This window comes from Rissa tridactyla, chromosome 1 (genome assembly GCF_028500815.1).
Source record: "Rissa tridactyla isolate bRisTri1 chromosome 1, bRisTri1.patW.cur.20221130, whole genome shotgun sequence".
In the NCBI taxonomy this organism is placed as follows: domain Eukaryota; kingdom Metazoa; phylum Chordata; class Aves; order Charadriiformes; family Laridae; genus Rissa; species Rissa tridactyla.
Window position 1 is genome coordinate 71186404 of NC_071466.1, and position 144179 is coordinate 71330582.

Genomic DNA, 144179 nt, shown 5'->3' on the forward strand with positions numbered 1-144179 from the left:
ATTTTATGAAACTGTACAGATGAAATGCAGCTTCAATAACCCAACCCCCTCCCCTCAGCCAAAAACAGTTTCTGGCATTTAATCTAAATAATTATACTTATTGGTTAGCATGAGATTGCTAAGGGTAGGTTTAGGTTGGACCTAAGGTAGAAATTCTTTCCTGTGAGGGTGGTGAGACACTGGAACAGGTTGCCCAGAGAAGCTGCGGATGCCCCATCCCTGGAAGTGTTCAAGGCCAGGCTGGATGGGGCTTTGAGCAGCCTGGTCTAGTGAAAGATTGGGGCAGAAGGATTGGACTAGATTATGTTTGAAGGTCCCTTCCAACACAAACCATGCTGTGATTCTGTGATTTTAACTTTGTGATGACTGGCCCAGTGTTACTGTACCATTTCCAAGCCTCACACATCAGCTGGCATCTCTTAGCATAACATTATAATATCAATTTGAAGGTATTACTTATACATTGAAATTAGATTGCTGAAAACTAGCATTCACCGACATTTATTATTTCTTACTAAAATTTGTTTCGAGTCAGGAGGAAAAAATCCCAGAAAGACAATCTGAATCTACCCTTTTGAAACCCTATACATTTATCTTCATGTTAATCTGTTGTTATAAAAATCACTACTTATAAAGTAGATTCATCATTTCTTTCCCAAGTTATCTACATACCACTTCTGAAAATAACTCGTTTCATTCGATTGCAAACTGCTCCATCTCGTGGTAACATAGCAGCATTAATACAAAGCAGGAACATCCTCGCAGCTTTACCTCCGACTGACTGGTTTCCACACTAAAGAAATGTGACAGTTACCAGAAATCGATGGATTGATGGCATGGATACATTCAATTTGTCTTAGAGAAAATTTTGGTATCTTAAAAGCAAAACATCAATGTGGTGGAGAAAAAAAAAAAAAGAGAAGAAAAAAAAAAAGAAGAGCCTGGATGAATCGTGACATACATTGACCAGAAAGCATAGAAGGCTTATTTCTTTTTGCCTGCATTCAAAAAGTATTTTAAGGTTTAAAGTATAAGCACCTGTCACACTCATGACACTTTGCTGAAATCTTGTTGGCAAGGTAAGTCGGTCCACATTGCGAGTGGTTCAAAATGGAGACCTGAGAAGCCTGGCTCGGGCACAGGAGGTAGGTGTTCACGGCTGCTTCTTTCGATACCCTTGGAAGTGTAAGGCAACGAGAGGAATGGGAAGTTAAACCAGACTGTTCAAACTGATAAATTGATCCTACTACTACTGTGCTGCTGTCACAAACCAAAATTAACAACCCCCATGAAATTTGCTTATTTGGTTCTCCCATAAGATACTTCAGTTCTGATGAATCTGTAAAAATGAGTGGAAAAAAATGGTAGTCTCACCTTTTGATCAGCTTTAACACAACAGAAATAGTCCTTCTTAATAGAATTATTTCATCACTTAACTCCTAAACATTGACATGTATTGCAGATGACTGAGAGGAACTTCATACAAGTGAAAAAAACGCAGAAAACGTGCAATTCTGGTGGTTTTTTTTTCTTTTCAAAAGAAAATTTCTTTGCCTCAGTTTCAGAATTAGTTGGAAGCCTGAGCAAGTAGCTATGAAGCAAGTGACCAGGTCACACAGCATTAACTAGTATTTCTAGGGACTTCCCTAAAAAGTTGTGATAAATTCTAAAACTTTGCCCTATGACAATTTTTGATGGGTCTAAACACCAAAGGCACATACTTTTTTGGAAGGTAAAATATTAAGAAATCCTTTAAAACGTGATAAAAGACTTCGTATGTTTTAAGTACTGATATGCTGTTGGACTCTTAAAGCTTTATTGCCTAATAATGAGGCAGGAAAATTAATATGGTCAAACTGATCAATTTTAATTTGTCTTAAGATAAAAATTCTACTCTTTAGTCTTCTCCTATATCTTCTTCAGCTAACACCTTCATTTAAGTCCATGTGCTTATGTACCTTTGCTATGTTAGCATGTCAAAAGAATCCTTAGGTACCTGTCCCAGCACGGATATTTACCAAATGCTTTTATTACAAGTCACAGCTTTTACTGAAACATGATATAGAGTTATTTCGCTACAGAGAAACGACTCAGAGTTAAATTAGCAGAAATGCTAATTAAGCCTTTTTGTATTTGCCTTAGTGTAAAACATGTCTCATGTAACCCTCATGTGTTTTTCAAAGAGTTACGTGAATTGCCTCAGCTGTTGAATTCAACTTAACAAGTCATAGAATCATTTAGGTTGGAAAAGACCCTTACAATCATCAAGTCCAACCATAAACCTAACACTGCCAGGTCCACCACTAAACCATGTCCCTAAGCACCACCTCTACCCGTCTTTTAAAAATCCCCAGGGATGGTGCCTCAACCACTTCCCTGGGCAGCCTGTTCCAATGCTTGGCAACCCCTTCAGTGAAGAAATTTTTCCTAATATCCACCCTAAACCTCCCCTGGTGCAACTTGAGGCCGTTTCCTCTTGTCCTATCACTTGTTACTGGGGAGAAGAGACCAACCCCCACCTTGCTACAGCCTCCTTTCAGGTTGTAGAGTCACATATTTTGATTAAAACAAATTACCTTAGCAAAGAGGAATCCTGTCCAAGTTTACTGAGTATTCTCAGGAAACAAGAGTCAAAAAAGCACAGAGCGGCTTTGGGGAGTAAGGAATCAGAAACACATCAATCAAGGATGCACACTCAGTTTCTGACCTCTGTTTTACTCAGTTCAAGAAGGCTATTTACTTGCTGCCCCCTCTTGAATGGTGCTCAGGAAAATAATGACCCATACAGATCACTCATAGTTGTTTATCACCTGTGGTGACCTGCTTTTGTTACCTCTGAGGTGTAATATTTTTTGTATAACCTACAACAAATAAGAAGCAAGGCAGGTACTCCAGCACTTAGAAAATCTGGCTGGAGAGGAAGAATTCCAAGTACTGAAGTCTTCTAAATTAAAATAAAGTTGGAAGGTGCCCTGTTGTTTATGCTACTGAGTTGAAATGAATTTTTTTCTGCTTTCTTCTGGTGAGATGAACCTTATACTCCTTTTTGACGCTAGCCCAGTTCCTATGGGAAAACTGAAGGATATGCTCTTCCTTGGAAGCTCTGTGTGTTTGACCTCTGTCCCAGGAAGGAAGCTGGCAATAAACCAAAACCTCGCGCTTTTGGATGGGTGCTGTAACTACTCATCTATTTTGGAAGGCTACAATTATAGACAGAAGGTGGGCAGCACTGTCATCACCTCCTGCTTCTGATTTTAAAAAAGAAAGTTATGACTGTATTTGGCAAAGAGTCCAATGCTATCTTTGTGCATTAGCCATATTTGGAACACGCCTCCTTGATCAGGCCCCTTGAGATTTAAGGGGTGGGGAAAGAATATTCTAAAAGATTAGCTTCAGCCTAATCCCTTCAGCTCTTTCTGCATTTGGGGGAAGAAGAGAAAAACTGACTCCTCCAGAGGGTGATTCAGAGCACCTAAATTTAGGTACTTGCTCTGATTCACTCCCTACTTAACCTAGGGAGGCATCCTGGAGACAACTGATTCCACAGCAAAGGTTATCCTCTGTGACTGTTCCTCCTTCAACATCCCCTCAATTGTCAGTACCATTCTCACTAGTTCCTCAGCTCCACCATAGCTTAGGTGGGAAGTTGTCACTTATCCTTCAGTACCTGTGAGGCAGAAAGGAAGGCACGTCAAAGTTGTCCGAATACCTGGTTAGGAGCTGCCTAATTCCAGAATTTAGACAGTCAAGTCACTAAACAAACAGACTGATTTTTAGAAGTTATAACCCACCAATAGTTTCATAAATCGCTATTGACTTCAGAGAAGCTAAGATGCAAAGCTGGCACTCAAGCTACTATTTTAGATGTAGCGTTTAGGCAAATCACACCACAATTTTCCACAATTTTAAATAAATTTAAAGAAAGTTAGTTGTTGCTTTTCAAACAGAGAAAACATAGTAGTTATAATGGAAAAAAATCTTTATTATTAAATGTATTTATACAACAGTTTTAAATCATATATCAGTATGTTTGGAAATTCTGGTAGCATTATGTCATTCTTTAAATACTCAAATTTATCGCTTTTTCCAGGTGAATTTCCGTCTGGCTCCCTCTTGACCAGGCTTTTTTCGTTCCTTCACACGTGGGTCAGTTGTTAGTAGTCCAGCTACAAAACACATAAAAGCACCCATTTGTTTACTGTTATTAGTTAATATTATAGATATACTACATGTGGGGGATTCAAGGCAGCCAATAACTTTGCATATGAATTGTAACATCTAGAAGGATATGGGTTCAGTATAAAACACACTAACAGGAATTTCATCAGATCCTCTAACATTTTAACTTTTCTTCAGTATCTGAACTGTCTTCACATTTTACTTCACAAACCACTAAAAAAATCCCACACTGTTTCATATCTATATTGCTTAAGCCTTTAGAGCATCAGTCTCTAAATGTTTGATCATGCAGTCCTATCAGTACAATATTTCTGAGTGTGCACCCCCAGTATATGTGTATTTACTCATTTATAAGTTATATACACTACTGAAATTCTAAAATTTTCTTCCTGCACCACAATGGATCATCTTGCGCAACACTGGGGTCCACACACCCTGCTTTGGAGACCACTGCTTTAAAGTGCACTTAGTGTTTCCAAAATATATTTGGCAATGTCCAAAACAAGTAGAGAATTATGCTCGTCTCATTACAGACACCCAATTCATTACCATGTCAGTTTACAGGGGTATTCCTAGCAGTCATACTTGTCAGTACTAAAAAGCTATAATCAAAGAAACTTGTTGCAAAAATACTAGCATAAAGATAGTTTTACTTCCATGGATGACAACAGAGTGAAAAAATCAAAGCTGTTTTATGAGTAATACACGTAGGTATTCTCCCTACTAGTCCAGAGAGAGCATAGTTCACTGTTGATAATTCTATATTTGCTGAAACAGTATGGCATCTAATCACTGAGAAGCATCAAATACTGCCGTTATCGAAATAAGCTCCATCATATTGAAGTAACTTGTAAACTCTAAATAAAGCAAGAGCGGAAAGAAGCTCCTTCAGTTTGGCTAGTTGCATGTAATATGTTTATGCTCATTACTATCCCTTCAAAGCTAACCCTCTAGTGTTTATGCTCAAGAATAAAACTTTTTTAAACATGAACAAGATGCGACTAACCAAAAGTAAAACAAAATACAATCTTAGTACCTGACTAATGCCTGATCCAGATTTATTTGTTAATGAATACACATTCGTGTTTTGAGATTCTATGTTCAGGCAATATAAGCTGGTTAATAGACATATGAGAAGTCACGAACAGATGGAAAAATGCTCAAGAAGTCATGCAAAGGGTAGAGAAAGGATGCTAGTAAACAAGTGAAAACAATTTATAAATAAATGCGGATCCCTTTCATACGATATACAAGGTTTCACTGGGATTATTTACTCAAATTTGCACTATCTGATCCTTAATGATCCCTGTATGAATTTTGTTAACTACCAGAAATACATTAAGAAACATTGAAATAGTATCAATTCCTACCTTGTCTCATGAATTCCACCTCCTTTTCTGTCACAAAACTCCTTAAAGCTTTTGCAGAGGCTAAACGTATTGCTCCAGCCTGTGCGGATCTTCCTCCACCAGAGACTGTGCAAATCATATCATGTTTTCCAACTCTGTCAAGAAACTGGAAAGGGAACAACAACTGTTCTCTAAAAACAAAAAATAATAATAATAATGAAATATATTCATGTATATAAAGTTACATGCTATGTACATTTCTTACCATAGTATATACAAAAACATAGTTAACTTTCAGGCAGAGATCCAGAAAGGCAATCATATCTCTAATTTCCTACTGGTATCAACAGGAAATTAGCAGGTAGGAGCGTGTTCCAACTGCCAATGGTAAGTATTTTAAGTTCAGTTTTACAATTAGTTTTGTTTCACTAATTATCTATAGATGCAAAGATGTCAGCTCTGGGTATTAAAACTGAGCAATCTCTCTCTCTATTCTTGAGGTCAGAAACCACAATATAAAATAAAAATCACATAAGGGATAGAAACCTCATCAGCCTTCTAAGAAGTCTTCTCTATAACAGACTGTGCACATCCTCCAAAATCTGAAGCTTTACATGAAGCGTCTCACCTTATTTGCTTCCGCTATGTTACTTGTATTATGCCAGAGTAGTTACACATGCATGCAATTTGCAGATCTCTCAGGAAACATTTAAAGACACTATTTCTTATTTACTTATTTTTAGAATAAACTGCAAACCCTTTCTAAGCGACCAAAATTTGAACTATCCAAATGGTCCGTCCTCTTGGTTTTTGCATCCCTTCAGAAAGGGACAGACAAGAAATACAGAGCAAGTCTCACCTATCAGTTTCTTGTGCTACTGACTCCTGAAAACTAGGAGGAAAAGCAAGACCAATTTTCATAAAACAGACACAGCAAAAAGAACATATCATCAACTCTGTGGAACACAGCACCAAAATATAATTGCATAGCATGACTTTTGCTGGAATAATTTAAGTACAGTAAGAATACGGCATTTCGTAGTGCTCTCACCTGTCCTGCAGCACTGGGAAGTAATGTAAAATGTCTATTCCATTCACTGTAATTTTCCCAGTCCCATTGTCATAAACTGTTGCAGTAGCTTTTGCGGTTTTTCTTATACCTTAAAGGAATTAAACCCAATCTGTTATGAGGCTTCAATATTCTACAGAACTTCAAGTGCCCAAAAAGATTAAGCAAATCTGAACACTTTCACATATTACCAGCTGTTTCTTTTTGGAGGCTGAGGTAACAAAAAAAAAAATTAAGAGAATAAAATAAATACAAACAATGAACAGCCAGCTTTCAGTATATTTTAATCAGCGTCTATTAAGAGAGGGGGAAGTGTGTGTTGGGAGGAGGTAGAGGTAACAGTCTACCTTCCATAACTTCAGTGGATCAGGACACTTTCTTGATCTGCTGATGTCACAGTACACAAAAATAAACAGTTTGTTGAACACCTACGTTTACCGTAAGTACAATTTCTAGTAATATTAAAATACTTTATAAAATCATACAAAGGTATAGAAGTTTAAGAATATTCACATGGAAAAGGTTAACGCTTTAATGACACTGGTATAAACAACACCTATGCATCATTTAGCCTAATTTCCTCAGAAATTACTGCTTACAGTTAGTTCTCTCTAAGGCCATTAGCTTCAAGTTAAACAGCTTCAAGTTAAACCATGACAAACTCTCTATGCTAAAGCCTAAGACCAGTCTTCTGTAGCACAAAGGATGCAATCATTCTGATAAAGGAATTATCAGAATCAGACATTTTTCTTAATTTAGGGGGTGAAGGGACACAAATAAGACTGTTCGTGAATTTACAAAGTCTTATGGCTTTTCTTAAATAACATGGGTTGCATGTTTATCAAACTTCAGTAACTACTCTTCTGAAGACACTATTGAAAACCTGTGTGGATTAAATCCCAGATTGGCAGTCTCACATCTCCTTGTTGTCACATCATCTTGAAGCCAACCCGGCTAGAACAGATCTCTCTAGCCATTTTGCCCCTCAAATGCTCTGCAACTTTTGTTCTTGTTATCTGCTGCCTGCTGCTTAAGATTACACGTCATCTCTGACTAAGATTCCTCTTAAATGTACAGCATAGATACAAAGTGTGTGCACGCACATTTGTCCAGAAAGTCAGACTTTCCTATACATGTTGTTGCCACATTATTTTTTCTAGGCAATCAGTCATATCGTATATCATTATCGTTCTTCCACTATGTGTCCCTCCACTGAAAATGCAAGCAGCTTGTGTTTAGAAGATACAGAGACCTCCATGTCTTTTTTCTAACGTCCCCTCTGTCTCAGTACCAATGACTGATTCCCATCTCTGTCCCATAATGCTAGCTGTGGTTTGTCCACTTGTTTAAACATTTCGCAATTTTCTCTTTGCATTTTCCTAGACTGTTTGCAAATATCCAAATGCCTTGCTATTTATTCTTTGCATCTTCGAAGTTCTCCTTTGCTGGACTGCCTACAAAAGTCATGATAAAGGTTACTTAGTGGTCTAAGCATGCCATTAAGCAACAACACTGTTACATCCATGGAATTCTCCACATGCGTTTGTGCTCCCCAAGTCCCCTGCCCTTTACGTTGAACAGTCAACTCTTGCCAGCAGTGAAAGTCCTTTTGTATCCTACAACGTGTAGCACAACAGGGTCCTCTCTACAGAGGTACTACTGTAGAGAAATACAGATAAAAACTAACAGTTGATAGACTCTATGCCAAAAACCTTCCACTTCATTACCAGGCCACACCATAACTTAGTATGCTATAACATAGTTAGCAGTTATATATGCAATATAGACATAAGCATATAAAATGAAGTAGTGACACATTCATCAGTGTTGTACATACTATAAAGAAAGCAGTGTGAAGAGGAAAACATTCTGCATCATTACCAACCAACTTGAAATTATTACCTTCACCGGTGCTGAAGGCCACTCCTCGCTCATCATACTTTAAGGGCTCAATAACTACCTTTTGTAACTGCGCAGGAACTTCTTTGGTAAACTTCTGTATATACTTCTCCTCCATGTCACCACATGGCAACGTCATCAGTTTTTGTAAGAGTTGAATAAATCTCAAATACTGTAGACAACAAGACTTCATTAAAGGATGCAAGTGTAATTGCATTTGCTAAAACTTTCTATTTTTATATAATTGATCTTTCCTGCTTCACTTTTATTGATGATTTATGACAAGATGACACTTTTGCACCTACATGCTGATTTAAGAACAGCATGCAGATGCATCATTTTCTGTGTGACTAAAGATACCTAGTTCTTTCTTCAGGCAACAATGAAACTTTAATTCAAAGCATAACCAACCACTTTGTAATAAAGGATTATTGTATGAGAATGAAGTTCATGACACTTTTTAAAAGAAAACATTGGGGGGGGTGTCTTCATTCTTTTATTATTGTTTTATTAAAATGAAAAAAGGAGAAGATTTTCACCTTATTTTCAGTAAGTCAGCATGTTCATTGACTTGGAAATAATTTTATTTCGCTAAACTGAACCTCTTAAATGATTATATTTCATAATATATACAGGAAATACCTATCTATCTATCTTTGGTTGTTCAAGCTGAGTTACTTTAATGTTTATGATTTCCTTTAAAACCGAACAATCAAGCTATTTAAAAATTCAAGAGATACTTGACTTAAAGGGCAACCTCTCGAAATAAATTATCCTTTGCTACTGTGTGGTTCTCCTTCCCCCTTACACCCCTTCCAAAGTTCTTCAACATGTGATTAAAGAGTAAACACCACTGTGTTAACCCATTTGTGCTAAAAGCTGGTATGTCCTGTTATGAAGTGCTACTGGCAGGAGCACTAGACCAGCACTAGGTCCCTGGACATAAAGGCATGGTATCATCTAAAATGGATTTTTCATATAGATATCATAAAATTCTTTTTGGAGTTTTCTTTACTTACAAGCTGCTATTAAAAGTATTTTTTCTTCTCTCTGTTACCAGAGTCTTCTGCACAAAATTAATACTTTTCTTGTAACCTAGCAATAGCCCCTGGAACTCTGACATCACTTAGAAAGCTACTTCTGTCTAACGCTATGACACAGACCTGTGATAAATCCTTCAAAGAGCAGAAATATAAAAATACAAAAGTTTAAAAATTATAGAGGCTATAGAGGAAGAAAGCTTTCAACAGTTTCCACTTGCAGAGCACAAAGGAAAAAAAAAAAATCAATAATTCTGGTTCTGTTTAATAATGCAAACACCACAGAAAATTTTGTTGCAATGGCAAAATAGAAGAATTTGAAGCAGGTAAGACTGCATGGTAGCTCATATCGAGACATTTCAAATACATTTAAATAATATTTGTTCCTACAGGCTGAGGCTTCGTGGTTTTACATGTGAGAGGCCAGTATGTAAAAGGTTTTGAGGTCCAGTTGTGAGGGGTTTTTTTTAGCTTATTGCAGTCTATTTTTACAGATGTAGAGTGTACAAAAAACAAGCAGTGAAGAACACCAAACTGCTTGGTTGTACAACTAGTCCAGTTCCTGGCAATCGAGGAAAGACAGCTATTCCAAACTCAGCTTCTGAAAACACTGAAGTAACAACTGCTCTTACTGCGAGCAAGATAGAAGTAGTCTCCTGGGTATACCAGGATGGAGAATTTACAACAGTGATTTCTAACTTATGCTTATAGACCACAGTCTGCTCGAGACCCTTTCACATCACCCATAGACAAGGAAGCCATCACACATTACCGTTCTGGATGACAAGTGAGCATAGGGCATGTTTGCTGCTGCTATGCTATTTTTGTAATTATACTGTCCACAGGACAGAAGAGATTGAAGAGCACCGTTTCTACGTGAGAAAATACTTGGGATACTCAGAAAATAGTGTTATATTCTCTGGTATATATTCAAGCTTAAACTTCCAAAAGAAAACTAAAGCTGGCCACATAGACTGAACCTCCTGTTACAAAATCTAATGCTATTTAGGGGACTGTAGGAAAAAGCTCCGAGTGAGAAAAAAAGTGTATAACTACCAGGATGAACAGCCTTATTCCCAGAGATACGTGTAAAGGATTCCAAATCTAGACAGTGATATAGTTTGCAGATACTGGGGAAACTGCAAACCCCTCCTCTTTCCCACCATATTCACATCAAGGAGAATATAACAAAAGATACTTGTATCAGACCACAGATCTATATAGCTTTGTATCTTGTTTCTGGTATTTGATTCTGTATCCAATCACTACAAAAAAGGACTCCTTATTTCTGATCAGCCTTCTCTGTGATTTTTCTAGCATTATCATGTCCTTCCTAGTAAATCAGAAACTGTGCAGGTTTACCATTACAGAAATCCATTGTGTTTCCTGTCTTGAATATTTACCCCTTCTCTACAATAAGCAACTGAGGTTCTACCCCTGTCCGTTTTTCATCTCTAACTAGAATAAACAACTATTTATTTCTATTATAAAGTGTTACTATACTCCATTCCTGACTACATAATTAGATAACAAGAAACAAGTGCTCCAAGGCCTCACAATGTTACCAGGAGAAACTAAACTATGTTAGTAACAATAAAAAACCCTTAATAGTTCTGTACTTGCTAGATAAAAAAAGCAACACAAGGTACTTTTCAAAACAACACAGATGTGATAGTGCTGTGAGCATATATAGACTTTATGAGAAGGAAGAAAATTCTTTTGAAGAGCACCTGCTTCCACGTAGTACTTTTCAGTATCCAAAAATGCACCCAGGTCCATATTTTTGAAACACAAGCCTCCTTAAGATTAGAAAGATTAATTACTTACATCATTATCTGACAGTTTTTCTAACAACATTTCTTCCAATTCAATCTTAGTCAGCCATCTGCTGCCAGCCAGGTTTCTGTTTAAAATATCACACATATTCTCCCTTTAATTAACCATGCAATTAGAGTTACATCACAAAGGACCACACATACAGTCAGTCTTCGTTCAGAAATACATTTTCCATTATAAATGAATACAGATCATATTCCTACAGCAAACATGAGAAAGCCTACGTTGACTTTAAAACATCTTTTGAAAGGGATGGTAACTTCACGTATTGAATTAACCATGTGAAAATTATGAGTATCAGTTATGCATTATTCATATTATTGAAGTCCAAGATTGAGCAAGAGTAATATTGTAATAGTAAGCCATCTTCCCCGCAACTTAGGGCTTAGTTTTAAAAGCCTGCTACGAAAAGTTTGGTTTACAACCAGCAAAGAACAAAATCAAAAGCAAAACATTAAAATCCAGTTCTAAAGTAGCAGAATTTCATTTCCAGTCTTTACTTTTCTGATCGATACAAAAAACTCCACTAGCAGTGAACATGGTCAAAGTACTAATGCAGCACCTGTGCAGCACAGAAACCACACTGATGATAACAAACCCAGAGATTTTTAAGAAAACAGACTCATACGGAGATGTTAACACAAAGAAAAAACAATGCTTGAAGTAAATCTTTGTGAACTATGTATGATACGAAGTGACTAACAAAACAGAATGCCACCACAAACATACGTGCCAACACTATCAGGTAAACAAGGCAAGGCTGTAACTAGTTTCTTACCTCTTTAGGTTTTTTTTAGAAACAATCTTAATGAATGTTTTCAGCAGCATTAAAGAAGCTGTGATTCAGAAAAGCACTCCTCCTGAAGGTGATTTTAAGTAGTACTTCTTCTTAAGTATGTATTTTAATGCTTTTCTGAGTCAGGGCACGAGAAACATTTATTTAGAAACAATGCTGGTTTTAACAGTAATTTTAAAAAAGCTTCCAACCCTGACAGACTCAAGTATATACTTACATTCATATATTGCTACTTCCAGCGAAGTCAATGAAATTTTTTACATGTGAAAAACTATAAACATAACTGTTCAAGATCACGTCCTAACCCTACAGTTAATATTACAGAATGTGTCCACAATAGATTATTTTCTGGAAAAAACAAACAAAAAAAAAAACCAAAACAAAACAAAAAAAAAAACAAAAAAAAAACCCACCCCAGCCCTTCCCACCCACCCTCTACCCACACTTTGGAGATAAATTATCCAGTCTAATCTCAGAGGAAGTACAATATCCAGTGTGGAAAATAAGTCTCAAAATCCTTTAAATTCTCTGAGCTTTTACAAACCTAACAGGGAAAAAAACCTTTCAACTCTGACTAGCTTTGGGTCATTTTTCACATCAGTAAATCCACTGGCTGAGCTCTGTAAGGAGTCAGGTTATTTTTCAGCAGCGTACACCAAGAGACTGAATTCATTTGTTCTCTTGTCCGCTCAGAAGCTAACGCAAATCTATGATAAAACATTCCGTGGGTCATAGGACACTATTTATATCATGAAGAAACATGAACTTCTGTTATTTAAGAAACTGAAATAATCTCTGCAAATTAATCCTTTCTCTTCCTAACATAAATAACAAATGGCTGTAATTAAGAAATGACAAACCAACATGATGTGCAACTGGAACACCACATAAATCTGGCTAGAAAATACGTAACAAGAACAAAGATAAAAACAACTCGGACAGTGAAAAAGTAACTATACAGAAAGCCAGTAAATGCCAAAATCAAAACTTCCTAGCTGTATCCATTTCTTTTAAAGACTTGCTTAATTTAATATTCTAATACATCATAAAATCGTTGCAAAAAATCTCAAAATAGAAAAATCAAGAATACAGCCTAAGAGAACCAAACAGTTCTTAAAGCATATACCCATTTCAAAGACAATCCTGACTGTATGCACAAAAAAAGTAACTGTAGCATCTTCCCTGGATTCTTCTGGTTGACATGTATTTTTTCTGTCCAGTAGCTAACTAGCTGATGAGTTTGCATACCAGAGAAGTTAGAGGAAAAAGAGAAACTAAACTGAATTAATAATAATGGTGATATTTAAACAAAACCAACCAAATAGACTTGTCTAAAATTACTAGAGCTTTTAACAATTTAGCTGTTCAAAGCCATTGGAAGGAAAAAAAAAAAGTGAAATTAAGTACTTTGATACTCTTCAAGTTAAATATTGGTAAGTAAAAATATTTAAGATCTGTAATTAATGGAAGACTATTAAGGAGCTCAGCTTTAGGCCTTAGGATTTTTTTTCAACAAATAAACAATTTATTTGGTATTTTAAAAGGCCTTGTATTCTTTTAAAGAGTTTACCTCCTTTTTCAAAAACCTTTAATAAAGAAATACTTAGAAGACTTCATATAAAGACACAGAGTCCTGGATATTCTCTACTTATTTTCAAATCACACTTCAGAATTTTTATATAGGAGAAAATATTGAAAAGAGCCGCAAGAGATTAAAGAGCAAGAGAAATAGGTGGAGTTTCCCTATTTTAGCAGTGAAAAGAGAATACTCCACATATAGATACTGCAGGTAAGACTTTTCAACCTGAAATTACCATACAAATATTAGACAAGGAATAGGGAAAAAGTCTGAAATGTGTTTGTGGAATAAAAGGCAGGTAGAGTGGGGAACTACAAGAACTGCAAAACCAACATACTGAAGCATTTTTAAGAAAATTAGTTAATAATATTCATTCCAACTGCAAGCTTACCTTTTTTCCTTCTGAGGAGGAAGGTCTTGAGCTGTCATCTGGTCTTGATATTTCTGAACACTTAGCAATTTTTCATATGTTTCCTAAAGTGCATAGGGAAAAAGTATTTAAATGCATTTGTCCATTTAACATTTAAACTTTATTTAAAACACATGTTTATGTGGTTTTACTCTCTAAACACTTAAAAGGCAGAGGTCAGAAAAAAAGCAGAACTCTGACTATTAATAAAAATACAGCAAGTTAAATCTAAACCAACAAACATTTAGTATATATAGTATTTTCATATGCAGTTCAAATTAATTAATTTTGAATTCTGCTATTTTTTGTCAACAGTGTTTGTTGCCTTCTTACATATGCTTGTAAGAAAAAAAATAATCCTCAACTGTATGCAGAAAGGCAACTACATTTGTATAACGGTTGTAACTCCAAAACACCGCACAATAATTTCATCAGTGCATCCACATTTTAGTTTGTCTTCCTCAAAATATTGACAATGTTTAAGATTGTAAATAATTTCATTTAGTTCTATTTTTTTACATCTAGAGTAACAATTTTATTGGTGGTCTGTATCAGTCAGAACTCCCTCTTACCTATGCATGTCTATGGGGACACACATAAAGTTGACAGTTACCATAATCAAGAATTCCTGTTCTTTCAAATATTAGATACATTTACTCTGCATTTTCAGTATTTTTTAAACAGTTTTCTCAAAATTCTTAGCTATGTCATTATTTTAAAACAATGCTGTTAACAGTGATTTACCACTTCAGAAAAACAAAAGGAAAAATATTCCAAGAAATCACACTGAAAATATTACAGAAGAAACATGCTTTTAATAAAGTATTTCCAGGGTTGTTTTTTTTTAGTTCATAAACTTTTGGAGACTATCTGGTTCTAAAATATAACATCTAATACTCTGAATTACAACAGTGATTCAAATCACAAGTTAAATAGGAGTATTTGAAGAAATAATTATAAATGATATTGAAACAAAACCAGATTGTTGTACTACAACAAAGTACTTATATGCCAAATAATTTATTTCCGTTAACACATGAAAATAGAAAGCTTATAAACACTTTCATATACCTTACTATAATGAGTTTTAGCAAATACTAGAAAGAGAACTACAGTGTAAGAATTAATGGGGACAAAGAACAATGGTTGGTTTGTTTTTTTCCTTTGTATTACGTTAAAAAAACCCAAACAGTAAAAGAAGAAATGTGAGACAGCTCTGTGTTGTCAGAAATTAACCAATGAAATACTAGTTCTTAACTGGGATTTGCAACAGGATGCAATCAAATTTCTACAACCATCCACATTTTCAGAAAAACAAAACAAAAAACCCCTTGCTTAGTTATAAACACCTACTGTTCAAGCTGATTTATTCACTAATATAAAAATACACCCGCACATATACTAAAAATATTTGTACTTAAAAGTGTATGAACTCAGAACAGATTGTTATCTGAGCTGCACTCAACGTGTTTAAATAGGGACAATTCACTGAGGTCTTTGATGCAGGTCATTGCTTACGTTTTTAAAAGCACAGTGGAACAAAAGTATTTTTGGAATAACTCCACAGGATAAAATCGCGAAGTACAAAAATTTCCACTTTTCTTTGAGACAACATACGAACTCATGTATTACAGCAGTATGCCTTTCAGTAATCATTTATTTTTGATAGAGATAATTGTATCAGATAGGAACTAAGAAAATTTTTTAACTTAAAAAAAGTCTTTATCTTCAAACACAGGAAACAGCATATAAAAGAGCACCACAAATCATACTTTCAAATATTTCCAAACCTCACAAATATATCTGTAGATCTCCAAGATAACAAGATACGGTAGCACTACTTTGGGCAAGATTCCTGTCACATCAGTCTAATAATCTTAATGGTTCCATCCAGACCTGACTATTAGGCTGCAAAAATTATTGACTACACAGGAAAAGCACAGGCATCGTTTGGGTTAGAGGGCATGAGATGCCTCACACCGAACAATTTTTAGGCATTTGTAGTTAGACATGAAAAAGAATCAGTATGGAAGCTTCTGCACTGGACTGTCGAGGGAGGGAAGAGAAGAAGAAGGAGGATTGTGGTTGTCCCTCAGCTACCTGGGGAGAGTTCAGCTGAAACAGGTTTAGAGATTCCTGTGAGCTCCACAAGTTTCTGCATCTGGAAGAAGTCAAATCAGTCACGAAGAAGATATTTTGGTGTTAATGATCAGAAGAGGTACTGGGTTAGTAGGTCTTATAAATGTGTATGGAAGTTTTTCATTTTACTGCTAGCCTCTCAGCTTACCTCTTGCCTTCGTAAGGCATACAGCATCACCCTTCTACCTGGCAAAAGCAGTCTCCAGTTTGCCTCCTCACTAATACCCATCATCTTCACCACACTCTGGCATTTACATTTATCTACTGGAATGCTCAAGAAAAAAAATACCCGAACCAGGAGCTCAATAAAAACACAACTATATTACAGTTCCTTAAAAAGGGCAGGGAGAGGGAATCACCGTTGTTACCTTAGGACAGACTGACTATAGTCAGAATTGTTTCTAAACAGTAATTGAAGAATTTTCAAGTAACATGACACAAGTTAAAGGTCGGTAGACTTAAGGATTTTGTCATCATATTTGGAAACTACTGATGTACACAGGTAAATAAAATGAAGTGTGGGTTGCCACCCACCAGTTTTCAGCCTTAGAAATTCATTGTAACAACTACAAAGAAAGCTTTACAACAGCCGGAACAGTAAGATTTTTGTGAAGACCCTCCCTAGGTATTCCTAAAGAACACCAACACTCCACAGCCTGTTTAAGTTCTAAGAATGAAAATTATCTCTTAAAACTGCTCTGGTTAAATTACAGTAACCGTGTCCATTCATACAAAGAACGCTTACACAGGAGATGAAGTTAAACGACACCAAAAAGTAGTATTTTAAAATACTTCCAAATGTAGGAGAAACACTAAATATAATTTCCTGCATGCTTCTGGCAGTGAAAGTGGACTTGCATCTCCTATGAAATAAAATTTTGGGCTGAAGTATTAAAAAAAAAAATTAATGCAAAGATTTAATCTCTGTATAGAGATGAAGTCAACAGACTAAAAGAACCACTCATATGTGAAGTAAAGTATGTGGATGAGCCTTTGCAAAATCAAGAGTCACATGTAATGCCCAATAATTTGTCTGACAAATCTTCACTCCCCAACAGCTAAAGAAAGCTTCTGAAGACACACTTGCTTTTTCAAAGCTGGCAGGTGAAGATTTTACTAATCACTTCAGGATTCAATAGTCCAATTCATGAATGTACACATCTGTGTGTCTTGTAAACTCAGCTATTACACAATCAAAATAGCTGATTTTACAAGATTGGCTACGTACTGAAACACTTCCACTTCTAATAGGGAGATCAAACTTCAGATTTCTAAAAGGATGCTCTCTTTAAAAAAAAAAAAACAAATATTCTTATTTTACCCTGCATAAAAAATTTAGGGAAGAAATTAGCGGATGGAAACCTAGAAGGAGAGAATTTTTTTATGGGAAAAAAATAATTTTAACATTTTAGTTAAAACATGCTGCAGAGTCCACACTTTACATCACAGTTTGCATTTTTCTTTGCTTCTTATGTGGTTTTAACTACAGTATATACTTCAGTGTTTTTTAGGTTTTGTTGTTTTAAGAGTTAAAATGCTCTATTGCTAGAGCATTTACCTCTGATCTACAACCTCTGGTATTTCTAAAAAAATTACAGGAAGCACAATTACATAAAATTACTATTTTGCTAGACCAAATGGTACGAAAAGACCATTTTGAATTGTTCTGCACATTACAAAAATATGATATTACTCTGCAAAACTTTTAAGTTAAATGATGATCAAATATACTATCAAGTATTTGTAAAATGATGTTTCATGCAATAAACATTCTTCTGTGTACCAGAAGAAAAATAAAATGTCCTTTTCCCTATTGCTAAACTTTATCCAACAGGCAGAACAAAGACAACAATGGAGTATAAAGCAATATTCTTTATGAAAGTTCATTTAATATTCAAGTCATAACAATATATAGATTGGCGGTTATAATAGATGTGAATATACGCAGTTAAGCTTTATAGTGGACAACATTATTTATTAGCATTAACAAAACAAATAATGCTGTGACCAGTTATATTAGTAGCAATTAATAAAATTCAAGTTCCACATGCGTCTATGTAGTAATTAATGGCATACAAGTTTCAGCTAAATACTATGTTTATCCGATTTCTTAGACTTAATGTAGCAATTTAAAAGACATCCTCAAATGGGATTGACTACTTACACTAGACTGTATTAACATACAACTCTTTTTTTCGTATCCAAATTAATTAGCTTTGAGACTTAAAAATACATTTTCTTAAATACACATTAGTCTAATAAGAGGTTAAAACAATGTTGGGAATTTCATGCAGATTTCAGCTTTCATTTGGCTGACTAAAAAAACCAACCCTGTTAAACCTCACTTAGCGGATTTAGGTTTATAGAAGCCTATTTAATGAAAATATTCAGAAACAGTCAAAGAACACTCAAATACACTATACTAATGAAAACGCATTTGTCAAACTGATTTGTTTGAAGGTGGTTGCCACACTGTTAGAAACAAGATGCACGCTATTCTTTTAGAGATTTCCAAGGCAAGCTTGCATAGTCTTTCTAAAAGCTAGGAAGAGCTAAAAATAAACTTGTGCTCCTTGTAAAATTTGTAATTTCTTCATTATGATGGAATGCAACAACACATCTTGCCCTTGGGTTGCTCTGTTTCAGCCAAAACAAATGCAAATGGCTTGTCAGATGACAGCTGTTTGATAAGGCTCCTCTACAAGACCTGCATGCTTTACTTTTTTCCGTGAAACTTGGGATGAAAGGCAGAAGGCAGGAAGAGAATTAATGTAGCATACAGTCTAAAGGCAATGCTACAACCGTGATTAAGTAGAAAAGTTAAAAGGCACAGATTTTCCACAGCCTCGCTGCGTGCAACCCATCCGTGTAACAAGTTGACAGGCCTAGCGCGTCAGCTCCATCATCCTCTCCGACAGCTAAAACGCAGCATTGCATCCCTTTTCAGAGAAAATTTGCGTCTGCACCATGAAGCGTTGTACATTATTTCTTAGCACTGCAGGGGGCTCAAGTCCATATGGAACCTTCACAAATATTACCACAGATCAAACCAGCGGCGTTTCGAGGCAGATTTGACATACCTATTTAAATGAACAGCAGGGGTCCTCGGGCTGCCTCAGGCTGTGCAGGAGAAAACCTCTGTGGAAAGCCTATGCTGCAGCTCCATTACTCAGCAAAGACACACTCTACATTTATCATTCATTTCATTTCTGCCAGGGCAAGAAGCTCATTTGCCCAAGGTCAACAACAAAAAAAAAAAAAAAAAAAAAAAAGAGGAGGGAGGGTGTTTTTTTATTCTCCCAAAGAAATAAATGTACCTGACAAGTGGGGATTTTGTCCTTTGGGTACGCAGAACTCAAATAAATATCAGATAATTCTAATAATAACACTACACTCAGTAAAGCTGTGCACCGAATTTGATAACATAAAATTTATTTTTTTTTGACAACAGACTAACCATGGAACTAACTTTTTAAGACTACCTAATGAGGAAACAAAATCTGACATGATTGCCCAATTAAATATTTCTGCATACATTATTAATGCTTTTGTCTTTAAGTAAATATAAGAAACATGCACATCTTTCTATAAATTCTTCTAAAGAGGTAGACAATGCTTGCGCCATTGACGGTCATAGATATGAAATGTCTGTTCATAATCCATGTTAAGACTCAGGGTCTAGTGATGTTCTATTAGATACAGCTTTTTTCATCAAGGTAAACAGATGCAGATCCTTTACTCGTGGAACCATACTAATCAGAAAAAGCCTTAAGTTTGCATGAATGGAACAGTCTCAGAAAAATCAATTAAGCAGTTTAAATGCAAATTTTCTTCACACTAAATGTCAGCACAAATAACATTTCCTATAGCTTTACCCTTCAAGGGAAAAAAAACCAGACTATTTTTTATTCTACAATGAATTTTCCTAGAACCAGCCGTTTCTGTTGTATATGCATTCTCCACTACTAACCTGATGTTAACTAACCAGATACAGCCTACAAGAAAACATTCAGACTACTCAAACCCAGTCCACAGCCAAAATTGTAAAAGAAACCAAAAATTAAAGCAAGAACTATTATGCAGCCTGTTCTCCTAAACATGACATAAAAATGCCCCTAATAATGGACAGCGTGACTTAAAAATATACATTGCATTTAGCTTCAGTGATGATATTATGGCCTACTGTGAAAACATGAGTAAACTCAGGAGTTCCTGATACACATCTATAGAATAACATGTACTTGGCTGAGAGCTGACATTGTTTGTTACAGATTATAACATACTTACATGCATTAATGAATAATATGACTGCTTGCCAGTATAAAAGAGAAAGTGAAATGGTCGGCCATCTTCTCCCCACTGGATTTCTAATGAAAAACAAGATTATACAGGAAAACAATCTCCATCTGCAATTATAATCAAATATTTAATATAATATTTCTAAATATTGTTTAACATGAGGGAATCCCTCATGTACATCTTAAATAAACTTTCAAAGACTGTATAGTTGGTATTACAGATAGAAGTATCCATTTTAGAATAGGAAGAAGCACAAATTAAGAGACAACTGAAATCTACACAACAATTGTGCAAGATGAAAGATTAACCGCTCTGAAAAAGAGTGCTTTAAACCCAGAGCAAAATTTTTATTAGTATGTCTAAACTAAAGTAAGTATTCGTACAATTGTCTTTTGTGGGCAACACAACTGTATTCCAAACTTGGGCTATTTTAGGACTCGTTCATGTCAATACGTTTGGGATATTTAAATGCAGAGACCTAAGTTATAGTTTACATAATCAGTTCAGCCACAAAACATACCTTTCATATAATTCATCACAACCAGTTTATTTTATTCATTAAAAAATGTTATTTAAGGACAAATAAATCTCAACTTTGGGGAAAAAAAACCCAAACATATATAACATGACAAAGATCTTTTCCAAATAAAGAAAAGTGACAAAAATAAAAACCTGAGAGCTTTTTACAAATTGAACTATAGAGAAATTCCCAACCACTTTATCCAGTGAACTTCAAATGAAGCTATCTATAAGCTATAGACAAAGATAAGAGTCCAAGAACCTGTCTAAAAAGCACAGGAATGTTAAGACATAATATGGTAGAAGTTGAACATAAAGATGCAAAACTTCCTAGAACAGAATGAATACAGGGGGCTTTTATCCACACACACTACTAGTGGAACGTGTGAATTTCCATGTATGCAGCTGTGAAAGCATATTTTGTTGAAATTACCGTTCAGGGAACATTCTGAAGTATAAATTTATGGTTTTGTACTTCAAAGACGTAATGCATAGACAAGACAAAGCTGCCTTAAAAGTGATACTTATTGAAAGTATTATTTTTAGATGTGAATAAAAGATACACATTTATACTAATTATTTCTTAGACTCCTCAGGACACAACTAGCATTTCAAAGAATTCTTTAGTCCTGAAAGCATATAGAATAGTAGCTTAGTTCTGCCATAAAACAGCCCTTCTATTTAAAAAATGCATAATGATTAACTCTCTCCTACCCTTCCACTTTCTACTTTTTACTTCACAATACTGTGAAGTTAGAAAATAATGTATGATACCACTTGAAAGCTGAAATTTCAAAATTTCACAAAATTTAGACAGCTTTCCAAAAGACACACAAAGCCCCAAAACCGTTAAGTATCAATTAATTCCAGGAGCAGGAAAAGGAAGGACAGAAAATTATAAGATTTCACCGATAAGCAGAAGTGTCCACCTGGGACTTGATAGCTCAGTTAATGTAGAATTTCACACCCATGCTGCTAGCTCAGACTAAACTTGAGTCTAAAGTGGACAACAGGTTTTGACATATGTTTTAAATGTTCTATGCAAAATTAATTTGGCAATTTCAGTGAAGTTCTCACTGACCAACGTACTGGCATATCACTGACAACTGGGATTTCATAGAGTGTCTCAGGAGCAAGACCAAAGACTGTATGGACACAAGTGCAGAGTTAGGACCTTCAGGTCAAAACTGAGACACATTAAGGAGAATTTCCTCTCTCCCTGTTCTCTCAACAGGCAATTTGAAAGCTGAAATTTCTCTGCTTTTAGAGCAATGAAGTTACCAGGAAAACTTTTGGTTTAAAATAGTATTAATGAATATTTTATGGCTGTGATAGACAGCTCTGACAAAAAGCTACTGAATTCAACAAAAGGTTTTCCTGTGACTTCAACAGATTCTGTACGTCATCCTACCTATTGTTTATTTTTAAACAATGAAAAACATTTATCTATAGTCAGTTAACAAGATGTCTGAAAAGACCACTGGTATTCCAGTATTTTTTATCCCAAAAACTAGAATATCTGATCAGGCTTTTACTGCTCATGTCTTCGCGGTTACTAGGATCATTGGGAAAAAAGTAAATCTGTGAAAATAAGGAATTCTAAATATGCAAAAATTCTAATACTTGGAAATAATAATAATAAAAAAAAAATATCTACAAACACTTACTCGTCTGCTCTGGAAAAATTTCAGAAGGATGCTGTAAATAAACAAACAAATGTCAGCAAAAGGAAATAGTTACTGAAAATATTATGCTACAGTTATTCAGAAATGCAACAAAAAAAAAAAATCTTACCTTCATCATGGGTCTGGCTTGCTTGTCAAATAATCCAGAAGGAAAGAGATAGGCAATAGCTCTCTGAAAACAAAAACGGAGAACATATATGTAATTTTTTTTCCACAAAAGCATCATCAAAACATTTCTTAGGTACTTTCTTGTATGGAAAATAGCATAACTTTTGTACAACAGGCAACCAAATCAGTAAGAAAGGGGGCTGCGTATCTGCTGTGCTGAAAAGAAAAGGAAATAATTTCCTCAGGAAAAGTAAAATCTCATTCTGAAGGCTGTACTCTACTATATCAGAATGAGTGAACCCTCTTCTGCAAAGTTTAGTTTTTATGGTATGCATTTATCACAACTTACCAGAACTACCCAAGTGCAAAGACCACCTTTATACACAGTGATTTTCCCCTGAAATTTCAAGTGCTGTGACTTCTAGAGGAAATCACAACATTTAATTCATTTTTCTGAAAATATCAGTGCTTGTTAACAGTGCCTACTGACAGCCTAAGCACAGAAATTTTATTTAAAGTAACTGGACCAAGCAAAGTTTTACACATTTAGAATCCCATTTTCTACAGATGCAGTTTCTTCAAGTCTAAGACCAATGTTTGTTGTGGCAGTAGAAGATATTTTACATAGCCTAAATAAGCGTTTCATTGATCACTGCATTTGGAAACAACTGTGAATCACTACTATCTTTGCTGAACTCAAACTAATTGCTCAGAGAAGAAAGACTTTTAAATGCCATCTTTCTTCTCCTTAGATACCTAACATTTCTAAGATCTCCTTAGATACCTCAGATTTTTTTCTAAAAGAATTTAGAAAAACTTACGACATCCATTACACACACATTGTTTACCACTGTTTTTACTAAGTACCTCATTTGCTTTTACTTAACCAATATATACCACTATTAATGTGATGTATAAGGTTAGCATTACTTGCCTCCAACAAATGGAGAAGGTATACCAATATTCCAAATCATTCTGGTAAAACGTAAGGCAAAGCACCTTACAAGGTTAAGCCCAATGACATGGATTTCTGTTCAACATCATCTTACTCTCCCTCCTCAGTGTAACTAAAACATAATTTAATAAAGAAAAAATATGCATTTATGACAGTTGTTTATTTCCAGTTGTTTTAAAAAAAAAAAAATCAGAAAAAGTTAGCCATCAAAACCCCCCAGATGTAGGGGTCTGGCAAGTGTAGCCAACTTCAGACAGTAGTAGAGGTTAAGACAGAAATCTTGTATTTGTATAGAAACATGGACTAACCAAATAAACCCCTCTGGCAGTGGTCTCATTTTTATTTCCATTAGACAGTATGGAAAAGAAGAATTACAGTAAAATCAGAGTTTAAAATCTTCTCTTAAAAAGAATGTCTCTTTGTTGGTTAGGCTACCCTAGGACTATTACTTGCTGATAATTTTTTCCAGGGACTTCCAGTGCTTCAACCGATTTAATATGCATGGAGTGTAAGAAGACCTAACCTATTACTTTCATTAATCCCCTACTGGCATTCTGAACAGAAATTTTGAGAATTCTGAAGCAAACAAAAGGCTTAACTTGATTTTATGAAATGGTAATTTTGTTTCTCTTAGTGACTACTGTATTCCCATTTGTTAGTCAATGGGCATTTTATGCATACACACAGTAGGTGAACACCTATTTATGAACAAATGGGGATTAATTATGATGACAATAGAGAAATCTGCTGTGAGCCAAATGATGTTAAACAAACACCTTATAGAATATATTAAAAGAATTTATTACAGGATACTGAGACTGACTGTGTGTGTACTTAAGACATAGTCTTTATACAAGCATTTCCAGAATCTCAGTCAAAACAGTTACTGTAACTATGACATCTTAATAAATGCCAACTATAACAATTTAACATTTATAATGAAGAGAGTGGTGGCCATCAAAAAGTTTATTTTATATTGCTTGAGTGTTTACTCATGTCTTTCACTCTAAAGTATAAACAAACCTTGCATTAAGAAATCCTAACATCTACTTTCAGCTCTCCACACAACAGCTAGCCAAAAAACAATAGTTCACTTTATTCCAAAATGGAAAGAAATAGAGTCTTCCTGCCTTCTCCCTTTTTATGGAAATATAATCAAGGACGGGGTATTTGTCTTTACGCCCCATTAGGAACTATCCTGGGATGCAACAGACTCCAGTTCAACTTTATTCAGAAGTTTCTTCTTAATTTTAAATAGCTGTGTCCTCAGACTGTACTTTTAGTAACTACATAGCAAGTCAGTCTGCCTCTTGGAAGCTTCATTTCTAGAAGATGATTTTGTATATGCAGATGTTTTGGTTTTGTAGAAAAGGAGTATTTCAGAAAAACTGTAATTGACAACATCCATGTGTACTAGCAATAAAATAAGATGGTGGATCATCAACCTTAGGAATGACTTCAGAATTAGTCTCTCCAAACTGCAGCTGAAGCATATAAATAATCATGAAATATTTCCCCAAAATCTTCTAACAAATCCTTCAGATTTGGAATACAGGCTTTCTTTCAGGAATCTCCATGTCTCGAGTCAAAATTCTGTAGAGAATTAACTGCACATTCTGCATTGTCCTGAACATAAAAAAAAGCAGGTGAACATCCCTCTTAAAACTTATAATCAAGGTTTAAATGCTAGAAGTAAAGTTCCCAAGAAATCTTCTAGATATAACTGCAGTTTTCCATTCCAGGAGTGCTTTTCAGCTTAAGGGTCATGGCCCATATCCTTCTTCTAGTGCTCAATTTGACTTGAACTCTAGACTTGAGTCTTGACTTGAACTACTTTCTTCAGGCCACCATTTCAGCTATACAAGATTCATTCACCCCACTCTAGCCTCCATGGGTTCTGGGCTGCTATTTTACAATTCTATTTGTTAAATCACACTGTTGCCATTGTCTTTAGAAATAAAACATGACTTTCTAAAAAAGAAACATCCATAATTATTTTCAGCAGAAACACGATTAAAAATCCTGGTACCTAGTAACAGAATGGTGTTTCCAAAAATAATTACATAAACTACTGGAAAAGGGTGGAATGGGTACAGCCTGCTTCTGCTATGAGTTACTAAAAAAAAAAAAAAAATTAGCCATTACCTTTCAAGATTTCTAAGTGTTTTGTTTAAACTCTACTGTTGATCCACACAGGAAAAAAAACCAAACAAACAAAAAACCAATCGTCACACCTTTAAAAATAGCAGATCATAATGAATACACATTAGTAACAAGATGGTTTACATCAGACAGCTCTTAAACTGCATTGGTGAACTTAACATTCCTGTAACAAACTAAAAGGAATCCTGTTCTATCATTACTTATTGAGGGACCAGATGATTCAGTATACTGCCCACAGGACCACAATGTCTTTTACTTGCAACTAGAAATTTGAATTCAAGGCAGTTGGAATAACGAGAACAAGCTTCAACCCCTATAAAAAACTCATACCTGGCAGTCCTTCAAACATGCAAACCAATTTATTAAATAATCTGTCCAGCACTGCATGTGGCATGTCATGCAAATTCAGTATACCTGCCACACCCTCATTTACCCTCTTCATTGTGCATACTGCATATGCTGACTTCTGATCCTCCTTCCCTTCCTATCTATTTACAAGCCAAGAAGTTGTGTTCACTCACTTTCTCAGAGATTAACACCAAATCAAACAAGTTCAGCTGGGTCAGTAAGCGTTACTTTTTTTTTTTTTTTAATGTCTTGAGAAATTAAAAATTCAACATTTTAATTCAAATAGAATTGACTGAGTCATGCTGGGATAGGGGATGGAGATTGAGGCAGTCCTTAAATAACCCACCATAAGGAGAGATTTGGCAGGGCAAATTGATCTTGCCCAAGGGTCTTCCCACACTTTTGTTGAATCTACAGCTCAAACACAAAACACTCCACTAATTTTCATTGCTCAAATGATGTGCAAAGATAGTTATCAAAGTAATATTCAGTGAGGAAAGGTATTTTGTAGAAAACAAGGAAAGAAGAGGAAAAAAAAAAGAAGAAAAAAAAATAATCAAAAAACTTCCATCCTGGGGTTTCCTTGCAGCAGCATCCTTTTTGGCAGAGGGTTAAAGAATCCAGCTCATTCCTTTATAAATATACACAAACCTTTAATCATCAAAACACTGAGGTGAGAAGTGACTCTTTATGCTGTAATGTTTTAACGAAACACCTGAGCGGTAGCTGTTTCAGCTTCTATTCCTCAACTTGACCACAGGAGAGCCACTTTCCTTCTTAAACCTTGCCTCTTGAATCACGTTATTTAGCCACTGTACTTCAGCATTTCTCAGACTGAGATGTTTGCTGGAACAGCTGTTTTTCTTTCTAACCACACTTGCAGTATTCTTTAAAAGTTCACCATCCAAAATCCAGAATATTTGATGTAGAACAAGGAATGAATGAAAAGAAAAATAGGACATGAAATGTTAACTCTGAAATAGCTTTTTCAGTTAACAAGGCAGAAAAGGTTAACACCAAAAAAAAGCAGCAACACACCTAACTTAACCTTGTAAACCAAAATCCTGCTCTAACAACTAGCTACTAAAATATATTGAAAAAACCCAAATCACTTGTCACTCTTTATCTAAAACTGAATTCTAGCTTGAACAGAAATAAAATTCAAGTTCACAGTGATAAACCATTTTAACCACATCACCTGGGAAAAAAAACCAATGCACTTTCTTTTAATATTACATTATTTTTATACTAACTAATCATTTTCAAAACAAAAAAAATTAGTGTCTTGTCCAGAGCTTGCAGAGAAAAACAAAAACACACCCCAAAAAGCTGTTGAAAGAAACAGTTATTATTTCTATCTTCATTTCAACTTTTCAAAACACTGAACAGTATTCAAAAGAGTAAAAAAAAAAATAAAAATAAAGCAGTCGTCAGTTCAGATGGACTTTAATGCAGAAGTAAGAAAATACTGATGCAGAGTTTGGCTCCACTGGAAAAAAAAAGCATCCTAGATTCAACTATTTAAAAAACAATACAAAATCCTGTATTTCTTGTAAGGACAATACTGGACAACACACTCTTACAGACAACAGAAAGTTCAGAAATGCATTTTGTGCTCAATAATGTTTCTGACATTTCACATATGCCAATATTCACTCATTTCTAACACTCTACATTGCTAAAATTTGAATGTTATTTAGAACTCAGATATGCTGAGCCACAACCTCACTGGTACTTTTGAAACAATATATACGCTAGTGAAGATAAACGTATATTTTAGCTTCAAATTATTCCATCTGCTTGACAACAATCTATTAGGTCACAAGGCAGACAATAAGAGAAAATGAACAGAGATTTCTAGCTTTTGAGTTTTACTAACTCTTAGTGGGTAAGAGTATTGCTTTATGACGAGCTCATATCTGGGAGAGCATTTAGTGACTGCATAAAAATGAATAATAAAAATACTGACATATAAATAGGTCATGAAGATTAAGATGCTTTTCTTGTATTAATCTTACTTAGATTTCTGAGCTTTAAAGTAGAATATCCCATGTCAGTACAACTGACATGGGAAAATGACGGTGGGCTGTTTACTACAACCATAAGTTAAAGTTAAATCACAAAATAAAAGGATTACAGACTCAACTGGGGAAAAGCACTAGGTCAGGACTGCAATCTCTATTAATTAGGTATCCCAGCTGGGCAGTGGGTATGCAGCTGTTAACTTGATCAATGACTTACCTAAATGTCATCTCTACTGATTCGCTTATAAATTACCAGCAAGTGAGACTAATGTACAGGTGCTAATTTATTTAAACTGTTCTCCGCAGTTCTACATAGCTTTATAAACTGCATCTGGCACCTAATGTTAGCTGTCAGTTGTACTTAGACATGCCTGTCCTAACGACTCTGTTCATTAGAAATGAGCACAAATTATGAAATATTGTGAAAAATGATACATCAAATGGAATGGGCAAAGCAAATCAATTAGAGAAACTTCATAGCACATATTCACACATAGGAGAATAAAACATCCTAGCTTCAGAGTGAGGTCTATAATACCAATTAAAAAGCAATTGGTAGACTTCTGCAGAGTTATATATCAATTTGCTGGATTTTTTTTTTTCTCCTCCAGAAATACAGTTGTAATGCAAAGCTTAACTTTTCATTTCTAAATAAAAGCATCAGTAAAAAGCAATTCTGGTTCCACAACATCCAGAAGGATTAGCAAGTCAGTCAACTTATTTTCCTGTTTAAAACTTCACAAGGTTTAGCTTTTATTAAACTATACCTAAAACTCCAGTGAAGGACAGAATCCTACGATGTCTACTTTTGAAATACACTGTACAGACTGATTAACAGTAGAAGACATGGAGGTACATAAGCACTCATCAGAAAGAATTATTACTGTTCGAAATGTAAGCTTGATAATTCTCCTGCCAGTGCTTAAGCAGCTTTTATATTTTTATAACAGAAATTTAATTATGCATAGCAGACACTATTACACACTCTAAGTATTTTCCAACACCTGATGGAATATGAAGAAATCAAACACGTACCACAGATACTTGGTATCACCAAACAAAACACTATTCTTTTGTCTCCACTTCTCCATCTTTTCAGAAACGGAGTCTGCAAAGCACTCCCGTACTTGTCACCCGTACTGCATTTGTAAAATCTCATTTCCAGAATGAATCTGCTTTTACTAATGATGGAGCTCAATTAATTTTGTGCAAACTATGTTAGCGCTGTGAATTCATAAAGAAAAAAAACACTACATAGATATGGTCATTTTCCATTTTTTGCAGTCTTACTGTCTGCAAGCCTTCCCCCTAGACTCTATCAAAAGAAGGAATCCAGACTGCAGATGAACACATTCTCCTACCATTAACCTTTCGGGCAAACAAACTGAACTATTAGCATCCTCACTGTACTGTACTAACAAGGGAGGTATTATTCTGGTGGTAGGTCTGTGTATGAATACTTTCTTGTAACTCAGTAAGATAACAGTCATTAAAGGTAAGAAAAAAAAATTTGAAAAATACAGGAAAAGGAAATTCTGTAGTCCGTACAGAAATAAGAAAGCCAATGTAAGAAACAGGCTACTGTTACTGCTAACCCAGCTGCCTCAATTAATACTTTTACTGTTGACAGGACCTTATCCACTGTACACTGAGACTGGAAGGGTCTCTGCATTGGCACTTGTCTGTAGAAGAGCAAAGTGATATCTGTGATTCTGAATGAAAGCAGTCGCAGTATCAGTGCAGAGCTTTGTATTCATAAAGCTCGATTTCCTACGGATTTTCAACTGGAAGTCAACCTTCCCTTATGGATTTTCTGATACCTGATAAAACTCAAGTCTCATTTCAGCCTTTTCTCAGCAGGCTATTAACTGTGTGTCTCTTCCCTACTTTGCCGCTTATTTTCAGAAAAGTTTTCAGAACTTAAGTTTTGAAGTCTGTCAAGTGTCTTTGAAATCAGCCTGTATCACCGCCTACAGATGTAGTTCTTTCTTGGCATAAGCACACTGTCAAGACCTCTTATGTGGACACAGCTATGCTGACAGAATTTTGCCACTGACAGAGGCAACAAACAATCTCCTTACCCTGAAAAAAACCAAACCACACGTACCTCTCTTTTGGCACATGCTACATTACAGGTTTACCCCAAGGGCCCTGCTGATATACTCTGCTGACACAGTTACAGTAATAGTGTTGCTGCTGCACAGGGAAAGCTTCAGCCATGAGACTTCATGCAGCTTCACCTAAGAGTAAATGTCACCAAATGACATTTCTCCTCCCTACCTCTGATGTGTGATAAGACAGAAATGACAGAAGTAAAGACCAGGTGGGACATTAAAAAAAAAATAATCCAAGCAACAAAACATTTTTCTGAGTGAAAGGGAGCATATCTATACACGAGCCTAAATGACACAGAGAAAGAGGAGGCCACCCATCTGTCAGCTGTCAGAGGGAACGGCAATAAAATAGCATGTTTCAGGCTACTGATACGAGCTTAAATTCACGTCTATATTAAAATCCCTAAGCTAAATCAGAGTGTTAGTTGTAAAACATCCTATAAAATTTAATTTGCATTACCAGCAACCACAGTATTACACAAGAAAACCTGACCTAAATATACACAGCAGGTCAAATTGTGGGTAAACGTTTCGAAGTGCTACATAAACCTTTACAGTGCCTCTTATAACCTCAGATCAAGGGGATTATCCATTAGTACTTTTAAAAAGAACCTACTGTGCTTTAGCAAGATATGGTATACAGCTGTATACTGTGATGTCTGACCTCACATGGTAGCAGTAGAATCTCTATTCACAGTCACAGTTGCAATGTTTGCAATGTATAGTAGCATTCTTTCTTATTCTGACAGTTTGATTAAAATTCACAGAGAGCTGAGGGGCTCATGCTGAAGTAAAGTGCTTTCAATATCTGAAACTCTACAGTAAATTACTTCTCCAACAGAGCAACTGTACTTACATCAATATCCTCTTGAGTAAAAGTTTCTGGATCTTCTCCCATCATGTTGGCTAAATGTCTCTTTCCTAGGTTGAACTCTTCAATCTGTTTTTTAATAAATGCCTCCGTGTACTTTTCAGGTCCTGAGGCTCCTACATTTTTCCTCTGCACTGCTGTAGTAGTATAGATTAGCCTTAATGTCTAACAAAAACAAAAAAAAAGTGAGAGATTTATTTTATATTTTTAGCACAGTGAGCTCTAAATAAAATGAATAGTATAACAAGCCATTCATACCTATAACAAGATTCAACACATTATTGTAATAAATTAGAAAAGGCAGTAGTACTCATTAAACCATTTTCTTCCAATTGTTTAACGCTCATAAACAGATAAACACATTCTACAAGTTGAACATTTTCATATATTACAATTAATTCAGAAGATTTTTCTGATTAAAAGAAATATAGTATCATACATCAGGACCATCCAGCAAAAGCAAAACCCAGCACTGATCAACAGATGCAGTCCTAAAAGAAAATAAATATCTATCAGCAAATAAGCAGGTTTGCCTTCACCTAAAGGCATCCTAGAACAGAGTATGAAAAGAATCTGCAGGGCAGCTCTCTAGTGGCTTTCAGAAGCATGTGGCTGCACAAATACTGCTAAAGGCTCTGGAAAGGCTATGGAGTGCTCCTTCCTTGTTCACAGTGCCAGAATAGTTCTTAAGCTGTTTCACCATTTCAGGTAGAATAATTAGAAAACTAGTAAGGTAGTTCTCACCAGCAAATACTACTGAACACTGTTCCAGCTCAGAATTCCTAACTCAGGGGACAGTTATCTTTCGATCTTTGTAGGATACAGGTTTGGTTTTTCTTCTATCAAGACAATCAGCAGTTCAGATGACCAATTTCAATCAAGCTCTCTGCCAGACAAACAGGAACTTCACTGACAGAGCTGTAATGTCCCAATTCTGGCCTAGTGCCAATATTGTGCACTATTTTGTCTCTCCAACATTAGTATTAAAGTCCTCTGCATCTTAATTATTCCACACACTGAATGAGAACTGATTATTTGTGTGGTCTCCTGTGGGCGGGGGGAGGGAGGGAATAATAAGAAAAAAGGGTGCGTGGGACAGAAAAGCAAACACGGAAAAAGCATGATTTCGAATCAGAATGCCCCGTTCTGTTCACCAGATAGTACCCTGAAACACTTCTCTCCAGCCCCTTCAACCTGCCACAGCTTGGCTTTGTGAGCAGACAGTGCAGTTTCACAAGTCAGAGCGAGCCCATCTCACAGTCCACCCCTGCTAGTCTTCTTTCCTCCACTCCCTTCTCTCGCCCTTTGCCAGCTCTGGCACTCGGACTCTTCTGTAAGCCATCTCAGCTCCCTAAATGTGGCAGAACACTAACTTCTGCTTTCTTGTGGGCAGTTCTCTGCTGAGCTGGTACGTCTGACTGATTCAGAGAAGGCTCTGAGAAGAGAAGGTGGCTGAACCACATAACTGGGAGCAAGGAAGTAGAGGGGGAGTTCTCTCTTTACCTTCATTTCTTTGAGCAAATTACTAAATTGCCTCTGCTGCTCCTGGAGCTACAGCCTCAGTCTACCTTTAGCAAACATTAAAAGACGCACAACAAAGCGAAGTAGTTAGGGTTCTTATTATGAGCAACAGAATAAAGCTAGTATTTGAAACGATTAAATGTTCTCTGAGTCATGGGAATTGTCGTCTCCAGATCACAATTTAGACATAGTGACCATTTTGATGGGATTTCAGCATTCTGAGTTAAGCTAATACAAATAGCACAAAATACTTGCTATCTTCTTGTAATTAATACAGATACAACAGTAATCTTCAAACCCAGTTATAGCCACAATGATACAAACACATGTCTCATCAAAACAAGATTACATGGATATATTTGCAAGACAGACTCAAAAGCTGATTGAACTTCCACCTTCTGTTAGTAACATGAGTTAGCTTACATGAATTTCTCCTGTGACTAGAAGTATTCCGGGTGTTCTGTATTACTTGGTCAAGTCCTACATGAACAGGAAATGAAACACAGCTTTTCTTGTACTGTCACACAGCCCGGTTGGTATTCTGAACATCCGGCAGCCCACAATGGACTAGTCCAACACATCCAGTTTGCTGCACATATGTAAATCTATTCATGATCAATTTACCTGTCCATGACTGTCTCAGGCTTCAATATACAAAATCTAACAACCCCACTTAAAATTTCAATTTGGAATAAAGACTACAATGCCCTGACTTAAGCCTACGTACAGCACATGCCTGTGCTGTAGGCTAAGTCCTGTGAATTCACTGAGGTTTGATAAAGAAGGTAAAGTAATCTTTGAATAATGAGGTCATGTGAGGTGGAAAGAAATGACCCTCTATGCTTTTACAACCTGACATAGATAAAGATATGCCCCCCCCCAAGGTATGTACCTCAGAAAAGCAAGCAATACCTCTGCCAGAATAGATTTAAAAATAGCTCCAAGGCAGAATTTGGTGCTGAAGAGCCTGTTGTTACTTTGTTTTCTCCACAGCTTCTATGTATCACATACAATGCTAGTCCTGATTTGCCCCTTCCTTTTTTTTTTTCTTTTATATTCATGTTTTCTGGGAGGTTACATTTGACATATACAGAATTAAAAGAAAAATAATCAAAATTTTAAATATACACATTTTCCACAGGCAAGGCTCTGGTGATTTCCTTAAAAAGCAGAGGTGTCTCTGCACATTCCCTATTATTCTCTCCTAGTCACTCCTCAGCAAAGAATTCAATTCATCTTCTGTCTTACTTGTCTTAATAGTAACTAATTATTTGTAATTCTTGTTAATGAACATATGATTCCTTATTACTTGGCCCAAAATTACTTTCTCTCTGCTATGCTTTAAACAGAATACTTTAAAAGAGATTGCTTTCATCTTATTCCTGTCAATTTCTATTGTAATTTTCTCATTTTTGTCCTCCTTCCCTCAAGCTATTCATATTCTTCCCTAGTTTCAATTCGTCACTAATCAAAAGTCCCTGGACATACAAACTGTTCATAATTAGAAAACAGCCTCTTATGCAAATTAATATCTATTGTACTGGGTACCTCTTCTGGGATAAGAGTACTATTTCATGGGTGGTACAGGCAGGAACTGCAAAGCACAGCTAAAGGCTTCTGGCATTTCAGTCAAACAAGAAAGCACACTCCTCTACTTCACAGAGGAAACCACTAAGGTTTGCATCCACTTCTTACACATTTCGTAAAGTCTTACTGCAGACAGCATCCTCACCATTTTTTAAATAATTATGGTTATTAAGAGTACTCCTAAAATAATAGACTCTTGCACCAGGACAGGGGAGAAGGGAAAGCTTTTACTTGTGGATACAACTCCTTGGTATTAACCTTCTCTTCCTGATTCCTTCCCAAGCAACCTGCATTAAAACAGTTTGGCAAATCCCAATTTTCCAGGGAGACCATAAATTTATAGAAAATCAGCTTATGTAAAATTTGCCTTGGAAAAAAAAAATTTAAGCATTTTCAGAGAACTTCAACTTCTCTGGCCTATTTTTTTCCAAGCAGAAAAATAACTAGGACCTGTCTGTTTAATTGTCCTGTTCATTTTGCTTTACTGGAGTTATATGGGTATAAAATCAGCATGTATGACTAACAGAGGAATCAAGCTTCCTGTACTTCTGAAATGGAAGGAAAGGGGGATCAGAGACAGGAGGCTTGAATTCAAGAGAAAACATGCATTTTAGAATACGACGTAGTTACAGACATAGAAGACCACCAAATGATGTGGCACATGTGCAGTTGCACCATTTTTGTGCCACTTCCATGCTCTAAGCTGGCAGACTTCAACCACCTCCTTTTCCAAAACCATGCAGCGCACAAACAAATTTGTACTAAAATTTGTTATGTTTGGGACAGAACCTCACTAGAAGATGCGGAGCTGGAGCTGTATAACCTCATCAGCCTGCAGTACTGAGCTAGATTCCAGCGATGATAAAGTCGAGTGTTTATGGGTAAGGTTGAAGGGGAAGGGCAATAAGGGAGATGTTGTGCTGGGAGTATGCTATAGACCACCCAACCAGGATGAGGAGACAGATGAAGTATTCTGTAAGTGGCTGGCTGAAGTCTCGCAACCGCCAGCCCTTGTTCTGGTTGGGGACTTCAACCTGCCGGGTATCTGCTGGAAATATAACACAGCAGAGAGCAGGCAGGCTAGGAGGTTCCTCGAGTGCATGGAAGATAACTTCCTGACACAACTGGTACGTGAGCCCACCAGGGGAGGTGCCTTGCTAGACCTACTGTTGACAAACAGAGAAGGACTAGTGGGAGATGCGGTGGTCGAAGGTCATCTTGGGTTTAGTGATCATGAAATGGTCAAGTTTTCAATTCATAGTTATGTAAGGAGGGGGGTTAGCAAAACCTCCACCTTGGACTTCCAGAGGGCGGACTTTGGCTTGTTCAGGAGAGTCCCTTGGGAGACAGTCCTGAAGGGCAAAGGGGTCCAGGAAGGCTGGACGCTCTTCAAGAAGGAAATCTTAAAGGCCCAGGAGCAGGCTGTCCCCAAGTGTCGCAAGTCTAAAGGGCGGGGGAAACGGCCAGTCTGGATGAATAAGGAACTTCTGATGGGACTTAGGAATAAAAGGACGGTTTACCACCTTTGGAAGAAGGGACAGGCAACTCAGGAGGAGTACAGAGATCTCGTTAGGTTATACAGAGAGAAAATTAGGAAGGCAAAAGCCCAGCTGGAGCTCAACTTGGCCACTAACATTAAGGACAACAAAAAAAGCTTTTATAAATCCATCAACAGAGAGCCAGGGAGAATCTCCATCCCTTACTGGATGCTGGGGGGAAAGTTGCAACCAAGGACGAGGAAAAGGCTGAGATACTTAATGCCTTCTTTGCCTCCATCTTCAATAGTCAGACCAGCTATCCCCAGGGTGCTCAGCCTCCTGAGCTGGAAGATAAGGATGGAGAGCAGAACAACCCACCCATAATCCATGAGGAAGTAGTCAATGATCTGCTTCTGCACCTAGACGCACATAAGTCTATGGGGCTGGATGGGATTCACCCAAGAGTACTCAGGGAGCTGGCGGGAGAGCTCACCAAGCCTCTCTCCATCATTTATCAACAATCCTGGTCAAGAGGGGAGGTACCAGATGACTGGAGGGCAGCTAATGTGACGCCCATCTACAAGAAGGGTCAGAAGGAGGATGCGGGGAACTACAGGCCTGTCAGCCTGACCTCAGTACCAGGAAAGATCATGGAGAGGATCACCTCGAGTGAGCTCTCACGGCAAGTGCAGGGCAGCCAAGGGATCAGGGCCAGCCAGCATGGGTTTAGGAAAGGGAGGTCCTGCTTAACCAACCTGATCTCTTTCTATGACCATGTGACCCGCCTTCTGGTTGTGGGGAAGGCTGTGGATGTTGTCTCTCTGGACTTTGGTAAGGCCTTTGACACTGTCCCCCACAGCATTCTCCTGGAGAAGCTGGCGAATCATGGCATAGACAAGTGTACTCTTCGCTGGGTTAAAAACTGGCTGGATGGCCGTGCCCAGAGAGTTGTGATCAATGGGGTGAAATCCTCTTGGCAGCCGGTCACCAGTGGTGTCCCTCAGGGCTCAGTTTCGGGGCCAGTTTTGTTTAATATCTTTATCAATGATCTGGATGAGGGGATTGAGTGCACCCTCAGTAAGTTTGCAGATGACACCAAACTAGGTGGGAGTGTTCATCTGCTTGAGGGTAGGAAGGCTCTACAGAGGGACCTGGACAGGCTGGATCGATGGGCCAAGGCCAACCGTATGAGGTTTAATAAGGCCAAGTGCCAGGTCCTGCATTTTGGTCACAACAACCCCAAGCAGCGCTACAGGCTTGGGGAAGAGCGGCTGGAAAGCTGCCCGGCAGACAAGGACCTGGGGGTGCTGGTGGACGGCCAGCTTAACATGAGCCAGCAGTGTGCCCAGGTGGCCAAGAAGGCTAACAGCATTCTGGCTTTTATGAGGAATAGCGTGGCCAGCAGGAGTAGGGAAGTGATGGTGCCTCTGTACTCGGCACTGGTGAGGCCTCACCTCGAGTGCTGTGTTCAGTTCTGGGCCCCTCTGTACAAGAGGGACATTGAAGTGCTGGAGTGTGTCCAGAGGAGAGCTACCAGGCTGGTGAGGGGTCTGGAGACCAGGTCATATGAGGAGAGGCTGAAGGAGCTGGGCATGTTTAGCTTGGAGAAGAGGAGGCTGAGGGGAGACCTCATTGCCCTCTACAACTACGTGAAAGGAGGTTGGAGAGAGGTGGGTGTTGGCCTCTTCTCCCAGGTGAGTAATGACAGGACCAGAGGAAATGGTCTGAAGTTGCAGGAAGGGAGGTTTAGATTAGATATCAGGAAGAATTACTTTACTGAAAGAGTGGTCAGGCACTGGAACAGCCTGCCCAGGGAGGTGGTTGAGTCACCATCCCTTGAGGTGTTTAAGAAACGTTTAGATGTGGCACTTCAGGGCATGCTCTAGTGGCAGAGATTGTAGGTTGTTTGGTTGGACTCGATGATCTCAAAGGTCCTTTCCGACCATGAAGATTCTATGATTCTATGATTAAAGCTGCCCTGTGTCCATTGCTCCAATTAGTGGCACAGCTAGTCCTACTGAACCCAGTAGATACACAAGATACCAACAGCAGGCCTCCGGTCACTTGGCATACAAGAAAAAACATATATTATGTAGCAATCATACAAAATGTAAATACTCGGACCCATCATAAGTTTCTAAATAATTAGCTTTTGCTCAAAAGGTGAGCTTTGGCTTTCTAGTGTGCTGTTTTACAAAAATGTGTTTTAACTGATTTACTTAAACAATATTTACATAATCTCAGATTTCAGTCAGCCTACAAATTAATTAGGTGAACCAGTATCAGGTTTATGTTTTAAGAAGCATTTTTTAAAACACATCAGAAAGTATCACAAGGTGTCAGCAAATATGCATAAGTGATTTTTGTATTACTTTTTATACCTGATTTCACAAAGCGTTTCACCAGAAGAAACTTCTCAAAATTAAGTCTCTTGACAGGTAACTGTAAAACTGCATCTCCCCCACCCAGAAAAACTACTTTCTGTGCATATTTCACCCAATTATGTATTAAGTTTTGCTTATACTGTATACTTTGGAAATAAAAGATAGCTCTAAACATATAGATACATGGCAAGTGTCAGATGTGCATAATGGGGAACAGAATTTAGATCTGGGTGGTTTGAGGCACAAGTTATCAAATACTAACAGGCTCTTCAACTCTAGCTTAATTAAGAACTGCAGAAAAAGCTACTCCATTCCAAGCATGTAGTTCTGAAAAATTGTCACCAAAGTGCTATCATCTCTTTCCGATATCAGTACATATACCATCCAGTGATTATGATAAGGTACCCAACCCAATCAAATTCAATAGCTCGTATCGTACTCTGAACTCTTCTGTTAAGAACGGATATTCAATCACATCAGAAGTGACTCACAGTAACTAAACTAGATCATCTTTTTTCTTTATAAATTGTGCTAAATCTCTGTGTTTTGTTTATTAGAAGAATAGGAAACTAAACCTGTTGTTCAGTTAAAGCTAAGGGAACTGGAATTACAAAGTTTCTCTCCCACTTCCTCTCTCAAGGTAAGACACTTTCAAACACAAAAAAAACCCAAACCCAAGAAACTAAACTTTCCCCCACTGAGATAGATGAGAAGCAATGAACTAAACTCCAGCAAGGGATTTTTAGGATAGGCATCATAAAGAAGTTTCCTAACAGTAACAACAGACAAGTGCTTGATGGAAGAAATGGTTATAGCAAGTCAGAACAAGGGTACATCAACTTCTTACTCTGTCCTCAAGAGCTGCCAGTATCAGAGGCACAAGGAGAGGACAAACAGGTAGGGATAATTTTCCCAGGACACTTCCCTAGTTTCCAGTAATCTGCTGTTCAACAATACGCTGATACCTTGATTGTAACAGTCCTCAGTGGAATTTTCTTATGAGCTTCTTAAGTTCCTTTTTTGTATTCACATAAATTATTAGGATCCTGAACATCCTCATCAAACAGTTCCACAGGTGAATTACATCTAATGGAAAGAAGACTCTCCTAATTTCCTGGGGCCCTGCCTCCCATTAGTTCCCTTCACATCCTTTGGTTCACAGACAGTTAGATGATTTGTATATAGCTATAGGCTTAGGTACTGATCCCGTCTCTGGGGGCGAGAGGAGTAGACAAATCATCTCTCAAGGCCCCTTGAAGTTTTACCTTCTACAGTGACTTCTCCTTCAAGATCATTTCCTCATTTACAATACAAATAGTTTTCAGTCAAACTCAAGCAGGTAGCTGGTCAGGAAAACTAAGCTACTGTCATGATCATTACCTTTGATATAGGATAACCAAAGCAACACAAACTATTCTAATTGAAAACAAAATCAAGCGTTAGAATATTTTCAACCTTACTCTTTTTCTCATTCCTTGCACAACTTCAGCGCATATATTTCTGACTGCTGCATAAAGAACTACCCACATAGACACTGGGTCTTTATCCCTAATGGGTGAAGTAAACAATATAAACAGTTCAAATTGCTCCTTCCAGTATTACCTTTCATTTCCTTACTGCACCTATCTTCTGTTGCTTCGTGGTTTTGTTTAGTTCTGTCACTGAACAGCTCTTGAGCCCTTATTATCCTAAATTACTTTGTAACTTGGAAGTGTTACCAGCATGCCTTTTCATTCACTTGCTGGTCACTGATTAAATATATATGCAGGTGTATCAAATACCACTACACAAACACAGTGGCTGTCCTCAATACTGACAGCAGCTAAGCTTTTTAATTAAACTGCAATCAGCTGAACACCACGATCTCTCAAAACAAACAGGCAATTCTGTTAAATCAGAAGTTACCGCACTTGCGGAGCACGTTTCTCTCTCCATGGCAGGAATTGTGGGACTTCATTATCTATTTACCTGCTGATCAAACACAATTCAAGATGATCGACCTAAAAAAACACCACCTTCAAGTACCTCACTTTTGTGTTGGCTTTGGTCTGTACATGGCTCTGTTCACTCTAGCGAGATAGATAGATAGATAGATAGATAGATAGATAGATAGATAGATAGATAGAAAATAAATCAGGGCCTAACTAAGCTTTTTCTTTACTTTAAGAAAAACGAACTCGGCCCACGGAAGGGCTGATTCGGACGCGGCGCCGACCCTCGCACCCGCCACCCGCCCCAACGCCGCCTCCCCTCGCACCGCCGGCGCCCGGTAGGCCGCAGCCCCGCCCAGGGACAGAGGCAGGGACAGCCCCGCACCCCGCCCCAACCGGGGCCTCGGAAACCAGCGCGGTGTCAGCCCGGCAGGGACACCCCCGCCCCGCCGCTGCCCGCTTCCCCACACACACGCCCTCCACCGCCGCCTCCTGCCACCGCACGAAGCCCCCCGCTCGGGCCCGGTGCCCCCGAGGACGAAGCAGGCGGGGAAAGGCCCGGGCCCGACCCGCCTCTCACCTGGGCGCCCGGCCCGCCCGCCGCCGTGCTCCAACGGCCTCCCAGGCGCAACACGCGCCCAACGGCCGCCGCCATGACCGCGGCACCCCCCCGCTTCGCCCCTCCCGCCGCGAGACGGCAAGGCGCGGCCTCCGCAGGCCCCGGCCCCAGCGATTGGCGGGCGGGGGCGGGACCGCGCCTGCGCACTGTCTGCCTACCCCCCCCCCCCCCGTCCGGGCGGCCTGTCAGGCTGTATTTGAAAGGTAAAGCGCGTCAGCGTTGTTAAAATTCAGGCTGGTCTTTAAAATGACGCTTTATAACTTGCGCTGTGGTCGTAGTGGGGGCGAGGTCAGCGGTAGGCCTCGGGCTGTCACCTGAGGTGGGGGCTTCTCCGGGTGGTGTCAAAAACAATTAAAAATCCACAGAATTTGGAGCAACCGTAATGTGGTGGCCTACTCTGAAAGCAGAGCAACGGCAATAGAAAGTCACTAAAACAAAAAGGCCGTAAGCATAAATAATTCAATCTTGAAGTTTGTCATTGTTCCAGGTGGAGCCCCAACTGGAATAGAAGGTTAAATAGTAACCTAGTGGTAGCTGGTAGGGTGAAGGCGGAGCCTCATCCTGTTATCAATGTATTAACTTAAATAATTTTAGTACTAAAAATCACACCTCTCGGAGATTTTATATGTAAATGTAAGACTACCCTAGTACAGGGGGCCTACAGGAAGGATGGGGAGGGATTCTGTGTCACAGAGTGTAGTGATAGGACAAGGGGTAACAGCTTCAAACTGAAAGAGCATAGATTTAGATCAGATATTAGGAAGAAATTCTTTCCTGTGAGGGTGGTGAGACACTGGAACAGGTTGCCCAGAGAAGCTGTGGCTGCCCCATCCCTGGAAGTGTTCAAGGCCAGGCTGGATGGGGCTTTGAGCAGCCTGGTCTAGTGGGAGGTGTCCCTGCCCAGGGCAGGGGGTTGGAACTAGATGGTCTTTAAGGTCCCTTCCAACCCAAACCATTTTATGATTCTATGATAAGCCACACAGAAGTAGGGACACATACAAACACATATTTTTTACAAGTGAGCAATCAGCTATGTTAATGTTATTTTCCTCTGTTACCTTTCTGTATAAAAGAGCCTGGGTGTTCCCTAACAAGTGTGCTAGCTTTGCGAAGTATCGCCTAGCCCCTTTTCTGCGCAGAACTCATAAAGCAAGTATCTCACCTTGGTGTGTTGATTGGCTCTTGCACACTGAGTGAAGAACCCAGGCTTGGGACAACATGGGGAACCCCACCTATGAAGGAAAAGGCTAAAATCAAGACTCCCGTTTCAGCAGGTCGTGTTGGGAATTGTAGCACATCTGGTGCAACACCACTACTCTGTAGAGTTGTAGCAAAAAGCATATTTCACCCTAGCACTGGGGTTTTTTTCAATGGAAAAAATGCCATTTTTTAGAGGTGCAGCAGTTGTCTGTTGCTGGGGGGGGTGGTGGTATCAATGCTGTCACCTCCCAAGTTGATGTTAATCTGGACACTGAACCTTGAGAGTTTTCATTGTTTCCCCAAGTTACATAGTATATACCCTTAGAGGTGATTGGACTTTGGCAGTAGTGTTTTCTACCACAGGAAAAGTGGAGATTAATTGAAAATTTAATTTTGAAAAGTTCTACTTTAGACTTACTGGGACCTTCCCTTTAGAACCAGTTATTATTTGAGAAGGAATTCTGAAAGTGAATCTCTGCTTTTCCGGGTTGTTTTTCTTTTCACTTTTTCACGGGTGACTCTTGCTTCCCCCCATGCAGACAGAAGTATGATTTCCTCCCTGGGGTATAAAAGAGACAGTATAAGAAAACTGGCCGTGGACAAGGGAAGTCACCCATGCGGGGAGGTCGAGAAGCCACCTGGAAAGTTGCATTTATTCTTGGGTTTACCGAGTGTGAAAATGAAAACGTCAGTAATTTTATTAACATGAATACATGCGAGCCAATGCGATGAACACTGCACCAAAGGAGAGCGGTGGAGTGTCTCTGTCCTGCGCACACCTGGCCACGCACTGGGAACTGCAGCTGTGCTTTCATTCACAGAGTGGGTAGGAATGGCATTTGGTTACCAGCTGTTTCTCCAAAAGAGAAAAAGGGGGTTGGATTAGGGTCACAGTCCCTCTGACCCACCTCCGGGAGCAGCCAGCAGAGCTGAAGGGGTGGAGAAAGCCGGAGATGGTACTGCCTCTTCAAGGCCCGTGGTGACTCTCATCTGCCATCTGTCGCCCTGCGGTTTGGCTTTGTTCAGCAGCAGAGGAGCTCCTCGGTCCTCACCACGCTGCGCAATTGTTACCCCGCACCCCTGTCAGCTCTACAGAAACAAAGCACTGCTGGAGTGAACAGTTTTCATTCCTCACGTATAATTAATTGTCAATTAAACTCAAGGAGCAGAGCCACCTATAAAATATCATCCGCTTACACTTGGAAACTGGTTGATGTAAATCCAGCTCCCTTGACTCCCTAAATCTGTCAATTCCTATGCCCACTGTGAAAAAATCCTAAATGCTTTTGCAGTCTGGAGCATGTTTTCAATGACATGAGAGTTCATACAGCCCATGGTTTCAGTCTAAGGTTACAAAATTGTTCTCACAAATTGCTGAATGGAGACCTTGGTGTATGTGGAGTCCAGCATTTAATGACAAGGACCATGCTGTTGGTCACAGAGTGGTCAACCCTTAGAAATTAATGTCTGCCCCTTTGAAGTGGAAGATTTTTGCACAAGTTTGATGTGTATTTCCCAACCATCCTGCTGCTGCCAGCCTGGGCTTGCTTGTCACTGGAAGACACTTCTACAGAGGAGCTTGTGTGACTGATTCCCAAGCTGATAGTATAGCTAGGTGCAAGCGCATGTAGTTATTGCTTGGGATGCTTTGAAGAAAAGGTACTTCCATGGTGGGCACAGCTGAAGTGTCCCAGAAAGATTCCTTCCAGTGGAAGGAATGCCACTTGTGCAAATGGAGTCTAGGTTTGCCAGTTGAAAATCAGGTTTTAGCACAAGCCAAGGTAAGAGAAAAATGAGAAGTTATTCACTTGCTCAGCCTCCTGCAACTCCATCCCTCTGTCAAAAGTTTATTAAGACAGAGGTGGAGGGAAATGCAAGAAGACCATGTTTAATCTACTTATCCCAAGATTAAGTCCAAAAGGCTTCTCTTTGTATGTTTGCATTTAGTTGACAGACTGTAGATGCCAGCCTAATCAATGCAAACTCCCTGATGCTTCGCTAAGCCCTCTGCAGATCTTTAGTCTCTTGTGTGGCAGGAATGTCCTTTTTGAGCCCAGCTGGGCGATGTTCAACTCTGGGGACTTGTTCAATTGTGAACCTGATTACCCATAGACTCCTGTAACTTGCTAATCATGCCCTATGCAATCCCAGAACTGGGGCCTGTTGCCTGCAGTGCATTACTTGCTTTTGTTTTGAGACCCAGGTAATGAGGGTGAGCATGTAATTTGGGATGATAAGAGCTTTGGAGTACTGTCTTTGAGGGATGGCCTGACATTAAGAAAATGGTGCTTCTCTGTGGGGCTCGAGGTTTCTGAAACAAAAAATCACTGAACGCAAAATAAGGAAACCAGGCTGAGCCTGCCACGTGCATGGGTCAGGGGACAGCCTGAGGAGCACATCTGTAGTGTATGCAAATTCTTGAGCACAAACCTAAGGCTGAGCTTCAGTCCAAATTTGCTGATTGCTTATGTTACCAGCCTACATGCAGACAGTCCTGCAGTGAGATTTGGGGTGTCCTTTTGTAATCAGAGACGGGACTTATAGATAGCATGAGTTCAGGTTACAGGTATGTATAGAGTGAAAACCAATTGCTTGAGGAACAGGCATCCCCATGGCAGTGATGGAGATGTATGGATCTCCAGATGACTGCCTTATAGATGCAGACAAAAAGATGTCAAGGATGGCAGTACCATCCTGTCAGACCAAAGGTCCATTGAGCCTGATGGCTTCATCCTACCAGTGGCCCATGATAGATGCTTAAAGAAGAGTAGAAAGACAGGGCAAATATACAGAGATACTTCCCTGACAATGTCTCCTGACTTGCAGTGAGCTGAAGGCAATATCTTAGGCTTAGACATACAAGCAACTTAAGCAGGAGAAGAGGGCAGGACTTATGGAGGATGTAGCAGGCCAATGTTGCTGCCATGCAACGGAAAAACTAAACTGTAGCAGAGAGGGTGGGACTCCATGAGTGAGAAGACAAAGCAAATAGTTGTAGGAGAGTTAAAACTTCTCAGGATGCCATAATCTAAATCCACTTCTGAAGAGATGCCTAAGTTTTTTAGGGTTTTCCCTAAACAGAAATAAAAGAGTAGATTTGTTTTTGAACCACGCCTAAACCGTGACATAGCTATTCTTCTCATAAACTATTTTCTGTTCTCTTTCCCCTGTGCCTTTCCTCCTTAGGCTGTAAGTATTTTGGCTGAAGTTCTGGGGCATCTGTGCCAAAAGGGACAGCAATCACCAGTGCTTGTCCAGGGACTGAATGGTTGTGTCAGAGCCTGAGGATGCTAGACAGAGCATCTGCATGCTGAAAACATTGCTCAGAGCCTAAACAGGGGCACTTTCTGGTGGCACTTTTTAGACCCAATGAAGTTTAGGAATTCTTAGGTCCAGCACTCAACAAAAAACTTGAGGTTTTGGCTAGGGGGAGCACTGGAGAAGGGTGGCTTGACGGAAAGCTTTGTGTTTCAGAAGCTGATCGGTATGTGTTTGGGAAAAAAAAAAAAGGCATGTTAAAAATGCACAGAATTCAACAGTATTTTAACTCTATTCCAGTTGAGTAATTTCTAGATATTTTATGACATGTGTGTGCTTTTTGACATAGAAATTGGTTTGCATTGATCTTTTTCATCACTATTGAAAGTCTTGAGGCTGATATATCCAGAATTCATGCTTTCTTAAATGCAAACACACAAATTTTACTTTTAAAAGCTAATGATAAAAACAGCTATTTCATTGCACCTACTTTTCTTCAAATGCGGAGTGAGCACACTCCATTTTGTATACTGCATACGCTAGCTGCCTAAGGGTTGTCAATTACGTTACGCTATAAAAGGCACAGCACTGAGGGGGCTGTCAGTCAAGTCTGTTGTGAGAGAGATTTTAAGAATCACTATTCCAACGGTATTTATCAAATATAAAAATAAAACAAATTTAATGACAACACCAAATACAGAGGTATCGTATTTCACTTTATAGTGAAAGGGGTTCAGATTGAGCATAGAATTAGTAAAGGTGAATCAAAAATAGCCAGACATCTTTGCTTGTAAAGCAGTGTCCCCTGTTTTGTGCCTTCCTACAGCTTTCCTTCTCCAGGAAAGAAGGTGCTACCCAGATCTTCACTGCACTTTGGATCACAGCCCCGCATCTGTTTCATCTTTTTTTCACAGTCCCAGGGTTGTTGGTTGGTTGGGTTTTTTTTCCACAGCTTATGGGTATCATTGAGCACTGGAAGGCATTTTGGGGAGCATTCTTTTCTGCAGTATTATGTTCCAGCTCTGCCATAATTTATGTACTTGAGTAGCCCCCATTGAATTTACAAACAGTTCTCAGAGAACTTGTATGGATGTAATTTGGAGGCATCTGAAGATAGTTTTATTCCACATGGATACCAGAGTCAGCCCAAAGAGATCCAAATGCAGTGTCTGGGACTATTTTTAGTTGGCAAGTGCTTTTAGACGGTGTAATGTGTCTTTGTCATTTGTCTACCATACACTTTGCCTCCATATGTTTATCACTGTTGCTATTGCTGATTCAGTATTTCAATAATAGAATCATTTGGAGCTGTTCTTTAGGCTAGGGTTTGTATCAGACTTCTTTGTCTCTATATAATTAGACTAATGTCATTACTGATCCTAGCAGCAACTTTGAGTCAGAGCTGGCGTTATATCCAGAAGCTGTGCCTAAACTGCTAAATAAAAGAGGCCTGAAGACTGGCCTAGAGAAGTGACCTTGATCAAGTCACAGCAGCACTGATTAGGGCCACCTTCCCTCTACAGCGAAGCTTCTTGGAACAGCCCAAAATAGAACCAGAAATACAAATAATCTCCCCTGTCTGTAGACACAGAGCAGTAGTAATTTTATCTCTTCATCTCACAGAAGGAAATTTATTGCTATTCCCATTACTGAACCTGTTCAGATTTATAAACTTTTCATTATTGATTTTTCTAAGTACTGGAGACATACATATATTCAGAATAAATAGAAGAAAACAGTAGTTTTTCAAATTGTATATGCTTCTCAAGATTCATTTATAGATAGAGAGTAGACACTGTAAGTCCTGCCTACCTCACCAGATAACCAGAAAATACATCTCAGAGCATGCCCTCCTGGGACACCGCGAGGGATTTGCCAATGTACAGTTTATGGATGCTGCTGGAGGTTGTGAACTCCATCTGTATCTTTGTCAGATTGCAAGCTCCATTTTGGTTTTAAGGCTGCGATGTGTCTTCCTGTGGCCTCACGTCTTTCCTGCTGGATTAAAATTCATGCAGGGCACATGACGGTCAATGACCAAGCGCTATCCCATAGAGTGCTGTGGTCCCAGACACTAAGTTACTTCTGCCAAGGAGACTAGGTTGTTGAGGACATGGGCACCTTGGCCACAAGCTCATCTGGCAGGAGACTGCATTCACCGGCTAAAAGCTGGCTGGGAGCTGAAAAGTTCTAAAATAAAAGTGGTCCTCTTGGTGTCTTTGCAGCTTGTGAAATGGCAGATCCAGCACCTAACACTTTTCCACGCTTCTTGGAGATGCTCTAAAGAGGACAAAGTGGTTATTGAGGATTATATTTCTTCTCCCCTCAACATAAAAATGATGAAAATGATCAGCCAATTCAGAGCTGAAAAAGAAGCTTTAACTTTGTTTTAACAGGCTTTGGGCCAGTCTCTGAAGCAATGAAGCACAAGAAAGTACGGCTTAAAAGATTTCAGGTTTCAAAACAGCCGTAGCAGCAGAAGCTTCTGAGTCATCAGGGCTTCCATAGAAAGTCTAAAGAAATACATACTATGCATCTTTCACAAAAGTAACAGGGAAAGAGAATGACAAATTGCATCTGGATTAAGAAACAAAAAGAAAAAAACAAACCACCAAATACTGACCATTATATTCAAATAATTAAGAAAATAATCTGCACTTTTCTGCTGTAAAACTCTTCACAGAAATAAGCAGTTCATGTGCCTGTATTGAATCTATGTCAAGGCCATAAAGTGTCCAGCAAAACCAAGTATCTAACGTAACACAGATGTTTTTCCCAGATGTTCTGAAAAAAGAGCCAATTGTTCTTTTTGGCTTCTCTTTTATTGCAGCAACAAGGCACTACCTTCGGTCCACCCTGTGGGTGCCAGTGCCTGAAGACCCAGTCAGCACAACACCTGGAAAAGATCCCTTCCTGTTGTTCTCCTGCACAAGAAGAAGAGCTTAGTCCACAATAATCCTGTGTGGGTACGGTTGGAGGGGAAGGTAAGCAGGGGAAGCTTCTTTAACATTTGAACATCAGTGCAAGAGCTAACCCGAATGCAGAAGTAGTATTCTGCTCTCCGAGAGCTAGGCTGGCACCTGGAAAATAGTTTTGCCTTCAGGCATTTTATATTAACCTCGAGAACCAGTCAACCATTGACCACTTTGGGCCAAGTTCGAATTGCAGAAAATAAACTGGAGGAGAAGAGTAGGAAGTGCTATTGAACGCTTTCTCTTCTCAACCATCTGACCCGCAGGTAGAAAGGCAGTCTCTGTTTTGACATCTCTTGCTGTGCCATCTTCAACCCTGAAAGAAAGCACTTAAGAGGGCAAATGATGCAGTCTGAAGCTAACTCATGAAGTACACACATAATTAAGATTATTATAAGTATCAGTAGAAACTGCCTGAATCATCACCTCTTTACATGTGAGAATTTAATACTGCATGTCAGCCTAAATCTGAACATCTGCAGCAAGCAACTGTATTTCTCAGATTATGATACTTCTGTTTCAAAATGGGAGGCAAAACAGGAGAGAGAAAGGTTGCAGATTTTGGGGGGAAAAAGAGAAGGAATCTCCAGCTTCTGTGAGTGGAGTCACAAACTGACTGATTTACTTACTTATTGATGACACAAGTCATGTATCATTTATAACATGCTGCCACAATCCACCTGAACATGGCTGGCTGGCAGCAAATTATCCTGAACCTTGTGGAGGTAAGCAGGCTCCAGCTTATTTTAAAGGATGCCAGACATTTTGTCTCTTTGGCCAAGCCTTCTCAGTCATTTATAAAGTTACATGGAAAGGTCAATCTGTACTTAGATATACAATATGATTAAAACAGATCACATTAAATTATTTCAGTTTACTTAAATAAAATCAAAGCAAAATGAAAAAGCTTGTTAAATATCTCTTGGGAGAGGACTTCACTGTCCCCTGGGATGTGATTTCCAGTTTTCCACTCTTTTGGATACATTAAAAAAAAGAGAATCAAGCAGGAGTTTCATTAAGAGTTTCTGTTGGAATCTACAGCTTCCGAGCAAATATGGAAAGAAATATACTTTTTTTTTTTTATGGAAGGAACCTTCAGAAAAAAAATCTTTTTTAGAGTGGAGTTGTCAGGGAAAATGTGATACTATTCAAAGTAAAAAACCTGCACTTTCAAACACTAAAAATAAAAGGGGAGAGGAGTTAACTACATGTAAGTCTTTTGTGGGATCAATAGAATAGACATTTTTTCTCTTTGCCTCTCTTCTATATTTCTGTGTGACTCTGCTATCACCGCTCTTTCCTCTGCATTCCAATAAATCTAGCACTGAACCAGAACTTGAAGGCAAGTCTAACTTACTTGTCCACAATAGATGACATCGTTTGGTATTTTGCTCTTTCGCGTACTTCAGGGACAGCTCCGTACCTTACTGTTCCTGCCTGTACAGGCTTGAATTTACTGATCTGATTTGCCTGCGTCTATGGAAGGTATGACACTGATCTTGTGGCTACTGGATCAGATCCTGTCTAGATGGATTTTATATGCTTTTTTTCCTTGGATTTTCATTCTGCTAAAATAGGAGAACAAAAGATGACCATGTGTTTAGCAGTTCTGGGACCAGCAACCCTTAAGAGCAGGACCTCAATACCACTACAGACAAATGTCATTGCATGTGTGAGGACTAAGCAGTAGAATAATTAAGAAAGGTTACTTTGATTTTTAAAAGTGCTTTCCTGACAAACTGCCAGTGTTGCTGCTCTTCAGGAGAAAAATGTTGCTTTTTGATGCATTTGTCATAAAAGCTCTGATTCTGAAAATGCTCAAACAAATGAGTAACTTTACTCCTGTGAATAACATTCAAAGAGTTCTTTCTTTGTTAGGCGTTTAGTTATTGTTCCTGTATTAGAAGTTCTTTCTTTTGACATCTGAGTAAGTAATGGATTGAGAGATATAACTGGCAGAGATATTGCTTACATGCCTGGATCTGTCCTTTTCCCACCACTTTTCTTGATAGGGCTATAATTCTTGCCTTGATATGGATATTTTCTCTCCTATCTTGTCAGGCTATTCCTTCATCTTGACCTGATAATGATATCTCTTACTCAAGTTGATAGAGGGCTTTAAGAAATACAGATAGGTACTTTAGTTACCTTTCTGGTGAGGGGTTTGTCCCGGTGCCATTTCATCCAATGGACAATACACTGAAGAACATGAAATTAAATGAGGAATTATTTGGTAAAGTACACTCAGGATAGTGCTCAGGTCAGTTTTTAAACACCTTATTGGAGCTTGCAAACAGTTGGCCTTGCAATGAGGACCAGGCTTGAGGAAGCAAAATTTGCCTTGCCTTTTTCAGTTTTAAATTTTCTGCAATTATATGTAGTTTAATTGTAACTTTAAATCGTTTGTTTAGGTTAATTGAAATAGGTTTTTACACTTTCCCAACATATGATAGTCAAGCTCCTTCTAATTGTTTTGAGAATGTTCACAAACACACATTGGTCTTCAGATTTTGTCTCAGATTAGTGCAAATATTTGATGTACAAAATTGGAATTGTTTGAAATTTGTAAGAGAAAGCAAATTTTCATCCTCTCATCTTCATGCTGGAAATCAGATGATAAATGTTTTGCTCAACTCCAGCAGTGGAACAAATCTGGCAAAATGAATCAACATATCTGGGTGAGTCTTCTCTTTTCAAATACTAGATGACCATCGCAGATTCTCAAACATTTTTTGCACTATTTGGTAAATCTCTCAGTTAAGGTTTAATTCTAGATGATGGTAATGTATCTGTTTTAGCTATTAGAATACAGAAAACAGCTTGTCATTTTCACTGAGTAATTGCACTGCAGTTAGTGGTAGGGAATATGGTGTTCAGAAAATTTAGGAATCTTCTGAAGTCAAGTTTAAGGTCAGTGAAACAATTTAATGGAAACATAGAGTGGAAGTCTATAACAGTATTGACTGTAAATAGCACCGCATTTTTTGAACCTGAAGAGTCTGAATTGTGAACAGTAACTGAAGAACAGTTATCTCCTCTGGGAAAAACAGATGCTGTCAATGAAGGCAGAGTGTAACTGAATACATTTGCAAAAATGAGGGGGTTCTGTCCTCTTGAAATTCTTTTAAGAACTGAGTCAGGGCCAAAATTCTGCTGCTGTATTTGTTTAAAGAACTTCTTACCTGGTGAACAAAGCTCTTACCATTAATGGCACACTATTAAATGCCATTCAACCCAAGAAGGGATTTCAAAACCAAGTCCTAGGCATTCCCAGGATCAATTAATGGAGGTTTTTCAGGCCAGGGACTTTCACCTTGCGATGGAGGATGGCAGTTCCACCACGCTGAGGGATCATCCTCAGCAGCCCTGGAGGTCAGCCTTTCCTCCTGCGACTAATGCCTGCCTGGCCAGCAGAGAGTCATCAGGTGCCTTGTCAGGATGGCGAGCACACTAATGCTTAAATGATAAGTCCTGGTTGCCTTTTGTAGCTGCTGGCCAATAAATAGTTGATTTACACTTTGAAGTTACGTATATGCAACTTGCAGCCTCTTTGAACCCTACTAAAGGTGCCTGAACAAGCTGACCCAAAAAAGAAGCCGTAAAAGGGAGTAGGCAGGGATGTATCTTCTTTCTACTTAAAAATATGCTGTTTACACGGACATATATAGACTTAGTTTATGCTAACGCAAATAAGATCATATCCATAAATCAAAGACAAGAATAAAAAAAGTAATTAATATTCTCTCTTTTGTACCTATTCTGTGTTTGTTTTATAATTTGTAGCAGATGGGAGCCAAATGTTTTCAAAGACTCAAAACCAATTTTGTAAGAAAATGGTTCATCTTCTGTAAATAACTTCTCCTTAGATTGCCAGTTATACTTATGATTTTAATCTATAAAAACATTGCTGTTGGAATATGATAATATTTTGGGTAGTTCCAAGTGACTCCACATTCTTGAACCTTCCTCCATATTCCACAGATGAAGATTCTTCCTTTTAATACCACTATCTCATTGTTTTAGTTGTCTTTGGAAAAATCTATAAACTTTTGTGCCACATCAATATTCTCACTCTTTGCTAACAAGCTGTTACTATGGTCGTATTTGTGGTAGATTTTCTTGATTTAGATCAAAATCTGTTTTTTAAATTTCTTATATTGAAATGGCATATATAGTATGTTCTAAGTAATTCTAACACAAAACAATAAAGATGTCTTTTTTCTTAGTTAAGATTTAAAGAATTTCTAAGTCAATATTTAAAGAAATGAAGGTGAAGATGTAGAAATAAAAGAAACAGATCTGAATGAAGTAGAACAGAGAAGGACGTTGACAAAATAGTCTTTCTCTTAAGTGACAATTCCAAATATACATTTAGGAGTAAAAATAAACAGATGATAGTGGAACAGAAGCATATGGCTGAAAGGAAGCTATAGTGTGTGTCCAAAACCCCTAAGTAAACAAGTCTGAGAATAAAAGCTCTTGTTCATAAACGAACAGAAACAAGTACATCCTTGGGTTGCTTAACCAGAGCTTCAAAGCATCTAATATAAAAAGTACAAAATGTAGATTAATTATATTTAATTTAAAAATGCAATCCAATGCTTCAGGTGGCAAGTTGATCTTTAAATTTCTAATGATGATCTATTCTGATCTTTTCTCAAGTAAACATCTAGAAAAACTTCTGAAGAAAACCCAGGAGAATAAGTATATTCAGACCTTGAATAACTCATTTGCCAAGTAGGCTGCCACTTAGAAGCTGCAGAGAAACCATTCTCTCCTGGAAAGTATCTAAGACGCTATCATTGTTGGGAGCAATCCTGGTATGTCAGTGCCATTGTAACAGAGATAGCTCCTACCTCTTCAAAATAAATGAGAAGTCAGACAAGTGAATGAATGTATCTATAGGCAGAAGGCTTTTGTTTGTGAAGTTTTTATACACGTCAGCCCTCAAAGAAAAATACACAAACTAACCTGTTTTAATGATTTCAGGAATTTCATTGGGAATTTTTCTAAAAATTGAGCAGACAGTTTTTGAATCATAGACTCATAGAATTTTTAGGGTTGGAAGGGACCTTAAAGATCATCTAGTTCCAACCCCCCTGCCGTAGGCAGGGACATCTCCCACTAGATCAGGTTGCTCAGAGCCCCGTCCAGCCTGGCTTTAAAAACTTCCAGGGATGGGGCTTCCACCACGCCCCTGGGCAACCTGTAATGGTTATCATAATGGAGGAATGGTTTATAGCAACTGTTTTTGAAGCAAACAAATGCTTGCTCTTACTTTGGTAACAGAGAAGAATGGCTAATATTTGTGAAATTCCATGTCACAAGTACAAAAAGCGTGCAAAGCTAGAAAGTAGGTAATGTTACTGTTAGGTTGTTCAGGAAGGCACATCATGTGTACTTTGCACTTCACATTTTATGATGCCAAAAGTTAAATGCATAATATAAAATTTGCAGAAGCTGAACTATATGATAATTATTATGATTGGGGATATTTCTCTCCAGGGAGTAAGCTCTAATAGTAAAGGAGTCACTTGATGTTAAAATAAAAATCTCCCTGTGCATTGATTAATTAAATAAAAGGAATCCAGGAGGTTCATTGCATAGTAGTAGGCACATGATTTGTACTTTCTATGGGCCACAGTATGTATTTATTAACAATGATATCTTTGTTTACTGGGAGTTAAGACTGTAGCAGGACATATCCTCTCATCTGAAAATTACAACTATGGAAATGAACACCTAAGTAGGAAGATGTATAATCCTTTTCATTTTCATATTGCCCATAACAGCAGCAATACCATGGTCCATGGTGCTTCCATTTCCATTTCTGGTACCAGCAAAAGCAATACTTACCTCACTTTCATCAGCAAATGTACCTCAGGCTAACAGCAGCATACATGAATGAGGTATTGCTCTCCAGAGGCATGTCAGAGAGTGCCCTGGAGTTCTGAGGGCAAGTGAAGTGCTCTGGCTCATCATCCACCCTCTCAGTGTCTCCAGACCTTTGGGGAACAATGTCTCACATCTGGTCCTGAATTTCTGCAGAGGCTGAGTATGTCTTCAGTTGGCAGGTGCGTAGGCTACATTTGGTGGTAGGCAAAGCATCCTGGAGCCCTGTTCTGGCACTGAGGCCAAGTGTCACAAAGTGGCTCGCAACTTTATTAATAAAGCTCTTACCCTTCAGCAAAGGGCAGCCACATCCAAACCACCTGCTGGAAGTGGTGCCAGGGCTGTACTAATTTTTGAACTATGCTTGGCAAAGTCCTATTTGGCACAGACCAAAGCTGTGCCTGCAACTATTCTAACAGTGTAATTGTACAGTATAGCTGATGGACTTCCCCTGCCCAGGAACTTTCCCTGACACTGTTTAATTTGTTAGTATATAGCCCTAGAGACTGGCTCAATAACGGAGTCCCAAGAATCACTTGCATCACTGAAGCCAGTAGCAGCTTCCAGAACAGCGTAGCAGGTCTCAGGTGAACCCTTCTGTCAGGACTGCATGCAGTGTAGCAAGGCACCGTGGCATAACTTGGCATTGCTTCAGCCCAAGATGCAGCCAAGGTTTAAGTTGCCTGCTGCTCTACTAGAGGTTGAGTACAGGCAGAACCAAACCCACCAAGTGCAGTCCTGTGGTCTATATGGCAAAGAGCACTGCTTCCTTCTCTAGTTCTCTCAGGCACTCTTCTTTCCTTTCTTCTCCATCCCAGTCCAGACCTTCCTTGCCTTCTGCCTGCTTCTCTCCTGACTTCTGCTGAGGTAGACATAGGCCAAGGACTGTGATCTTTTCTATGCCCTGGCTTCGGGCATATTTAGGAGAAAACCTCTACTGACTTTAAGATTACCTTCATGATGACACTGGGGTTGCTGTACACAGTTATTACCTCTGCTGGGGGTTGTTCTCCTCATTCTGCAGGCTGGGTGGCCTGGGCTGTCTCCCTTGAGGTGCAGAGGTGGTTGGTGCCAGGTGAGGTGACATTTGCTCTGATCCGTGGGGAGCTGGGTGGCAGCACACACTTCCAGACCTCATCCTATTCAGATGAGATCTAAGTAATTTTCTCAGGATACAGCTACTGTAGCTCTTGGGCTCAATCTTTTCATCAGTATATTTAAGTAGAATACTATAGATTTAGAATTAGATGAATTAAGCTGTTTGTCCTTAGGAACTGATGGTATTTTCATCAGTGCTGAGTCACCTTGGGTAGCAGGTCAGAGTGGTTTCCTCATGACCTTTGGACTGAGGACACTGCTAGAGTTTTTAGGTTCTGGATGTATTATGTGATGTTTAGAGTTAAAAAGGGGCTTTTCCCGAGATTTGTTGTCAGGCTTGGTAGAACAGCTACCTTCTAAAATCCCTCATGACCAACTCAAACAAAAAAAAAGGCCTGGAAAAAACAATCAGTACAGGGAATGCTTTCCAAACTTGGGGAAATTCCTCTGAAATTCACCCCCTGCCAGACGACTCCTTTTTAAATAAGAGACTTCTAGCACAAGTCCCTGTGCTTATTTTGGTTGATGCAGTGTGACACGAGGCAAGCAGTTCAAAGGCTGAGGCAGCTGATCCGATGTTCGTAGACTGACATTGAAAAAGAAGACTCAAGTGTTTTTATTCTGAAATTATGTTCTTAACTGACTCATCAAAGTTATTTTTATTATATTAGTTTAGAGGAATAGGATGATGGCATAGTGATAAAGCCTGTTTCTCCTAGGCAGCCTGCCCGTGATATTTGTTTGTTGTCTTTGTAAGTACATTCTATTAATGGCATATATTTTTACTATGTAGATGATGCAATGTAAGAAGCCACTTTCCACACAGTTTATTCTGAGATTGTGTGCCATAACATTGCTTATACTGATATGAATATTACTTCAGCTTACAGTGGCAGAGAGATAGCTATCTCCACAGGATAGTAAAACAGCTGATTACTTCCTGAAGCACCTCTTTAAATCAGGAATCCTCCCAATAAAATACCTTTTAAAAATCCTTTTAATATTAGAGCATACAGCAGTTAATCACCTTCAAAAACTGTAGGTATGGAGGTAAAAGGAGGAAAATGTCCTTCCTCTTTCCACTGGTACTTCATCCTTGTTTGAGTTTAAAGTGCAGCTTTGATTTAGTATTTTTAAATGCCTTCATTTAATAATGAATTCAAAGTTAATTTTTTACAAAATTGAGAACAAAACAAGGATGCTGAAAGCCTCCTCTCAGTCTAGACTGCAATTTTTTGTGTACAGAGGCAAAATGTTTGATGTCGTTCCTGAGTAATGTTGAACAATGTTTTATCCATCAGAGTTATCCAAATACAAGCAAAGGGCAGCTCCATATTTCAGTAACCTGACTGGTCCCTTTGTTGGATGGCCAGCTCCACGTAGCTGCAGATGGTCATATGATATAAAAGTATAAGACATCACAAAAAGAGGTGCTGTAAGCTCTGGAATCTATTTTTTGCAGTCTGTGCTCATATTTGCACTTGATCTTGTCCTCAGTAGAAAAGTTCCAAAAGTTTACATCAGTTAGTTTTATTTGATCTGTGTAAACTAGAAAAAAATCCCCGAGGCTGACACTTTGAATCCAGTTCAAACTTGTTTAGATTAACTTCTTTTAATTAGCTATCTAAGTGAAAACAAAGCAAGGATAAAATCACTTCCTGTGCACCACTGATGGATGTGTCTTCAGTGAAGAGTTAACATGAATTATCCATGCTTGAATTACTCTGTTTGTATTAGCTCTGTTTGCATGAAAGCAACCACACTGTGAAATAACACTTGAGTTTGTTTTGTCCATGCTATGCTTGTATGTAATGCTAAGAGTTGTGGATGGGCATCCTATGGATTTCTTTACTGGAGCAAGCTGCAAAACAAAACAAAACAAAACATCCCCAGTTAATTGCTTATAAGAAAAGGCTGACCTCTTTAGATGAGCAGAAGGCACTGAAGGACTGTATATCCTTGAAGTTTTCCCATGGAGCAAACATATGTCCCTGCTACAGGGAGATCAATTGTTAGACTGCATCCATTAGTGGGCCAGCCAGTTAGCGCTACAGGCTTCACCACGCTGAAGATTCTATGTATGAGCTGAATTTGGGCAACATTTAAGCTAAAGTTCGCTTTGCAGAGGCGCTCCTGCATTTGGGATTTGCTCTCCTGCACAATAAGATGCAGATCTTCTAGTGTAGCAAGAGTCCTTGTATTTCTCAGATCTGCTTAGTGACAATAACATGTCAGATTCGGGATGAGCTTACCTGGGTGCACTGTGTCTGTGCATGCTTTTGAGGTCGGGTATCTGCTCAGAGTGGCAGTCTGCATATTTTCCTGAGCCTCGTTCTATGATATACCCCATTATACCTATCCTCTGACATATCTATAAAACTTAGTAATTACATTAAAGATGTATCTTCCCTCCCCCAAAGTTAAAAAACAGGAAAGAAGGTAACAGTTTGCAGGACAGGTTAGTAAGCATGGCAGCTCATTGTTGAAGGAAATCAAAAATACTAGCCAGCGTTTCCAAATAGGAATCGATGTTTGGGAATCTAAATAAGTATTTGCTCACTTAAATTAATGGCCTGAGTTTTGGAGGTGTTGAGTTGATGCAAACTCTGAATGTTTTTCATCCTCAAAAATCTGGCCAATTGCTTTCATGTCTCTATGTGGAATGTACTCACCCAAGTTTGACAGTTTTGGCTCTAAGGTTTAGCTTGACTGAAAACAAACTGGCTTCAAAACTGTAGGGGAGGTTAGCAGCAGCTGCTCAAACCTATGTATCCAAGAAAGTAAATCTTAAAATGTCAAATGGATTTCTTCTCATGAAGTCAACCAGCAATAAACAGGAACAGAGACATACCTGGCAGGCGAAAACCAGACCTCAGTCTTCTGCTGCTTGCTCAGATGATGTTTCTGAGCAACCCTGCCCTGGATCAGGGGCTCAGGTGGACTTCTGTACAGGAACCTGAGGCTTGTCATGTTCATAACAACATCATTTCATGGCTAACTGGGGAGGTCCCAATGGACTGGAGGGTAGCAAATGTAGCACCCATCTACAAGAAAGGCAGAAAGGAGGATCCGGGAAACTATAGATCTGTCAGTCTGACCTCGGTAGCAGGGAAGGTCATGGAGCAGATCATCTTGAATGCCATTACAAGTCATATAATGGACAAGCAGGGGATCAGGCCTAGTCAGCATGGGTTTATGAAAGGCAGGTCCTGCCTGATGAACCTGATCTCCTTCTATGACAAGATGACCCGATTATTGGATGAGGGAAAGGCTGTGGACATTGTCTACCTAGACTTTTGAAAAGCATTTGACACTGTTCCCCATAGAATTCTCATGGAAAAACTGGCGGCTCACAGCCTGGATGAGCATACGATCTGCTGGATCAAGCACTGGCTGGATGGGTGGTCCCAAAGAGTGGTGGTCAATGGATTTAAATCCAGCTGGTGGCCGGTCACAAGTGGTGTCCCTCAGGGCTCGGTGTTGGGACCATTTCTGTTTAACATCTTTATTGATGACCTTGATAAGGACATACAGTGTATCATCAGCAAGTTTGCAGATGACATGAAGCTAAGCAGGAGTGTTGATCTACATGAGGATAGGGAGGCTCTACAGAGAGACGTGGATAGATTGGACCGATGGGCCAGTGCTAATGGAATGAGCTTCAACAAGGCCAAGTGCCGGGTCCTGCACTTGGGCCACAACAACCCCATGCATCGCTACAGGCTTGGGGAAGGTGGCTGGAGAGCTGCCTGGCAGAAAAGGACCTGGGGGTTCTAATTGACAAGCGGCTGAACATGAGCCAGCAGTGTGCCCAGGTGGCCAAGAAAGCCAATGGCATCCTGGCTTGTATTAGAAATAGTGTGACCAGCAGAAGGAGGGAGGTGATTGTCCCCCTGTACTCAGCACTGGTGAGGCCACACCTTGAGTATTGTGTCGAGTTCTGGGCACCTCAATATAAGAGAGATATCGAGGTGCTGGAGCAAGTGCAGAGGAGGGCAACGAAGCTGGTGAAGGGCCTGGAGAATAAATCTCATGAGGAGCGATTGAAGGAGCTGGGACTGTTTAGTTTGAGGAAGAGGAGGCTGAGGGGAGACCTCATCACTCTCTACAACTATTTGAAAGGACATTGTAGAGAGGTTGGTGCTGGTCTCTTCTCACAGGTAATTAGCGATAGAACAAGAGAGGATGGGTTCAAGCTGCAGCAGGGTAGGTTTAGGCTGGACATTAGGAAAAAACTCTTCACAGAAAGAGTGGTTAGACACTGGAATAGGCTGCCCAGGGAGGTGGTGGAGTCACCATCACTGAATGTGTTTAAGACTCGTTTAGATGTGGTGTTAAGGGATATGGTGTAAGGGAGAACTTTGTAGAGTGGAGTTGATGGTTGGACTCGATGATCCCAAGGGTCTTTTCCAACCTAAATGATTCTATGATTCTATGATCTATGATTTAGATATTTCTCTCTTTGGTTCTCAGTGATGGAGCTGTGAGCTGGCAGAATGATAACCTCTATATCATCCCTCCTCAAAATAAATGAATAATCCTGCAGGAAACAAGAGCTGCCCGTGCTGTGACAGACTGGTAAAGAACTGCTGTAAGATGTTTGCAATGCTTTGTGCATCTGCTGGTAAACTAAAGTTCAAAGTAGAAGGATAAAGGTAGTTAGCAAGCTTTCCAATTGAATTTGGTACTGCTGAAACTCAAAAGCTGAGAGCAGAATTAGTGAACCTTTTGGATTTAAGTATTTGAAATTCTAGCATAAAATTATCTTTCAGTAATGGAAAAAATAGAAATTAATATTGGAACGATTCTGCATTCAAGAAGTGCAAATCTGTCTTCAAGTTCATTTAGCAAAGTGACATTTAAATTACTATGAAGAATTGTGTGCACTATATGTTATTTGTAATTTCATAAAATGTTGGGATGAGATTGTCCTGGGATCAGCATGTGATTAAACTGATTATATACCTTACATACATGGTGTGTTTCTTATTCAGTCACAATCAAAATACAATCTACTTTTATTAATATAATAATTTAGATGTCATAAATGAAATCTCAGTTAAATATTTTTTAATTTCTATTCACAGCCTTTTATTCTCTATTAACAAACTAATTCCTCTCACCTAAAAAAAGACTCTGCTTTTCCCATCACCACGATGGCTGACATCTGCTAGGATGACCCTTGCCCCTAGCAGCAAAGCACCACTATGTAGAAATGGCTGACAGACAGATGCTCTTCTCCTGATTCTAAAGAACTTTAAAAATATGGATGGGTGCAGAAGAGGGCACCAAATACTAACCGTCAAAGCAAACACTGTTTTTCTCTCCTTAACACCCATGCTGAGTATTTTTCTTTTCCTCACTCCCAACCCCCGTGTATGCATATGTGTCTTAATACTCAAAATAAATCTTATTATTTTATTTTAAGTCCAGGAACACTTACATCCAATTTCCTTCGGGCCTGTTGATCTTCCTTTCTCTGCTGTGAAAATAAGGATGTGAGTAGCAGGGAAGGAAAGAATATGCTACCGTAACCCACGCTCGCACTCTGTGTCTCTCCTGACTGGCATCTTTAATGTCAGGCAGCAGAGATTAAAGTCACTAAGCCCAGAAGCCCACGTTTCAGTTCCTGCTGCACTTGCTGACCCCACCCTGGGTGTTATACAAAGAGGACTTTTAATGTAATGTGAAGACTTTATGGTTAAAATTACCTCAGGAAATTCCAGAATTAAGATTTCTGGTGTGATATGTTAATGGGACTATATTGCACAACTAGCACCTTCTGTGATTTTTATTGCTTTTATAGTTAACGGCTTATTATCTGTCACACATGCATTCTGCCCCAGTTCTTCAAAGTCAATTGAAGTCAAAATAGTCAAGGTTTCATTACAGCTATCCAGGGATAAATGAAGAATTACATGCTGATGGTAAGGGGCAGGGGTAGGGCAGAAGACAGAAACGACGACTTTACCCACTCATGGGATCCCTGTTGTCCCTGGATCACAGAATTAGACACCTCCAGCATTGTTCTCTTTTCCTGGCCCTGTATATGTTTGTTGCATTTTTTTCTATGTTGTGGCTGAATATCTGTATTCTGGTCCATACATAATTCCCATGGAAAAAAAGGAGTCCCAAATTAGAATCCCTTTGGACTTGGGCAAGTGTAGTTTTCCTCTGGATTAGCAGAGCACTGAACTATGTGGAAACTAACTGCCTAGTTTGTGATGTATGAGAAGAATGCTTTGTTTTGGTGTCTAGGAAACTTCATGGCTGAAAGCAAAGGCATTGGTAGATGTTGGACATATGAAAGGCAGTTATGCTGTGCTTGTTCAGAGATTTGAGAAACAAGCAGATGTTGATGTGAAAGAACTGAAAAAGTTATGAATCAGCAAATAAAAAAATAAATGTTATTATGGGAATACAGATAACTGCTAATAGTGGAATATTCTGGACATACCTGTCTGTCAGTCTATCTCTCTAATAATATATGTGCCTGAAGAAACGTGGCAAAATGTATTCACGCTTTTCCATGCATGGGATAGAAATGTATTCATGCTTTTCCATGCATGGGATAGAAAACTTTCATCAGACCTGCGTGTTGTTACGGCTATGCATACTCATAACTCAAGCTGTGGAAAAGCTTGGGAAACAACATGGGTGCTAGTAGCTCAAAATCAGGGTCTCTAAAAATCTAGAAAAGGTACATAACATAAACTACTCTGTAGACTAACGGCGATGCTCAGAGACCACTGATGCTAAAAGCTTCAACAAGAAGTAGCTGCCTTTGTGTGTTAATTCAGGGTACTCGTCTGTCAAGTTACTGAGGGATTTCTTAGGGTCTGTTCCAGGTCTGAGAAGGGAAAGGAGTCTTGGATAAAAGTTGTGCAAGCATCACAGTCAAATCATGGAAAGCTGAATGCCACTGAAATATATTTTGGCTTCTACTGAAAAAAAAATTATTTTAGACTGCAGCTTGACTGTATCTTTTTGCTTCTCTTCTTTGGTTCCCATCTTGATTCTTGTATTGCAACTGATATAAAGTGTTTGTTTCCATTTTCCTGGATCTTCACTGTCTATTCCTACTTGACCTATCAGTACTGCCATTATTTTGACTCTTGCATCTAATTGTCTGATGAAACCACAGTTACTGCCCACTTACCACACTTCCAACCAAATAAGCACTTTCACCCTTTCACTCAAGGTTTCTCTTGGGAAGAACTCATTCCTCATTACCTCATTCCCTGCTTTGAAAGCATCACGGTGATGCCTGCAGCACACATAAACAGCAATCAGGCAACTGGCTCCTGACCATGATCCCGAACAACATCAGTTCGCTCTTTCTTTGTGTTTCCCTGTCAATATCCGTGTTCCCACTGATGTCTCCAGTTCCATGCTCAGACTGTCTCCTCTTTTAGGCAAGGGCATCCTTTGTGAATTGCTGGTGCAGCACCTCATCGTGCAGTATAATGTGGGCTCCAGGTGAGAGCGTAAGACAACACACTGGGGCTGGTTGGTCTTAGGCGATCGCTATACTCCCCTGTGCGGGAAGACTGTCTGCCAGTTCCTGTACTGGATCTCCAGGCCACTGTCAGAGGAGAAGAGGGCTGGTTCAGCTGGCCCTTCTGACCCAAACTGCTGTACGAAGAATTTCTGGGAGCAGATGGAAGTGAAGACTGAGTAGGGTCAGGTCCCACTTTCTCACTATTATAATGGCCCTTTGGTTTGCGAGAAAAGTTAAAGCTGCCCTCTGAGTCTTTTATTTGGAAGACGCTGCCTGGCGGTCTGCCCCATCTGCTTCATCCAGGCAGTGAATCAAGCCTGTTGTACTTAAACCATTGACCCCTACTCTGAGAAATACCAGAGAAGAATAGACTTTAACTAAATCTTTCAGTAGCACCCTCGCCCCTTATTTTTCTCCCTCCCTCCCATTGTTTTGAAGCCAAGTCACTTTTTGTTTGCTGGAGGAAGATTAAACAAAGGAACCCACCAGCGGCGCCGGGGGCTTTTTGACGCACGTGTTGGTTGTATCACTCAGGCAGCCTTCCATCAGGTATGCCCGTACAGCTGCAGAGCCATTCACCGCCGAGCTGTAAAACTGCTGGCAGGTCTCACCATCTGTGCGGAAGACCGTGTGAGAACTTCCCTCCTTACTGGATGGCTTTCAAGACAAATGTCACCGCTGACCCCATTAAGATAGCCAAGGTTCAAGAAACAGCATAAGGCATTGCAAGGCTGTTCTCTTTTCTGTCCTGGTTGAGCGAGTCATGCAGTTTTTTAGATGTTCCCGCATCAAAAATACTTAAATGCTTGTAACATTTTAACATCGCGAAACACTGAGTAATTGTGAGACTCCTCCCATTGAATGTCTGAGACACCGCGGCAAAATTAGGGTCGGAAATTGTGGAATTTTTAAGCTACGCTGCTACCATAACAGGAAAGAAAATGGGAGGGCAAAGAAAAGCAAAGCCAACCCAAGAGCAAGAGCTAGCACTCAGAATCTGGTTTGGTAGCCTGGCACAGTCTCTGGAGAGAAATAACATTGACCTCTGTACCTAGTCCATCAGCCACAGATTCTGGTCTTGCTGTTCACAAAATCAAAATTCTTTCTTCCTCAAAGCCCTTGCCAACAACTCTCCCATCCAGCAGTGCATGAATTTCATTTCTAGCTGATTCTGAAAGACATTGAATTAAAAGTCATTTGAAACGATATCTGACTGTTGCAATGCAAGCATCTGTAGCTAAGACCCGGGCCTCCCTATAAATTATTGTTTTGGGTATCTCATAATCATATAGAGCTAAAACATATATTTCTTCTCCGTCTGTTCAGTATTCAGGTTACATAGCTAGCCAAATATTGTTACCCAAACATCTTTGCTTTCATGGGAAAATGTATATTTAAGCACGAAAAGCCAAGTCATTTTATCCAGAGAGACAAGTTGTCTTCTCTGTTCTTTTCCTTAACCAGTATAAGTTTCATCTGCAGCTGTAATAGATGCGGACAAGGGGAAATAACCACTAGGCTCCTAGTTCAAAGGCCACAGAAATCAGTGAGACATCTTCCTTTGCCTTCAGTGGATCTTGGATTATATCCCAAAAGCTGACCTCTGACTTGACAAAGATAGTTACTAGCTTCTTGTTCAGCTTAATGATGCTTAATGAACATGTCTAAGACATATTTGAGCAGTCCTAGGATGGCGTGAGCAGGAAATACACTGAGCACTAACATGATTTAAAGAGATAAAAGTTATCTGGCATTTTTTAAAGATTAGCTCACACCATCCAAACTTTTTAATCCAGATGCAGCTAGCTGTTACGGTTGTGTTAGCCATCTGGTACTATAGTCTTTGGCTGAAAACAGAAGCAATATGTATCACCACTGGTTTTTGTTTCCAGGAAAAAGGAACGCTGTTTTTATGATCATCCATTCATTTGGTATCAAGCACATTTCACACATGAGTTAACTGGAGACCTGCAGTTGATATATTCTGTGGTAAGAAGCAGCTTTGTGTGGCTGATGGTAGAAGCAGAGAGGCAGAGGGAGAGGCTGCAGTTTCAGTGTAACTGAATATAATATATTTGGGGGTTTTTATCTTTCCCTTCATAAAAAGATTCTTTATTCAGTGACGCATTGTCTCATATAACAAAAGGGTTTGTAGTACTTTCTGGTTTTGCAGTTCAAAGCGGATAACATCTTCAGCCATATTTTGCTAAGCATAAAAACATTTGTAATTGCTTTCCACTGACCTGCCCAGCAAACTACCAGTAATTTATTTCTATGTATTTACACACTTGAAAACAACGTTTTATTTTGTTCGAGTAACAGATGCATGCAAAAACATTACCAACAACAGAGAGCAGAAAGGAAACTGTGAAGGCAAAGGACATAGTGGCTGCTTAAAAAGGGTGTTCGTGGTACATGGGTACACGGCAGCACCAAATGACACCACCCAAGGGAACTTCCTGGCTTTTCATTGCGGGGCGGGGAGAGTAGATGACCTTTAAAGGTCCCTTCCAACCCAAAACCATTCTGTGATTCTCTCCAGGGAGACACAAAGTCTTTTCAAGAAGAAAAGGAGTGCTGCTGCCACACCATGCAGTAAGGGACACCAAAGTCTCCTATATCTCTGTGTCCTGGAGACAAGAGTAGAGTCAGAGCAGTTCTGTAACCTCAGGTTTCTCTATGTTTCCTGGGAAAAAAAGCTAGCACCCAAAAGAATGGAAGAAGATAACAAATCCTGGGTTCGCAGTTTGTGGCTTCATTTGACCAATGCACAGAGTTAGCAAGTGATGGAGCCCAAGAAGGATGCTCAGCTATGGCCTGCCTGGCAGCAGTTGCGTCAGTTTTTTGGACCATAGAGGCCAGCTCCTTCACAGGTTGCCCTTAAAAATGCCCCCACTCTCTATTTCAATGAAACAAACCAGTATTTCTGTCAGGTTGGTGTGTAGGTCCCTTCTCTGCTCCTAGTTACATCCAAGCTGACCTGTCATGCTCTTTTTTGAGAGGCTCACTGCTCTGGCTCAGCTCCCAGAAAGCAGACTAGCATGGAGATTTTCCCTGTGCCATTCCTTCTATATCAGCATAAGAAATTTCATACCCTCAAGGGCCCCTGTCAGCACTTACTACCTGACAATTTTATTCCAGGGCTACTGGTGGCCAGGAGATGCCAAGGAGGGCCCCATGGCCTTTTCCTGAGCTGTCATTCAGCTAAGGATGATCCTGCATCCCACAGTGTTCAAACACCCATCTTTACCTTATACATGTCATCCAGCTATTTTGTATCTTAGATACCTGTCACCTCAGTATCTAAATCCCAAAGGAACAACTTAAGGAACTGGGGGGAAGCTGGAACTGGGGGCAGATTTCAGTGGAAGCTACTCGTCTAACCCGCTGAGGTGTCTGAAACGCTTCCACTGAGGTATATATATCTAAGTACTTGAATAGCTTAAAGGATCTGGGCTTAAGCGCTGATGTGACTGTTGAAAATGGCTCCTACGTCACTTACGCTTTATTGAAAAAAAATTAAGTGTTAAATACAGAGAAGCTTCAGAAACGCTGCAAATGTATATATATAGCTGCGCAGGCTTCTCTGAGCAACAGCAAGTTATACCAGCCAGTATAGCTGCTCACAAGCCTGCAAGAACAAACAGATCAAGAGGCCCAATAATCCAGATTCCTAAAACCCCACCGGAAAAATATGCTAAGCAATAGGAGCTAACATTATGACAATGACAATTACTCTTGAGATTAGACGAGTCCACCACATTGCAGGTAGATTAGCAGGCGGCTGGATTCACCCTGGCCATTAAGATCTAATAGGGCATTCTGTTTCTTAATAAGTCAAACTTTATAAATCTGGTCTTCAAAATGGTCTTGGGAAGTGTTCTGCACGGACAAGTTCTGCTGCGGTTGAGACGCAGGGCTATGCCTGCGCTTCTCGGAAACAGCGAGCTGCAGCAGGGAGAAGGTTAACCTCTGTTTCTTGCCATTTGCTTACCATCCGCCTGCGGTCCAGCTGACTGCCGTGCAGGCAGGCTCTCCGGCATGCCTGGGCATCCCCGGGAATATGGCTTTCCATATGATCTGAAGTGCCATGCGGCAGCCATGCCTGCAAGCCTGCAGTTGGCGCAGCAGGAAAGGCTGATCTTGAGGACAGACTTTGGCAGGCAGGAGAGACATCCCCTCGAGGGAAACTCCATGTGTTTTCATTGAGACGGGAGCTGGCAAAACGCCGCCTTTTACACGGTCCCGCTATTGCCATTTACAGTTTGTGAGCAGTGAGGGTCAGACCGCCTGCCTGTGGTGTACCTGCAGTTGTAAAACATCAGATCTTCTTTGTTATTTTTCTGTCTGTGTCTATATTTGTGCTGCGTGAAACCACTGTTCGTGCCTGAAGAAGAACCCTTGCTAGCGGTATCAGGATTGAGAGGAGTCCCCAGCCTGTCCTCTGGCTGACGGAGCTGGAAACCTCCCTTCGCAACTGCCATTGTTTTGCACTCAAGTGAAGCAGCAGCTAAATCTTGTGCCTCGTCCTCAAAGTGCCTGGCAGTTTTGCTAGCTCTGGGAGCAGCGTCACTGATAATTAAAAAAGGAAGAAAGGGGGGGAATGAGCAAATGAAATGAGCAATATCCAAAGCAAACAAGGAAAGTAATGGCATAAGGGGAGGCAGCGGGTGAGCTCCCCTTCCCTGCTCTGCTCAGGGCCTCGGCCATCCTCCCACCGCCATGGATTGGCGTGGCAACATGATGGGGACACAGCCACGTTTCGGGGCTAATACACATCCTCCATCCTCCCCATCACAGCTGCATCTGGCCCTGCGGTGGGTTATCCTCTCTCTCCAAATGTTCAAGTCATTATCAGTTTGACAAATCCAATATATATAGAAAGATCTCCAGGCAAAATCTGTATTTCCAGAAAACAAGATTCCTATACCATCTGCAGCTAATTGTTTCATACCATATTCGTCTCAGTCCTGCTGAGCCTACTCTAGGCCTGCTGAGCCCATCACTTACCCTGGTTTTACACTGGAGGAGCTCCACTGTCTTCAGCGGATTAATGCGATTAACACTTTTGTGTGCGAGAGCAGAATCCAGGGATGAAGGAGCATTCACCGCCACCCCAGAGCGTCCTCATCATCACCTTAACACTGACAGGGACACACTTTGGTGGCGAGCGATGAGTCTGGTTTTCAGGGAAGAGGGAGGGGAGGCAGCCAGCCAAAACTCAGGTTGCGGTGAGGAGGGGAAAGACACGTCACTGCCTCCGAAACCAGATCCAAACCACGGGGCAGGGAGAGGCCGCTGCAAAGGGCTGCAGCAATGGCCCTGGGCTCCCCTCTTGCCTGGGGTGATTGGCAGCATTTCCCCTCAGTCAAAATTAGAGAAAACAACAGAGCTCAGCAGTAATCTCAATTCTAGAGCCTTGTTGAAACTCTAGACACACATATCTGACAGATACAACAGAGATTAATGAGCCATGACCAGAAGTTTGATTTTTCTGTCAAGTGCTCCCATCCGTTTTTAATAAACAGAGGAACAACATAAACTCCAGCGCCTGCTCTCCGTTGTTTAAACCGGGCAGGTTGCTTTTGGTACCATGTGTGTCTGAGCTGACTTATAACTCCAAACCACTGAAAAATGCCAGGGGTTTATTGGGTATCTTTTTTCTCCTGTTGGCCCTTTTGTGGCTCCTCCTGTGATGAGCTTTGCTCCTTGCATATTGTTTCTTTTCTCCTCAGCATGGGCTGTCTGGTGTTTTACCACTGGAAACTGTCGAACATAATATGTTTACAGCTAAATGAGTTCCATTTAGTGTCATTGGTGTATTACATGGAGCACATAAGTGCCTAAAAAGCCCACTGCTTTGTTTTAAACAGCGCTCCGCTTTATTTTTTATGGGGTTTTGGAACATGGCTTCCTCATCCCTTCCAAGTACAACGGGCTGAGCCAGCTAAGAGCGGAGCCTGAGGAACATGTTGTAGTCTCTTCATGCTTCTGGTTACTTACATTACGATCAGGCATTGCTCTCATAAAATAATAATCAGTACACAGACATCTGAATTTGTCAGGAATTCATGGTAAAGCAGTCCCTAAGGATTTGAGGCCACAGAAATGTATCTGAGAATTCCTCTATTTTTATTTCTCACAAAGCATGATAGAAGCCACAAACAAAACAAAAGACTATCAGAGGATGGTTTATACCCTGAGGTATTTATGGGAGGGGAAAAAAGAGAGCGAGAGAACGCTGCCATAAATCTAACTGGCCACAGAATGTCACTCTTGCTCCATGCAAATAAAGCTGAAAGTGAATTTACCTGGTAATATAAAACCTGAGTCTTAAGGAAAGCAGCTCAGGGAAGATCTTGCCTGTAGAGAGATGCAGTGTGGCTATGCAGGCATGTACGAGTGGGTACACACACTCACTCCCACAGGGAACCGAATGACGTGCCTGAACAAAATACCTTTGCAGACCTACGGAGCTCTGATCTGGGTCTGTATCCGAAGCTGAATCCTGCAGACAACTCTTCTCCCAAAGGGTCTCGCCAATGGGTCTGCACTGGGGGGCTTGGAGGGAGGAAACCCCTGGATCCTAATAACCCTCCCCACGTTGAGACAGGCGTACACAGAAAGTCCCAGCCTGTGCTTAGGGCACTTCAGTCTCCCTGCAGAAAACACCTGATTTTCAGTAGGATTCTGGCTGTGAGTGAGGTCCTTTCTGGGAGGCAGGCTCAGGGCCACGGAGAAACAGACTAGGCTATATTATTTTAAACAAAAGCTGCTCTTGAATAGAAAGCACTCTCAGTTTCAAAACATGAAATAAAAGCTGCCCTGAAATTGAAATTGTCCTTGACTTGATGCCGCCTACAACTGAAATTGCCACTAAATTTAACAGACCGATGCTTAGCATTTAATTGCCCCTGAAAAGAAGTCACCGTCAGGAAGGCACAGTATCAAAAACCAAATCTTTTGTTTTTTAGTCAGGGCTTCGTTTCAAGTAGCAGGCACCTGCTTCTCCAAGCTGTGACCTTGACCCGAGTAGGATGCACAGGTGAACCCCCGTGCAAGGGAGGGACCCCACCGCGGTGCCACCTCTATGTAGAGGGAAGGCACCAGCTGCAGGGCGCCTCTGGATTTATCCTTTGGGAAAAAAGCTTTCCCTGGGTCCAAAATAAGACTGGGGAAGCAGAGCAGGGATTATCTGCTGGCCCCCAGGGTTGGAGAGGTCTGGGGCTGAAGGACTGAGACCTTCTCCCTTCCGGCTTGGTGAAGCTTCTCTGGAGAAGATACTAGAGCTTGCATGATCTGTCTGTGGTCTGCTAAAAACGCATTTTTACAGATTGGCAAAGGTGAAAGAAAATGGTTTTCAGCTCTAATCGTATTTTGCGTAACTGCAAGAATTTTTCCTGTCTCAGGTTGGCCCCAAAAGTGCAAATCTTGAAAAAAATTTGAATATAAAGAATAAGATACAAAAATTCAGACCAGATCAAAAAGAAGTTAGTTCTGAAATGTTGGTCTTTGGTAAGCTGTGAAGTGTTTTGACTTAAGTTTTGGAGGTTTTTTACTATTTTGGTGTAAATCTACTTAGATTTCAAAACAGAAGCTTGCTTTCAGTCTAAAAATTACATCTTTTCTTTTGAAAGTATAGAAAGAGGATATTTTGATCATTTTTAAAAACATTTTCCAATTGTATTTGAATATGGTGTATTCATAAAAACATCCCCTCTCCTCCCTAAGGCTTTGATTTTGACAAATCCACATTTTCCAGTGAAAAACATTTCCCAGTACACTTCCCAATTTTCTCTAATATTTACATCTGTTCTTGTCTGAGAACATGTCACAGCTGTAGATCAACAGGAATCGCACAGAACACGGTTGATTTGTGGTCAAAGTAATATTTCTAAATCAACTTGCATTTAAGAGTAGTGAATAGTACATGTCCATATACCAGCAGTGTATCATAAGGATTTTGTAGTGCTTTGATATTTTTTACATTTCTTTTGCATAATTACACATGATTCATGTGTAATTGTAATTTTTACAATTATTTTACATAATTACATGTTATTAGAGCTGAAATTTGGGCAGAGTTAAAGACTGCGAGCCAGATCGTCAATGTTTCAGGCACCCGCCCTGATGGCATCATCTGTCTCAGGAGCTGCGCAAATTGGACGAAAAGGGACTACTGTCCTCCAAAATTAGAGCCACCCCATAGCGATACACGTCTGCGGAGTGGCAAGGAAAAGGAAAACTCTTTGTCTCTGCCACTTTTATCCTTAGCCACAGCTTTGGCGTCGTATTGTGTGATCCCGGTTAGACATGGAGCTCCCAGGGAGTCGAAAGGAAATTCATGGGAAGCTGCACACCGCTTTCCTGCGTCTGTCCCTGCTCTGCCTTCATCCCTGGCCCCCAAACCACAGGCACTCGGATGCAGGCAAACCCACTGAGGGGCTTCCATTCAGTCCCAGAATATTGATTCCTCTGGCAAAAATATCAAATTTTCCATGCACTTGGTAATTAAGGGGAGGAAGGGTCCCGCACGCAGCATCCGTGGGGCGTTTTCTTCACCTTCACCAGGCGGCTCAGGCGTTTTCGTCATAAAAGTGGTTGCTGAGTGGGACACACTACCCTCTGTGACGGTGAACATTAATAACAAGCTTAGCTCCTGGGCTTCGCCAGCGACCACTTTCTGACTGGCTTTCTGCTCCTCAGAGCCCAGGAAGGCCTTTGTCGGCTGAGGCGCGCAGGGTGGGTGGATGCCTTGCTTCCCTGCCTGGATTATCCCTCGTCCCCTCTGCATTTTAAGAGATTTGGTGGGCCCGTTAACAGCTTCTACCTGTTTTAAGACCTGTGACAGGAGGCTGAATGGCTCGCTTCATGCGGCCCCGTTCGCCCGCCGCTCCTGCTAGCGGTGTTGACATGATTTATGTAAATCATAAAACGTGGCGGGGTGACCTCACGAGTGTCCAGCTCTCTTCACTCACGTCTCCGGGCAGAAGGGCTAGTATTTATAAACAGTGGTATATTCACGTCTCAGTAACCTGCTTTATTTACACTGCTCGCGCAGGGCCGCTACCACACAAATGAAATATTATTCCCCGCCATGTGCGTTTCGTTTTTCTGTCGGCTGTGTGTTTTCTTTCATGCGTTGCCCTCGCTGCCGCTGAGCTTGTCGGCAGCTCCCCCCGGCACAGGGCTGAGGAGAGGGGAAAGGGGAGAGTTACGTTCGCTGCCGTTTCCAGGGCAGCGTGGTGACAAACGAGCGTGGGACGCCCGGCCGCCAGACTAGCGAAGCCTGCGTTGGGGCTCCAATCTGCACCCTGGTTTCCGCAGGCTGGAGGGGAGCGATCTGGTCCCCTTGTATTAACAACTGGTCAGACTGCCACAACACAGCCCCTCGTCACAGCTGACCCCCGCCTTTGCTCATGGCACCCCCAGCCCATCGCATCCTCCGCTTGCTGTGCCGCTGCTGGTGGGATGCTAGCTCCTGGGAGATCCCGGTCTTGGCCATGCTTTGATGAGGGCAGCTGAGAGTTAGTCGAGGCATAATCAAGCTTCTCAGGCATCTGGGTACGGCTGAACCAGCTGGAATTTTCTAGCAAAGTCATCTTTTCGCAGTCATTTTTAAGGAGATCTTTTTACTACAGCCTCCAAAGAGCTCGTTTCTGGCTCATGAATTAAGAGAAAAACGTCTTCTCTCCCAAAATAATCACAGTAATGAACTCAACAATAAAAGCTGCTTATCACCCTTCTGGTTTTTGGGTTTTCTTTTTTCATATTTTCTTTTTATCACTAATTAAAAACAGGGAAGGAAGGTTTAATGCTTTTTAAAATATCTTGTTTAAAGTTGTGTCTAGTTCATTATCTCCCCGGCTTCTGCTGTTTTGAAAATGTCTTTTTTTTTTTTTCTTCTAATTTTCTCATCGAGATGTTTACGGTAAATATTAACTTATGAACAAGTCAAGAAAATCAATAGCTGGAACTCCGTCAATCTTGAAAGACTGTGCGCATTTCAAAATGAACTCCACGGCCTGAAGCTCCAGAGGAGAAAGAGCTCTCTATTGCCTTTACTGATGGAAAGGGAAAAGTATCTCATAAAAAAGCTCCGTTTCTGTAAACTGCATATGCCTGACTCCTCTAGCAGCACTTGAATGACATCTAAATCATGGGGCCCTGGAGTGCTTGCTGGCTTCTGGATTCAGATGCATGTTCTGGCCACATCCTGGCTGTGTGCAGGGATGGGACCTGTGTCTAAAATGGATCCTCCTGTCCTGTACCATGGTTTCCACAGGAAGAAAACGCTTGTGTCTGGACAGGGAGGGGACAGTTGGTGCTGTGAAATGCCATGGAGGCAGGGAACATCTCTCCGGTGTTCGTTAGAAAGCAGAGCAGGGGCAGAGCTAAGGAAGGATCAGGATCTGGGCAGCCACTTATTTGCTGGGTACCCCAGGAAAGTTCAGCTGCCAACCTGGGGTCATGGGCTGTGGGATGGGGGAGCAGCTCCGCTGGGGCCGGCAGGCACATCTGGAAGCAGACGTTTGGCTTGCGGCTGCAGCCCATGTGTCAGGTTTGGTGTGTGTCTGGAAAAGTGCTGCGAGGACCATCACCCCCGGGACAGGGGCGGGGAGAGCGGGAAGAGCCAGATGACTGAAAAAACTTGCTAAGGGAAAGTACTTTTCTCTTTATGTGCTTGCATATCCTTTTACCTGGCCTCCCAGGTTCACAGCTGCATTGGCTTTCCCCGCGATGGAGGAATTTCTGTTTGTTAAAGGCATTCGGCAAGGCTGTGGTAAGTCTCCATGGTTTGCTGGTTGGGATCACAAGGCGGTTTAGTTATTTGTCAAAAAGCACTTGTTGAAACCTGGGCCCTTTTGCGTTTCCCCATCTTTCAGAAGGTTTTTAGGAAGGGTCTGATTCTGCCCACCCTCCCTCATAGCAAATAGCACTTTTTTCCCTAGCGGCAGTGGGATTGCCTATGCAGAGCCTGCACAAATAGAGGTAGCAGAATTGGCTTCAGGAAATTTTCAATATTCTTGAAGTATATAATAAATTATTTCAGAAATCTAAACAACACTGAAATGAAAAATTGTCCCATTGAACCAAAAAGAAATTCGGCTGGGGATCCCCCACATTTAGTATTTCATATTTTGAAAAATATCAATATTCACTTCAGTTCCTAGTTGAGGAACTGAGGCCACATTGTAATTCTTACAAGATGGATTTCCTGCTTTCACTCAAGAGGTTTTTCCCCATAAAGTTTGGTAGGAAGCGTGTTGAGCCTCATTAACTCTCATCTTGTTGCTAAAACAGTGCTGGAAACTGTTGGAGCTGTGTGTTAGGCAAAGCTGCCTTGGCTGCGTGGACAGCAAGTGAGGAGTTGCTGCAAGGCGAGGTGAACCAAGGTATGGTGAAAAGCAAAAGCAAATCAAATAGGATTGCAGAAGGAAGCTTGTCTCCAGTAACACATAGTGTATCCCATTGTTCTTATGTGTCAGTACCTAAGGTCAGATTTCCCTTCCAAAATCAGACAGGACTGAGCTAGGAACTAAGGGGGACACTTCAGAGTGCTATTCTTTGAGATAGCTCCACCTTTATTCCTGCTATATTTAATTGGCTGTCCACAAAATCACCATAATATCTCTCTAGATCTCACAAAAACATATTTTGCTCTTGCTCTCTCCATCATCCTTTTTACCCTGGCACTTTCTGTCAGCTTCTGTAGAGTTACTTCTCATTTACAGAGGGGTGCAGGAGAGGAGAGCTAAAGACTTTGCATCTGATTTTTTACACACAGTGCGTAGTCTTCCTTTATCCCTCTCAGTCTAGCTCTCAGTGAAACAATAAGAAAGGTGCCTTGAGGATCTGGCTCTGAAAACACTTCAGCACCTCCTAAAGAGAAGACAACAGGAGCCAGCAGTGCTCAGGATACTGCATCTCTGGGCCTAGACTGCGATCTTGCGCACATTCTGTCTATTTTATTCCCTGGCTCAGGGTGGGGATAGCCCATGTACATGACTCCAGATGCTAGCAATAAAGAGAGCATTGAAAGCAGAGTTGGGCCAAAATGTTCTCTTTGGATTTCTTTGGGAGTATGGGAAAGTACAGATTGAGATTCAGGATGTAAACTTTCCCAATGGAAAGACTGATACAGTCAGTGCGATTTTTAGGTGGAGGGGGAAGGCTGGGGAAAACCTGTTCCCCTCCAGTGTATCTGCTGCATGAAGTGAGCAGCGACGCTTTCTAAGCCGGCATCAGAAATTCTGCCTAGGGTGCCGTGTACCGTATATCGCTGAAAGGAGAATAACACGGTATTGATGTCCAACTATGCGGGCTTAACCTTTTAGCCCCGAGGGACCACTGGGAGTTTTGTCTGAAGAGTGCCCGCAGGGTCAGGGCACAAATTTGCAGGTGCAAAATAGCATTTGCAACTACAGATCACAAAGGTGCAAATGTCACGTTCTGGTCTTTTGCTCTGCCATCCGCCAGGCTGCAGGCGGAAAGCCGGGTGCTGCGCGGAGCTCCGGGAAAACCCATGAACCTAATTGTTTAATAGCATTCCAGTCAAAGGATGTATGTCCTCCTGCTTCTGTAATGTGCATTTTCGTTTTCTGGCTGGGCTCGGACACCGCCTCTTTCTGACAGTTTCTCGAGTCGTGACCTTCAGAGTCTGCGTGTGGCTTCTCTTTCTTTCTGCATCCAGCCTGGAGATTTTACAAACCTCCCACCGAGGGGGACGGATTATTTTAGATCACACTGACACCTGCATTCTTTTACCTTTCTGTGTTCCCAGAGAGCTGTAATATTTACCAACAAGAATCTCTTCTCAATCTAATCCTGTTCACATGAATATCACATGAGGCTACCTCCTGCAAGAGGCAGCCTTAAGATGTAATGCATGTTTTTGTGCTTACCATCTTCCTTCCCTTGTCCTTATTTTGCCTTCAAAGGGGCTGTGTACGCGAGAAGGGTGAAAAGACATGGGCCTTGGACTGCAGACCTGCCTGAATTATGGCGGGTGCAGCTCAATATTTGCTATCCGGAGAGCATGAAGTACAGTGATTGCATTTATTAAACATGTCAGGGTAATTTCCAAACTCCGGCACTGCCACAGCGCTGTGAGAGAAGGCTTGTATTGCTGTACGAGTCCAACTTGTCTGCCAACATGTCTACCCGTTCTGCAGGTGTATGAGTTACAGCCCAAGGCAAAAATATCCATGCCTTCCCCAAAGATCTCATGGTGCTTCTGCAGGCCAGATGGTTCCAATTTGAGGCCTACGCTCGGTGATGTAGCTGTATTGAGTTTCTTCCCTGAAACCAACAAAACCTGCTTTAGCATTTTGCTTGGATTAAAATATTTGTCCCTTTTTTCACAGGGCAGAAGAGGGACTCCTGAAGCCACTGAAGGAAGGAAATCATTACAGGGTTCTACAGAAGTAGGTCATGTGCTACAGCTGCTCATAGTTTAAGAGGAAGAAACATGGGACCTCAAACATGGAACATGACTCCTTCAAAATGCTTGAGAGCAACCCAAGAAAAACATCCTTAGAGGCTTATTTAATAAACATTATCTATAATAGTCTCAATGTGTGCTCATGTTTCCTTAGGAGTTTGCACCTACTTCCCAGAGCTAACAAGATTCCAAAATAGAGCGCAGAATAATTTAATGAAAAGGATTTAATAGTTTGTGTTAAAGCTAATATGGTCCATTAGGAGCTGTCATTTTATAAACAATGAAGATATGTTACCCTCTCTATTGCCGTAAAGCCATTCCGAGCAAGGTTTGTAAACAGTCAGTAATGATCTATAGAACATGCACAAAAGACAATTAGAGCCACATTTGAAAAATGTGCTTTCCTTCCCATTTGATTTCTTTTTAAGTAAACCTAAGAGGAGCATACATGTATGTAGATGGATAAATGCATAGCATAACTACTGCGGATATATATACACACACATATATGCGTGTGTATATATATATATGTGCATATGTGGATTTCATTAGCAATCATACAATGTTCATTATCTTAAAAGCATTGCTATTTCCACAGCTCAAAAAATGCCTAAAGTGAACTGTTAAATCAACTGAAAAGTTTTTAATTATAATCAAAGTGTCATTTCACTGCGGCTTTTTTTTCCCAGCAAAATAACATTTTTGTGAAGACTCAACCTGCTTTCTTTAACAACTGTGAACACAAAAGATTATGGACCGAAATAGAACCAATTTCAATGTGCAGAGTTTTCTTCTTCACAATGAGACTTAATGTAACCGTAAAACATGTAAATAAGTTAAAAAAAGGACTCTCCAAGGCTTGGGGCTCCTTACGCTTGGTGCCCTTTTCCAGCGGTGTGATCCCAGAGGACGCCAACGCTGTTGTAAGCCACAGTTTAAAGCAGCCTGAGAAGGAGAGGGACAGAAGAGTTGCCCAGCCGAGATCCCCCCCTCCCCACGCCCCCCTTATTTGGAAGCCAGGCAAGAATGAAGCATGAGAGAAATCAGACCTAATGACTACAGGGGAGTTACTTCTGGTGTACAGTGAGGTAAGTGTTTGGAAAATCAGGTCCATAAAGTGCCTTTATTCCTTATTACTACATGATCTAGAAGCAGATGAAATAGTCAAAAGATGACTAACTTGGTAAAAGAAAATGGATACAACCTTATTATTTATAAAGTGAACTCCTTATTAAAAAGGGGCAGCTTTTTCAAGCGGCATTTAGATTCTCACTCAAGAAAACAGGCAAGAAGGAAACTTCAGACTGAGGTCACTCTGTTACACATTTACCTTATAAAGATTTATCTGCGCTACTTCTGCGAGATTTGTGCAGCGTCTTAGGACTGCCAGGTGCTTGAAAGCCAGGTGTATGGAAATCCTACTAAAGAGCTGAGCAGAGACACGTATAAAGAAATAGAATCCAATCTGGGTAAGCAATTGCAGCAAGTGTTAAATAATCTTTTTGGAAGGTATGAGTATTCGGTATATTTTGATGCTTCTTTTTATAAATGGTCCACCATTATTTGAACATAGGGTTGGGCTGAGATCAAACATTGAACAAGACAAGAGATCCTACTTGAAATCCCATATAAATCGTAAGGAGAATGAGGCCATATTATCTGTTTCTTCACATGACAGCAACACCAAAAAATTACAGGGAAAAAAACCCACAAATGTGCTGTTTGGGTATTCCCTTCTTTCCTATAGCATGTTTAATTTCTCAGGTGAATAAGAAAGGAAACCATTTTACATCTGCGTTCTCAACTGCTGTCAATGGATTTCATTGAAATTAGTATTACTGATTTACAGTACTGCTTTGGCTGGCTTCATGATAGCACACTTAAGAGCCTCAACCCAGTTTCTTTGTTGGTCAATGGACTTTTTTTAGACATTTTTAATGGGAACTGCACTCAGTCTGATCTAGCATTAAATCAATGTCTAAGATTATTCCAATATCTGCTGCGCAAGTGCTAGGGAAAACTGAAAAGAATTCACAAACCGCCCTAAACAGGAGAGACATTCATGGCACGAAAGTACTTTGTCAGCTTCCACTATCACATTGTCACAGGGATAACAGCACAAATGAGTTGTTTTCTAGTAGGAGACATCCAAATAAATCTAATGCCAATGGGCAAAGGTAGTAGAAGGTAGTAGACGAAGCAGCTGAGCGGACATGTGAAGTCTGAGGATGCATCGGAGCACCCAGCATCCTGGGACTCATCTAACTAAACACAGGTGTTTCGATCCGAGATGTTTACATCACTTAAGGCTCCTTTTGAAGTCAATACAGAGAAATAGGCATTTCTGGGAGGTACCTATTCATTAGCTCCTAGGGCTGACATCTACATTTGACCCGGTGGATTGACTCTTCAAAACCCCTATTTCCTTCTATTGACCTTGAAGGGATCCAGGGAATCTACCTCAAGGTATACAAGGTATAGAAAGTGTCAAGGTATATCAAGGTGTCAAGGTACATAGGACAAATGCCTGAAGCTAAGGACTGAAGGAGCCCACCCCACAGTCTACAGAACTACTCTCGCCATTCAAACAAAGGGTACAGAAGCATATTGCGCCTCTTCACAACCTTTGAGGTGGGGAACATCTGGATTTTACCAGTTCTGAATTTCTATTGTACCATTGTTACTGGTCTTGACCCAGACAGATAACAGGTATGATGGACTTGTTTTAAGATCGCTGATATTTGCAGTATGTTTGCAGCATATTGCAGTATTTATGTCTTTGACTTGGTGAGCACAGAGCCAGTCTCACAGTTTCAAATGTAATTAAAAAATTTCTTCCTACCTGATGGCTTTTAAATGAAAATTACTAAGAAAGAGATAATTTCAGGTTTTTCCCCAAATGGATATGTTTCTAATGTTTACTTACTTTTGAAAATTTCCCTACGGCTGGAGAGGATTGAAAGAGGGGATGAAGGATGGGAAAAGAGATTCCTGTGTTTGCATTTGCTTTGCTTTCAAGGAAAATTTCAGTGCTTTAGATTTCTTTCTTCCCATGTAAAAGAAGAGAAAACAAAATATTGGTGCCAGGGACAGGTGCCTCTAATGTATTCTTGTCAGACATGCTGGGAACAGGAGAGCTCTATTTTTGAAATAGTACTGTTAGCTACATTACGTGGAGGTCTTGTTAGCGGTAAGCAGCAAATTGGTGTTTAGCGATGCAGGTGACAGCACTTATTAATTTGGGGGAAAAGGAAAGAAATCTCCAAATTCTCAGGGAGACAGGCATAGTCTTGTGTGTCAATATGAGGAATTTATGCAACCTCTCATTCTAATGAGGTAGGAAAAGCAGTACTGCAGAGGCAGTAGTAAAATAACAGCTTATGCCCTGATTCGGGAAACATGTACTTAAGCCATCTTTATGCAGGACAGCACTTAATCCTCTGCTTAACTTTGATTTACATGGGTGCTTATGTGGTATCTCAGGTAGGGATGACTAAAGACTGGGATGAGCAGTGCCTCAATTAATAACAAACTCAGCTCTGCATTCATCTACTACTAATAATAACAACAATAATAGTAATGACAATAAATCGCGGTCAGGTAGCTATTTTCGTTTCAACAGATCAAGTATTAAGCTGTACAAACACTAATGGTTTAAGGCTCCCCGCATTCCCGAATTGGGAGGAGGTTTGGCCATTCTTTTAGGGAGACAGAGCACCTAACGGTGGCTTGTGTGAGCATCCCACCCACTGTGGTGTCTAAGATGAAGAAAGCAATGAGCTGGTCAGCCTGCTTGGTCTTCAGCAGCTGATTGCCGGTATGCTCACTAGGCGGTCTGAACAAACTGCAAAAAGTGAAAACTCCCGTCCTCAAAGACAGTCTGTGGTGGGATGCAGAAATATCAGGGGGTGCTGGGCCCCCCAGGCCATGGTGCAGTCACAAGAACATCCTTTCCATTGTCATCATCTAGTAACATACAAAGGGGAATTTAATTTGATTTACTGTCTTCATTTGAAACAAAAGCACTGAAATTTGCATCACCAGTGCAAATTTTTTCTTTTAAAACAAACCGATTTGGAAAGAATAGAAGCATGAGATATGTCTGGTTTCTTGTCTGGGTTGCACTCCAAAGTTTGATGATCACACCCAGATGACTAAAATAATGAAGGTGATAGATTAGCGTATTGATGCATAATCACTGTCTAGCCTGCAAAACTTATGAGCTGCATGATTTTGAGAACAATTACTTGTAATTAAAGCAACGTTGCTCCCCCCCCCCCAAAGAAATATTTTGTGGATAACACCAATTAATTACATTTTTCAATGAGAATAGCTCTTAAATGCCTGTGCTGCTATTTATTTCTGACCACATTCAGAATTCTGAAGAGATATGAATTATGTATTGTTTAGCAGTATTATTTTGGGTTTGGGATTGTAAAAAATACCTCCCTCTTTTTTGATAGCATCTCTTGAATGAATTAAAAGCTAACCACTTCCACAGGGTGAGGATATGAACTGACTCTCATAACGATGAAAGGGAGTTTTTAGCCAGACAAACATTGTCTGATGAAGTCAATATATCTAGCCAGCTAAACTATCTGCTTATTCATCCCTTTTTGATTTTCCACACCCTTCAAAGATAGATTTGGTGAAACTAAAAGGCAACCTCATGCCGTGGAAAGAAGAAATCCACCATTGTGCTAACTAAATGTTAGTACATTTGCTTTTAAAAAGACAGAACATGTCTTTTTTTCAGACTAAAACACGGTGCAGGTTTTCTGAAGTTGCAGTATAGGGTTATAGCTGATCTCAGTATTAGAATATTGCTGTGAAAAAGGTTCTTGCAGTAGTCTAGCTCTACATATTTGAGATATTACTTTAAACACGAATTAAAAACTGAGCTTGGCATCTAAATCCTGGCGTAGTATTTGAAACCTCATACAGACTTTAAAGGGTTGTATGAAACAAAAGAGTATAGGAACCATCCATGATTTGGTTTTTCTAAACCTGCAGCTTTACCTCACCGATTCTGCAAAAATAAACTCTACAGTTCATCTCTAAGTGAAATAAAATACAAATCCTGAGCTTTTTTCTAAGAGATGTTGCGCGTATGCAATTCCCATTAAATCTTTTCTGCCCCTTCTCCCCTTCCCTAGTTACTGCAGAAGCCTCTAAAAAATTGTGTTTGGTAACCACATCTATCTGACACCTTTCCTTCTGGCAGCTGTGGTTCCCTGGAGAGATATAGGTCTCACTCTCTTTTCTGCTTCGAAATAGTGAATTCTCACTTCCTAAAAATGGCCAGGCTTCTCCTGATAAATCTCTTCCCAGGTTTGTATCACTGGCAGCCACATGAAGTGGTGTTTTCTCCCCAGAACCTTCCGTGTGAATTGCCATCCTCGTCTTGGTAAGTGCTCCACAGAACACAGCCACCGTGGCTGCCAAGAGAGGAGCAAGGACTGGACTCCTCCTGCCTTCTCAGCTTGCTCCTGCCGCTCTGAAATTCTGTCTCCATCAACATGCGAAAAAGAGAAGCATCCTCTAAAAATGCCCATGTACCTGACAGGCATATGAGCAGCTGTATCCCGAGAAAAGCATGTTTAATACATCATACATGTCACACATGCCCTGGGAACAAAAAGCAAGGCAAAATTTCCTTTAAAATCAGTCGGCACACTCAGCGGAGAAACCTGTCCATATAACCACACTCTCACTTGTGAGTGGTAAAGACTGAAATCATGGCCTTGATTCGCCTGCGTTTTTCTGATCTGTCACAGCGAGGTCTCTGCAGCAGCTCAGCCACCCAAGGAACGGCATGCTTTGGCGCTCAGACTTTTCCATGACCCACAGAAACATTCTCCGTGTCTGTTTTGGCAGCTGGGCGTAACTCAATCTGCTATGGTATCCACGCTTAGACAATTCTACGCGTAAGCAAAACAGCTACTGTTTTCATCTTACCATGTTTTTCATAGTATCTGGATGTTGAAACAACACTGCCAAAAAATTGACGTCTTGTGCTTTGACAATGGTTGCTCCTGATCGTACGCGGCAATACATGATCTCAGGCACAGCGAGGGGCCCAAGCCTGGGCTTTCTGACGTGTCAATCAATCCTCGGCACCCATCAGACACTCATACACACACGCGCTGCTGCTAGCCAGCAAGTTCAAGCACCTCCACTTGAAAATAGCTGCAGCGACGCTGGAAAAGGAGGCATGTTTTCCAGAATGTTGCGAACTTGTGAAAACAACTCCGCAACTGAAACTGAGAATAGCCTTCGCGATCGCTACCCCCTCTCAGGCAGCCAGCTCACTCTTGGGTGCTATAAATACGCAGTAATAAACCATACCAAGGAACCATGATACAGTAATGTTACAGTAAATTCTGGTGGAATGGCTTTTGAGGTGCACCAGCCTGTGAAAGAGGAAGAGAAATGGGAGACACTCGCATGTTCGAGGGAATGAAGAGGAAATACCTTCGCAACCTCATTTCCCTACCTCTGAACACAGCCCTCCTGTACTTTGTCTGTAGCCTATGGTGCCCTGGCAGCCCATTCATGCATAGAAAGACTTGGCAGAACACATGGTTACCCTTACACTGAATTCTTTCGCCATGTGTGTTTAATATATCTCTGAGATCTGATTCAAGTAGAGCAGATTTGAATATCTCATTATATGGAGACCAATATGTCTTCATACACACAGTAATTATATTGTTTATTCTGATGTTAGAACACTGGATCTCTTGCTGAAAGTCAGAGGACTCGCATACATTTTTCAGTCACTTAGACATAAGTGACTATGCTGACATTCAAATTCTAAACAAATTGCTAATGAGCTTCCCCACTTCTTTTTTTTTTTTTTTTTAATCCTCTCCCCAAAAGCAGATTTCTCAGCCTCTGAGAGAAACAGAATGGAAGAGCTTAAATGAGAAGACGCACGCACATGACTGCAGTCTAAGGAATAGAAGCCCATTTCTCAGCCAGTGTGAACTGCCAGAGCTGTGTTGGCTCCTTGGCGAGAGGGGGAAAGGCAGGAGAAGCAAGAGGATGGAAATACTTTAAACACACTTCAGATGTCTACCTTTGTACTTGGATTTGGTAACGAAGATTTATCTAAATCTTAGCAAGTGAGTGTTTTCCCCTAATGGAAACACAAGCTGCAGTCAGTCGTTTCTTTCCTTTCTGTGCTCCACTACTTTTTTATTTTGTAGTAGCCCTTTTGTTTTGATAATACAAATTGTACTTGTGATGCTACACAAGTGTACTCTTTGGGGTTCCCAAACAATGTCTGGGAGTGCTTTGGGACTGCAGGGTACACTATGAACATAGATATATATAGGACAGACTGTCAAGATGGACAACAGCTTATGTGACCAAAAGTGAATTCTGTGGTTTAAAGGATGTGCTTGTGAGCATCATGGTGACTACCATGGGAGCACCCTTTGAGCAATGTCCCTTGGATGTGACCTGTGGTGCCCCACATGAAAGCACCCTTGTTTAAAGCACGTATGACGCCGCGGGCAGGCTGCAGGCGTTCAGAATGCTCACTGCCCAGGCTCCACTCCCTCCATCACCACCTATGGGTATAACTCCCCATTTTAGCATTACCCCACAAAGATCTGTAGCCTTTGGGTCCTAATTGCTTGGCAGTCATCTTTTCTTCCCTTCCAGTACCTTGATACTTGAGGTCAAGTGTTGAAATGTCACTTGGGTGTCTGGGACCTGAGCATTAGCAGCTGGCTTTCACTCCAGTTCCCAAACCATTTACTGTGGGGGTCTGTATTCACTCAGAGTTCACTGTGACATTCATACCCTTATTACTATCCTGTGTTAATTAAATTTCATATTGTTCTTAATTGTGTGTGTGGCCCCTGAGACAATGTGAAGGATTCATTATTAAAAAGATAGAGTCTTATTTAGTGCAGAATTCAGCGCTAAGAGAGACCTCACTTCACCTACCCGGGGAAAAAGCAGCAATAGAAGGGAAATATCTGAAATATCTGCTGATATATTGGTCAAGAACAAAACCAGCAGGCAAGTCTGAAAGAGGCAAGACCAGAAGGGTGAGAATAAGAAAATGTAGGCATGTGTATCTAAATTTAACCTTAGACTAAAATGCACAAATAATATTAGGTGGCTTGCCACTTGCCTTTCGCCAATGTTGTTTTATGAGAATGTTTCTAACGTAGGATTTACTCCATTTTCAGTCACAAAATGATTCAGCTGGGGGAAGGAAAGGCACTGACTGCACCCGTGTGGCTCGGAGCACATGCATGGAGCCAGGCAGCGATGACATGCCCCCTTTCCCCCTCCAACTTTGGGGGCTGCAGAAGCCATCTGTGGGCATAACTCTGGACCCTTTGCTTGCTGATCTACTCCTCCACTGTATTGAATATCTTTCCTCTTTCTCTGGAAAAAAAAAATGATACCACTGTGCAGCAAAGCGCGTAACTTCTTCAAAGGGCAATGAACATTTGGTAACAAAATGCCTTGTCAATCTATGTGGCTCACTCCGTGCGTTCAGATGAACAGTTAGCTGCTCTCCGCTGAAACCTGTAAGTACCTGTGCTTTCTCTGCAGTAATATAATGTGATGCCCCAATGATATTGTCCTAGATAAGCTACATCCTCTTGTCTATCTCCCCGTTTGTGGGAAAATAAATGAACACACAGTGTGTGTGCTTGTTCTCAGAAACTTCCAGATGTGCTTACTGGTTTCCATGTTTTTTGTCAAACTGCTGTGGATGCTCTTTCATTGCTTCCCATACAAAAAGGAGTCCTGGTCGAACACAGTACATACCAGCTGGCAAAGGGATGGGTTCCCAGCAGGCTTTTGGCATTTGCTACACTAATGTATGCGAACAGGTTGATATGATTAAGGTTAACGAATGAGAGACAATTCCAGACTTTTCTAATTATTGTATAGCATTAAATATTTGCTGGCGCTTTTTATTTTGAAGTCGTCAGGAAGCCATTTAATGTTCATAATGGCAGCCTGACAGTTAATAGATAAGGGATATTCTATCCTTCTCCTACCATTGCTATGACTATAAACCACACTTGCAAGCAGAAAAGATTACAGCACAAAACAGAATTGTGTCTCTGCATGCCCAAGTTTTAAAAGCTTCACTATCAACAAGAGAAAAACTACACGGGTTTCATTTTCATAGCATTCAGTAGAAAGTTATTAGGAAGTGATTCGGGGACCTCCAGAGCTGTAAAACCGAGGGGACCAAGGGGACAGGAATCTGCGTAGCCAGCACACTGCAGTTTGCTGGTTGGCTTGGGTCTCCTTCCAGCCCCACAGTATTCCCAGTTCTCTTTGTGCTGTACTCAGGAAGAGCACAAAGCTGTTTTCTTTCCAGACAATTTTACCGATGGGCCTGACTGCTTAATTGGTTTGGCATAGGATACCAGAGCTCCACCATTTGTCTGCGCTTCCTGTTTGCTTCTGGTCTGTAATTCAGGCTGTAGAACTGCTCTTCAAAGTTTAGTGTGGTATGGTGTGGCAGATTGTGTAGCAGATTGTGTAGCTTTGTATTTGGTGACAAATTTGGTGTTATTTAGATGGCCTTAGGTAGCTCTTGACCCTCCAGCCCCTCGGCTACTCATTTCCAGCTCCACGTCACCGCGTCGCTTTGCTTAGCCAGGTGTTTATGTGGCCATGAAGTACAGCAGCTCTGGGAATTGATCTGGTGGGAAAAGCAGGTTGTGCTTCCCCCAGCTTGTTCACTTTGACTGTGGATGCAGACGTGCCAGCACTGCCCAGGACACCAGCCCCGGCACTGAAGGGCCACTTGAGGAACCATGGTGTGCACCAGTCACCGCCCCGTGGAAGCGCGAGTCTCTGCAGAACGCTCACAACAACGGCCCGGAGTTTGCACTGCTTTTTCAGCTTTTGCCTGCAGGGATTGGAGGAGTTTTAATATCCGTGTGCTCTATTTAGCTCAGTTATATTCCACTTCTACTTTTTCAATACAATGCTCTTGGGGATGCGCACACCTTAAAAATGGAAAAAGAGGATGTGCCCAGTAAAACTTTTCCAACAAAAGCCTGTCAAGCAACATAGGGCATGTGCCTGCATGTGCGCTCCTATGTGTGTTAGCCTGAATGACACCAGAGAAATTATGCCAGAAGGAGATTAATCCTTTTGCATTGTCCTGTTCTTCCTTCAAAGTCAGGAGGAGGTGGTGCTGTGCATAGTATAAGACACATACTTTATCAAGGTTGCACAACTTGATTTCTTAAAGATCTGTCTTACTCCTAAAATTGTTAAAAAAGAGAAATTGGGACATCTGTTACAAAAGAAACATCAGGTTATAAATAAGGAATGGTCAGGGCTTAAGATAGATGTTAGGTGGATGAAAAGCTGGACATGAGCTGTCAATGTGCACTCACAGCCTAGAAAGCCAACTGCATCCTGGGCTGCATTAAAAGAAGTGTGGCCAGCAGATCCAGAGAGGTGATTCTGCCCCGCTACTCTGCTCTGGTGAGAACCCACCTGGAGTACTGTGTCCAGCTCTGGGGTCCCTGGTGCAAAACAGACATAGACCCGTTGGAGCGGGTCCAGAGGAGGGCCACAAAAATGATCAGAGGGATGGAACACCTCTCCTATAAGGACAGGCTGAAGTGAAGGCTCCAGGGAGACCTTATTGCAGCCTTTCAATACTTAAAGGAGGCTTATGAGAGAGATGGCAATAGACATTTTACCAGGGCCTGTTGCAATAGGACAAGGGGTAATGGTTTTAAACTAGAAGAGGGTAGATTCAGGCTAGATATAAGGAAGGAAGAAATTTTTTATGATAAGGGTGGTGAAACACTGGCACACCTTGCCCAGAGAGGTGGTAGATGCCCCATCCCTGGAAAGATTCAAGGTCAGGCTGGACGGGGCTCTGAGCAACCTGATCTGATTGAAGACATCCCTGCTCATTGCGGGGGGGTTGGAGTAGATGACCTTTAAATGTCCCGTCCAACCCAAACCATTCTATGATTCTATTCTATGATTCTTTGTTAACTTAGAAATGATATTTCATTTGTTGATTAGGTAAAAAAATTACAAAGCAATTGAGGGTCAGATTCTCATCTAACCTATCTTAGTGGAGCTCCATTGAAATCAGTGGAGCTTTGCTGATTTACGTCAGTTGAAGATGTAGTCATGACTTTTTATAACTCAAATTAATTCCTGCAATAGGAATATTTTTGACTTGAAGGAAGGATTTGCAGATCAGGATTGATTAGCTCTTTTTTTCTGAATTATTAGAGCATCTTTAGTTTTGTTTTAAATTTGTTTTTACTATCAATGGTAGCTTTTGTCTCTTGTCCTCATAAATTATCTGTTAAAAGTTCTTTAGAGTGTCAAATACTTAGAGTATCTTTCAGATTCTCAGGTGACTAAGATAGGATTCTTTCTTTAATTAAAAAGAAGAAGATTGAGTTTCAGGGCAATCATGTTTTGATATTCCCATATGTATCTAAAGTCACTCAGATTAGGAGAACTGGGCTTCAGTTTTTGAAATTAGACTTTGTTAAATTGGACTCTGAGAGTGCATTTCCCTATCTGACTAAAATACCAGTGGTTTTAAATATTACAAGGTAAGCCCTCATCAACTGTGATAGATGCTAAATGGCATCTTACTTTATGACTCGATTCTGATCTCATTTCTTACACTGTAAAACTGGTGTAACTTCTTGAAACTCAGTAGAATTACTCTAGGTTTAGACCGGCATAATAAAGGTTTAAAGTCTGTCTCTAGACTTCTACTCCCCTAAAGAAAAATGGTTTGCCAACGTAGCCAGTGTAACTAAAACCAGTATGTCAGATAATAGAAATTAATACAGTAATACTGAAGGGTTTAAAGTTATGATGTTCTGTTTTCATTAATTAAAATACCATCTTTGGGGTATTTTACTGAACTTGACTAATTATTACAACTACTTGGAATTCAGAATGTCCACCTCTAACATATCAATATGGCACCATATCAATAACATCACTGAACAGTGCAGGGCTAGGCTTCCTTGGTTGAGCAAAGGAGAGTTTTCATTGGCCAGGTGTGATGCATCAGTGTCCCACCATTAAATGTGATCGCCTACCCAGAACAGAGGTGGTCAGAGTACCTGGTCAGCATCATTTCCAAGGTCCCACCATGCATACAGGCCCTGGAGTGCCTGCACTGTTTCTGGGCCACTTCTGCTCCTCCCTCCTTGCTTGTTTCCCCACCCCTGTCAGAGATCTCCTGCTCTCCTCCCTTCCAGTCTCAGCAGTCTGTGTGTCATCAGCCAGCAGACATCCCTAGCTTGCCAAGCAAGTGTGTGCAAAGCGAACCAGATGCAGGAAGAAGTGAAAATAGAGGTAGTGTAGGTGAGCAGCAGAGCCCAATGGTGCCTCCAGCTTCAGATTCCACAGCTGGACTCTGAGGTCCTCTCTCCTGTTGCCCACCAGCAAAGGCCCTGTGCACATCTGTTCCTTCCAGTGACGGAAGCATTTTAGAGCTCACCACGAGAGTTCCTGTTGAGATTCAAGTCCTTACAATGACCCTGGCTTTTAATGGCATACATATACCTACCTCTGTGGTTTCAAACCTCCACACAGTCACACTTACCCACCAACCATTCTGCCTAATCAATACCTTTAAATGGGTTCTTGCCTTCCCTTCCCTTCCTTTCCCTTTTCTTTCTCTTTTTTCACTGGTCACTTCTCACAACAAAGCCCCACACTTTTCTCTCTTCAGCAATTCCTCTCCCATTGCCTTTCTAGAGCAATAGTGTAGTGATGGCTGCTCGTTGCAGGTGCAGGTAAAGGGGGAGACATCAAGGACAAGCTGAAGAAAGTAGACATTGGGACCAAGACTTGCATACAATGAGGGTTTATGACTTTCAAAGCAACAAGCATACAGCACCACTGCCCCTCCAGCTGTGGTCAGGGCCCCTGAACAGAACAGGTGGGCAGAACATTCATCACGATTTGACTTATTTGGCTGTGATGGGTAAATTAATGTGATTTCATAGTGTGTGAGTCTGCCTCAGTCTCCTCCTCCAAGTTTCTTCCATGTATTCCCCCTTGGTCTTGCTGGCATTGTACAGAATATGGTCTCAAGCCTGACAGAAAAAGTCCACTGTCTTGCTGTTAAAAAAACTGGGGGAGAAGAATTGAAAAGAAACCCACCCTTCTATTTCCACTCCATAGTTTTTTTTCTGGTGAAAACTTAAGAGCTGTAGATGGTGGCTGAAATTGGCAGTGGGTCACTAAGATAAGATGGATAGCATGATGGTTCTGTTGACCTTGATAGCTTTAGCTGCCTGGACAAACTGAGATACCTGCAGAGCCTTGGACAAGCAAGGGCTGTGGAAAACCCTGCCGGGGTATGTCCTATTAGGTGGTGGCAATGGCAGTGAAACAATGCAGTGACAGCAACATCTAAAAGCATGGCAGAAAAATATGCCTTTCAACTGATGTGTAACTGAGAGGTCAATACAGAAAACGGTGATATAGGTCCTCTAATGGCCCTGACTGACAGAGTCCAAGCTTTGTGCATCCAATACCTACAGGTAGCACAGCACGAGAGTCTTCCAAATGGCACGTGCCACCTTGTGAGCACTGTTTCTGTTTTTCATCATTCACACTTCAAATTGTCTAGCAAATGTAATTTGCTTTGCCAGTTTCCAAATAACCTTTACAACCCCTTCCTCAGCATTTCCTGAGAATCATGATAGTCATCTTCCTCAACAGCTGAGATGTGGCTCAGTTTTCCACAGATCCTCTCTTTCTTCTTCTTTCCATAGCTGATCATCCTTTATCTACAGAATGCTCGTCTGTTGCTGTCATGGGTCCTTAGCAGCCTGGGACAGGCTCATACCAGTCCTGCCACCAGGTAAAATGGCAATCTCCAACTCTTTATGGCAAGCAACATGTGCAGTTGTGAATTCTAACTCTTCTTGGAGCCCAGGTCACAGAGTAACATGCAGTGGGAACCTGCGTGTCTCCAAATTGACACTTGTAGGACCACTGCCATGACCAAGAACATCCTACTTTTCACTGGTGCTTGCAAAAGGCATGGAAGCAGCAGTGAGGTACGCTGGTATCCTACTGCTGAAATAGTGTCCTAGATGTAGCGTGAGCTTCTTTATTTTGAAGGTACGAGAACCAGCCTTCCCCAAGGAACTCTCCAGAAGGATCCTCAGAACTAATTCAGCAGGGGTATATTCTTACCCGCCTGATGAACCAAGGCCAGTCAAAGTGCAGAGTGAGACATCAGGCAGTGGGGCTGCAACATACAAACATCACATGGGGAATTCAACTAAAGCATACACGTGCCACGTATGAAGGGAGCAAAATGCATTCTGAGAAATAATATATAGACCCAGCACTAATGACTGCAGAACAGGTGTTACAGACGGGCTAAAAATAAGTCCATGTGACAAAGACTGCTCTGTAATGCCATGGATGCAGTACCCACCTCTCACGTAGAAGAGCTTTGGCCACATCCCTGTTCTTGATTAGGAAGAAGATGGAACTGAACACTGCTTTCTTACATGAACATCCAAAACAGACCAGTAGTCGATGCTACCCGCACTGCTGGTTTTGCCTGGAGTCCCATTCAGAGATAGCGGAGGAGCCGTGCATGTGCTGCAGAGTTGTTTGCACCCGGATAGAGCTGCGAAAAGCAGCAGGCACCTGAGACAAGCTGCCATCAGCAGAAACCATCAGCAAGGAAGTGCTCTGTGTTGCTCAGTTCGTGGTTTACACCCGACCCGTATTTAAATATGCTGAAGACAACTTGGGGCGGGGGCACCATTTCAGCATGTAGCCAACCTAATCCCCCTCTCCTGCTCAGCACTGACGCAAGACTTTTGCTTCCCTCCTCTGACCGATCTCATGCGATTTAAAGCAGCTGAAATAGGTAAAGGTAGTAGTTGTTATTGTGTCATGTTTACATGCATTGATGTGCAGTAGAAACAGGGCGAAAAAAAAGTGATTGTGGTCAAGTGAACTACTGTAGGATAAAGAGAGATAAATAATTCAGATTCTCATTATAACAGAAGAGTGCTGCTCCCATAGAGAGGAGGGAGACTGTCTTTGTGTGAATTGGTATGCAGTGGCTGTTTAGTAGCCCTAGCATGTAATCTAGCATTAGTATTAACATAAATCAGTGGCAGGAATTAACAATATTTCTAAAGTCTTATATGATAACTGGATCCACACTATATTGTTTAGTCCTCCTGGGCATTTTAATAATCATGTAATAGAAATGTTGGAGTAGCTGAGATATTCTTTATATTGCTCTATGAAAGGTCTTTAACGCAATGTCTTTAGCAGACAGTTTTGATAGAATGTGTTGTACAAAAAGAAATATGCCTATTTTGGTAATATGGGTATGTTTCATTAGCTCAGCCCGCAGCGGTATGACATTACATTTAAAAAGGAATACAATTAATAACAATGAGAGGGGTTTTTTTAGCTCTCAGAGTATAGCTGGAGGAACTGAGCAAGGTGTCAGGGCAATTAAATAGAGGCACTGTATTACCTTTGTCTGAACACTCATAACATCATCCTGTCTCAATATGTTGAATAGGGGATTTCTTTGCAGTAGGATTCCTAATTTATTTTGATGTTTCCTATAACTCAGATAATAATAAGATGGACTTTTTTATTAATCTTTAAAAATGTACAAATCTTGGGAATTAGCATGTCTGTGGATCAGTATATTTTCCATTTTCTGTAGAGTATGGAACGATTGTATGAGAGATACACACAATAGCTTCTCAGCACTGAACTTAATGGAACCATCATATCAGCGCCGTGGAAAAGTACAAAATACTGCCGGTGCATGTACAGCACATGGATTAGATAACTGCAGTCCAGGGAAAAAGTTATACTTTGAGACTATTAAAATAATCAACATGGGTATTATTTTATTCAGCATTAACCTTTATGTTCCATGTTAAATGACAATGAAACTGGTGGAACACAATCCTTCCCTAGAGTAACGGTATCCAGCATTTCTTTCATCTCTAAAGAGGCTTCTTAATATCCTGCAATCCTAAAAATGCTACTTTTCCCCCACTGCAGGTCAAATTTAATAACAGTAACGGGAGATAAATGGATTGGGCTCAGCTGAGCCTTCGGCAATCCTGCGGATGGGAGGCAGGGATCTCTGCCCTCTCGGGAGAGGTGGCAGCAGAAGGCAGCAGAGGCACCGCAGGCATGGCCTCGGGGGACCGAGTCCTTCTTCCCGCTGGGGACGCAGCCCTTCCCGTTGCGCTCACTTCTCCGCCAGAGGCTCTTCCGCTCGCCCCAGTCTGCCCAGTATGTCTGGATGGGAAGGCCGGGAGCGCACCCCGATGAGGGTGGCAAGGACGTAACCTGAGGCCTCGCCGCAACCAACGCCCAAACGCATATCAATGCTTTGAAAATGGAAGGCCGAAAGTGTCGCTTTTGCTGGGTCGCTTCCCTTGTGCTGCTCACACTCTCACGGCAGCAACAGTTATGTGGGAAAAAGCACTAGGCAGCTGCCAAAGCAGAAGCGACCTTCCCCTCTCCCCACACCTCCGTGTGCCCCAGGCGCGCCGGCGCCATTTTATGGGTGCCCAGCAGCAGCACGCCAGAGGCCGCAGGAAAACACCCTCCCGGGGCCCGGAGGGGATTAATGAACAACTCCACAGACGTTCATGAGTAACCTATTACCGCTTGGCAGGGAACAGTTTCCCTACCCGACAAGCTCCGGGTTACTCCTCCTGAAGCAGGGCCCAGGTTAATGACACATGGCGCCGGGCCGCCCCAGGCAGCAGCTGCCCCTGGCCCTGCTTAGCCCCGCACGTATGCGGCGGCACATGGCGCCTGGAGCCATTAAATCGCCCCAACCCACCTGCGAGGGACCCCCCTCCCCTGTTAAGTGTTATTGACAGACCCATCAAAGGCGGTGATGCATCGGCCGCCAGCCTCGGCCCCAGCAAGCCGGGCCGGGGGGTGGGGGGGGGAACGACATGTGGTCGCCGTGGCAACAACGGGGCGCGGGGCCTGCCGGGAGGGGTGTGGCGGCTGCCCGGCGGCCATGTTGGCGGGGCCCGGTGGGAGAGGCCTGGCGCCCTCCCATCGATCCGCCGGGCCTCGGCGCTTATCGACCGCTCCAATTTGCAGGAATTTACGGTATCGATGTGGGGCTGATTAACATTTTGCGCCAGAGCGGTTCAATACGGGCTGGTAACAGCTTTTAATGATTAATTGACTTTTATGATTCCGCCTCAGCGCTGTCAGCGAGCTGTGAACGGCGGGCATGCTCCTCCCCGAACCGCTCTCCAGTGGCACAGGGCAGTGATTGAGTACCTGGGAAATTAGTGTCCTTGCTGTCTCGTTTTATGAAAGATAAATGCTATGACATTTAACGCAGACCTTAATTTAGAACCGAACTAAGCAGATCATTTTGCAATTTAATCGTAAACAGGTAAATATCAAAACTTGTTCAGCATTTCACAAGTTTGGTGGACAGACAGCAAAGGCAAAGCGGAGCAGGCAGCGGGGGAATGGCAGAGGTAAAGTGAGGTAATGAGACTTGGAGCCAGCAGTGTTTTAATAATAAAAATGGTGGTATAAGTGTAGACAGTCTCACATCCACTAGTCAGGTATGTTCTTCCCACATGGCCATCTCGCTCTCTCTTTCTCTTTCCTCCTATAATCTCATTCACTGTTCCCATGCTAACTGTAAAATGAGGGTTTCCGACACATGACTTGATACATGAAAAAGAATGTCACCTACAGTTAATCCGTTACCTAAAACAAACATAAACATTATGGAAAAATTGCAAAGGAAAACAAAATTTTATTATACTCCATAACAACTGAAAAAAGATTGTCTGGAAGGCTGCGTGCTGTCAACTCCTACCTTCCTGTGTTCGTATTTATAGCCTATTTATTTGCATTCATTTTAATTAAAAAGATTGTAAGTTTCTTTTTAAATAACTGTCTAAACAAAATGTCATATTATGCATGTTTATACATACAAAAGATAAAATGGCACATTTTGATCCTCTTTGAAATTTTATTCTCTGCTTTCTCACCACTCCATCATCCCCTGTATTTGAGCCGATTTACAGAGAAAATGAGGCCACAACGGGCCAGATTCTTAAATCATTTTGACCCACTTTGGAAGAGCTGGAGAACTGCCGAATCTCCCCATTCGAGGATTCCCTTGGCACGAGGGAGTTCCTAGCTCATACAAAGCTGACAGAGCCAATTCCTATGCCATCTGTTCCCACAGAACCCGTTTAGAGGAGCCTACTGGGGGCAGAGTAGGGGTGCAATGGAGTCATTTCTGCCTTTTCCCTCTTCCTTTCCAAATCCCTCATGGGGGCAATAGCTAACCTGTTAAAGTACAGCATGAATCCCAGAAAAAGAAAGCTACAGCAGGCTCCCTTGCAGCTCTTCATGTCCCTTAGAGCTGTGCCCTGTACTCCTTTTACGAGTTGGCTGGGATACTCCAAAAAGCTGCGCAGATGAGGCCGGCTCCAAAGGCTGTTCTCTTTTAACCTGAATCACTTTGTGGAAGCTGTTGTGAAGGAGCAATCAGACAAAGAGTTAAATTGCAAAACTGATTGGGCAGTAACCTCTGGGGAAAGGGAGAAAGGGGACAAACTTCTGGACACGGCTGAGCGCATCCACATTTTAACCCTGATCAGCAGAAGTCAGAAGAGTTTGTCTAACAGCAGCCCTCGGTGCTGTCACGCCAGCTATGTGATACCTGGAAGGGGGTGCTTAGCTGTTGAATCAAAATTCACAGTGCTGAGTAAGACACCTAAAGCTCTGTGTACACTGGATGTTTGCCTATGGATTTGTCCTGATGAGCTTTGTGACCCCACTGGCAGTGTGATCAAAATGGCGTGTACTCAGGCATGTATCTCCACTGGAAAGCACCCGCTATTAGCTGAGAGGTAGTAAGGTATGGCTTTTTAAACCACTTCTCAACTGGTGCCGCTTGTTACACTCCCACCTGACCATAGGAGCACGTCCCCTGCTTCTCAGCAGGCGATACAGCAGGCTGGCGGGGAAGTAGGGTTCATGCTCCCCAGAATGAAGCAGGGACAGAGAGTCCACACAGTCAGCCTATCTCAGCAATGAGGTGGCAAGTATGTGCTGAGGGGGAGCCTTGACATGCTGTTTGTTTGTATTTTAACACCACCATTCAGATATTTGCTTCTTCCTCTCAGCCTGAGCTTCTGCGCGACTGGCACATTCAGAGTGTGACAGCATACCACACTGTGCATGGGACAGACCAAAAGGTGCCTCACAGCACCCCAGAATCCAGCTTTGTTGCCCCAAAAGAGAGAAAGAAGAGCAGGTCCCAAGGGCTACTCCAGCTACGAGAGGGGAGGGGAAGCAGTGAAACGTGTCGGAAAGCCATGCTTGGACGCTGCTGTCACTGGGTAACTGGGGGAATGACTGCTGATCCTGGGAGGAGCAGCAGGTTCCCTGACGCATACTCTGACCTCTCACTTCGTGTCATCAGACAGCCTGGCTTTCAAGGATGCAGGACACCGGTTAAATGGCTATTATAATAGCCCATTATAACCCGGGCAAAGGTCAGTCTAAGCCACTGCTCTCACTTGTGTGCTCTTGTTAGCACCACTTGTGCTAACAGCTGGCCCTCGATAGAGCTCAAACGTGTCCACACAGACTGCCTCTCCACTGACCCAGCAGTTTGAAGATCCAGGCTAGAGAGTGTGCTTATTCTGGCTTTAGAGATCAGCAGTGAGTAAATTCCTGAGTTAGATCACAATTTTGGGCTAAGGTCTAGGAAACATGCAAGGCAGATAAAGCTTAAATTCCTCTGACATCAACTGAAGAAAGCTGACACTTAGAAAGTAACCATGGGTAGATGGGTACAGTGAGACATATGCCTGCTCCTGTCCTGTACGGTGACCCAGCTCTGGTCCCACAGCTGTGCATACCCATACAGCTACAGCACTGGACCTAAGCTCACAAGCCTTATCTCCTGAACCAGAATGACGTATATCATTTAGCCTGGATCACAGATGAAGCAGATGTGTCTGTGAGAATGGGCACAGCAAGTGTTCCAACCGCAGCTAATAGGAAATCCCAGTGAGGGGAGTTTTGCTCCCCATCAGAGCTGCAGTTAAGTGTGTCTTCAAATGTCAGTTTCTGAACTGGGCTGTCCTGTGTTTAGCTACCTTAGTCACACATCTGGTGGCTTGTCTCTATACTCCTTTGCTATGGGGTTCTTGCTGAACTGCTTTTAGCTAGAAACCTGTTGATTGTGTGCCCCAAAAATGGGACTCCAGCCCTATCTCAGCAGACTCTACAACAGTGTAGAGAAGGAGGTCTCATCAGAAGGATTTAGGTGAGTGGGAATAGTGATGAGAGGGTGCTTCTGTTTTCTCTGTATTAGCTGTGTCACTATGCAGCCCAAAAGGCACAGCTCATAGAGCCAGAGGGAGCAGAAAGGAGTGCCATGAGTGGCGCGGGCAATGAGTACTCCCACTGAGAATGGGAAGCTCTGAACCCTGGTTTTCAGTCTGTGCCTGTCTACATGCCATGCAAAAGCAGTGCCTCTCCTTTGCTCTATTTAGCTCTGCGACTCTCAGCTACATCATGTGAAGTATGATGTGGTCCTCTCCCCTGCTACCTCTTCTCTCTCAATGAGAGTCTCCTTAAGAGACCTTCAAACCCATACCTTAGGCTAAAGAGAACTGGAAACTTTTATTTCCCAAAGTGTTCCAGCTGCCAGGCAATTGCACAAAAGCAGTTGTCACATTTGAAAGGAAGTGGCTGAGAACACTGAAACCAAGAGCATATGAGACCATGCTGATATGGTCTTTTGCAGATGGAGGTGAGCCTATTTTGTTCTTTTTCCAAGCCAGCTGGGGAACTGCTTTACTGTAAGCTGATCCTGAGCTAATGCAACTACACAGCTTCACGTTCAAAAGCTTCTAGTTAGCATTGTGTGCCCCAGAAAACAAGCAGGGGGACTCTCAATTGGTGTCAAAAGCCAGAGTAGTCCTACATGTTGATCCTGTGCACCTTCTAGGGAAACCTCATTGGTCCTGACCCAACAGAGTATAAGGTGGGGAAGGCCCAGCTTGTGAAAGGAAATAGGAATGGTTCAGCTGTGTTCAAGATGTAAGACAAGCAGGCTGTTGCTTTTTCTGCCTCCAGTTGCAAAAAAACCCCAACAAAATCAAAAACAACCAACCAAAAAAAGAAAAAGCAATAGCACTTCTTTGCAGAAGTCTGTGTGTTGGGGCAGTAATCAGTGCCTCTGCTTCTTTATTTCCCTGGAACGTCCAAGAGCCTTGTTCTCCTGAACCCTGCTGTCCTGCCCCCGGCTCTGTCCTAGCCTTCACTGTACCTTAACATTTTCTGCTGCAGGGGAAAATAGGCTCCAGCTCCTCCGGCTGCAGGAAAACTGCACTCCTTTTTACTTGAGCTGGCTGTGGGTAGGAGTGGCCAGACACACACACTAGGACTGTACTGGGTACCTAAGAAGTCCCACCCAGTCCCACCCAACCTGCCTGGGAGAAGCCTCATCAAGATTGGCGGTGTTTTCTATGTGACCCTCAGTGTGCACTTACATTCTGCCTAAGTTGCATTTTAGGCGCATGAAAGACAGTTTGGGATCATGCCCAGGTTCATCGCACAGTGCCTTGAAGAAGTTCCACCTGCTTACCTGCAAAAATGAGACTTCATGTTTCCTGCTCCCTTGGTGGGGGAGCTGAGGAAGCAGGAAACATCCTGCGTTGTCTGAATACGACAGTGGAACAAGAGCCATAGAAAGAGAAGGCAAACTGTGCAGGCAAAATCTCAGCCTCACTGAAGTCCCTAGCAAAAATTCCACTGGCTTCAACAGCTTTCTGTTCTTTAGCTGCGTGTCCTTGTGTCTGACCGCAGACCCCTTTCAATGGCAAAGTGTTAATAAGTTGTATGACTACTACAAAGGCAGAATGCAACTTTCTCCATTTTTATTATGGCGCAATACATGCACCCTGAGTAGCAAGCAGCATCTCTTTACATCAGGCCTTGTGCGTCAGGTAATACAGGAAGAGTATTGTATTATTAAGAAAGTGTTTCTCTCACAGTGTAGAATGACTGGCATTGAGTCTTTTCCCTCTCTATTCTATCACATTCCTCTCTATTCTATTGCATTTTGGACTATATGTATGCTGCATTCACTGAATATTCCCCTATTCAGCCTCACTGACTTTTGTTTAGGTGCATGGCTAGGGGATACTGGAGGAGGAGTGTAGTAGACTGTATTTGTAATTACATCTCTGATATTTATCCATTCAAAAATAGCACAATAAATTTTTGAGGAAAAATAATATCCAGCAGTTTGCCAAGACAGACCATTGTTTTTCCGCAGCCACATGCCCGCCATTCCTTGACAAAATTCCACACATTATCTTTTTTCAGGGGTTCAGAGGGCAGTTACCAAGTGTAATTTCCACCTGTAGGCACTGATTTAGTTTTGGTTTTATGATTCCTCTTCCAGATTTAGAAGATAATTTAATTAGGCTTCTTATAGATTTCTTTGGCAATTTTTGAATATATATATATATTTCTCTTTCTTGATTACGATCCCCTCTAACTCACTGGATGTCCCAAATTATAAGCTTTGCATGGAATCAGTTGCCTTTGGCTATGTTTGGTATTATGTTACCTTCTGTTCAGTTAACGGTGTGGAGATAGGCCATAAGCACTGGAAAAACCTCAAAGCTCTTTTCTGCTGTTTTGAAATTGAGAAAGCAGAAACATAATTGCTTTTGTTGGATCACAATCCTGAATAGCAAAAGACTTTTTAAACATCTGCCCTTCCTTTGATTGGCTTTACATCTTCTCTCTTTTTTGTCTACTGTTCATTATTCTGCATTTTATTCACTAATGAAAAATTCTATCCATGACAATATTTTCATATGCTGTAAAATGACTGGGATTCAATGCATTTAATCTGATCTAGCCCTACAGAAAACCTTAATAGAATGTGACAATATATGTTAATTCTGTGAGGTTTGTATTTCCTTCTTGCTCGTGTAATATCTGATCTGTCCTACCTACAATCTCAGCTCAATCTCCTGCAACCCTGACTTTTAACAGAGCCAGAGTCTAACTCCCAGGATGTATTTGTAACACCTATTGAAGGCAAGCAACTTTGCATGGCTACATGGGAAATAAATTTTTCTTTCTTTGTCACTGGGGCCCTATTCCCATTCAGATCTGTGGCAAATCCAGCACTGGCTTAAATTCCACCAAGATCAGGCATCAGAATTGTTCCATTTTACACAGGATTCTTCCTGACAGGAGAACTCGCATGTGTCTCCATGTGCTGATCTCCCTCCCCTCTTTATCACTAATCGAATGACTTGATATGTCTCTCCTCTTTTTTTTTTTTTAATACCACTGTCAAATACCTGTCATGACATTAGCATTCATTCCCAGGGAAATGTAGCAGCCAGAAATAATGCTGATCCCCGAGTGGACCGGAATAATCTGTTCATTCTGCAGGGAATAGCTATCCTTATTCAATAATAATATTGAAATTAAGAAATAACACTCTGTCTTTTAACATGGGAAGACAATACAAATAATTGGGGAATTTCCTAATGAGTCTGTTATTAAAACAGTATCTAGAGGAAACCTGAGCGTTCAGCCAACTGAAATGTGTCCTTTTATTTTTTTCCTGGTTTGAGCATAATGCTTGACATCAATACCACAAGTATTTTCAGAGCTACCTGGGAATAAGGGGGAGTGAAGGCAGGAGGCTTTTGAAAAGTCACTTCTGATATTGCTCATTTAAAAGCTAAGTATTTCAAAAGCAATGAGGGCCAAATTTTCAAGTGCCGATAGTCCCCAGTTGGATCCAGATTTTCAGAAAGATTCCATTCTCATTTACACTTCTCAATAGAGCATTTTTCCACAAGTGCTCAGCAGCCAGCAATTCTTTCTGGCCAGGAAGTCGTTGAGAAAACTGGCCTTTATTTTTTTTTTTTTTTTTTAAGTGCCTAAAAGGGGAGCAGGGAGCTCTTTTGTGAATCACGTTCTTCAGGCAAGTTATGCCTGATGAGCCTGGCACTGAGAAAAGGAGTGAAATATAACTTTCCTCTCTGAAACCTCTAGAGACGGTGGGCGCTAGAAAGACCTAGTGTACTGCTGGGCAGAGATAGCTCCGAGAGAGCTAGCTTGGAGACTGGAGGCAATGGAGAAACACCCATAATTCCTCCTGGAGCTTTGTAGTGTATGAGGGAACAAGTATTTCCATGAATACCAGAATTATTCCGGAAGCCTAGTTTCCAATGGAGTTAGTGTTTCATGGCTGACTGACATTTTAAATGAATTATACTATTGCTGCGGTGTGAATTCTGCCCTTATCAGACACTGGAGAATCCATAGGGGAGAGAAGCCTTAGCTGTGGAGTGGATTCCCTTCTATCTAATAAGGTATAAGCTCTGACTGAAGCTTTCCTTCACATACATCCAGTCTCTCTCCCAGGTGGATTCTCTCCGTGTCAAATGAGAATCGAGCGTGGGCTGCAGCCTTTCCATCGGTAGGAAAACTCTTCAGCTTTCTATTTTCACAAAAACTTATGAACTTGATTATCTCTGAAACCGCTACCTTTCTGCCAGGTTCAGCTACAATTGGCCAATAGGTTCGAAGTTATTGGACAACCATGCGCACGAGCACACACACACACTGCAATTATACAAGCTGTGCTTCCTTATGGAGCCAGGATAGAAACACCCACTGCTAAAGTCTAAACAACTGCAGCCTGCTGTGTCTATGAGCGAGTTGGGGAGGCTATAATAAAGGACTGAGTGGAAAGAGAAATAAATTACTCCCTATCTCCTGTCCCATATAGCTATCAGTCACGTGTCTCCCTCCATCCCTAGCCATAGCTACTCCCTGTCAGACGCGACTGCTCCAGAGCCCCTTTGGCGTGGAGCGTGCTGGGGGGGAGGCAGTCAGGGAAACTGGAAGCGTTCCTGGCCAGTCTGCCAGTGTGAAGGATTGGCAGTGCTTCTTGCAGTTTCCTTTCCCATGAGCAACTAGCAGCAATCAAATACAATCTAGCCCTCATTATTTGCCGTTAGTTTCTTTGATTGTGATTTGGAAATACGTTGCTAAGGAAAGCAAAAACCGTGGTTAACTGATTGATAGAAAATAAGAGTCATAGAAAACATCTGGAGAGCCAGATGAGTACAAGCCATTGTTTAGTTTAATACCCTTATAATATTTGCTGCAAACAGCCAAGCTGAAGGGTGGATTCTTCATCATTTTTATTATGTGCTCATTCCAAAATATTAGTGAATGGGCTTTGACAGCAACGTTTGATCCATGCCCTTTTGCCCAGACATTACCATGTCTTGGCTTCATGAGGCAGCGTAAGGCCAAATTATCAGAACATAATATCGAAATGTAAGAATGGTCATACTGGATCATACCAGCATCCCTCTAGACTCCTGCGTCTGATGGTGACTAACAGCAGATGTTTAGGGAAAAATACAAAGCCAAAAAATGCAGCCGTTGTTCTCCAATACACCCTCCTAGCTTCTAGTGATTAGCAGCTAGAGAACAAGCTGAGCCAGAGGTGGTATCTTTGTATTTAATATGGCTAGATGGATTTTTCTCTTCTTGGATTCTCCCCCTCAGCCTTTGAAGGTAGAAATAATGAAGAGCTTATGTTTTGTCTAGGAGAAAATGCTGAAGAGGGAAATCCTACAGCTGGAAACTTTCGGAGTCACCCCTAGAAGTGGGCTCCATTAAGCTGCAGGGGCATGTCTAACCCTAAGTTAAAGAAAGGGAGACTCAGCCTCCAATTTGAACTTTTGGTGTTCACTCTTCAGCTAACCGTGCCGTTGTCGGGCAGCAGAAAGCAGCAGGGGAAATGGGGTGGAAGCAGACTGCAGCTGCTCAGAGCCTCCCTTCAGGCAGGCAGGAGAAGACCAGCATATCACCTGGCTGACCGTACAGCCCACCAGCTGCAGTCCTGGGAGCCAACGCCATGGTTGAAACATGCTCCTGAGACGCCATTAAGCAGGGTGGTCTCTGAGTACGTATAGAAATATGGTTGACAGAAATGTGGTTAATGGCCAACTTTCTTCAAGTCTTTCCAGGTCCATTCCTATGCTGATCATAGTTATTCAACAACTGTGCTTTACACCTACGTCAGTGTGTTGCGGATTTGTTAAGGAACGCTCTACGGGCCCAGGACAACAGATAAGTGTTAGCATATTTCCGATTTTACAGACACTGAAAATGAGACAAAGAGTTGAAATCACTTGCCTGAAGTCCACAGGGCGAATTGGGAACTGAACCAGGTGTAGAAACTACACACTCCTAATTCTCTGTTTGCAATGGCTCAGAAATGCTGACTCCTAAGGAAGTTCTGTGAGTGAAGGACATTCGTGAGGGCCTCCACTGTAGCCTTTTTTTAATTCTACATGTTCCTGCCCCTTCTCACATCACATTCGTTTCTACCCAAAACTGGTGTGGTCCTAAAGCCACCCCAACTGAATCACCCACCAAAGCAGAACGGACACGGTGTAGTTCCTGCTCTCCGCTTTTCCATCAGACCTTGTTCACTACACGTGAAAGGACTTGCCAGCAAAGCTACACTAATATAATACCAACAGAGCCACCTCAGTGGAACCGTTTTGATGAACAAAATAATAAACCAGCAAAACGACCTTTTTTTTTTTTCTCCCTGATATTGTTCTGTCTACCTCAGGCAATTGTTTTCATGCTTCTGACTGACACAGCCAGGATGGCAAAACTCTGCATAGACAAGAAATCCTGAGGGTGGGAGCAAAATATTCACTGCTGGTTCCAGTTGCACCTCAGTTGTCTCTCTGGGCTGGCTGCTTGCATGAGGGAGTTTGCTTTTAGAACTATATTATTGGAGATTTGGGGCAAGTGTCATTATTATTTGTTAATTCTCCTTTTTTAATATTGCTCATTTTAAAAGAGCGCTAGACTCCAGCATTTCCTGATGCTATAGGAACTAAAAACTAGGCCAAAAAAAAAAAAGGTGCTTTGAGGAAGATCAACAGATAGACAAAGCCCTGGCAATGTTTGACCATTGGGATGTATTTACTGAAAGAAGACCCATTTTGAAGGACAGACTCTGTCTGAGCAACTGTGGAAAAAGCCTTCTGGAAGCAAGTCTGGCAGAACTGATAAGCAGAGCTTTGAACTGAGAAATGAAGGGTACAGAGTCAAACAGTTGAATAAACTCCACGTGCCCGGAGAAGACCAGAGGAGAAAGCCTAGGTACGCGAGAGTATGCCAAAGGACAAAGAAATTTCAGTGATCAGAATGGCTGGGAAAAAGAAGAAAGAAAGTGCAAACTGTGATGAGAACCACTTCCAAGTTGGCAATATGGTGAGTGTCAGGAGAAGGTCTTAACAAAGCTGTGGTATGGGGTACAGAAATATTTATCAACAATATATGTACCGAAAAAGGGAAGAGCATGAGCTAAGCTGGCAGGGCATTCGGCAGGACAGGTATGCACTGGTAACACAACAGAATAGCAATCACGGCTGAAACACTGGTCTCGAAGCATATGCATTATTCAGAAAGGCAGAGATAAAGGTGAAGGTGGTGGCAGAGAACTGTGCATTAATGATATGAAACACTGCAAAGGATACGCAGAAGGGAAAGCATGCGAAAAGCAGAATTTGTTCTAGTTAAAATCACTTTGGGGAAAGCTGGTAAAAGAGAGCACTTGGAAAGTGCAAGCCCCCTGATTTGGTTCTGGTTAAGGGTAAAGTCAGCCATTAGAGAGGCAAGTTCCACTGGATTTGTATCATGCAGGGAAATTTTTACCTTCCCAAATACGGATCAAAGAACAAATGCCTCTAATGATGATAGAATCCAGATACTTCTGGATGTAATAGTCAGCAAATTTCTTAATAAAATTCTCACAGAACCGGTAAAAAGTGATGCTGATTGAGACTTGGTTTTTGTAACTGATGATTGCAGCAAAAAATGACCTTGGCTCAAGTGGTCAGGGACTGACACTTCCTAATTAAATGGAACAGATAAATGAGTCTGTTAATAAGGTTTTGGATTTCAAAAGGGCAAAGTTTGGTAAACTCATGGAATTGATTAGCAAAGTCAGATGGATTGCAGAGTCCGAGCATTAAAATGTGAGAGAGGCCTGGAGCTTCTACAGGTCTGAGAGAATAAAAGTTTTGGGAATCTGCGTAACAGGAAAAAGAGAAAGCCTGGTTGTATAACCCCTTCAAGAGAGGTTCTAGTACATCACCTTATCTCTTTTAAAAGAAAGACAGGGTGCTAAACAGGGAATGAACTAAAGTATGACAGGAAAGATCACACCAAAGTCCTCCTAAGCTTTCTTGGACAAGATGATATACCACACACAGAGAACAAGGTAAATACTGTCTATTTGCATTTTACTGCATCATTTGGTACAGTAGCACAGAAGACATTATTTGTTAGCTGGAGCTCTGCAGAAAACCTGTATGTGTAATAAGGATCTGGCTCATAGCATACAGACAAGTCTGAAAAAAAAGCATTACAAGGCTAGAGAGAATCAATTAGGAGAGTTCTTCAAACTAAGTGTTGGGACCAATCTTGTTTAATATTTTCATAAATGATCGTGACATAAGTACAGACTTTTAAATTTTTGATGACATTGGGAGGTGTCATTAATGCAAGGAAAAGTGTATCAAGACTCTGAAAACAGGTAAAGATTAAAAACAAAAAAATTAAATATAAGGTCAGGACTAACAGTACAATTACCCGTAGTTGCTCTGAGCTTGTAAGTGAGCAGAAATACATGGCCACGTTATCAAAGGTGACTCTCATGACAGTATGGCCCAGCCTTCAAAACAGATAACTAAAATCCAGTGAGGCAGAGATCGGGAAGTGTTAATACTTTAGGACAAAACCTGATGAGACCTTGTGTGCAGCTCTGAGAACCCATGGGCAGGAAAGCTCGATTCCAGCTGGAAGCACTGTGCAGAAACACGACTAACTTGACCAAGAGGAAACAAGAAGAGGCTTGAATAATTTGGCTTGTTAAGCTGGGAAAATAAAAAAAAAAAAAAATGAGGACTGAGAAGATACAAGCTAGCGACAAGAAATCAGCAAAATCAGAAAACATTTCCTAGCTGTTAGAGCCATCAGTCTTTCTGTGGGGGAGAATGAGAACCAAGAATCTAATGGCATTTAGGACTGAACCTGACACATAATTGAAAGAAAATCTATGCATTTGCAATAAGAGGAGGTCTTGCTAGTCCAAGAAGTCTCTTCTGGTCTGGTGGGCCTAGCTGTGGCTGAGTATCTGGGTATCTATCTGATCAGGAGGAGGGATTTGTGTGATGAGAGAAGACTGCAAGTCTCCTTCGGTGTTTGATAAATCTTTTAGCTGCTTCTCAATTCTAAACTTTTGCTGGTTTGCCAAACATGAACTGAAACAGAAAGACCCAAATCTTGCAAAAAACTTTTCAAGTTTGAGCAATATTCAGTAACCTGAATGGCGAAGGAGGAAGAGCATGGATTTTCATGTAAAATTTAAAACATTTTTCTCAGACTTGTCTGACTACTCAGCTGAATTTCACTATCTGAAATATTCAGGCTGGCTATGCCCTACATAGAGAACAAGCCCCATTCACTACCTGCCTGCCAGCCAAACATCGAAAATGAAAAAAAAGTGGCCTAGGACATTTTGTTTAATACCATCTAATATGTATGCAGTGTTGCTGTTTGACAGTTTGAAGCTAAACCTACTTGCAGAGCTAAGGGCTTGGGCTTCTTCTTGCACGAGGCCATAGGAAATTACCCATTGGCTTCACTGGGATAATACATACAGAGTTCTTACAGCTGAGCGGGTGGATACTTTCTCCTCTGTCCACAGGGTCCATCTGCTTCTGCTGCTTCCCAGAAAGGTCCTCAGAGTGAAATTTTCAATAAAGGTGACAGGGTCCCCTGAGATGTGTTTTTCTGAAGAAACTGGTGCTTGGTTATGCTTCTGCTTCTGCCACTGTTAAGCAGCCATTCCCTGTGTCATGCTCGACTCCTGAGACTCACCTGTCCGGTCTCCGTCTTGCACTGTGGCTCTGGCAACTTGCTTGTTTTCAGCCCAGTGCTGCAGGCTGTCTCAGGCCGCTGACCTCCCAGGCTAGGTGTGATCGATCCCCCCACCACCTGGCTCCAGCTGACACCTGAACCCTTGGAGCAGAACACACAAAGAAAGGCTTTGCAGTACATATGTCTCTTCCACCACAGCCCAGCACAGCAGCTCCCTTGCCTTCATACCTCCCAGTTCATGGGGTCTCACTAACTGGGCAGAGAGAGAAAACCTTGAGTTTATTATTTTATAAATCTAACTCTTCACAAGCTGTACATGCCAGCCCTTGGTAAATGGGTATATTTCACCCCAGCACAACCATGTGAGAAGGCATTCCTATACTCATTTCTGACGGGTTTTGGTTTGGGGTTTGGAGGTCTTTGTTTCATTTTTTATGACTGGTCTCATGCTGCTTGGCATTTCCTTTAATGCTTGGCTCTTAGGCTCATATGGTTATACAGAAAATATTTGAAAAGAAAGGGAGGGTCCAACTCACCCTCTCATGAAGAAAAACTAGAAGACCTCATGCTTTGGTGAAGCACCACAGCCTGGAGGGCAAATAACGGGGTGCCTAAGTAAAACTGCATTTCAGTCAGCATGATTGTAAATTGATCTGCAGTTGACCTGAGGGCTGGGTTCATGTTTTCTGAGCATTTTGCCACTGGCTACAGTATAAGTCAGGCCCCTTTTTTAAAAGTGAGCCCATCCAAGAGATTTTGTTTGATGTGGGCAAAATGCTTTCCCCCTCAGTAATAACAGCTCATCCTGACTAGCCCTGAGTCAGTGCTGAATGCAGCTTGTCCTTGTCGGCACTGCCTAGAGAGAGGTAGGACAGGATCCATCTACCCTAACTTCAGCCATCTGGCCAGGTACGCTATAAGCTAGCTGTCTGGCCTCCTGCTATAATCGACTGAGCCATGCAGGCAACTTCAAAAGGTGACTCATCCCTCCCTTTAATAGGTGCCTAAGCGAGCTGGCATGAATCGCCCTCAATCTTTCTCCACTGAATCCAGAGGGAGCCCAGACTTGGCCTACCCATTAACCAGTATATGGCTAAAGTTAGCGAAGATAAATCCCATCTGCAGTCAGTGCTGGGTCTGATAACTCAACTGCTAAAGCCACGTTTGAAATGCAGGCACTGCTTTTAGAAACAGGTATCATAAACTTATTGGTATCAGATGTTCTCCATAAATGGGCAGTCCTAAAGGGGGGACAGGAGGGAGGGGAAGGATGGTAACCCCTTGATTGTGAAATTACATGATTACTAAATGAATATGATTCTTCAGCAGGCTGTTTTTAATGTCTAGGTTGTGTTTCTAATGAAGGAAAACATGTTGTATCACTGATCCATATCACAGTGCTCATGCTGACTGCTATCAAGAGAAGGCAAGCTCTAAACACAGGACCTCTCAGATTTTTATTCATACCTGCAGAAATAAAACCAGAAGGTTGTTCTTTTTTAAAATCAAAATAGTCTCTGTGCAGTGTATCTGATTCAAACCATATTGCTAGCAAGGTGGAACCTTGAAAACATTAAGATTTTTCTATGGTAAAAGTTAAAGATTAGAGGGCCCTGAGGAAACAGAACACATGGGCCAAAAGTTTTAAACCCAAATATTAAAGATAGTCAGCCAAGTCAAAACATTGGCATCTACATGAAGGGGTCATGAATTACAGAGGGACCGGGAACCCACTGAGTCTACTTATTCCCTAGCGCTTCTGAAAACTACTCCATTTTTAATTAAATACCTTCATGTGAATGAAGCTGCTTCAATTTTGTACAAAGGAATTCATGTGCTCCTTGCTTTACTGGAAAAAACTCAAAAGGGTTTAGTCCCTTGTCTTTCTACACTGGAAAGGGAAGAAGGATGAGAGAAGCCTTTGGAGCTGACAGAGGTTTCTCCAGTTGAATGAGAACTCCCCCGGGGGAAAAGAAAAAATAAAATAAAAAATAAAAATAAAAATCACATAATTCACCAACAGCTCAGCAAAAGGACTTTGGAGGGATAGAAAACTCTCCCACCACAACTTCATCGGGTTCAGGATCAAAACTTTAGGATGAACCAACCTCCGTGAGTTGCACAGTGAAGGGTACGTTTGACTTGCCACAGCTGATCCCATCTATGGCCCTCCTGGGACTGACCTGGGAAACACATTGCCTTGAGTTAGCTCAACGAGCTGTTCTCATCTTTCAAGCAAGAGAAGACTCACAATGCTGTAATAATGTCAAAGCCAAAGCCTAACGTCCTTGAATGATAAAGAAAACCCCAAGTACTCTGGATTATATAGTAAAAGAAAATAGGTGTCATATTTTAAGTCGAATTACAATCTTTATGTCCCACATGATTAGAAACAAATGAATATCTGCTACTGTAGACCTAAAAGTAGATCTCCCTCACTGATGTCAGGAGGACCTTTCCTAAGATGGAGGTTGTGACAGCAAAAAGTGCCATCTGCCATCCTTCTGGACTCGCACTCCTTGTGGGGTGACTGAAGAACAAGCATGGGGAATCCACCATCTGAAACACATTGGGCAGCTGTCCTTCCATCACTCTTCACGTAAAAGTGGAGGAAAAAATTTTCCTTTCTTAGTTTAAAAGTTTCTCTCAGTTAAAAATAATAATTCACATTTCCCAATGTTACCACAAGCCTGGGCTTCTCTGCTGTCCTTTTCCGGACAGTATGGCTTTGGACAAGGCACAAAAGATTTGTCTGTCCTCACCTTCTCCATTCACAGCACAGTGAGCCCTGGTGCCAAACACAACACCAGGGATGCCAGTCTCAGGGCAAGGCACTTGGAAATTAAGTACTGAGACAACCAACTTTTGAGACATGTAAATCCTTCACTGGATCTAGTCATAAAACTCTCTAGTCTAACTCTTCACAGGTGGCTAACGAACTGGAGGGTGTCTGAGTTTTCATGCCTACTCCGAGACATCTTAGCCTGACTGTCAGAGGTTGTCTATTGTCCATACACCCAAAAATGCATTCTTATTTCAGTGTCGACAGAAATTGTCCTTCCTCCCAATCATTGAACAAGATGAGCATTCCCAGACTCAGAAACAAAAATGTATTCGGGTCTGAGGATATACACGTTAAAATTTCTTGTCTATAAAACCAGTTTAGTGACAGTAGTTTATTTCATTTTTGTCATGCAAAGTTTAGTTTGTATTTACAAGCCTTATTTTGATTCTGGAATAAATGTGTGTTATTTTTAATTATTAGTGCTCATAAGGTGTCAGAAGATTACACGGGACAGGGATTATGCATCACACTTTCACCTCTGAAAATGCAAAACCCGATAAAATTTGACCAAGCAGCAGAGAATTGATCAGGCGGTCATTACCAATGCTTAATTGTCTGGTTTATGTAGTGGCCTGTGGTGCAGCACAATCAGAAAGGATAAAGTCCTGGTAACCTTGTACTTCAGATTCCTTCTGGCACGTAGGAAGCTTTTGCCCCATATGATAAAGCAGGAGAGAGCACCTGAAAACTCTGCTTCCGGCTGGCAGGGGACTTCAGGACTTTCAAGGTGTAGGTTTTTCAACACATTTAGTCGTTCCTCTGTTCAGAAGGCATAGGCAACCTAGGTGGATGAATCCCATTTCTAAACACTATGGCTCCCATCGAAGATGTTTCAGATGTTACATCAAAATAAAAAGGGATTTAGAACCTAAATATTTCAGTATGGGCTTTAAGACTAAGGTCCACATACAACAAAGGTTTTAGACCTGTAACTCTTATTCAGGCTTTTATCTCCCTATTGGCGTCTGGAGGAAGGCAGGACCTCACGCAGGAGTTTGTAGCCTAAACCCCCTGTTTGGGCTGGGCCTTAAATGCTTTAGTAGCAGTAAACTTCAGAGTCAGTGGCACTCAGGTACCTAATCCACCAAAATCACTTTGGCAAATGTAACCTGGCCATCAAAGTCACATAGCATTTGCCACACGCAGAAGTGAAATCCAAGGGCACTGGACAAAGTGGGCTGAAAAATAAATACAGTTTGAGCGGCTGATGCAAATGCAGTTGTTGCAAGCCAAAGGCTACACTACCATTTTATGACTTGAGGCACAGACAGAAGGATTTCTGTGCTTCTTTGGGACTCCCTGCCAGCATGCAGGTACAGAAGACCTAGGTAAACACAGCAAAATTGGTATGTGTAACTGAAGACGTAGCTCATGTTCTGTATCTGTAACAGAAATACAGATGCAGAATGAAGGTAAACTTCAAACCTAAAGAAAAACCTCACACTGGCTTAGCAAAAATGCCTGTATTCTCCAATTCTAACTTGAGACACTTAGGGGTGGCCAGAGCCAGAGAGGGGCAGGCACCTGTAGAGACTGGCTGTGATCTTATGTGAGCCCAAACATGTCCTGGAGAGTCTCTGTTTCATTTTACTGCCCATGCCACGGGCCTGGGGGTGAGTAGGCTCCTAATCTGGGCAACTCACTTGGTGCCTTAAATTCAGTAGGGTGCCCAGGTCAGCTGCCTCCCAAAATAAGTGTCACTCTGGCTGTGAACGCATGCATGGCTGCAGTGGCCTGGCGAAAGGGCAAGTATCATAATTTAACCCTAAAAATTAGCATACGCTCAAAAGTTTTGGGAAGAGGGAGAGAGCTTCCTGGGATGCCAAAGAAGCAGCAGAAATTCACTTGTAAGATGCAGCTGCTGGCTGGGGCCTGCCCTGACCTCCCAGAAAAGGGAAAGAAATCAAACATGCTGGGCTGGGAGGGCCTCCTCCCATCCACCCTCAGCTCTCTCTGGCTTTGCTGGGATTTATTCCTTCCTCTGTCCACCAAAGAAAAAAAGAAAAAAAAAAAAAAGTAGCTCTACCAGCTCTTCACAGCTACAACGACATAAAAAATAAAAATAAAAACGCAGAGGCTGGGGGAAGCTCCTGGGGGAGTTATAACCCCTCGGACAAGTTACACAAAGCACCGTTGGGGCAGTTGTCTTGCAGAGGATCAGCGCCCTTCCTCTTGCCACCGGCACCTCCTCGCTCCTAAGAGCGATGCCCACCCCAGCCCCTCTCCCCACAGCTCGGGGGTCACGGGGGCCAGGGGGTCCCCTGCCTCCCTCCGCGGGGTGTCAGGGCAGCAGCCTGGGACCGGCCGTTAAAGGAACCAGCGCGCCATGCAATCGGCGCCTGCTTTGCCGGGAGACGGGGGGGGCTTAAAAAAAAAAAAAAAAAAAAAGGACCAAATAAAAAGGGGGGGGAGGGGGGAGAAAAAAAAAAAAAAAGGAGCAAATAAAAAAGGAGCATATAAATCCCCCGCCCTGAGCGCCTCCCGTTAGATGGCGCTACAGACTTGACAACCACGTGTATAGAGGTGTGGGGGGTGAAAAAAGAATAATAAAAAAAAAATAACCCTTTTATTGTCCGAAACGCGGAGAGCCGGCCCCGCCGAGGGCAAGGAGGGCGGGGGGCGGTGCCCGGCGGCGGGATGCCCTTTCCCCGCGGGGAGAGCCCGGGGCCGCCCGCACCCCCGCGGCTCCGGCCGGGGCTCTGCCCCCGGGGGCCCCCAGGGCAAGGCGGGGAGCAAGTGGGCGAGTGAGGGCCCGGCGGACCCGGTGCTCCTCCCGGAGGATGGTCCTGCCGGGGGAGGGGGGTATCGCCGGCCGGTTCCGAACCGGGGAGCTCGGCGAAACGGGCGCGCAGGTTCCCGTCCCTCCCCCACGTTACATTGCCCTTTCCAAAAAGCTGCTCAGGCGACCTGCACAGCCTGCCTGAGCTCTGACGGATGGTTGTGTCATCAACATCCACCCCCACCCCCCTTTTTTTCTTTTTTGGAGTCCCCCGTTTTTCTCCGGTTTACGTCCGGAAGTTTCGGGGCAGCCGGTCGGTGGCCGCCGCCGGGACCCGCCGGAGCGGGACGGCGCCGGGGACGCGGCGCTGCCCCTCGCCCGGCCCGGCCGAGGAAGGGGAGAGGGGACGGGGACAGAGGACACGGTGCTGCGGTGTGAAAGCAACCGACACGCAACTTCTTAAGGCGGTGACCGACTCGCCATCGCTCCCCGACCGGTCCCGAGCAAAAAGCTGCCGGGTCTCCCCAGCGCTGCCGCTGAGCGTGCAGGCGAGCGCCTCGGGAAGGGGTTAGGGCTGTCCCGACGCAAAGGCCACCCCCGCACCCCCGCCTCCCCGTGCCTGCCGCCGGGCTGTGAACTTTCCGGTGGGGTAAGTTCTTCTTTAAGAAAGCGAAGTGTTCTTCCTTATGCATATTTCAGGCCGCTTGCCCGCAGTGCCCAGCTGACGCCGGGGCTGGAGGCTCACACGCCGGACCCGAATCGCAGGGGAGTAAATCATCCACACTTTAAACGCACCCTCTGCCAGGGCTCCGCTTGGGAGCCCCTTGCCATTGCTCTAAACACATGTAAGTCAGAACCCGGGGGGGCAGGAGGGGGAAGCTGGGAGGAGTGGGGGGAGGCTGAGTCTAGTTAGGGAGAGGGGCAGGCTTATTTTGCTCATTCCCATCACAAAATAAAAAGAAAACAAAAAAAAAACCAACCCAACCTGATAATACAGTTTCCTTGTCCTTGGACTTTTTTTAACTTTTTTTTCTTTATTACTTTTTTATTTTTTTCTTTATTACTTTTTTCTTTTACCTTTCTTTTTTTTCTCTTTTTCCTTTCTTTTTTCCTTTCTTTTTTCCTTTCTTTTTTCCTTTCTTTTTTCCTTTCTTTTTTCCTTTCTTTTTTCCTTTCTTTTTTCCTTTCTTTTTTCCTTTCTTTTTTCCTTTCTTTTTTCCTTTCTTTTTTTCTTTTTCTCCTTTCTTTTTTCCTCTCTCTTTTTTCCTCTCTCTTTTTTCCTCTCTCTTTTTTCCTCTCTCTTTTTTTTGTATTATTTTCCGCCCAGCCCAGGGGCTCCTGACTCCCCTCAACATGCGTGTGCCCCTAAAGGTAGCCGAGAGGTGGGGTTTCGGGGCTTCCTCCCTCCTTTTGCCCTCCACCAGAGCGCTTTGTCGGGTGCGCAAATGTGCGTGTGAGGAGCGGAGAGGAGCGCTGGGAGGGTGAGTGAACCCCTTGCTTCAGCCGGGGGCGGGGTGGAGGGGGAGGCCGGAGGGGACCTCTCCTGTCACCGAGCATCAGAGGAGCCCTCCGATGGGGCTGAGGGTGGGATCCCGAGCAGCCTTTTCAATCTGCGGCGACTGGGGGGAGCCCCCCGGGGGTGCGGGAGGAGCCTCCCGGGGGTGCGAGAGCCTCGGAAAAACTCCCCGCCCCCCTCCCTCCACGGACAGCCCTATATGCGTGTATAGTTCTGTACGTGTACCGAAACAGAGCGTATGGGAAGGTCAGACGGGGGATCTTCCACTGCAGCTCGAAGTGGGAAGGAGCAACTTTCAGTGCTGTGCTCTTAGCGGTTTCCTGCCTTTTAAAGTGAACTTGTTCGAGTGTGTTATTCAAAATGTGGTTCAGTAGTTATGCCTTCAAATTAAGTTGCTTCTCGGTCCTCATTGGGAAAAGCAGACATGTGTCCTCAATTGTATAGTATAAAAAAAAAAAAATCTACTAGGTACTTTATGATTCCATCTGGAGAAATTAAAAGCCCAGAGCTGTAATGTTTATTCTTACATAGTTTACAAAAAAAGGGGGAAATGTGTGAGACACATGTCTCCAAATATAACCAAAGTGCTTTCCCTTCTGGTTAAAAAGTTGCATGCAAATGTTTTCATTTTAGCACTCCCTGCCACCTGTACTTCGCAGGGAAACTTTTCTTGGCGTTAGTGATGGAGCACCAATAGTACTTATTAATGAATTAATTATTATTATGGCTGCTGAATTGACTTAAAGTGCTTTGGAGGCCAAACTAATCCATGTTAATCAGTTACAATTAATTGTTTCAGCTGCTGTTTTAAACACAGTTTCAAAGACAGAGGCGAGAGGCTGTGCATGGGTTGTGGGGGGTGTGTGCTCCGGGCCCCCCCCCCGGCCCCCAGCCCTGTGCCCAGGGATGTACTTTTGGGTTGCGGGAAACCGGCGCGACTTTGTCCCGGTGCCCGCGTCAGGTCACGCACAAAGGTGCGAGGGGCGACTTGGGTGACAAACTCCTCTTTCCCTTGCCGAAAGCTGCGAAGATTAAGGGACTCCCGGGCTTAGGAGAGCGGAGTCCCGGAGGGAGATTTCCCTCTGGAGTTCGCATTGTGGAGAAGGCGGCTGCCGTGGGCTTCACACTGCGCCGGCTTTGCTTGGCCGCTTGGGTCGGGGGCTTTTGTTTTGCCGGCAGAGGCGAGGCGACATCGGTGGGCAGAGGGGCCGAAGGGTGCTCTGCGGGGAGCTGAGCCCTCCCCTCCCCGCAGGCTCTGCGGAGAGGGGAGAGAAGAAAAAAAGCCCCCCCGAGGCGACAAGCGGCAGCTGGGCCGGGCTCTGTGCGTGCCGGGGGAGACAGAGGGGCGGCCGAGGGCAGGGAAAGCCAAGCAGGCAGCCGAGACACCAAGGGGATGGTCACCGCTTGCCCTGCCGCTCCCCGGCCGCCCCCGCCTGGCCGGCGGCGGGGGAAGAGCCGGGGAAGGGCAAGGCCGGGGCGGAGGAGTTGGCCAAAGCCTGGGGAAGCCCCCGGGGGAAGATGGTCCGAAACGGGGACGGGGGAGCGAGGGCCGGCGTTTGGCCAGGAGGTCGCAGGGCGGCCCGTTTGTGCCCGGCACGACGGCTGCGGGGAAGCATCCCCTCCCCTGGGGGTGACAGGCGACAGCAGAGAGGGCCCTGGCTCAGGTGGACCCGGCGATGGCTGGGGTCTGCCCGGCGGGGCCGGGGGCCGCGCTTCCCTGGGGGGGAGGTGGCGGCGGGGGGGCCTAGGAGCCCAGCTGCCCCTCTTCTGCTAGGGAAACGGGCTTTTCCACAATAATAACGAACCCCCCTCCCTCCCAAAGTTAGGGGCGGGAGGGAGGGAGAGCGGCGGGTTTCCCTGGGGGAAGCCGGTGGTCCCCCCCCGGGGCTGGGCGCCGCCGCGGCGGGCAGGGGCACCCGCGCCGGGAGGGTTCCTGGGCCTCCGGCGGCCTCGGGGGAGCGAGATTACCCGGGGGGGGGCACCAGGTGTCACGAAGGACTGCTTGTCGTTAGAGACTTACGCTTCGCAAAAGTAAAACTCTCCCCCCACCCCCAGCATCAATGTGAATTTTTTTTTTTTCTTTTTTTTATGTCAGTCCGCAGAATGGCAATTGGGAAACTGTACTGCCTCCCATCCTCTCTGGAATTAGGTTGCTGGGATTTTTTTGCGGTTTGATTTTTTTTTTTCCTTCTCCCACTCCGTCTCTTTCTCAAAGATTGACTTTTTTTTTTTTTTTGCCTTCATCCCATTGACTCTGCTCAGCTTTTGCTTAAGACGGGCAAGCAAAAAACCAAACAACCCTCCCCCCTATACGTGCAAACAGACGTTTCCTGGAGAGCAGTAAAACAAACAAACAAAAAAAACTTTTACCTGCAAGAGAAGATAAGTGTACAAAATTATACACACACGCACCCCCTCCCGTCCCGTATCGAATACAGCTGTAATTCAATGGAAATTGAGGGAAGAGATGCATTTTCCACGTGGGAACGGAACAAATAAGGTGGCAGCGGGCGGCCGGGTAGGTAGGACGCCTGGTTCCTGCCCATCACGCGTGGAATCGTTTTCTCCAGCCGGGACGGGTGGTGGTGTTCTCGCAGAGGTGCAGGAAACAAATCCTCGGCTCTCGTCTATCACAAAAGCAGGCTGCATTTGATGCAACATGCGTATTAACCAACTTTCTCCCCTTCCCTCCCTGTTTTTATTTGTTTCCCTTGGTTGCGGGACCTAGGTGGTCAAAAAAAAAAAAAAAAAAGAAGAAGAAAAGAAGGACTTGCGTTTGTGGCGGCACTTTGTCGTCGGGGCAGCTCACCCGCATTAGATTATTGCCGGGGATTTATTTGCATGCAGCTGCAAACCCACAACCCGGCTGCTGACCGCTGCGCATAAAGGGCTGCCGGGGCCGGCCCCTGCCCGGCCGCCGCGGCTCCCAGTGGGGGTGGCAGGAGGATTTGGGGGTGGGTTTGCTCCCGACACAGCCCGAGTGAGGGGGGGGTCACAGAGCCGGCAGCGGCCGGGTCCCCAGTGCAGGCAGAGGCTGCAGGTGCGTGGGCGGAGGGCAGCAGCCCCGTCCCGCAGCCCCCCTCCCCGCCGCCCGGCTGGTGTCTTCCCCCACCCCGCCCCCGCCCCGCCAAGGCAGCCGCGGCTCCCGCTGGCCTTTGCGCACAAACACCTCCGAGAAAAGCTTTCCCTAATGCCTCTGTCCCGGGTAAAAAAGAACCGGTGGCAGATCCTCGGGATTTCTTAGGGTTATTTTCAGTGCTTTGAAATTTGCACTAATGTTGGTGTTCTTCCCCCACCCCCCTTCTCCCCTCTCTTCAGCCCAGTAGCGTCTGGCAGCGTTTGAGGAGGTAGCTCTTAATCTTTGGAGCAAGGGCTTTACGTTCAAAACGCCTCCTTCGCTACCCCCTATATCCCCCCCGCACACCACCACACACACCCCCCACGTTGCGAGGACGGATTTGGCTGCATCTGGGATGGATGCATCTGTCTCCTGAGGCCTCCGTCTACCTCGGGCCACGCCACCAGCTCTCCTTCGTCTTGTCCCGGAGAGCCAGGCGAAGGCACGGGGGTTGCCGGGGCTTGAACTTGCTCACCTCCGAGCGCAGCGGGAACAAAAGCTGCCCCCGCGGCGGGGCCAGTTCGCTGGCGGGGCCGGCTCGCTGGCGAGCCCCGCGGCAGCCCTGCCGTGGCCTGGCCCGGCTCCCCCCTCACACCCCACGCAGGGAAGGACGGGGGCACACCGGCCCCCCGCAAACTTTGAGTGTGGGGGGGGGCATCCTATCCGTCCCTCTGCCCCGACGGCCAGCACGGGGATGTAAGAGAAGGGGGAGACAAAACTGGATGAGGGGAGCTTAATATATTTTTTTTTGGCAGAGGAAAGAGACTTTTTCACTCCACGCAGGCTCCTTCGGCCGGGCGTGAGCAGGGTCGGGGGCGCTGCTGCGGGCGTTTCTGCCAAATACAAGGGGCTACGGAGAGAGCGGTCAGGAAGGGCAGCACCGGGTGGGCCCTTCCACGGGGAAAACCGCCCCGCGAGGGCGAACCTGGAAAGACAATGGGGATTCCCCACACACACACAGACACGCTCGCCCATCACCCCCGCCTCCCTCGCATCCCCACGGCGGTGCGTGGGGCTGTCGCGCTGCCCCCGCGACAGGCCACGCCGCGGGGAGGGGGTGAATCCCTTCTGCCTGCTGGACGGGGCGGAGGGCAAGGGGGAGGGCAGCCCACCCCGCCGGGCCGCCCCGTCTAACGCGGAGCACCCCCGCTCCCCGGCAGCGGGAGAGGTCCGCCCGGGCTGGGCAGGCACAGGGGCGCTCGGTCCCCTCGCCCTCCCCTGAGCACGGGGGGGGGGGGGGGGACGGACGGTCTCCAACCCCTTTTCCCCTGGAAACTGGGGACCTGGGGGTGCTTGCGCAAGGTGGGCCGCGCCCGTGGGCCGCAGCGGTTGCCGGGGAGTCCCACGAGTGGCCAGGAGAAGTGGAGGGAAAGGCAGGAGGGGATGAAACCATACGCAGGCTCCGTGCGGAGCTGGGGGGGGGGGGGGAGGGGGGCGGGGGGGGAGATGTGCGTTGTCATCTTTGTTTTGGTTGTGTTGTTTTCCACGGGATCTGGGACAATGGCCGGAGTGGATTATTCATTCCCGTAGGCAACAGTTCCCTGTATGGGCTTCAGGACGCAGTTGGAGGCTCGGGAACAAAGCGGGCATCTAATGTCAAGGTAGCTGGTCCCCGTCCTTTGTTTATGCTATTGTTAATGACGGGGCTCACTCAGCCCTGGCCTCAGCCGTGCTCCGTGGCGTTAATATTGGCTTGAGAGAATAGGCAGGACAATTGAAAACCCAAACCAAAACCCCAAACAACAGCAGCATCCAGCTCAAGCGCAGTTCTTCAGGTAAAACACGCCTCTTCTGGGCTACTGAGAATTATATTGTCATTTCGCCTGGTATCCACAGAAATACACGTACCGTTCGTAAGATTAAACACGTCCGTATCCATCATTAACACCTAGGGGAGACACTGTAACCCTGTCCTTCAGTCCAAAATCAAAAGGGAAAGAGCATTATTTTCAAATACCCACTAGTAGAGCACGAGGGAACCCTCACCATGCTAAGAAAAAAAAAAAAAAAAAAAAATTAAAAAATCTAACAAAATAATTCTTTTAATTATGATAATCTGAACGTGGCAGAAACCTGAGCGTTTATCAACTCATTTTCTTCTTCTCGAGGTAGCGGATGGTATTTAAAGTTCAACATTTCACGCAGCTCCTTGTTTCGTTTAATTTCCTCGACAATCTAGGCGATTTCAGCAAACTGAGTTAAGAATTTTGGTACACACTTGAGTATGTATCTGCATAAAATACAGAAGGCAGTAGAACTGGGGAGAGGATATTTTATTATTTTAGGAAGAGAAGCGAGTGCATGCTTGCATGTGCGTGGGGATGCGTGAGAGAGAGAGAGAGAGAAATGGAGAGCCTTGCGCCTTACATTTGGTTTGTGGCTTTAGTGTGGACTCTGGAACAAATATCTATTAGGTTTCTCTGAGAAATGTCCCACTCGGGCAGATGGGCCCCTGTTTTCAATGAGAGCTCCAGAAGACGAAAGAAATGTATGTTATTCCAGCACAATTCTTCACCAACCCATTTTTTTCCCCCCTTTAGAAAGATTAGTTTCAGCTCTGCTATCCTGGGCCCATTTTCTGCCGGGGAAGGAATATAATAATGATCAATGCCCAGCACTTCTCATTTCTTTTGTACTTGGTAAGTATTCCCAACGTCTGGAACTTGGAGGGGAGGTGGAGACATGAGCCCAAAGTCAGCTTCTGAGGATGTCCCCATTCTCTGGCTCTCACCAGCACTCACACGGAGGGGGGAAAAAATCCAACCAACCAAACCAACCCACACAGAAGACCCGCCAGCCCCCACCTCCCCTACAGCTACACACTTGCTTTTTGTATTTTAGCTGCCTGCTCGGTGAAGTGGTTTCACATGCATCGGGCTACCTGTGTTTATGCGACCAGCTCAGGGTGTATGTTAGTACTCCAATTGGAAATGGAGCCTGGAGTTGTTGAGCAAACAGTTCCCGCTCGACTGTAGCATGGACTGAATGCTGTATAGTCAGCTCTATGGAGCGCTGGCAGGGAAGTAGCACCAAGCATTTCCAAAACTAATAACAAAAAGGTTACTATATATAAAACGTTTATACAGCCCACACTGCCTCAAGTTGTTTAAATTTCGGTTTGATGTACATAAATATAGCAGCCATGTGGTTCCCCATTAGCCAGTCCCTACTTTTTTAAATCAATTCATTTCAATTTGAAAGGATGGCCCCGGACGCAAGACAGTCAACAACCTTTTGGCTTTCTCCACTCAACGTGGACCTCAGGAAGAAATAGCGTCTGTCTTTGTCATTTCACACGCGTATCTCGGTGCCTTGACATTGTGTTTAAGAGCAGGCCTACTGCCAGTGAGGGTAACAGTCCATAGCTGGTTTCCCCTTTCTAATCCATTTTCCCCCTTCTCATTTCAGGCTCCTTCTGAGGAAGAAATAATTCTGCTGGGACCCCATGTCTGGACTTTGGAGAGCATGGTGCAGCGGTCTCATCTGAAAGCACCGTCCCTGCAGGTAGAAACTCTCCTCTGTATGATGTGCCTCACAAGAAAGGCAGTGAGAGGATGCTTGGAGTGACCAGGCATCTGGCATCAAGGAGCAGCGCTCCACGCTACTGCGGATGAAAGTTTGTTCTCAAACCAGACCCTTTGCAGTACTCGTTACTGGTGCCGAAACAGTTCGAACCATCCCCACTCTAAAATAAAGATCTCCATTCTGGTATGCCAGCGAGCTTGTCTTGCTAAACTTTCCCTGTTTGCATTGAAGGTATCGAGCTGATGTAACGCTGCCTTTTCACCCCACTGATGTGCGCAGTAGGAACAATTCAGAAAAGTTCTGTTTAGCTTTTTTTCCCCTGGTAGAAGAAATGCAAGCTATCAGAAACAAGCCTATGTTTGAAGGTACAGTTTTCAACATGTGAGTGGGAAACATATGTACTGGCACAATTCAACCACTCTGTAAGGGCTGTGCTCAGTTTTTGGCTTTTAATCTCAACTCTGTTAGAGAGAGAGATGCAAAATGGAAGGGAATGTGATTATTTATGCTGTAGCCTTGTGATACTCATCCTATAACCGTTGAGGAGAGAAGCAAAACACTCTGCTGAAGCTTTGGGTGAGCCTGAGTTTCAGGGGGACTCTAGTCTTCACAGATTCTCACTTCACTGCCTTTCTTCCCTTGGTATTTGTTATACGGGATTTTTTTTTAAAATTTCTTTTTGGTCTGCTGTTCTACGTTTTAAAGTGAGTAGAGACTAAATCCTGCTGAGAGACCGAGATCCCTCCATCACAAACTCACATTTGGAAAATGCCTACCCCCCCTCGACCACCCCCCTTCGAGCCATCCTCCCCCTTTCAGGGGAGAAAAGAAAACCTTAACAGAGAAAAAGAGAAGGGGTGGGGAGGAGGGGGGATGAGGGGGGACCCCCTGATTCCTCAGTGACCTGCACAGCTCTGAGTTCCCTTTCCCCTCCTGCAGATAAACCCCGTCCGAAAAACAAACAAACAAACAGAACAAAACCAAAAAAAACCAAAAACACATGGCTGAACTTTTAACGTGGCTTGGGGTTTTTACAATTCAGGCTCAATTCTAGTGCTTTCAAGGGTCAAAAAAAAGAAAAAAAAGGAAAAAAAATTAAAAAGAGAGGAGAGGGGAGAAGAAAGTTTGGATTTAACTCTTTGCTGCTAAAAAGAGCACCACAACTAACATACCAGCCATCAGCCAAAGCAACCAGCGGCCCCTGCAGCCAGTCGGTGCCCGGTCCCAGGGGCGGCCAGCCCTTCCCGCGGGCAGTGGCCCGCACACAATGGCGGGCGAGCAGAGGCGGCTCCGGCCCCGGCCCCGGCCGCCCGCACCCTGCGCGGCCGCCGCGCCCGAGGGCTCCCTGCGGAGCAGGGCCCGCAACCCTCCAAACGCTGCGGGGGATGTCAGCCCTGCCTGCAGGCTGCGGGGCTGGCAGGACAGTTTTTTGGTACTGCTAAAGGCATACACACACACACGCAGATATATATATATATATATCTCATACACACACATCTTTATATATAGATTTATATGTAGGTGTCTAGTCTATGTTTAAATAATCCTATCTATACACACAGTCCTCCTCTGATGAGGTCATTCTCCCATATATACGAGATTGGGTGCCTGATGCCAGAATCTAACGCCAAGATCTTATCTCCACCGATCTAAGAGCAGTATAAAGTAAACGTTAGCAGAAGGGGAAATAAATTTGGGAGAGAAACATTCAACAAGGTGTCCCTGAAGGCTTCTCTCCTGCCCTCCCCAGCCGAAGTACCCACGCACTTGATGCCAAAGAGAGCCATTTCGGCGCAACAGACTCCTGCTTCAGAGCAAGGACAGGCTGCACCCCGGATCGTGGGGCTGTGCCCGGCTGGGGCTGCACCTTGGCATTTTTAATTCCCCCCCCGCCTTCCCTTTCCTGAGCGATGCTCGCCTCTCTAACGCTCTGGTCGTCTGCAGCTTATTTATTTTTCTTTCCCCCCCTCCCCTGTGGCTCCAAATGTCTTAATGTTTTTTGATTTCAGGAAACTCAAAACGGAAGGGGGGATGCTACTTGAAAGTGTGACTCGAAAAAAGGTTTCGCTTTACAGCCATCAGTAGCACCAGGAGACAGCTCCATTAAAAAAGTAGTTTTCCACTGCTCTTGAAAAGCCGTTATTTTTTACATCGCTTTTAGGAAGATAGATTAACAAAACATCACATTTCAAGCCACTCTGATCTGTAATTAAATGGAGGAGCCGGTTTGTATTCTCCTATGGCTTTTACAGAAGTTGCAGTGATCCAAAGTCAGGTTGCTGTGTCAGAGTGGCATTTTTATTAATGAGAATACAAAAAGCTTGCATATTCTTAGCCCGGCTTGAATTTAGTTGCTAAGCAACCGCTGTATGGTAATTCATCCGCGAAATTTAAATCTTGGAGAAAGGATCCTGCGTTTTGCTGAATGGTCGCCACGAGGAAAACAACTTGTGGGACCCGCAGCAGCTGCCGCCGCCGCCGCCGCACCGCGCCGCCCGCCCGCCCCGCCGGCTCCCCCGGGCCGCCCGCCGCCCCGGGACGGCCCGTCGCCCGCCGTCACCACCGCCCCGGCCGTCCCTCCGGGGCCGCTCCGCCTCCCGGGCCGCCCCGCCGGGGAGGGAGCCCGGCCGGGCACCGCCAGCCGCCCCGTCGGCGCTGCTCCGGACCGGTCCGGCCACGCGTGGGGACACGCGGAGTCTCCCCGTTTCCCCTCGCCAGGCGCGGCCCGGCCGCCCCCGGGGAGGAGAGGGGGGGACCGGGTCCCGGCGCGGCCCCGACGGCGCGGCCCCGTGGGCGCCCCCGCGTCCCCGGCTGCTCCTTTGGCGTCGGGGAGGACGGGACTTTCCCCCGCTCGGCCTTCACCCCTTCGCTTTTTTTGTCTCGCCAAAGCCTCTCAGCCAAAAAAAGCTCCCCACTGCTGTGTCATTGACACCGCGGGCCCGCCGGCTGCCCCCCGCTCCCCTCTCTCCCGCCGCCCATTGAAGGCTGCCCCCCGCTCCATTATTCCAAACTGCAACTGAAAATACCGGTGGGGAAACCACCTCCCCGCAACCTCCTCCTCCTCCACTCGCTCCAGCCATCCGCCTCGCCACAGGCCACCAAGCTCCGCTCGCCATCCCTCTGCTTTTAGCCAAATCCGTCCCTGTCCTCGAGCGCTCGCTCCGCGCCTGCCTCCGAGGCCGCGACTTGTTGCGTCCCTTTTAGAGTTTGATTAATTACCCTGGAAGTTAAGCAAACTCAAGCACATGTGGCGAAGAAGCTCACGCCTACAGTTTGGTCCAGCAGCCTGCCGGTTACGCGGCTTATCTTTACCCTCTCGTGCAAATCGCAACAAGCATCTCTGCGCCTCAAAAAGGCGCATCCCTCTGTGAATATATAGAAGTATCGCTTTGGCTGTAGCTTGAAGATGTTGATCATTTATTACAAAAATAAACGAATAAATACAACAATATATTGTTGCTTTCAACAGGATAAATATTTTACAAATATATAATTTAAAAAAACAAATTTAATTGTTAAAATTATTTAAAATATTACACTTATTGATAAAATTATCAATAGTATATACTGCATTTCATATTAGAACCAATTATTCTCTAAACGTTCCATTGAAAACCATTCATACAAAACAAGTTATGAGCATTGTAATGTGCAAACACGAGTCACTACATTAAAGCATAAGAATTCTGTAAAGATCCGATAGGAACCGCTGCGTTTTTGAAACCAAGGTAGAGCTCTTTCCTAAATTCCGGAAAATACGCGGATCAACAGCAGTTAGATGACTGTTTTAAATACACCTGAAAATGATTTATTGTGTACAGACTCGACGGGGGGAAGGATGGGATGTGAGTGAGAAAACTGGGGCGTAGTAGAGGACCGCAGGATACGAAAATGTAAACTAAAAATAATCACATCTCGGGATTACCCAGACTGATCAAACATAACTTTGTAAAACATTTGTCTTTCCTTTAGGCAGAAAAGAAAAGAAAAAAAAAAAAAGAGAAAAAAAAAAAAGAGTAAGGAAAAGGATGCCGACTCAGTTACCAAGCACAGAACACTGATATTATAAATGAATACAATTACTAAATTCATTAGGAGATCTGGCGATATATAACAATATTTTCATTATTTACACGTGTAACAATATAACCCTTAGCGCAAACCCTCTCTCAGTTATTATCTACCTCTTGTTATCTCACAGACTCACAACCCTGAAATTCCTAAATACATTCAAAGGATTCAGTTTCTCGGGAAGGGGCGGGGGGGGGGGCGGGGGGGGCGCCCATGGCCTCACTTTTTTTTTTTTGGTGCAGAACAAGTCCAGGGAAGGGGCAGGTTTTGCCGGTCCCTCCAACCACACGTTCCTCCTCCAGCCTGAACCCCGGCTTTCCTCAGGCAGCAACCCGCAAAGGTGGCTTTTTTTTTTTTTTTTTTTAAATAGAAACCAGCCTAACGTTATTTAGCTCTTTGTTGCCATCCCTAATCCGGCAACTAAATCCCGCTCCGAAATTTAAATAGACCTTCTGCTCCGGCTCTCCTAAAACCGCTCCCCTTTGCCTGTGAAGCCAAGAGGATCCCACCACGCGTGGGGACGGTACCCGGGCACCCGCGGCGCTGCCCGCCGCCTCCCGCGCCCGGCCTTTCCCCTCCCCAGCTGCCAAATTAGCCAGGAGCTTTTGCTAAAACGAACAAAAGAAAGAGCGTCCTTTACCCTTTCGGGTTTTCTTCCCCTTTGTTGGGTTGGTTGTTTTTTTTTTTCCCACCCCCTCCCCTTCTCCCACCCCTCCCCATCGCCCTTTCCTCCGTGTCAGTGGGGCCTTTCGGATTTCACAAATCAAACCGACGGGGATATTTACTACGAGCTGGTGTTAAAATAATGCATCCCGGTGCACGGCTCTCAGGTTGGCTTTGATTTATGGACTGACACAAGGCCTATCTGAAAGGAAGAAACGTTTGTTGGTCCCTACAGCAGTTTTCTGGGGGTTTAACCCCCTGCCTCAATAGCACGGAGATAAGCAAGGCGCGGGGGGGGTGGGGTGGGGGGCGCGGAGGGCGCGGAGGAAGGGAGGGAGAAGAAGGTGAGGAAGGAGCCATGGACGAGACGGATCATAAAAGAAAACCTTATTCTCCGGTAGACTATCAGTGGGGGCGGGTGGAGGCGTTAGATGGCAGCTCTCAGTTCCCACAACCTCCGCGCTTCAAAATGAAGAGAGTTGGAACGGTCATTCACTTGCCCTTATATCGCAATAAATTATAGCGGGTAAATATGACAGGCCAGCTCGGGCATCTATCGGCATCTCCGACGTTACTAACACACGCATGTGTTTGCAAAGAAGGTATGGCAGCGCTACGGCAGAGTGGAGGAGAAAACTACACTACATCACTTCACACCCCATAGAAAAACCCTTAAAACAAGAACAACAACAACAGCAACAGCGACAACAGAAATGGGAAACTGGGCGGACCGCACGTAGGATGCTGAAAGTGTTATTCTATATATCCTTTTTTTGGGGTGAAAAAAACCCCAACCTTCTCCTTAAATCATAAAGATAAATTAAATACAAATATTTATACAGACATAAACCGCGTCAAAATAAATTATAGCTTAGCCCTCCCCCCCCCCTCCCCTCGCAACCTACCCCCCCCCAAGCCTCAGTTTGGAAAGAGAGATAACAAGACCGAACTTTTGGAAACGTCCCTGCTCTCAGCATCGGCCCTTCGCGATCGGCGGGGAGGCTCCGGCATCGCCCTCGCCGCGGGTGCGAGCCTGAACCGAACCCACACGGCCCTTCCTGAGAGAAAGGTGACCTTCGGGTTGAGCCTTAATCTCGCCTTCCTCCCCCGTGACACGGGGTCCCCGGGTGGACGGGAGAGGGGGTGTCCCGGCGGAGGGACGGGCGCGGGGGGAGCGCCGCGCTGCGCAGCCCGCGGCGGGGATGCCGGAGGGGCGGCTCTGCCAGAAGCAGAGGGGTCGGACCCTCCGTATCCCCCCCCTCTCACTTCAGCATTTGCAGTATTTCCCTTCAAAGAACTTTTTTTTTTTTTTTTTTTTTAAGACACAAGTGTTTATGCATCAGACACAGACTATTTCATTCTAACAAATTTATTTTCTCAATCAGCTCTTACGGAATCACTACTCAAATTAAATTACAATCAAATTATCACATCAAAAGATACCCTTATTACCTAACAACTGTCCATATTTTCATTTCATTTTGATTTGTGCTCGTCTGAAAAAAACACGTAATACAAGATCTGGGGAAAAAATAAATTACCGTTTTGCAGCAGTTCATAGGTATTCTGAATAAAATATTAAAAGAAGTCATTTAATGAAAATATAAAGCAAATTTTTTTTAGATCAACAACGGATCTAACAATTCTATATTGCCGTCTTTTTGAAAAGTCTGTTTATTAAAACCTACCAAAAACACTGCTTGGAAATGGCAGTATTATATAATCACATCCACAGCACCCATTCAATCAAAGTTGGCAACGGATTTAGGAGAGGAGAAGTTCAGATAAGTGCAGCTGCAGATGCTCAGTCCTTCTAAATCCCTTTATCTGAATCAGTCCAGAAATAAAAAATAAAAATATTAATAAAAAAAATATTAGCAGTGGATTTTTTTTTATGACTCTTCCATGATGATTGGCAGCCGTCAGGAGCAGGACTTTGACAGCCCTAAATTATTTCCCTTTCTCTCGCTGGTTCCCTTAATTCATGCAAAGTCCTTCTACAGAGCTCGAACTTTAGGGACCAACAACCTCTCCTTCTCCCACCCTCCCCCCGGCGTCTGTCCCTCCCCCCTTTCTCCTCAGGGTCAGTTTTTCGGCGTGCGGGCATTTATTTCCATATTTTTGTTCTATAGCTATACCTATATATATAGATAAATATATATATATGTATTTGCTTCCCTATGCAGTCTGCTTGTTTTTAGTGCTGTGTGCATATTTTATTTTTTTTTTCTTTCCTGGAAAAAGTGGCCCCTTTCATTTTGCAGAATATATAGATATATAGATATATATGTTTTCAGAGTGGATGTCTGCCTTGCACCAAAATTCTACGGTTTGGCCAAGAAAAACAGGGTGCTGGAATGCAGCAGGCACCCTCTGATTAACCAGATTATTTTGCTTCTGCTTCCCTTTTTTTTTTTTTTGGATAGCTCCCATTCAAAAAAAGAAAACAAAACAAACAAACAAAAAAAGAAAAGAAAAAGGAAGGGGGGGAGAGGGAGAGAGAAAGGAGAAAAAAGTTTCCGTGATTCATAGAAGAGAGCCCTTTTGGGGATAGGGGGGAGAGTGCGGGGAGGGGGGGGCGGAGGAGGGGAGAGAAGAGGTGCAGACATCAATGATGTTCCTCGCTGCGAGAGGGGGGCTAATTTGGAGAGTGAAAAATAAAAATAATAATAATAATAATTAAAAAAAAAAAAAGCCCAAGCCCACCCACCCAAACCCTCTCCCCTCAACCAACCCCCCCCCCGGCACATCTGCAGTTTTGGTGCATTACGCATCTCCACCCCGTTTTCCCAAACACGGTCTAAAACGCTCTCGCTCGGATCGACCTTCTCCACCGCTCCCTGTCGGTATCGATCTTATATATATATATATAGATGCACGCGGATATCCATATATATATAAACACAAGCAGTCTGAACGAGCCTGGATCGTGTGTGTGTGTGTGTGTGTGTGTGCGTGCGTGTGTGTGAGTGTGTCTGTGTCAGCGTGCGGCTGTGCGCGGCGGCGCCGGTTGCCGGTGGCGATGCCGGTGCCGGCGGCGGTGCCCGGCCCGGCCCGGCCCTGGCTGCCCCCGCGCCCCCGGCCCGCCCGCGGTGCCCCTCACTGCACGCTGGTCTGCAGTCCGTGGTGAGGGGGCGGCGTGTCGGAGTTGACGGTGCCGACCTGGGAGTAGACATCGTCGGGGGTCTGCTGCTGGATCCCCGGCGGGGTCATCCGTTTCTCTTTCTGCCTCCGATTGCAAAACCAAACCCTGACCACCTCCTTCTCCAGCTGCAGGCTGTCCGCTAGGTTCGTAATCTCCTGGGCGGAGGGCTTGGGGCATTTCAGAAAGTGGCTCTCCAAGGCCCCCTTGACACTCACCTCGATGGAGGTCCGCTTCTTCCTCTTCCTGCCCTGGGCGGCGATCTTGTCGATGCTGGTGGGGCTGCCCGTGGAGGAGTCGGCTTCCTCCAGCCACTTGTTCAACAAAGGCTTCAGCTTGCACATGTTCTTGAAGCTGAGCTGCAGGGCCTCGAAGCGGCAGATGGTGGTCTGCGAGAAGACGTTGCCGTAGAGGGTGCCCAGCGCCAGCCCCACGTCGGCCTGGGTGAAGCCCAGCTTAATCCGCCGCTGCTTGAACTGCTTGGCGAACTGCTCCAGGTCGTCGGAGGTCGGCGTGTCCTCGTCCGAGTGCGGGTCGTGGCTGTTGACGCCGCCGTGGTGCGGCGGGTGGTGCCCGGGGTGCTGGTGGTGGTGGTGGTGGTGGTGCCCGGGATGCTCGCCCAGCTCCGGCGTCTCGCCCCGCACCAGCCCGGGGTGCACCAGGCTCTGCCCGCCGGGGGGGGGGCTCAGCATGCCGTTCACCGTGAAGCCCCCGGGCTGCGAGTAGAGGAGCGACTGCTGCTGCTGCTGCCCGCCGGCCATGGAGGGCAGGTGGGCGGCCGCCGCCGCCCCCCAGGCCGCCGGGTGCCCCTGGTGCGGGGGGCCCAGGTGGGGCGGCCGGTGGTGCAACGCCGCGCCCGAGTGCAGGTCGTCGCGCCCGCCGCTGCCCTTGACGTCGGGCGGCGGCGGCGGCTGCTGGGGGCTGCCCGTCATGCCCACGGGGCTGCCGGACCAGGGCGAGCCCGCTTCGGCGGCGGCGGCGGCGGCGGCGGCGGCGGCGGCGGCGGCGTGGGGCAGGGCTGTCACCCACTGGTGGGCATGGCTCAGCATATGGCCGCCGTTGCTGGCGGCCATGGCGCCCGGCATGAAGTCGCTCTGGACCATCTTGGCCGCCGGGTCGCCGCGGTAGCCCCCCGCCACCGAGGTGACGGCCACGCTGCCCGGCTGCATGCCGCCGCCGCCGCCGCCGCCGCCGCCGCCCGAGTCGGCGTGGACGATGGAGCCGGCCGCCAGGATGCCGTTGCCGGGGAGGTAGGGGTTAGAGGTGGCCGCGGCCATCCCGCGCCCGCCGCCCGCCGCTCGCCCCCGCCGCGCCGCCGCCGCCGCGCCGCCGCCGCCACCGGCTGCCGGGCGCCCGCCGCAAGCGCCCTTGCCCGGCGCTGCCGGGGCCGCTGCCGGGGCCGCCGCCCGCGCCGCCGCCGCCGCCGCCGCCGCCTTCCCAGCCTCGCCGGGGCGCCGGGGCGCGGGGTTCACCTGCTAGCGCTCCGCGGCGCGCTCTCCTCCGCCCGTCCGTCCGCCGGCCGTCCTGCCTCCGCTCCGCGCCGCGCTCGGTGCGGCCGCCGGCTCTCGCTTCGCCTTTTTTTTTTCTTTTTTTTTTTTTAAAAAAAAAAAAAAAATCGCTTTTCTTTTCCTTTTTGTGTTTTTTTTTTCCAAAAAAAAAAAAAAGAAATATTTAGCTGTACATATATTTTTTTCCTCCGCCGCCTTCTCGCCCGAGTTTGCTGCTCGCAGGGAGGAAACCAAACAAAGGCTAAAAAGCGAAAAAGAGGGGGGGGAATCAAAAAGCCCCCGTGCCTTCTCCCCTCCGCTCCCCTAGGAGTACATCTCCACCTCTCAGCCTTCCCCTCTCAGAGTGAAACTTTTCCTTTTCTTCTTCCTTTAAGGCTTTGTGTGTGGGTATATTTTCCTTTTTTCTGTCTCTCTTTCTCTGTCTTTCTCTCTCTCCTCGGCTCCTCGGTCTCCTTTTGCTCTTTTATTTGCAAGTTTTGTTGGTGTCCTAAGAAAACTTCCTGTGATGATGATGGTGGTGATGGTGGTGATGATGCATTTCTCAAAGTTGTGCTGCTGCTGGAGCACTTTGTCCCCTTTGAAACAAGAGTCCTGCCGGAGCCTTCTTGCTAGAGTCACGCTCTGGATAAGACATTTTTTCTCTCTACCTTTCCTTTAGGCGGTTGGAAAAGGAAAAAAAAAAAAGTAAAAAAAAAAAATTAAAAAGTTGAAATTTCTCGTTACCTCGCGAATTGTCTCTCTCCCTCTCCCGCTCGCTCGCTCTCTCGCTCGGTTTGTTGTTTTTTTTTGGTGGTTGCTTGCTTTTTTTTTTTTTTTGTTGGATGTTTGTTTTGCTTTTTTTATTTTAATTCCAGCAGTTGGTCGAGGGAGGAGGCGGAGGAGGAGCGCCTTGGCGGAGAGGTGTGTGTATGTGTGTGTGCATATATGGTATCCTTTATACACTAACTCCAGCGGGGAAGTTGGCTGCCGGGCTGGCAGCGCGCACTGGCGGTGCCGGAGTCCCGCCGCTCGCCTCTCCCCGCCTCCCTCCCCTCTCCCGGGCCGTGCCCGCTCCCTCCCTCCTTCCCTCCCTTCCCTTTCCCTCCCCTCCCTCCCTCCCCTCCCGCCGTCTCCCCGCCGCCGCCGCCACCGCCCGGCCCCGGCCGTGAGGAAGCCGGCCCCGTCCGCCCCTTCCCATTGGCTGCCCGCCCCGTGACGGACAGCCCGCCGCCGGCCGCGCGGCCCCCCTTCCGGCCGTTCCGATTGGCTGCTTTTTAATTTAGGCAAAGTGGCGTCGTCGCTGCTCCGGCGTTCCGTCCCCCCGTCTCCCCCCCCTCCTTCCCGCATCCCTCCCTCCATCCTTTCATCCCTCCTCCCATCCCTCCATCCCTCCGCCTCTTAACTCTTCCCGCCCGGCAAGACACACACGCACCTCGGCAGCTCTCCCGCCGCCGGCTCGGGCAAGGGGCGAGCGGTAATAATTAATAATAACAACAAAAACAATAATAATAATAACAACAGCAACAACGGCGCCGGGAGGCGGTGGGAACGCACACACGCATCCCTCCCCCCACCCCCGGCACTGCCCGCACCGCCACCCGGACCTGCCTTCCCCCCCCGCCCCACGCCGCCCCGGCTGCCTTTGTCCGCCCCCGGGGCCCCGGCAGCCCCGGGAAAGGGGCCGCCCCGTCGGCGGGGGAGGCGGCGAAGGGGAGAGCCCGTCGTCCGGGGCTGTGTCGCGGGGAGCCGGCCCCGCGGCGTGAAGCGCCGCGTTATTCTTTCTCGTCCGGCGGAAAGAGTTAAGGGGGGCGGGGGAAGGCGGGGGAGCGGGGAGAGGCGGAGGGGGGGGGAAACGCGGACTCGGGGGGGGACGCGACCGAGCGGAAACGCCGCGCACAGGCAACCTCAGTGAACCACGGCAAAAAAAAAAAAAAAAAAAAAAAAAAAAGAGAAAGTGGCAACAAAAACAAGGGCAAATTGAACGCTCCTTGGGGGACTGCCGGTGCAATAACACCGCTCGGACATCCAGGGGACGCGGCGCTGCCGGCTGACCGCCACCGCGCCGTCCCACGCACGCCGCCCCGCACACGCGTCCCTCGGGGCGCGGCGTGGGCATTCAAACGGGGAGTGTGGTGTGTCGTGTGTCCCCCCCTTCGCCTGGCCCTGCCCGCCACGCTCCCTCCCCCCTCACCTCCGCCTCACGCCGGATAATTCGCCCCCCGGGAGCGACGAGCCGCGTCCCTCTGGCAGCGCCCTCCCTCCGCGCCCCTGCGCGCCCGCGGAGCCAGCCCCGCTGCCCGCCCCGCGGCCGGTCCTCGGGGCTCCGTCCAGCCCCCGGCTCGCCCAGGCAAAAAATACCATGGTGGGTAGGTTTAGAAAAACCATTAAAGTGTCGCGTACGGATCTGAAGGGCACTGGTAACTAAACCCCAAACATAACGATTTTTTTTTCTTTCTTTTTTTTTTTTTGTTCCCATGCGTCCTCCAAAGGTTTCTTTTTTATATATAAAAGATCCAACACAGATTTCATTGAATAAATCTGAGATCTCCAGGTGCAGACGTTTGAATAGTCAGTGCCAGAACCCCATGTTTTCCTTTCCAGCCGATTTTGCTTGGATCAGGCTCAAAAACCGAGTGAGTCTCGTGGTTTTGTTTACACTGAATGGGGAGGATAGGAACGGTGCCATGGGGCCGTCTTTCATTAATATACAGTGAGGATTTTGTCTAAATTACTGCTATGAATTTCACAGTACACGCTTTCAAAAGCCGTCTCAGGTGGCCTGATGAAACGTGATAGCGCCTCTGCAAACAGATCTACTTTCTTAATAAAAAAGGAAGGGGGGGGGGAGAAATCCCCCCAAAATAAAAAAAAATAAAAAAAATGTATACCCTCATAACAGCGACAACAAAAAATAAAGCTCGAGCTGGAGTAATGTCTTTTATTTAAAAAAAAAAAACAACCAACACACACAACCACAACAACTTAGTTCCCCAACTCTTCCCACCCCCTCCCTTGCAGAGTGTGATTGTTTTGTCTGGAAAAAAATCCAAAGTATAACAAGGGGAGAACAGTTAGTGCTGATTTTCATTTGCATAAATTTTCATATATTTTGGTGAAAATAATAGACTAGTGGAGAGCGGGGCTTAGTGGAGTCAGTGCAAAGGAAAATCTTAACATGGATCGTTTCGCTGGAGTTGAGAACATGCTTTTTTCCCCCTGTCACCTTATTAAAATCAAAAATTAAAAAATAATTCTCTAAATCCTGGAAGTATGATCGGTAAGTGTTTTACATTTTTTTATCTACTTTTGTTTTCTTTAAAGTCTTCTGGATATATATATTTTCAAAAGCTTAGGACAAGACAGGGAAACCCATGGCAACTGGCTGGAAGGAAACAGGCTTAAAAAAAAAAAGGGAAAGGGAAAGGAAAAAAAAAATCCCACCAGCAACAAAAAGCACCTTAGTGAAATATTACATAAAAAGCATGGAATGAATCCAAAGCTCAAGGCAGCAAAGCAATTCTTCAGCGCTGGAAAGTCTTTCTGGTTACTACTTCACTTTTCTGGGCACTGTTAATTATTGTAACACCATGACTCGGGAGTTGGGGGGGGGGGAAGGAAAGCTCTCGAAAATATTACAGATTTGTGAAGGAGAGGAGAGGCAGAGATGCGGGCTGTTTTCAAACGCTGCTTCTCGAAGCGGTGTGGTGGGGGGTGGTGGTGGGGGGTGTCTGCCGGCGGGTGGGGAGGGGGCCCGGACGGTGCGGCGGGAGGGAGCGGGGCCGGAGCCGAGGCGACCCTGCCCCGGTAGCCGGGCACCTGCGGGCAGCGCCGGTGCGGACGGACGGGCGCGGGGGGCGGGGGGAGAGAGGCCGGGGAAGGTGCGGAGCGGCGGTGCACGCAGAGGGTTAATATTGTAACTAGGGAACAGACGGTTAAGCACAACATCTAGAGCTCTGTAGTGAAAGTCCATCAGAAAGAGTATAATCAATCAAAACTAACCAGGACATCCCTTCATTTTATTCTCCAAGGAGATTGGGGCTGGAGGATTACAGACCAGATTTCACTTTGTTTCTCTCTCCTGACAGTCTTGCCTGTCTCTCCGCTTTCCCCGAATCCCGTCTAATTGAGAGGTATAGGCTAATGATCTGAAACTCTTTTATAGCGTTTGGGTCAGTGTGATAAATAATGTGATAAATAATGTAGGATGAAATTAGTAGGCCAGATACCGCTCCTGAAAACTTTACCGAGGCTTAAATATCCCATTACGTGACTTTCATTTGTTTTAATTTTGCCTTGTTATTTGCATAATTTTTTTTTTTTCCTCCCCCCGCCCCCCGTCTCTGTTGCTGCTCTTTTGGATACACAATAGCTGGTGATCATTGTAATTTCCTAGAATTAGTTACTTCTTTGGAAACGGTCGATAGTCAAATCAATAAAATGGCTTGTAAAACTAGGGAGGTATAGGTTTCAATTTGGGGGGGAGAAGAATCGCTCATTTTCCACTTCTTGTTGACGTGCCCAGCGTCTCTTTTGACTGGGGTTAACTCTGTGTGCTCCATCGGAACAGATGCCGTATAGAGCTGCTCCCTCAAGATCATTTGTTTCCTTGATGGGGGAACATTTCTGAGCAGAACATATTGGTTGCCATAGAGAAAGAAATAAAAGGAAGAACACTAGTCACATTAAGCTATATGTTTGTGCACTGGGCTTTAGATAAAAGGACCCCAGTTCAAGCCAGAGAGAACGGGGCCAAACCCGAGCTTCTTAGCTTCACTAAAACTAGCTTTATTTTGTTTTGGACTTTTACGGTTGAAACATGTAAGCTAATTTTATTGGCTGTCGTTAATTTTATACGATACGGCTTGCTGAGCAAAATCAACTTTCGCCGCGCTTCGCCAGGCGCCGGCCGCCCGCCAGGGGGCGCCCTGCAGCACCCCAAACTCTCTCTTCCCCCCTCCCCCCCCCAACTCTCCCCCTCCACCCCAGTCCCGTCCGCGCCCGGCCCGGGGTAGGGGGGGGGGGGTGGGGGCAGCCTGGGGCTCTCCCTGTCCTCGGCCCCCGGTCCTCGGCCTCTGCCCCACCCCCCGCCCGGGAGAGGGAGCCCCGAAACTCCCGGGGCCGGCGGGGCGGGAGCGGAGAGGAGCGGCGGGGAGCGGGGGGTATCGGGGGGGGGGCTGCCAGTTCAAAGGCCGCCCCAAAAGTGTCCCAGTTGGTGCGATGCCTCCAACGGACCCGAGGCCTGCGAGGGAGCGAGAGCAGCTAATCAAACACAGGCACGGGCACGCGGTTCGGGGTAACCTGAGGTGCCACGCGGGTTTTATTTTTTTTTTTAATTTTTTTTTTTTCCCGTCCAAATAAGGCGCTTAAAGCCTCTGGAGATGCAATAAAACGACTCGGGTTTTTTTTTAGATCATTTAATATTTAATCGCCGTATTAAACTTGAAAAAATAGCTGCTTTTTTTTTCTTTTCTTTTTTCTTCCCCCCTCCTGCCCCCCCTCCGCCCCCCTCAAGCTGGCCACTCCCCCCCCCCCCCCTCTTTCCCCCCCCTCGACTTCTCCATCTGCGGGAGCCAGAGCCGGGCTCCCCCCGTCTCCCGCCCTGGCTGCACACCGGCCGCACACCGGGCACAAGTTGTCGCCGTCCGGGACACCGGCAGGCGTTAACCTCAACTGAAAACCAAGAACATCGACGGCGACCACAGCTGAGCTCGGCACAGCTCGGCTCACTGTCCCTTCCCCAAACACGCAGAGCCTCAGCCCCTCATCCCGAGCGCCCGCTCCTTTTCTCCCTTCCCCTCCCTGAGTGGTTGCAAAAGTGAGAAATTTAGGGTTTTTTTGTGGCATTCCTGCCCGAGCACGGCTGCTTCTCTCCCTCCTCCTCTTCCCCCCTCCGCTCCCGCCGGCACCGAGCTGGGCACGGGCGGACAAACGTGGCTGCAGCATCCCCTTAACGCACCTGCAAGGGGGATGTCCCGGGCAGCCCCCGGGGGGGCTGAGGAGCAGGGGAAGCGGCAGCTCCCCGGGGGCGGGGGCGGTGGTGGGGGGTTGAAGGCACTTTGTTCCCCCGCGCTGGAGCCCCAGCAGTTTCCGTACGACTGGGAAAGTTTTATTCCTTGCCTCCATAAAGGAAAGACCAATTGGAGCCCTGGAAATCACACAGCCCATAAATATGATAGATTCTGGCAAGATGAACTCCCCGCCTAAAAACCTAACACATACACACACACCAAAAGAAAAAAAAAAAAAAAACGGGGGAGGGGGGAGAAAGAGAGAAAAGTAATCAAAGAGAGAAAACGACTTACAAGAATATACACTTTCCATTTAAAGTGTCCGTGGGTCTTCATTTGGAAAACGGAGTCAAGTCTCCGTGTGTATTGACCGTGCGGGGAAAATGGTTGAGATATTTACATGAACAAAACTTTCCACCTACCGCATTTGGCGAAATAAAACCCTAGCAATATTCCAGACTAGTAAAACACATTTCCAGAGCGCAATGCTCCTCAGAAACGTGGTCGCTTAACTTGAGATTTACCGTAGTTCAGCGAACATTTCCCTCGCCTCCGAAAAGAGCGGGTTTCGGAGTCGAAAGAGCCCGGCAAAGTTCAACAACCCGGATTTGGGAATGAGCGCGTTTCCCCCCCCAGTTTTCCTCTGCCTCCCCCTTCCCCCAAGTGTAACCTGCATTATATTTTAAACAAAACAGGAGTTAGCAGCTCCTCTGCTGTTTTCCCGCATCAGTTAGCAGCGAGCGGACCTCGGGGTACCGCAAGCCACCAGACAAACTAACGCTAAAACGAGCAACAAGTTAATTCGGCAAAACTTAACTTTGCCGCCTGCCTTTGGAAAAGTCCGGTTCGGCCAGGATTGCCCGGTTTGCGCCTGAAATGGCACCCTAATCGTAACAGTGTTATAGAGAGCATATTTTCCCCCCCAACACCCCCCCCCCCCTTTCTTTTAATAAATGCCTATATTGTCCGAATGGACGCCTTCGGAAAATGAGTGTAGAAGCGATACTGTCGCGGAGGTAGGGAAAAGAAAGTGAATGTTTACCGTATTTAGTATTCATTTACTTATAGTGGGAAATGATTAGGTATCTACTAATATAACCGTGGAGACCAACTGCCTAATTAGCATTTACAAATTAAAATGTTAAACATAAAGACATACTCCGTATACAGTCTGCTATATGTAAAACACATTCGTGCATAATACAGCAGTCAGCTGAAAACGTGAAGTTGACTGGCTTCCAGATATGTAGCGTTCTTGGCTAATGTGATCTGCTCTGGGTTTTTCAAGCTTACCCACACTGTAGTTCAGAGTTCTTATGACCACGTTGATAGCTGCACTAGGCATATTACACTACCCAATCTGGAGGAAATAGGAAAATACACAGATTACTTTTAAAGGCTGGCGATAATAACGATAACCACAATAGGCAGGCGGATCATTTATCCATACCTTTTATTCTGAAGGCTTCACTCGGAACCTTATTTATTGTTTTAAGCATAACAAAGCATATCGGGTTCTGTAATAAATTAGAACAATAATACGGAACTGCACATGCAAAGCAAGATAGCTTTTGAAAACGGTGTCCTTTCTTTCCCTGCTGCATAATTCTGATATTACCCAATGTGTCATGCTTAGGGTTCACCTCACACGGACTGTAATGAAAGTTGCCAAATGAATGGAACAATCTATCTGTTGACTTGAACTCAACGTGGACGCGTTACATATGATGGAAGCCTAATGCTCCCACCGACGTTAAAATCAGAGGGATATGTAGTTCCAATCCAGCTTCTTGAACATGTAGATTTTTATTTATAAGAATAATTGTGCATGTAGGGACATAAAAAGGGGATTTACAAGTTGGAGTCTTTTAAAAGAGACTGTGAAAACCTTAGTCCCGCTTTTATTAGACATGATATCATTCTGATTTGCGTGCTTGCCATCTCAATAGCGTTTCACATGTGAAAAAAAAAAAAAAAAGAAAGATCCATATGCATTACATAGATTTTCTTTTACGCGCATAAGGACTGGCAGTCTCTTAGTGGATAAGAGGGTGAATAATTGTGATACACCAGAAAACAGTTCGTGCAGTTTGGCAGCTCTGTTTTTTATTATTAGATTTTTTGACATTTGAACTTGTCTATTGTCTGAGGAGCTCAGTGCAGATTGCAGTAGGTCAACCTTAAGGCTGCTCTTTTTGGCATTGCACACAAACATGCACACGCTGTCTGTTCTCCTTGCGTGAATGCAGCAGCTACAGTTTTACCGTCTTTTTTTTTTCCGATTTTTTTTTTCCCAAATGCACATGTATTTATATTTATCTAATCCGCTTGGGGTTTTCACGGTCGTGTGGTTAGTTTGTACGCGTGTTCCTTTTACCCCCGTTCCTCCAATCTATATATTTGCCTGATGTTGGGTACTTTTAAGTACTCAGTCGCTTTTACAGCGGTGTAATTTCAGCATCACGGGTGTTTGATAAAAGGGACTTGGGTAGCCCTGGGATTAAATGACATATTTCCCCGCAGCTTCGCTCAACTCCATCATGACTCCTACAGTCCAAAGTTAACATTATTCATCATCTCCTCGCATTTATTCCCTCCTCCTCTCTCTAAATTCAGCCCCGCCATCCGACTACTGAAACAATTTCTTGCCGCCTGCTAGAGCTGGGGAGGGAAGAGAAGGGAGGGAACGGGGAGGGAGGGGAGAGGCGGGGACCCGAAAGCCCGGGGGCGAGCTCGCCGCCACCCCGCGGCCCCGGGGGCGGCTCCCGCTCCGACGGCCCTTCCGCGGGCGCGGAGCGGGCCGCGGCCGCGCCGAGGTCCCAGCAAACGGCAGCCCAGGCGGGGCGCCCCGGGGGGAGAGGGAGCCGCTGCCGGGAAGAAAAATGCGAGATAGGGATGGATCCCCCCGGAGTGGGAGTGGGGGAAGGGAAGCGGGAAAACTGGATCGAACCCGGGTAGGAGAGTCACTTTGCGCTGGGAAAATCCAGAGATTGCGCCTAAATAACTTTTCCCCGGAGTGATTTGCACCTCTTTCTCCTCTCGTTTGGTCGGTGCTGTTTTAAATTGAGACGCTTCCCTCATCCTGCCTGGGCGCAGGGACTCAGGCCGAACAACAACCCATCTCCTCTTCTAGCGGTCTTTCATTTAAATATGTATCCAGATCCATATAAAAGCAGACGCGTATATAGATACACGCACACCCAGGCATGCACAGACGCATATACGTCCAGATTTGTTCCCCTCTTCGCTCCCCCCTTCCTTCTTTAACGAGCGCCTGATAACGCGTTTAAGGCTTGTTATTTGAACTCTCAGATCAGCATGCAGAAATGTAATTGCATCGTTTTTCATCAGGAAAGAAAAGAAGGAGGAAGGCGGGGGGGGGGGGTTCGGGAGGGAAGCCCCCACATTACCCTCCCCCTACACACACAGACACCCAGTGCTCTGTAATCGCTGAGTCACCGTATTGGGGGTCAGTGGATAAAGACGAAGGAGAGAGCAGCATCTCATTGAAAACCCCGGCGCAAACCGCATCCCTCCTCATCTCCAGCCTGGAGATCCCTCCCCTCTTCCTTCCCCTGGATTTATTAATCCGGATTTGGAATAAAGTGGCCCAAGTGCAGCCAGAGCCCTCTTTTGGGGCTGGATGTCCTCCTCAGGCGCAGTGGGACCTGCTTTGTTGCGGCGGGGCGGGGTGGGGGGGAGAAAATCAACATTAAATTGCTATTTGGGCTGTCGGTGATTGGCGTCCTTTTTGGGGGGGGGAGGAAAGGGGGAAACACCGTCCAGTTCACCTAGGGATATAAAGAAAGGGAAAGCTTTCTCTGGGGCTGGGCTCTGATCTGGGCATGTTTATTCCTGTTTGAACGCTATTGTTCCTGCCAGCCTTTGACACAAACAGAAGGTGGGGGGGGGGGGTGGAAGAAGGGGGGGCGGCTGGAACAAAGCTACTCAAACCCAAGCAAGCCCCAAAGGCGGAGGAACAGTTTCTTTTCTTTTCTTTTTTTTTTTTTTTTTCTCCTTTAAAAATGTATGTGACAAGACTTTTCTGTTTGAGGTTGTTTTCTGGGTGTCGTCGTGTCCGGCCCCCCTCGCCCCCCCCCCCCGCCCTTTATGAGCTGAGAAGAGTGCCTGGCTGTGATTCACTTACCAGGGCCCATTTAGAGAGGTACATGTCCCCCCAGGTGGGTGCCAGGGAGCCTCGCAGGGACAGCTTCTTGGGCCCCTGGGCCGCCGCTGGGGTTGAAGGAGCAGACTTGAACTCGGTCTGCGGCAAGGCCTGCAGTGGGAAACAAAGAGGCAGAAATGTTGGGAGCCCAAGGAGAGCCTGAAATACAGAGAGGCATTGAGCTTCCCAGAGATGCTTCAGCTTCTCAGTGGGGGACAGAGCAGGATCCTTTTTGGGCTGGCTCTGTGCAGTTGAGGGCTGGACTGTACAACCCACACTGAATCAGAGGCATTGTGTGCAAATGAATAAGTGCACATTGTTTTGAGATGCTGCTATTGTATTTGGGGCTGGGGGGGAGGAGGGGGTCATATTTTGTGTGCGTGTGTGCGTGCGGGTCTGTGTGCTTTCCAAAGGTGAGTGCAGATTGCAATAGTTGCTGCTCTGTTTTTGTTTGTCAAACAGGGCCCTTCTCTTGGGAGAGGGGCATGTGGCGGATCCCAGCCCAGGATTACATTAATCAAAGCATTATTTCCCCAGGGATGCGCAGCACAAATGATAGTAAATCCTAATAAAATTGGATCGCTGAGAAATTGAGCGCTTAAAGTAATCTGCTCTGCCTGATAAAAACTTCAAATTTATAAGATATTATGCATCCCCACCCCCAAACACCTTAGGTATCATCACTATGTGTGTGTATTATACATCTATCTGCAGGAGAGAAATCACTGCTCAGTTTAACAGGCCCATCACTGTTGAATATATACATAGATATAAGTGTGTGTGTGTGTGTGCACGCACACATGTACCACACACACACACACTCTCAGAGCCATAAAATAAGCTGAAATCTATATGCACGTAAAAATAATGACTCTGGTCAATATTTCAAGGACTTTGCATATGCCACTTTTGCTGTGGCAGGTGCTGTTGAAGGCTGGGACGAGGCTCTCCATGGTTGTGTACCAGCACTGTAATCTTGCCTGGAGATTTTCTTGCTTTTTACTGACGCTTACCATGGGCCTCCATGACGGCACCCGTAATCCCAGCCCCACTAAGAGCAGCTTTGCTTTTTGAAGCTGTGACCATGGGGGTTGTAGGAAAATTAAGAAAAAAAGAAAAGAAAAAGAAAAAAGAAAAAGAAAAAAGAAAAAGAAAAAAGAAAAAGAAAAAAGAAATACATGGACATGAGCATTTGAAGATGAGTTTAGAAAGCCTCTGAGGGCATGAGCTTCAGAAGGAAACTGTCTTGGACTGGGTAGGCATATTTGAAAGAAGGGACGGTGTTCCCAGGCCAGTTATTTTGCCATGCATGCTGCATGGAGGGCCAGGCTACCACCTCCCCTGCCCCTTGGCTACGGCCAGCGAAGGCCAGGGTAGCCACTGGCCACTCGCTGGCTTCAGACCCTCAGTCTCAGCTACTTCCTCTCTGCAGAAGGAAAGTTTGTTTATAACTGCAGCCATAGGACACGACAGGAGGCTCAAAGAGACCCACTGTCCAGCAGGAAAAAAAAAAAAATAAAAAAAAATTGCTTTGTCCCTCCTTCTTCCCCTAAATGACCGCTGTGCTTCCAAATGTGAAAGGGGCAGACGGCATTTCCACTCCCCCAGCCAAAACTCTTTGAAAGGCTGCGAGTTTCCCCCGCAGTTATAAATGCCGATCATTCCTCCTTCCCCCGCCGTCCCGGGACCCCATCCGGCCCCGGGACCCCCGTTCCCCCCCGCGGCAGCCGGCCCCGCCGAAGGCCCCCACGCGCGACCGTGACCGGTCCTGCCCGTTGCCCTCGGGCGGACGCGTCCCGTTCGCCTCTCCCTGCCCCTTTCTGTTCTGGCATCCCGAGGCAGAACGAAGGCGGCTCGTCCCTTCCCCTGGCGTGGGATTTTCCTGCCCCGTCCCGGCCGCGGGGGCTTGCGGGGAAGCGGGGTCCTGTCCCCGCAGAGCCCCATTGAGGAGGGGGGGTGGGTGGGGGGCTGTTCCCTGACGGTAGCTGCCCCCCCCCTGCGTGCGGGCAGGGAGGCGGCGGGGAGCGGGGGGGGGGAGGCTGAGCCCTCTCCCAGCCCCGAAATGACGCAGCCCCTGCTCCAGCATCGTCTCCCGTTTGGGCTGGCTCCATTTCAGGAGCTCCGTCTCCCCCCACCCCCTTCTTCCCAGCCTTCCTCCTTCCTCCTCCTCGCCTCACCGTCACTCTCAAACATCCCCCCCACCCCACCCCCCCCGCCCGTCCCCCCCCGCTTCCCCCCCGCCGCCCCAAACTCCTTCCTCAGGACCGTGGGATGCTGGTGCGCTCTGGTGAGAGTTGCCGGTCTCCATTTCCAAGCGGGGAGCCGCCGGGAGCGGTGAGGCAGACGCGGGGGGGGGGAAAGGGGGGGATGTGCGGGCCGGGGGGAATGGGGGGTTGGTGGCGAGAGAGGCGATGAATGAAGGAGGGGGAGAGGGGGAGGCCCCGCACCGGCGCATCCTCCCCCCCCAAGGAAGCACCTCCGCTCCCGGCAAGGGGCAGCCCCCGCGCTCCCCGCCCGCCGCCGACCCCCGCGCACTGGCAGCTCCGCACCGCACCGCACCGCTCCGCGCCACCCCCGACGGGGCTCCTGCCGGCTCCGCACGGCTCCCCTCGCCCCCCGCCACCCCCCTCCCCCCCCCCGCGGCGTGTGCGGAGCGGGCGGGGACCCGCTCACCCCACCACTGAGGGTGCCGTTTTTCCTCTATCTCCCCCCACACCCGCCCTTTTCCTAAAAAAAAATAACGCCAAACCACCCCCCCCCCCCCCCGACACCATTAATTTGCATACCATTTGGCAATACCATCGCTCGGTATTCCCCCCCGCCCCGCACTCTTTTTTATCCCCCCCCCCCGCGCCAAGACCTACCCTTCTCCCACCACCTCCCCCGCCCCGCATCCCGGGTGCAACCGGATGACCAAAAAAAAAATAAAAAATCAAAGCTGGTTCCAATTTACCCCAGTTGTCCTCCTTTGAACACTCCCAAGGTAGGTATGGCTCGGGGTGGGATCCTGCGCTCCCGCTCCCCATGTGTTCAGCAAGGTGCCTTCCTTCCCTCCCCACCCTCCCCTCCCCGCTTGCTTTGCCTTAATTGGCTCTATCTTGATGTGCACTTGTTTTGTTTAGCCTATTTTACCATTGCGGACGAGATAGGCAGAAAAAGGAGCGTTTGACTTGGTATGTCTCTCTGATTTTTTTTTTTTCCCCCCCTTCTCTCCCCCCCCCCCCCCCGCTTCCGAGGTTAATTTGCATTTGAGGTCTAATTCCTATTTCAAAATCCCGGTGTTTCAGGACCGTATAGGAACAGGGCATTCACTTCTGTTTCTGAGGAGGAGACTGTCCTGTATTCGCTCTTCTCCGTATAATTTCATTGTGTTCGTGAGCGACGGGGATTTACATCAGTTATTCTGCGATTAGTTTTTTAAAGAGTTAGATCAAATTTAAAGAGAAAAAAAATATCTTATTCTTTAAATGGTAAAGGGAGCAAAATACCAGGCATTAAAAGAGGAGCATACATTATTAACAGTGTTGCAAACTTAAAGTTTAAGGCACAGACTTTATATTCATATAAATGTATTAATCTGCATTCCTCGGAGTTGGATTTCTAGCTCCCGAACATCTGATTTTGATGACAGTCAGAGAAAGTCGACCATAGAAATACCAGGGTATATTTATATTTCCTTACCTCTATTTACAGGTGATTTTACTGCTGTTTGCTACTCTTGCTCCAGCGCTTTGTAATTATTTCACTCCTGAAAGGCATTTGGTAGGATTAGATGCTGCTTTACTCATTAAAGATTTTCAGCCTGCCCAGGTATAACTTCCATCCACATCTCTGGAAATAGTTATGTGGCCATGTGGACTTTATGGAAAGATTATAAAAGATACATGGTCATATAAAAAGATTCTGGTTTATATCCACGGTTCTTTCAGTTCTTTGGATGTGATGAAGAATCCGTCTACGTTTAGGCCTTTATAGGTCCGTTAAGGACTTCCTTCACATATTTTATTCATATATATAAAATGAATTTTATTTATATATGTAAAGATTACATGAATGGCATATGTTGCATAATATGCATATGGGGCATTTTGAGTATTTCTACACGCACACAAATTTATTTTTCACAAATGTATATGTGTGCGTACATGCCTGTTTATACACGTGCGTGATGAAATACATGCTGGAAGAAAAAACTACCCAAAATAAAAAATGTTCATAAAGGAAAAGCTGTTAAGGTAGTTCACTGGGAGTTTGCGTCTGGTGCCTTGCAAAAGTCACTTAAGTTACAGACTTTACTGTCAATATCTACACACACACCCATCTCAGCACAAAAAGATTTGTGCATGTATTTGTCCTTCTAGCACTAACTAAACAGGGCTATGAATTATGCCTAAAAAGATGCTACTGAGATAAAAAAACCTTATAAAATAGTAATGGAAAATGGAATTTTATATAACGCCAACAACTTTAGCATGATTCTTGGCATAAGCAATTTAGTGCAATTTCATTTGTCTGAACCAGAGTGATATTACAAAGTGAATTAATAGAACATTAGTACTGAAAAAAAGAAACACTTCTTCCTTTGAAATATGAAGTGCCA

At 43.9% G+C, this 144179-nt stretch overlaps 2 protein-coding genes and 3 long non-coding RNA genes across 7 annotated transcripts in view; 3 read left to right on the plus strand and 2 right to left on the minus strand.

The window, feature by feature from the left end:
- Positions 1-3958: 3958 nt before the first annotated feature.
- Positions 3959-41015, minus strand: MRPS9 (mitochondrial ribosomal protein S9). Of its 2 annotated transcripts, none has more exons than XM_054214378.1 (11): positions 40863-41015; positions 31367-31546; positions 22908-22970; positions 22781-22811; positions 20583-20662; positions 14139-14221; positions 11364-11439; positions 8500-8668; positions 6580-6688; positions 5550-5719; positions 3959-4166 (listed from the first exon to the last, which is right to left on the minus strand). In XM_054214378.1, exons 1-11 carry the CDS (start codon positions 40935-40937, stop codon positions 4075-4077), a joined length of 1128 nt encoding a protein of 375 aa, XP_054070353.1. In that variant the 5' UTR covers positions 40938-41015; the 3' UTR covers positions 3959-4074. The 2 variants fall into 2 exon arrangements, with proteins under 2 accessions (XP_054070353.1, XP_054070362.1); XM_054214387.1 differs by lacking the exon at positions 40863-41015 and adding an exon at positions 40257-40301.
- Positions 41016-41072: 57 nt separating this feature from the next.
- Positions 41073-76360, plus strand: LOC128914801 (uncharacterized). The gene is made up of 3 exons (XR_008468440.1): positions 41073-41104; positions 48190-48343; positions 76190-76360. It is a non-coding gene; the product is annotated as an uncharacterized LOC128914801 (long non-coding RNA).
- A 36094-nt stretch (positions 76361-112454) lies between these two features.
- Positions 112455-120214, plus strand: LOC128904298 (uncharacterized). The gene is made up of 3 exons (XR_008464463.1): positions 112455-112729; positions 119059-119157; positions 119927-120214. It is a non-coding gene; the product is annotated as an uncharacterized LOC128904298 (long non-coding RNA).
- A 7647-nt stretch (positions 120215-127861) lies between these two features.
- On the minus strand, positions 127862-129196 carry POU3F3 (POU class 3 homeobox 3). Of its 2 annotated transcripts, XM_054220470.1 has the most exons (2): positions 128138-129022; positions 127862-128002 (listed from the first exon to the last, which is right to left on the minus strand). In XM_054220470.1, exons 1-2 carry the CDS (start codon positions 129020-129022, stop codon positions 127877-127879), a joined length of 1011 nt encoding a protein of 336 aa, XP_054076445.1. In that variant the 3' UTR covers positions 127862-127876. The 2 variants fall into 2 exon arrangements, with proteins under 2 accessions (XP_054076445.1, XP_054076434.1); XM_054220459.1 differs by having other exon boundaries at positions 127862-129196.
- A 3351-nt stretch (positions 129197-132547) lies between these two features.
- Positions 132548-144179, plus strand: part of LOC128904517 (uncharacterized) — a 40056-nt gene continuing 28424 nt past the window's right edge. Inside the window, exon 1 of the long non-coding RNA XR_008464522.1 lies at positions 132548-132683. This is a non-coding gene — a long non-coding RNA (uncharacterized LOC128904517). The remainder of the gene's footprint in view (positions 132684-144179) is intronic.

Bases quoted from the DNA above. Each gene is read 5' to 3' on its own strand.
- MRPS9 (XM_054214378.1), bottom strand. From the start codon at position 40,937: ATGGCGGCGGCCGTTGGGCGCGTGTTGCGCCTGGGAGGCCGTTGGAGC. The intron at 6,689-8,499 runs GTAATAATTTCA...AATTCCTTTAAG, and splicing joins GGCCTTCAGCACCGGTGAAG to GTATAAGAAAAACCGCAAAA. The intron at 4,167-5,549 runs GTAGGAATTGAT...TGTGTTTTGTAG, and splicing joins GGTGGAATTCATGAGACAAG to CTGGACTACTAACAACTGAC.
- POU3F3 (XM_054220459.1), bottom strand. From the start codon at position 129,196: ATGGCCGCGGCCACCTCTAACCCCTACCTCCCCGGCAACGGCATCCTG.